Source organism: Budorcas taxicolor, chromosome 14, assembly GCF_023091745.1.
Source record: "Budorcas taxicolor isolate Tak-1 chromosome 14, Takin1.1, whole genome shotgun sequence".
NCBI lineage: Eukaryota > Metazoa > Chordata > Mammalia > Artiodactyla > Bovidae > Budorcas > Budorcas taxicolor.
This window is the reverse complement of record NC_068923.1, coordinates 15,348,451-15,490,163: the sequence shown is the minus strand read 5'-3', so window position 1 is coordinate 15,490,163 and position 141,713 is coordinate 15,348,451. Positions and strand designations below refer to the sequence as shown.

The 141,713-nt window shown below is 58.4% G+C and overlaps 1 protein-coding gene across 7 annotated transcripts; it reads right to left on the bottom strand.

The window, feature by feature from the left end:
- Window positions 1-25,846: 25,846 nt before the first annotated feature.
- TSNARE1 (t-SNARE domain containing 1) lies at window positions 25,847-139,019 on the bottom strand. Of its 7 annotated transcripts, XM_052651640.1 has the most exons (15): window positions 138,305-138,415; window positions 106,104-106,220; window positions 99,701-99,850; window positions 98,377-98,844; window positions 93,045-93,122; window positions 92,185-92,254; window positions 87,760-87,850; window positions 86,036-86,110; window positions 85,534-85,593; window positions 79,449-79,607; window positions 69,141-69,213; window positions 65,260-65,342; window positions 53,169-53,252; window positions 35,444-35,550; window positions 25,847-25,973 (listed from the first exon to the last, which is right to left on the bottom strand). In XM_052651640.1, exons 1-14 carry the CDS (start codon window positions 138,399-138,401, stop codon window positions 35,455-35,457), a joined length of 1,701 nt encoding a protein of 566 aa, XP_052507600.1. In that variant the 5' UTR covers window positions 138,402-138,415; the 3' UTR covers window positions 25,847-25,973; window positions 35,444-35,454. The 7 variants fall into 7 exon arrangements, with proteins under 7 accessions (XP_052507600.1, XP_052507602.1, XP_052507597.1 ...); XM_052651642.1 differs by lacking the exon at window positions 53,169-53,252; XM_052651637.1 differs by lacking the exons at window positions 25,847-25,973; window positions 35,444-35,550; window positions 53,169-53,252; window positions 65,260-65,342; window positions 138,305-138,415 and adding exons at window positions 61,818-62,647; window positions 67,467-67,901; window positions 138,968-139,019.
- Window positions 139,020-141,713: the final 2,694 nt, after the last annotated feature.

The following is a 141,713-nucleotide window of genomic DNA, read 5'->3' as shown; positions in this document are numbered from 1 at the left end:
TCTGGAGCTGGCCTGCTTCACGTCCCCACAAAGCGCCGGAATACTAATTGAAAAGTGATTAATTGCATTCACGGCGGTGTCTCTGTGCAGGAGCTGGGGGCCACTCCCCACACTCCCTGAGTGGGCTTAGGACAGCGGGGGAGCCATGCTTTTGTGTTTTTAATGCTGAGCTGTTTCTAGTCTGATTTAATTCTCACAGGGAAAGTCTTATACCATGAGCCTTACTCAGTGATGGGGTCCAGTCCACCCCTCTCAGAACCTCCTTTTCCTCCTTTGAAGGTGGGGCTGCTAGCCCCCCGGACGTTGGGATCAGACTGTCCGGATTCAAATCCAAGCACTCGGTCATCACTGTGGCAGAGTTTGACCCAGTGCTGTCAGCCTCCTGGCCCCTTTGCTCCCTCCAATACACTCACATTCCCCATATCTACCCACTGCCCACTTCCCAAGATTCTGTTCAGAGGTCACTTCCTCCAGGCAGCCTGCCAGGAGCCCTCCTCTCTGCTCCACTAGCACCCAGGCATCTTCCCACAAGAAGCTGTTGTGCTTGCCAGTCTCCCACTGGAGAACAAGGCCAGTATCTGGCTACTCCCACCCCCACAAAACTCACACCTGGAGACACACCCAAGCAAGCACATTACCCACCGTATCTGAGCCCCCAGGATGGAACCCAGATTGAATGAGGCATCAGGATGTAAGAACCTTGCACACAGCAGGTGCTAAGGCACTGATCAGCCAGTCCAACCTCTTCCAAAGCCTAGGGTAGCCCCTCACACCTCTCTGGGCCTCCATTTTCTCAGCTGTGAAAGGGCGTGACTGCCGGGGCCGCCCTACAGGACTGCGAGGGTTAATGAGGCCACGGGCACCAAGCACAGGGCGGGCTTGTCTAGACGCTGCGTGTCTGCACCCCATTTCCAGCCTCCAACCTCCAGGACGCAAGACCCAGGGTTTCTGCAAGCTGGTCTCAGTGCAGGTGACAGGCTGAGCCCAGAGGACCTGGGGGAGGACCAGGGCACTGCCGTGAGAGGCCCTGACTCCTCTGACCCCAGACGAGGGGGGTCTTTGAGTGGAGACTGGGTGCTCACTCTGAAGTACATCTTCCTGGATCCAGGCGGGGGACTGGGGCCAAGACAGCTCGGTGGGGAAGCACAGACAGCCCCTCCCATGGGAGCATCAGAGCCACCTGGAGGGGCTCCACAGGTCCGGAGGGGGTGGGGACCCCTCGGGTGGGCGGGGCCAGCACCCGGCTCCGCCCTCCTTTCCCGGTCAGCTCAGGCGGATGGTTGACCCCTCCCAGCCTGGGCTGTGCTGGGACACCCCTCACTCAGTCCGAGCCTCAGGTCCAGCCCACATTCACGCCGCCTTGAGCAGTAGCAGAGGCTCTGGTCCTGGCTGGAACTGGCAGCCCTGTGGGCACATCCTTGGGCTCAGCTGTGAAAGGATGACGTTTCGGGGAGAGTGACCCTCTGGTGAGGACAGGGCGAAGGGGGCTTCAGTGCCGAGTGCAGACGAGCTGGTGGGATTTCCACGGGCGGTGCCTCTTGTCCTGGGAGCCGGGCTGTCCCCACCTGGGGACACACGCGGAAAAGTGGGAGGGGGATGGCGGTGGGGGAGGGGGGAGGAGGTGCTGCCAGGACTTCGGGGGCCACTGGGTTCTGGACACGGGGACGTGATCTGACCCGGATGCTGGTGGGACCCTGGGGGGCTCTGAGAACCCACAGTATCGGGAGACCAGAGGGGCCACGAGGACACCTGGCAGGGCCGGACTCCAGTCTCCTCTGAAGACGGGGTGGACGACATCTGCCAACAGACAGAGCGGAGGGGCCAGCGGCCCAGCCCTGAGCCTCTGGGGCAGAGCAGCCAGCAGCCGACGCAGAGTCCACGGGAAGCGCGCCGGAGCTCAGGGTTTCCCACGCTGAGCTCGGGTGACGGTGACCCCCGGGCAGAGGGCGGCAGCTGGAGGTGGGTTCTGGAGAGGCCTGACTGGACACAGGCCCCGGGGAGCCTCCGAAGGGACTAAGGGCAGCGGGAACAGGGACCCAGGGCTGAGGCAGGGGCCCAGGCCTCTGGTCACCGCTGACGTGGAGCCAGTCTGGAGATGACCACCCTGCCGGCCTGGGGCAGGCTGCCAGGCCTGATGCCCCAGCTGAGTCTGAAGCTGCCCGGGGTGAGAACGGAGCTCGGACTGGACCCCAAATCTGGTGTTCCCGTAGAGGCCCATGCGGGCCAGGCCAGGGCCGGTCTTAGGAAGAGCGACCCTATGCTGGTGGCTCCTTCCCAGAGCTTCACTCTGGAACGATGGTTCCCAGGCTGTGCCAGGCACACTGAGAGCTTACTCACTTGTTACTCAAGAGCTTCCTTACTTGTTTTTCCTCCTCCTTTGATAAAATTATAGATTAATTAATTCTCACCAAGCAATATCTGACCTACATCAGCGCCTCTGTAAGATGGCAGAGCCAGAAGCAAGAAGCATTCAGCTATATAAAGACAAGAATCTATTTTAAAAGAGGCCCGTGTGCGGAGAGTCAGCTGCTCCGACGACGCCTCGTTACATAAGGCTTATTTAAAGGCGCCACACACCCGCTCGCCCGCGCTCAATTCACGGCCGGGGAGCTCTGAGCGCGGGGTTAATTGCCTGATTCAGTCTGAACGCAGCGGAGGGACTCTGAGCAGGGAACGGTCCCCCGCGGGTGGACAGTTTCGGGGGGCACGGGCACCAGAGCCAGAGTGCCTCCCCTGCCTCCTGCCCAGCAAACCCTGGTCTCCTCATATTTTGGCTGCGGGATCCTCATTGCATTCAGCGCGATGGTCTCCGCAGCACCAGCGCGATCTCGGGAAGTCGTCAGAGGCATCACCGCTGAAGAATTAGGCCATGATGTGGCAAGGGGCCGACCAGGCTCCGGAAGCAGCCACCTCTCTCTGCTGCGCACCCGGCGCTCTGACCAGCTCGAGGAAGCACAATCCTTAATCACTGCGGCTGCCCGGGGAGGACGGCCCCCCGCAGTGGCGGCTGCTCCTGGGGCCCACGCCCTGAGCCGCCCCTCCCTCTGCGAGGCAGGACCCCCCACAGTTGTAAGGAACAGAACGGGCAGAGGAGATGGGGCGTCCCTTCTGAGATTGCTCTCTCTAGCTCTTCGTGGGAAGCCCCTGTCCTGTTGGGAGGCAGCGCGGGCAGAGGCTCCCATGACAAGGGACCGACCCCTCCAACACGACTCAAGGGAGCTTGGAGGTCTCCCACGGTCCAGCCCCCAACCCCCTCTCCCCCGCCCACTATCTAGCCCTCAGAGGAGACCAGAGCCCCGGCCCACAGCTCAACAACCACCTCGTGACCGGCCCGGGCACCTGGGCTCCTGCCGACACCGTGAGGGGATAACTGCTGGCCATCTAACCCACGTGCACCTGGGAACTTGCCACACAGCAGACAGCCAACACACCGCTCACTGTAGGATGGGAAGCTGATGCTCTGAGCCATGGACGTGGCTCAGGCCACACTCACACAGCCAAACCCAGGTTCAACCCCCGGTCCACCCAGCCCTGCACAGCACACAGATCTGGCCCCGAGATTACAGGCAGGGGGCCAAGCCTTGGCCTGCTGTGCTCTGCGGGAGGCAGTGGAGGGCCAGCCTCAGGACCCAGCAGAGGGGTCCGTCACAAGGGTCTGCCTTCTCCATGAAGGGCCCACCACCCCCTCCACCACTGCTCCCCACGCCCCTCCCGACGCTTTTACCCCCAAATTTCCCTTGTTCAGGCTCAGCCCCTCCCACAGGAAACTCCCCATGTGCTTCATCCAGGAAGCAGGCCTGACCACAGGCCACCCGAAGAACCCTAGGAGGGGCCGTCCCTCCCCCACACCCCGAAGTTTTCTGCAGGGCCATGTCTGACCCCAAGCTCAGAGGGCAGTGACTGGTGGCCCACAGGCTGTGGGGCCTGAGTCCTCACTGGGTGTGGCCTTGTCCTGGTAGCCCCGTCTTGACTTGCTCATAAGATGGACCAGTGGGTGAGCTCCCGGCTGGTACGCTCACCACCTTCACACCGGCCACAGCTCAGCGGCCATTTCCAGGCTGGGGCTGGGCCCCAGGTGCAACAGGGTAGGGGCTTCCCAAGGGCCTTCCCATCCCAGTGACCTGCCCCCCAGCTGGGCCAGGCTCACATTGGGACCCCTAACTCAGCGGGGGGCATGGTGCCCTGCCTCAGGCTGCTGCACATGAAGAGGCCTGGGGGCCTGCCTGGTGAGGGGGATATTCCCAGGAGGTGGGAACACCTCCCAGTCCCGCTGGTTCAGCGTCCTGTCCGTCAGGAGCACTGTGCCACTGGACGGGGGGTTGGGCTGGGCACGGGGTCGGGGGGAGGCGGCTCTGCAGGTTCATGGAGACAGGGGTCAGTCAGCTCAGAAAAGCCACCCTGGACCCTCCCCACCCCAACACCCAGATTCCTGGGTCCCAGGGGTCCGTGCCACCCCTCCACTACCAAGCACAGGCTGAGGGTATTGTGGGGCTGGCAGAAATCTCCCCGTCCAAGGGGTCCTGTCCACTGACCCCTTCACTCACTTCATCACGCACTCGTCTTCTGGACAAGCCCCCTGCAGCCAACAGCATGGAGACCTGCCCCGTGAAGCTCACAGTCTGGCTGGGGGGAAATAGGCCGTGGAATGGAAACCAGCAAACGCACACAGGTCGGGGGAGGGGCAGCCTCTCGGACCAGGGGCCTGTGGACGCCGGACCTTCAGGGGTGAATATAGAGTCTCTGTGACAAGTGGGTGACAGAGGATGAGACAGTTGGATGGACATGAGTTTGAGCAAACTCCAGGAGACAGTGAAGGACTGGGAAGCTTGCGTGCCGTAGTCCATAGGGTAGCAAAGAGTCAGACACGACTGAGCGACTGAACAACTGGTAGCCCTTTGGGTCCTTCGGTCCCTGGGGGAAGTGACTTCTGGGCTGTTGTCAAAAGAATCCAGCCACTCAGGAGAAACAGCAGCTCAGACAGAGGAGGGGGGCTGCTGGACAGGGCCAGGCCTTCTCGGGCTGTGGGGCAGGGAACTTCCCTGAACCCGCCAGTGTGGACGGGAGGGGTCTCCCCGCAGAGAGTATGGCCACCAGGTGACCCTAAACATCGCTGAGTCCAGTCCTCAGGAGGTTCCCTTTTCTCTTCTCCAACCCCCATCTTCTGGAGGTTCCCAGCGGCCCTCCAGCTGGGACGCCCCAGGGTTCAGCCGAAGAAAATACCCCAGCTCTTCTCACTGCGTTAAGTTTCACAGCTTCCATTTATTTATGGAGAAGGAAAAAAAAATCTTTCCCCTGTAGCCAGAACACAAGCATTCCAGGTAAAAGAAAAGTATTTTGGTTATGTACATATCTGTGGAGACTCCAGGGCACATGTGCCCTCCATCCACCCACTGTAGGGCTTCCCCGAGAGCAGTGGGGAGACCAGGTGTAAGCCTGAAACGGTGGGCCCTGAGCTCTTCGCTTCCCAAGCCCAGCCCAGGGGCCCAGCACCCAGCAGGCAGCCCCTCCTGTGCAGAGAGGCTGCGGGGTGTGGGAGTTGACGTGGGGGCTCCCCTAGCTCCAGAGCAGCATTCCCGCCATGCCCAGACGCCACCTGGACACCCGGCCCAGTGCCAGGCTCTGCACTCGTTTCCTGCTAGGCCCTCCCTCGAGTGCTTCCTAATGCAGCCTTAGGCAGGTTTCTCATCTCCACCTCACCGTTGTGTTCCCAGGAACTTTCTCGTAGTCATTTACTTCTCCACGCGTTGACTGTGCTCAGGTATTACTACACTATAGAATCAGGTGATACTGCAGTTGGGTATTACACGCACTGCGCAAATGAGACAGGGGTGGTGCAGGGAGGGTAATTCACTTGCCCCAAGACACACAGTCGGAGAGGCTGGGCTGCTACCTACAGCTCCAGCCTATGGCTCTCTGCAAGCCCCTCCAAGCAAAAGCCAGTCTCAGACTCCATGTTGCAAATCCCAGACGCCTAAAACCCGAGCCCGCTCTTCCCAGCTTTAGAAACTGCCCACGCTCTGCAGTCTAACATGGCAGAGAGTCAGGAAAAACCGTACCACCCACTGGGCCCCTAATCAGCTGACTAGGTGGCGGGCAGCCTAAGGACCAGATGGCCAGCGTCACCTGGGGGCCTCGGGCTCACCCAGGCTCGCCTGGTGAAAAACTGCCTGTTAACCAGATCCTTGGGCAACACTGAGCCCTAGGTTGGAAGAGCTCACAGACAGGGCTATGGAGGGGCGCACTTACCCCACGGCCCCTCCTGCAAAGCCCCCCCCAGTGGTGTACTCTCTGGCAATGGGGATTAGGTAGGGGCCCCAGAATCAGCTAATATGACACCAAGTGACGGCCTCCTCCACCGACCTGGAGTGCCGGCTCGGAGGCCGAGCCTCAGGTCAGGGTGCTCTGCCCAGGCCTGGACACTCCTGCAGGCCACTGGGCTCACAGGCCAAGCCAGGCTGTTGATAGAGTCTGGGCTCCTGTCCAGAGATCATCTCTGGCTTTGACGCCACTTAATGTTCCTTCGATGTATTATTCATCCCCATGCATTGCAGAGCTCACTCTTCAAAGCTTAGACACACACGCAACCTGACTGGGCACTCAACATTTGTCCCCACTCTCTCCATCCACATCTGACCCCCACTCACATCGTCACCCCACCCACCACAACCCTTCCCCGCTTCTCTCCCTGAACTCTGTCCACAACCCAGGGCTGACTTTTCGGTGTCCGGACTCCAGTTTGGAATTAGCTCTGTAGCCCTAGGGAAGTGACTTTGCTTCTCTGGACTGGACCTAAGTTCTGAGAATCTCAGAAACTCAGGGTTGGGAGGAAGCTTGGGGCCCTCCAGGGGGAAGTGGAGTATTTCCTGCCGTATAGTAAACAAGGATGTCAGAGTCATCAAGGACTGCGGTCCTCCAAATGTGGATTCCTCCAGAAGGGAAAGCTACTTGCATGATCCAGCAGGCGCCAGGCTGCAGCCACTCCTATGGTGAGCCCTGGGGAACTCAGGATGTGAAAACGCACAGGATGCTGGCTCTGGGTGGCGGAGATGCGTATGAGCGGACCGATTTCAGTGAGCTCAGACTCTTGCACCTTCCCAGACACAGAAAAGCACTAAACTCCTTAACTGGAGATATCGACTTCTCTTTAATTCACAAAATACTTTTGATGTTCACACTACCTGCCCTTTGTTGAAAACTTCTATGTAAACTGACTCCTCCCCCGCCTCCTCCTCACAGCGATTCTCTCAGGGTCACTTGAGATGCTGTCTCCCGGGCTTGAAGTCCTAAAAATTCCCACCGAATAAAACCTGATGCTCAACTTCTAGGTTGCGGCTATTTTTTAAGTCAACACCTGGGTCATCAACCATAGAAGACGATGGATCTCGCAACAGCATCTAATCCAGGAGGACACACGTGGGGTGCTGCACACCTCTGGGGATGGGGAACCCACTCTCTGAATTAAGTCAGAGGCTCAGCCCAGGTAACTGAGCCCCTAGATGTGCCACTTGTGATCCTGATGCCCCTCCCTCTTGCCCTTTCTTGCTGTCCAGAGCAATATTCAAAGATGGTGAGTTGCCAAAATACCACCTAAAATCAGGATGCTGGGTAAGTGATAACAGAATTGTTGATGGGCTCTTATCCTTTTTTTTCCTTTCTGACACTTCAATTATTTCAGTTATGACTTTTTCATGAAACAGTTCATAGATTGCAGGGGAACAAGTAACCTTTAAATCTCCCATTTAGCATATTACAATAATTTCCTTGGAAATGTATTAGAATATCACAGGTGCTCATGCTACATGACCTACTTCAGGCCCTCCATCAGCAAATTAATGTCGAGGTTAATTCAAACTTTGGGAGAAAGTGCAAGCTTGACAAAGATGAATCTAGCCATTCCCAGTAATGACAAGCAGGGCACAGATAGGCCGCTGGGGGTGGCGTTCCTGGAGAACAAGCTCGGGAAGCAAGTGAGCAGCTGTGGGTTATCAGAAGTTTAGGTTAAAAGCAGGTGTTTCGAGGTCAGTCTCCTGAGTTCAAACTTCAACTCAAACACTACTAGAAGTCACGGAACCATGCATGAGCAAGTGACTGCCCATTTCTGGATCCCAGTCTCTTTATCTGTAAAATGGATAGATACTAGCATCTGTCTCATTGTGTGGATTAAATGAGTTAATAATGCATCGGAAAGTATTGGAGCCACCGTTTGCTGCTGCTGCTGCTAAGTTGCTTCAGTCATGTCCGACTCTGTGTGACCCCATAGACGGCAGCCCATCAGGCTCGGCCGTCCCTGGGATTCTCCAGGCAAGAACACTGGAGTGGGTTGCCATTTCCTTCTCCAATGCATGAAAGAGAAAAGTGAAAGTGAAGTCGCTCAGTCGTGTCTGACTCTTAGCGACCCCACGGACTGCAGCCTACCAGGCTCCTCCGTCCATGGGATTTTCCAGGCAAGAGTACTGGAGTGGGTTGCCACTGCCTTCTCTGGAGCCACCGTTTATTTAAGGTCAATGAATGTTAACTTTCACCATTCTCTTCATCATCACCCTGATATTCATCACCGTACCCATCACCATTCACGCTATCATCGTCACCACTGTTACATCCATCATCAGCCTCATCAGTACCATCACCATCATCTCCATCTCCATCACCACCGTCGTCAACACATCACCCGCATCACCACCATCATCGTCATCCCAGTGAGTCCTGCAGCTGCCCCGCCCACCAGAGCCTCACAGGCCTGGATTCAGGACCCAGCTCCAGGACTCCCTCCTCAGAGAAGCCTCCTGAGACCCATGGTAGCATGGTCCTCCCTCCTCAGAGAAGCCCCCTGAGACCCGTGGTAGCATGGTCCTCCCACCAAGCGTCGCTCACCCACTTCTGTATTCCCAGCACCGCTTCAATGGCTTGCTTTTTGTCCATCTTCTTGCCTCTTTCTCGAAGTAGGGGGAGGAAACCCAGGACCTAGAGCACCATACCACGGACAAAAGATGCTCAATCAAGATTTTTAAATGAACGAAAGATGCTCAATCAAGATTTTTAAATGAACGAATTAATAAAAGAATGAACGGATGATTGAACAAATAAATCCCACTGCCGGTCTGGGCTGAAGGCCTGCCTTGCCTCCGTGCCCCACCCTCCCTGGAGGAGAAGGAGCAGGGAGCCCCAGGTCAGCAGAGCCCCAGCTCACCCACGCCAGCACCTCCCCAACTCCCTCAGGTGAGCAACAGCCCAAGGAGCCCATGTCACAGGAGAGGAAGGTGAGGAGGTGTCCGGGGGGACCAGGGCTCAAGCCCACCACTGACAGCTGCAGAGCCAGGATGTGAACAAGGTTATCCTGACCCAACAGCTGCCCTTTCTCCACCTAAGGGCCCCCCTCACTCCCCTAAACCCCAGAACCAGAGTCACTATCAGGCTACCCCTTCCCATCCCCCACTCTGCAGCTCACCCACAAGCCTGGGCTCTGAAAGCCTCCTCAGACCTTCGGGAGCCCACCTCTCCCCCTCGGGAGCTTCCTCTGTGACTGCCCCACCCCAGGGAGTCCCCAGGTTGGGGGAGTAGGATCCACCTCCTCTTCCCCGCCGAGCCCCCCTTTCTGCGCCCAGCCCAGCACCCCTGTCTCCTTGTCTGCTGCCATCCAGGTGGGCTCTGCTGATGGGGCTGGTTGTCACCCAGCGTGTACCCTGCACACAGCAGGTGAAAACTGAGTCTCAGAGGGAGGCTCTTGAATCGTCCAGGGTGGATGTGGAGGGGGTACTCAGACACAGCACAGCAGGGATGGTGTCACCCTGGGTGGGTGTTTCTGGCATGGGGGTGGGTGAGGGTGCTGGTACCCGGGATTCTGGCAAAAGGAAGAGAGCCCCAGCCAGGGAGAACTATCGGAAGGACTGGTGGGCCAGGCAGGAAACCGCAACCCAGCCCGGGCTCCCCAGTGCCCAGCAGCCCAGCCTGAAAAGCTCAGCAGACCCTCCGCCCACTGCCAGCACACTCCGCAGAGGCAGGGGTGCCCTCCTCCTGTTCCCGGGGTGCAGGACAATGGGCTCCTGGGGATCTCTGCGCCCTGAGGTTGTGGCTGCCTGCTCATTGACAGTTGCCCGAATGGGCTCACAGCTCTACACCAGAGATGGAGCCGGGCTCCCTGCCTCCCGCACAGGAAAGGCAGATGGCTCGGCCCCTCACGTGGTCACCCTCCAGGGGCACAGGCCCTCAGCGCAGTGCTGGCCAGGCCAGGGAGCTTCTGCTGCCTGCGGTTCCAGGAGGGCAGAGTCCGCACATGGGCAGGGACCCCGGGGGGAGCCACAGGATTAACACCAGCGGCTGGAGGGGGTGGGGGTGGGGGAGCCGGGAGGCCCCATCCTCAAGAGGGTTTAACCTGGAGGCCTGGGAGAGGGACTGGGCCGTCTGGTGGGGTTGGGCTGGGCACTTTCATAGTCCCTTCCACTCTGGGGCCTGACTCCCAGGGGTGACCCAGGTCCTACAGTGTGGGGGCTGGGTGAGCCCCTCCTCAGCTCAGGCAGCCTCTGCCTGGCCCAGCCTCCATCTGTTCCTTCCCTATGCCAGCTGCTGGGCTCCCCCAGGGCTGGCTAGGGTCCACTGCGTCTCCCCAGGGTGGCTGGGGGTCAGCTCTCTGTTGGGAGGTGGAAGCAATTATTTACCAAAGCTTCCTTAGGGGCATAGGGAGAAGAGTATTTTTAGCAAGTAAATAGTCTTTCACAGAGAAAAAAATACTAACGTTGGGATGCAGACCCAGGAACCAGAGACAGCCAGGCTGGGTTTCAGGAGGCAGTCAGACACAGCGGGCCTGAGTCAGGCTCGTCCCGGGGTGCATCTCCAGAAAGGGGCTGAAACTGGCGCTTAGCAAGAGGCTCAGGCAGAGGCTGCCTGAGTTGGACCACGGGGGCCCTGGACCAAGCCCTGTGCAGGGAGCAGCCTGGAGGCGTCCCCACCCCGCCGTGTCCACCCTGCAGCTCATCCGCGGCCAGCGAGAGCATGGACTCAGCAAAGCGCTCCCCACTCAACAGCTCCCCACACAGCTGCAGGACGCAACGTGTGCTGCGGCCAGTGTCGGGCCAAGGACCCTGGAGACGGTGCCCAGGCCCTCCCGCCATGAGGGCTCCCCGAGGGGACAGCAAAGGGCCCGCAGCGCTTGGTCGGGTTTGCACCAGGACCCCCACCCAGCTCAGGACTTGCAGCTGATGGCCGGCTGAAAGTCAAAGGCCCCTCCCCACGCCCCGGGGGCCTGATCAGGGCAGGGGGGGTCTCCCCTCGCAGACCCTGCCCACTGGAAGACCAGGCTCTTCCTTGTCTCCTCTGGATGGAGGGCTGGGGGTGAGATGGGAGGGGGACAGGCCCCCACAGGCCTTCAGTGTCCCTGTTCTAACCCTCTCCTGTCCCAGCCTTGCTCCAGGAGAGGCGACGAGGCCACGCCGCCCCGGGAAGATCAACCTGCAGGCTCCTGTCACGGCCCTGCCTCCCACTGGAGCGGTCACTGAAAACTCCAGACGAAGCTGGACCACGGCTGCGGTCGGGGCGGAGTGGGTGCTGTGCTGTTCCGGGCGGGGAGAACCACACGTCCGCACCAGGCAGGTTAACTGAATGTACACTCATGGGCACGCACACCCACGCTCACGTGCAGACTCCCATGTGCACATGCACACAGAGCCACACGTATGTGTGCACACATGCTCGCTCACACACGTGTGCAAGCATGTTCGCGCGCACACGCACCCGGCCAGGCCCCCAGGAGCCACGCTCGGGGCCTGGTCCTGGTGGGAGGGCTGGCCCCGGTCACCCATCCCGCCCTGAGCTGCCCTCCTGCTGGCCTGCACCAGCCTGGGCTGGGAGAGCGCGGCCGCCCATGCTCTGTCAGCTGGCGCCCGGCTTACAAGGCAGCAGATGCCGGCAGCCTGGTGACCCGCCATTCACCCCGCTCGCACACCGGCCCCATCCCAGACGGCTGGAGACCTGGCCTCCTCTCCAGACACCACCTGCCATCAGCACCCCCATTAGCAAAAATGCTTCCACTCAGAGGTCAAAGGGATGACGTTTGCCCCAGACTCCTGGACGCGGGGTGATCACACCGCGCCGCTGGGCTTATGACTTCACTTTCCGGCAGGAGTCAGAGCAAAACAAGAGTGAGCGCCCAGTGGCCTGGCTGGTGCCAGCCCCGAGTACGACCTCGGCTCACAGAACTAACCCCCTTGCGTTCCCCCAAGGCACCATCACCCCCGGGCACCCACAGCCTTAGGTCTGAGAGCCTGTCCTGCCCAGGGCCACACGCTCAGCAGGGCATAGCTGGCCTGTGAACTCCAAGCCACACGCTGTCCCACCGGGGCCACGCAGAGAAGGACAGCGTTGGCCACGGTCACCCGGCCAGGCCTCTGACGTCATGCACACCCATGGAGGCCCACAGGGCCGGGCTCAGGCCAGTCAGGTCTGCGTGGACTGGCACTCAGGCCAAAGACCGGACCTGCTCGGTGGTGACAGGATGCTGTCACTATAGCATGGGGTGTCCATGACCTCTTCTCAGCTGACCACGCCAGGCCCCGGCCATGCCTGGACACTCCAGACACCCCACCCCTCCACCCCTCCACCCCAGGGCAGCCCCTTACGCCCAGGCTGCAGTCTGTCCCTCCACCTCCGCTCATGATGAGCCTCTGCAGACAGCCCTGATCCCTCACCCCCGGCCCCCCACTCCTCCCTTCCCAGTCTGCACTTCTGCAGGTCCAGCAGTCTTAGCTATCCTTTTGCCTTCAAGAAGGGATGGTGGGTACTTGTCAGTGTCCTAACAGGAGATCTCACAGAGGAGGGGTCATTTGAGCTGGGTTTTGAAGGATGGGGAAGAGTTCACCAGCTGAACGAAGGGCAGGTGAGGTGCACTTTGAGCAGACACAGAGGTGTCAGATATCTGAGGAGGAGAGGGATCGGCAAGACTCATGTGGGGACTTGGGGACGTGGGACTTGATGGAGGTGATTGAACCTTGTGGGCCTTGAGTGCTTGAGTCCCAGGGCCTTGAGTGCCAGCCAGGGTCACCGAGGGTAGGGGGAAGGCAAGGGATGAGAGGGCCATTCAGGAGGCAAAAATAAATGGAATACTTACTTTGGTGCCTTTTATAGATTCAAAGTCACTTTGTTAACTTAAGAACATAAAAATGTATAATGCATGGCTTGATTTGTTCATAAAATTACCATGTTTTGGTCTATTTAGAGAAGACAGCCTGAGGGAGGGAGCCAGCATGGGGGTGGGGAAAAGGAGTTCCTCAAAGATGTGTTCAACTTACTTTTCTCAGGTCTTTGCCACACGGGTAACTTGTCCATCAGGCATCGCTCCAGCATGTCAGGGGTCAGAGGTGGGAGGTCAGCCTAGCAGGGAGGCAGAGCTCCTGGTCCCCGCAGCAGCACAGAGCGCCCCTCCCTGGAGGCCTGGGGCAGGGGAGCAGGTCTCAATAGACAGACACAAAGTTATCCCAGGAGGCGGGCCCAGGAGGGGGGCCGTCTCCCTTCCACAAGTGCCAACCCACACACCCAGGTCCAGTGGCCTTGGTGTCTGACGGTGGGCTGGGGGAGTCGGGATCTAAAGAAGCAGAAGGGAGCCCACCCCGGGCCTCCGCTTGGTTTCTCCACCTGGAATCCCCTGCCTTGGGGCTCCTTGCCCTGCCTTCCCTGGCTCTGCCCCTTGGGGCTTTTCCTGGGGGCTGTGTCTGATTTCCCCAGGGAGCCTCCTCCTCCCACACAGGGCCCACCTGAGAAAGGGGCAAGTGCGTGTTTGCTGAGTGACTTAACGAGGGACCCAGGGGGCTGGGCCCAAAGCCCCAGACAGGACGGCAGGCCCTGGGTGGGGGTGCGGACGTCAGGCTCCTCAACGCTCCCTGGGCTCTGGAGCAGAGAAGTGAGGATGGAGACTCACACGGGAGCGAGCGAGTGGGAGGAGAAGAAACCCAGAGGCAGGCCCCGGAGGAGAAAGCAGGAACCGAGGCAGAGGCATGGGGAGCCACCTTCCCGGGTCCCCTCTGGCAGGGCCCCAGTTCCCCATTGGAAGCACCCCAAATGCTCTGCTCCGTCTCCACAGAGCCACAGTCCAGACCCATCCCCACACTGAGGAGCTGCCTGCATGTCAGGGGAATGAGGAAATCACTTCCTACTGACCATTATTCTGTTCCAAATTTTTTGTTTTTTTTCAACTGTGACTCAGTGGAAACTTGCCTGCACAGCCCATGGATGGGGTGAGCTGACCTCCGTGACCCCAGTCCCCGACATACGTACGACGCAGCTCCTGCCTTGGCCTCTCAGGGGCCTGGGGCTCCTGGAGGAGGGGCTCACCATCCCCCTCCCCCTCCCCAGGGGCCCACCATCCCCCTCCCCCTCCCCAGGGGCCCACCATTCCTCTCCCTCTCCCCCTCCCGGACCCCTGGAACTCCGCCCATCTGCAAAGACCAAGTCAGAGCCCAGGTCCCCTCAGCTGCCCAGAAGAGTTGAGGGTTATTAAGCAGAAAAGCCATAAATGCCTTTGTATTCTGCTGGCTGTCTTGCCAGCCTGTAGATCAATTATTTCCGGTTTATGGACAACATACCCAGACTGCTGCTAGAGTCCGCAATGCCCCATTGGTTTGTCTCTGCCTCCCCCGCCCAGGGACCAGCGTCAGAAGCCTGAGGTGCTGTGACGGATGGTACTGGCCAAGGCAGGAAGCAAACGATGCTCCCGCCAGCCGAGGGTTCGTGGTGCCGGGTGGAGGGCGGGGGGCCCTGGGAGGTGTGGATGGTGCTGCAGGCACCAGAGGGGCACTGCCAGCTGAGAGGCTGTGGGCTCTGCCTCTGCCCAGGCTCTAACTCTCCCGAGCTGTGTGGTCCCAGGAAAGTGTCCTAACCTCTCTGGGCCGCTAACTGGGGCTGCTCCACTGCTTCACTGGCTTGGGGTGAGGACCAGTGTAGAGACTGGGCATCCTGTGTACACATTACCATGGCCCAGGAAAGCATCACATGGCACCTTGTGCCACTGGCACAGGCTCCCCATGGGCCGGGTTCTTTGATCCAGAACCTTCTATGCTTGTGCTCGTCTATCTCAACTTCAGGCAGCCCTCAAGGTGGGAGCTTGGCTCGACTTTACCAGGGTTCCTGGGTACAGGCAGCCGGTGTCCTGGACTCAGGCCCGGACCCCGCATGTCTCAGCCTTGCTTTCCCCAGGCAGGGCCGCAGAAGCCGAGACAGACACACCACGCAGCCGGCTCCACCAGCAACCACCTGAGCAGAGCCGCCCCGCCTGGACTCTGCCCGTTATCCCGGGAGCTGGGGGCGGCCCTGCCTCCAGGAGCTCCTGGTCACAACTGCCCAGCGGCTGGCTTCAGACACACAGCGGAGCCCCTGGACATGCGAGCTCCTCCTCCTTCTCCCCTCGGCCTCTGCCCTGTGCTCCTTCCTGTGAGAGGCTGCAAGTCACACACCTTCCCGGCACTTCTCAGGGACCCTGGGCAGCAGGCCAGGAGCACAGCGGGCACCCAGCCCAAAAAGAGAGGAGGGAGGCTCCAGGCCTTGGAGGACCGGGCGATGCTCGTGGTCACCCAGGTGCCAAGTGGGAGACCTGAGTGAATCCACACCTCCCACTGATGAAGGAGCCCCAGGAGCGACTCTGGAAGTGGCCAGACTCCTCCTTCCACGTCTCCAGCCTGGCCCCTGCCTCCTCCCCCGGAGCCTTATTTTACAGCGTTACCAGACCGCCCCATTATTTAATAAAACTGTCAGAACCACAGATTTGTGCAAGGCACACAGCTCTCTCCTTCTCTCGCTCCTTTCTTTCCAGATTCAATAAACCCTGAAGTTGTTCCAAGAAGACAGGAGAGTGATGGGAAGTATCGATGACACATGAGAAAAAGGGGCCATGCAGGCAGGATGCCCTTTGCCTGCAACAGCCCGCCTGGACCAGGTAAAGCACCCCCACCCCAGAAAAGGGCAGGCAGCTGCTCAGGGTAGGGAAAGCAGGCTTGGGCAAGGGCTGAAGCTCACAGGAAGCCCCACAACCCCCCCACCCACTGCAAGGGGTGGGAGGAGCTGCGTAGGGTGGGCACAATCTGGGAAGACTTCCTGGAAGAGGAGACACCAAGACCACATCTTGAAGCATGAACAGGAGATCCCCCTTGGAAATGGGTACAAGGGGATTGCACCCCAGTGGAACATTGAGAGGGCAGGGCTGTGTGCAGCAGAGCAGGGCTATGAGAGGACACCGGGGTGACAGAGTGTGCGGCATCTGGGCCAGAGCCTGTCCGGGGCCTGCTGCCAAGATGAGGTCCTCGATGTCCATTGGGGTTGCTCATGGGCCAGGAATCTCAGGAGGGAAGCTGCCCTTAGCCACAGGCGCTGGGCCCAGGGAAGGGGCAGTGCCCCAGCCCACGAAGAGGGAGACAGGACGGCGAGCCCTGGTGCCTCCTCACCCAGAGGGCAGAGCCCCCACCCACAGGCTGTCCCGCTGCTGCGCACCCAGGCCCAGCGGGCGCCTCGTGGGTCCTGCCCCACAGTAGCTCATGGCCTGCTGTGTGGGGAAGACTCAAAAAGATGATTGCCCGGCTACCCGGCACCCCAACCTGTAATCACAAGGGCCTGCAAGGGGAAGGCAGGGGCCAGGGTGACGGCAAGCAGGGACAGACTGGCACCACAAAGGCCCAGGGGTGCATGGCCCCCAGGAGCTGGAAGATGCAAGGAAACGTCCCAGAGCCTCTGAGGGCCCGGCCCTGCCAGTGCCCGGACGCCAGACCCTGAACACCCACTCGCTCAGGAATCAGGGATCCCTGACCTCCAGAGCCACAGCAGATGGACAGACATTGTCTCCAGTCACCAAGCTGGTGGGGATTTGCGGCAGCCAGAGACAAGGAAACTAGCACCGTGGCTTTGCTCCTAACTTCCCACCTCGACTCTGTTCTTCCTGAAGGTCTCATCACAGACTCCTCCAGCTGCGGGGCTGAGGAGGGACCCCTGCCCTGACATGGGGGCCCAGGGCCGAGGACGCCGAGCTGCCACCCCGAGGGGCTGCGGCCCCGCCAAGGCCTCTGCCGCCGCGGCATTGCTGGCAATGACTAGGGGCTTCCTGCTGAACGTTAAAGATATTTTACATGGGAGATTTAATACGGAACATTAAGAACCATTGAGATCACTCATATCAATTGAAGATATAATAATTGAACCCCATAAAGATCGCTGAGAAGCTGGTGGAGCTGTAAGGAGAGACATGAAGAGAGATGAATGGGCCCCCGTTCCTCTCCCCGCGTCCCCCACCCTGCCAGAGGTGCTCATTACAGATGCTCGTGGGGCCTCCATCAGCGGCACAGGCCTCAGCTGGGAGAGGAGCCCAGGGCTCTAGTCCCAGAGGGGCCTGGGAAGATCCAGGAAGTCCTGTGCATCTTGCGATAGTCTCAGTCAAATATGTGGCTAAGAGGTGGAGCAAGGGCACCGAGGAAATTAGAAATCCAATCTCATGCGGCCCAGGACCCTGCATTCCGTCTTCGTGCTGTGCTCTGGGCTGCAATCACGGACGCAGAGTGAGCCTTGACCCTGGTCCCACTCAGACTGTGACCCTGGTCACGCTGACCCCTTTTTTCTCTCCCAGGCGGGTCTCGATCCCAGAGATGGAGACCTTCCCTGACTCCCGCCCCATTCATGCACTCAGCCCCTCCCTGCGTGCAGCCTGGCTGGCTCTGCTTATCTCTAGAAGGTTCCATGCCCTTGGGGAGGTTGGTCAGGGGGAGACAGCTGGGGAACAGCCACGGTTAGCCAAGTGACCTGAAACGTCTCAGCAGGGAGCAGTGACCCGCCTCACCCCCCCCTTTCTGTCCCCAGCTCCGACCCCAGGGGCCTCCAGTCTTTGTGTCTCTGGGAGTGAGGCCCTCAGGCAAGCCAAGCCCTGCTCCTGGGTCTCTCCTCACTGACCCTCTGTGTGGGTCCCTCTTCTGATCCGGAATATGCCAAGGCCAAGGTCACAGAGACCAAGCACTGGGGCTGAGCTGGGACCCCCCACCCCAAAGGGCCCCACTCCTGCCTGTTGCACTCACCTAGCTCAGAAGAGCTGGCCAGAAAGAGAGAGGGGCACAAGTCAGCCTGGCTTCAAAGTCCTTGTCTGCCCCTTCGCTGTGTGACACAGGGAAGGCCGCGTGACCTCTCTGATCCTGGCCTGCCCAGCAGCAGTGGGATCATGGTGCCACCAGACTTCTAGGTGTGAGCTGACCCCCAGCAAGTCCCTGGAACACGCAGCCCTCTGACGTGGAACCTCCCAGGTCCCTGGGGCCCGGGTGTGAGTCCAGGAGTGGAAATGGTGCTGGGTGAACAGCCGGTGCCCCAGCCACCCAGCCTGAAACAAGTCCTTCCAGGCTCATAAATCTGCCCCATTCCCCTCAAGCTGACACCCAGCCCAGCCGCCTGCATGATCCAATATATTTCATTTACAAGCTGGTCTATTACCCGATTCATAACCAATCTGTCACCCTGAGGGATCAATGCGTTCATGGGGCACCACATACATAACACCTGGTGTGTAATTGAATCCAGGTTCCCTGGCATCTCACTGCACTGTGCGCTCCCCTCGGGGGCCATCGCCACCCCCACCCCCAGCCTGGGGTGAAAGCACAGAGAAGGGGCCTCCCAGCCCCAGCTCACGGAACGAAGCATGATCTTAGGAGGACTTCCACAGTCCTAAGCGAGCTGGGCCACTCCCATCCCTGGGGGCCCTTCCTTGCATTCTCTTTTGATCCCCACTGAGCAGGCATCTGGGCTCCCTCTGCCAGTCTCCCAGGCCTGGGGTCTCATGCCTACCCCCGTGACGGGCACTCACTCTCCGGCCCAGGGCCACATTCATCAAGTACATTCCTCAATGCGCCAACGTCAGCTGCTCAACACTTTCGGAGAAAGTCTTCCCATTTTACAGAGAAGGGCGCTACGGTTGAGAATGACTTTCCCAGGGTGGCGTGTGAGAGCTGGATCTGAGCCCGTCAGGACCCCCGGCCGGGCCCCGACCACCTGCACTGAGATGACACTGACCCTCCTCCCCAGGGGTCAGCAGGCAGAGGGCCAAGCAAGGGTGGGCCCCCAGCAAAGTGAGACTGAGCTTCTCACTGGGGTTTGTGTGCGATGGGGGCGCCGTCTCCCTCAGGGCGGCCTATCTGGGGAGAGAGACCCCAGTGACTGGGCACAAGCCTGCCCCATGCCCAGCTGCGGCCCTGCTGCTCTGGCCCACGCATCCAGCTGATTGCCCAGCCCAGGGGCTCCGCCACCCCGGCTGGTGGCAGCTCCAGCGAGGTCTGTGGCTGCAGGCTGGGCACCCTCCACACTTGACCTTTCTGGAAGCCTGTGCGGCTGACCTCCCAGGGCCAAGCTTAGCGTGGCTCGCTCTTCCCCACTCGCTTTCTCGCTTCTCTGTCACTAATTCTCCTTTTCACAGACGTGGCTCCCTGATGGAAACGGCATCCTGCCTTCTGCAAGGATTCACATATCCCCAAAAGAGCAGGAAGTCCCACTCATGTGAGGATATCTCCGCAGAGGCGGTGCAGAATGGAGCTGTCGGGCTGGGTTTCCACAGGGACCTGATCTACGGGCACCTCCATTCCCAGAGCGGCCAAACAAACTGGCTCGAGGCCCGGGGAGCCGTCCGTCTCCCCAGCGCCAGGACGGCAGGGGTGGAGGGCGTGCTGGGGCTGGAGGCCGGGTCTGGGCCCCCAGCCTTACCTCCGTGTCTGTCTCAGGCAGGGGCCTAGGCCCCGCTGCACACGCAGGTGAGGGTCGGACAGCATCTGTCACCCGTGAAAGGCCACGCGGACATCCCTCATCCACACTGCACATCACAGGTAAGAGACAGGCCTGGACAGGGAGGGAGCTAAGTGCTCCGGGCTGCAGTCGGGCGGGCTGGCCTGAGCCAGGATGCACCCACGCCAGACTCTGAGGTCGGACACACAGTCACGCTCACACAGAGACACCCCCAGAGGGTGTTGGCATGTTCAAGGGGGGTGGCCATGGGGTCATGCAGCTTCCCAGGTGGCTCAGTGGTAAAGACCCCACTGCCAATGCGGGTTCAATCCCTGGGTCAGGAAGATCCTCTGGAGAAGGAAACGGCAACCCCTGCAGTGTTCTTGCCTGGAGAAGCCCATGGACAGAGGAGCCTGGCGGGCTGCAGTCTATGGGGTCACAAACAGCGGACATGATGTGTGACTAAGCATGGGGTAACGGCCTCTCAGGCCCTGCTGGCCTCACCAGCAGGCCACCACCTGGCTGCCTGGGCACGTGGGGAAGCTCCCTCCAGCGAGGGCAGGGTGCAGGTGTTCAGGCTCAGTCAACCAGTGCAGAGTGAGTGAGGGGCTCAGGGAAGGCTCCCCCTGCCCCAGCAGCCCCCCCGGGGAAGCAGAGGCAGGCGTCCCCAGGCAGGCGGTGGCCCAGTGGGAGAAGATCCAACCCCTGCTCCAGTGCTGCCCGGGGAGGCGGGGGCGGCCACTGGGCAAGTTCACAGCTCACGTGGTCCCTCTGAGCTTCGATGTCCCTCCTGGCAGGCAGAGCAGGGTGCCCACCTGCACCCCAAGTTGGCCCCAGGACAGACCCGAGTGGATGGTCCCCCTGGAGCCTGTGACTGTGTGTCAGGACTAGAAAGGAGGAGGCCAGGGACAGTGCGGGTGGAGAGGTGGGGAGAGAGGGCGCCTCTCACAGGTGGGGAAACTGAGGCCCAGAGGGCAACAGAGGTTTGTTCAGGAGTACCCAGCAGGAGCAAGGCCCTCGAAGACAGAGGGAGGGGGTGGGAGCACCTTCCGGCTCCCGGGTGTCCCATCCTGAGCTCCCATCCTGGCGATGGCGGGAGACGCCTTTTGTGGGACGTTCTGGGCCCAGCCTGGGTGGTCTGAAAGGGACACAGGCCCACAGGGCCGCGGGGCCAAAGCCCTGGGGGCCGGTAGTGCCCAGCACGGCCTCTGTCCAGAGCTGTCCATTATCCTTCTGCAGCTAAGGATGAGGATCCCGAGGACATTAGTCTCAGAATTACCGGCAGAGGAGAACGTTCAGAGGAAAATAAATTAAAAAGAAATCCATTCGAGCTGTAATTGTAATACAGTGTATCATAGTCAATTGAATCGCAAATACACGCTGGTCCCTTGTCAATTGATTTCAGCAAGTAAACAATTTGGGTATTTAAATTGGAAATTCACCGCGAAGGGAGTGGGATTTGGTTCAAGGAGAACTAGAACTTCAGCTTAAAGTCGGCTCTGGGTCTCCAGTGCTGGTTGGCCTGGTGACTCTGCACTGGAGGGAGGGGACAGGTTCCTGCCCTGCTGCCGCTTGGGGGTCACCTCTTCGGGACGCCGTCCTAGCCCCCAGCCAGAGCACATGGCCACCTGCTCTGGGCCACCTTTGTTCCTAGGTGCTTCCGCCTCTGCCCATGCCTCCCTAAGCAAGCTGGGGCTTCTCTGTCACATGGATGAATGCCCCTCCACACTAGGGGCTTCCAGTGGGCAGGGGTCCTGGTTTACTTCCTGAGCCAAGCCCAGGTGAGAGGGCAGTGCTTGGACCATGCAGCTGTCGAGAGAATAAGTGGGTGAGTAATGGCTAAGAGGATGGATGGGTGGAAGAATGGATGGACAGATGGACAGGTAGGTAGATGGGTGGGTGGAGAGATGGACACATAGGTGGATGGATGGGTGGGTGTGTGGATAGACGGATGGATGGATGAATAGATGGATAGGTAGGTGGATGGGTGAGTGGATGGATGGATGGGTAGATGGATGGATGGGTGGATAGATGGATGGATGGATAGGTAGGTGGATGGGTGAGGGGATGGATGGATAGATGGGTAGGTAGGTGGATGGATGGATGAGTGCATAGATGGGTAGGTAGGTGGATGGATGGATGGATGGGGTGGCTGGATGGATAGGTGGATGGGTGGGTGGATGGACGGATGGATAGATAGATAGGTAAATGGACAAGCAGATGGATAGATAGGGTGGATGGATAGATAGGGTGGATGGATAGATAGGGTGGATGGATAGATAGGTATGTAGGTGGATGGATGGGTAGGTAGGTGGATGGGTGAGTGGATGGATGGATGGGTGGGTAGATGATAGGTAATGGATTGATGGGTGGATGGATGGGTGGATAGGTAGGTGGATGGATGGGTAGGTGGGTGGATGGGGGCAGAGTGGCTAGAGAGATGCGTGAACAGCTTAGCAAGACAGCTGGATGTTTCTGAGCTAATCAAGACAAGTGGCCACTTCATTGAGAAGTGCCTTTCTTACTCCTGAGCCTTTCTTACTTTCAACCAAGATACCATTTTCAGAGCAAAGCAATGCCCGTTGCCTAGAGGATTTACAGGTATCCTGTCAACTGAAGCAGCTGGCCTTGAGCACAGTGAACAACCCCTGGACGACCCCTCCAGGAACAGCGCCCATGAGGAGGGGTGCACTCCTGCAGGGCGGGGCATCTGCAGGAGCCTGTGGAGGTCACGCCTCTCCAAGTTACCTCCCCCGTGGGGTCACACTGTGTCCACCCCAGGGTCTGCCTGAGCTGGCACCAAGGATTGTCCCCCTGGCGGTCTCAGCACTGACTCTGCTGCAGTGAGGCTGACACGGCCTCCTGTCCAGGGCCACAGAGTTAACAGGCCAAGAGGACATGGGAGCCGTGGCCAAGGGCGAGAGATCTGAGCGTGGGGGCAGGGCAGAGAGGACGGAGCCCAGAGAGGTCCCGGAGCAGCCTGTGTCCCCATGGCGTCCACGGCAGGCAGGCCCTCCTTGCTGTGACGAAGAGTGAAGTCACAGCACAGCGAGCGAAGATGGAAGTGAAGGGGGACGGAGGCGGGTTCCACTTTCCAAAGACGGCCACATTGCCACTCTTCCCGAGAGGTGACGTCTCCCCCCACCTCCCCGTGAACCTGGGCAGGCTCAGCCTTGCTCACTGCAGTCCCAGTGATGCTGTGTGACTTCGGAGATGAGGTCTCAGACTAGGATGCCGTTTCTGCCGGGCTCTCCCTCTGGGGCTGCTCCCTGGGACCAGCGGCCAGCCACACGGAAGCCCGGACCACAGGGAGAGGCCACATGCTGGCGTGAGGCCGGCAACCCCAGCTCAGATCCCAGTCGACGGCCGGCATTGACCGGCAGGCCTGCGGCTGAGCGAACCTGCAGGTGATTCCAAACCAGGACCAGAGACGAGCTGTCCCTGCAGGGCCCCGTCTAACCGGAGGGTCAGCGGCGTCGTCGGGGGCTGTTTTGTTCCACGGTCATAACAACCACTGCAGACACCAGCTGAGTCTCCCGCTCTGCCGTCTGTTTAGTGAGTTCCCTCCCTGTTTTCCAGTCCCCCGCCCCATCCCCACGTCGCTCGGGCTGCCTTAGAGGAGGCTGTGCTTCTTACTGAGTCTGTAAACCGCACGGCATGGCGATGGCTTCACGACAGCGCTAGAAAACACCTGGGAGCAACGGCGCCTGGTGGACATGCCCTTAGGGAGAGGAAGGCTCTTTCTTTACCTATGTCTTCTGTTTTGTTTGGTTGTCTGCCTGAATTGTGTCCTGTGAAGTGGAGGAGTTGCTGAGATTATATGTGGTTGACGGTGTACACACGGAGTGGAAGGACCCCTTGGATGCGGCCCCCCTCCACCCAAGGCTGGCTCAGTGGGGGGCTCTTGCAGGTTTGTGGCTCAGGGTCCAAGGGGCCCTGAAGTGCCGGGTCCGGATCCTGGGCAGGGGCCCCCCACAACAGGGTCCTGTCGGGCTTCTGCAGCAAGCAGGGAGCAGGCAGGGCACGGCCAGCGCAGGGTGGATCCTGAGCCCCAGCCTTGTGCAGGCCTGGCTCCTGTCACCCTCCCGCTGGAGACTCTAACAGTCCCATTCTACAGACGGGAAACCGAGGCTTGGGGGAGGGAGCCGTGAGTGCCCCTGGGCTGTGACCGACACTGAACAAATACCTCTCTTCCACCAACTCGGTGCTGCAGCCAGGTTCTTCCCAGCACCCACACGCTCCCCAAAAGGAAAGTCCAATGCAGCCAGCCTCTGGCTTCCCGTGACTCGTGTCTGGCCTGGAGACATGAGACTGGTTCCAAGTCTGGCTCTGTTGCCACATGCTGTGGGACTTCAGGGAGCCTGGTCTGTCTCTGGGCCTTCCCAGGAGAGGAAGGGACAGAGCGGGGGTGCTCCCCCGATCCCGCCGGCTCCGGGAGGGCACAGTGGGTACCGCTGGTCATAGCAGCCCCAGCCCATTCTGTGCGGGCACCAGATGGGCACCTGCTGGCCGGCCACTCGCTGTCTGCACCCAGACAGCTGGCCTGGCTCTCGACCTCCCTGCCGCTCCAGACAGCAGGAGCCCGAGGTCACCCTGATGCATCACTCTCCAGCGGGGAGGCTCGGAGTCTGGCCAGGCAGTGGCTGCTGCCGCCACCAGCCCTGCCCTGGGTGCCCTCCTCCTGGCCCCGCGCTGCCCTCGGCCTGTCCACGCCAACGCCTTGCCCCGGAACACCGGATCCCCCAGGGTCAGGGGGTGCTGGCGGGGCGGCAGGGGGTGCTGGGGTCCCGGCAGCCCCTCCGGCGCCCTCCCCACCCACAGACGCTCCAAGGTCGGGCGGCCGAGAGTGAGGGGAGGCAGAGCCCGTGCAGGCAAGCCAGGGCCCCTGTGCTCAGGCGGGGCACGGGGCACCGGCCAGCCGTCTCCTGCCCCTCCGCCCCCGTGCCCAGCCTTGCTCCACCCTGGCTGCCCTGCCCCGAGCGCCTCCCCTCTGCAGCCCACCCCTGGCCTGGCCAGCAGAGCCGGGCTATGCACTCACACGTGCCGCCCTCCCGGCTCCTGAAGGCCCAAGGCCTCGCACCTGCGGCCGGAGGTGTAATATCCAATTTGCAGCTGACACCTCCTCTAGACACCCTGGGCCCAAGCAGCCAGCGGCCCTGCGGCTGCAAAGCTGAGGATGCGGCTGCCGCCCCGACGCAGGGGTCTGCCCACCACCTCGCCCCCCCAGCCTGTCTTGCCGCCGTGCCCACACTGCCTCAGGGTCGCATTTCCCAGGCCCTAGGGAAGGAAGTGTCGAGAAACGCAGAGCTTCGCAGGATCGTTCAACCTGAAGCTGTCTTTGGGGCAAAGCAGAAGGGGTCCGGAATGCTTCAGACCCTCTGCAGCGGAAGACGGACTAGGGGGGTGGGGAGCTGAAGAACGAGGGGCTGCTGAGCAGGAAGCAGCCTCCTGCAGACACTTCTGGAATTCTGAGGCCATGGACTCTGCCTGTCCTGGGGGCCTGGCATGTGCAGCCCCCAGCCCACAAGGTCCTGAGCTCTATGGGGGCCTGGGAAGGGCAATGCTGAGTCCTGCAGTGAGGGGCCGGGGTCTGCCTGCACCCCCTCCCCACAGCGGGTGGGGCCGTCTCCCGCCCTCTCCTACCCACAGAGCCCAGGCACTCCCAGCAGCTTCTCTGGCTCCAGACCCTCCTGTGTAAGAATGCCTCCCCCACGCCTCACTCCTGCAGAAGAGGGGGACCCATGGGCAGCCTGGGCTGGGCTCTTCCCACCCAGGACCCCCTTCTCCATGCCCAGCCCCCGGCTGGGTGCCCAGAGGCAGAAAAGCTGTGACATCACTTCGGGAGCTGGAGGGGCCACAGAGCTGCGTGGGGGAACAGGGTGGTAGGCTGCCCGCTGGCCCTCAGGGAGGACGGGCCAGGCCACGGCCGGGCTGGGCTCCCACGGTTGGTGGAGGCCCTGCCCCATCTTGCATTTCCTGCCCACACGGCCATCGCACCCACGCACTCACACACTCACACACACCCCCGCCACCCCTCCCACCCAACGCAGCCCAGGCTCCACCTCTGGGGTCCTGGAGCCGGAAGCTGCCTCCCGCTGACGGATGACAGATGGAGACCAGTGGCCCTGTAGCTGGCTATGATGGCAGTTTATTGGGCGGCTCAGCCAGGGGCCGGCACAGAAGCAGGGGCTCGGCACGCGGCAGGCGGCAGGCAGGTGCAAAGCTCTGCGGGTCCATGCAGGCCAGGCGACAGCATCAGCCTGCAACACAAGAGGCTCCGTCAGCTCCTGGCGAGAGAGCCGGGCTCAGCTGTGGCAAGAGCAGGCAGGGCGGAGGCCCGGGAGCCAACGGCGGGCGAGGGGTCCTGCCGGCTCCCAGGCCTGGGTCTCCCCAGCACACCAGCCTCCTGGGGGAGCCGAGGGCCTTCCCTTGGGCAGGGCTGTTGGAGCTGGGGGTCCCCTGGGGGCAGTAGGCTGGGCGGTGAGTCACAAGGTGGCAAGGAGGGTGGGCCCTGGCGACCAGCCTCCATCTCACAGGTGAGAAGGCAGAGGTCCCGGGAGGGGAGCTGCCATGGCCACGGTGCCAGCATGGACCCCCCAGCCCAGGTCAGGCTTCCCCAGACCTCGCTGTCCTCTCTCCACCCCTGTCTAGCCTGTCCTCACCCCCGAGTTCGGCCTGGCTGCCCTGCTCTCTCCTGCCTCCAAAGCCACACGCCTGGAGCTGTCCTCTGTCCCTCCTGGCCCCTGGCCTCTCCCTTCCTGGGACCTCACAGCCGGCCGGCCCCTGCAGCCCCCAGGGCTCTGCTGACCGCCCCTCCCCCTCCTCTCCTGCAGCGCCGCCCACACGTCCTCCTTGGAACCACAGGGACTGTGGCCGTGTGCGTCTGCACAGGCTGGGGGCCCCCAGACCACGCTGGAGCCACAAGCCAGCGGGTGAAGGGCAGCTCTTCAAACAGCGCCTCTTAAGGAGGCCCCAGAGCATACTGTTGAAAATCACAGCCCGCCATGGCCAGGCCCCTGCAAAGGCCCTGAGGAACAGGACCCCCCGCCCCGCCCGCGCGCCCCTTGCACGTGGAGGTCTCCAGGCACGTGCCACCTCCTTCGCCTCCCCACAGCCCCTCTGCCCCAGCCAGGGCCCAGCAGCAAACCTGAGGACCACAAGGAACCACCGCTGGTCTGTGCTTCCCTCCCTGCTGGGCAAGCTTGCCCACCCTCCCTTCGGAGGGTATGCTGAGTACTAGGAAGAGGAGGGCAGGGAGGGGAGCAGAGGTCGCTCCCCAATGCCCCCCCAGACACAGGCCCAAAAGGGTGACCGAGGCTCAGCCCACATGGGCGCCCTTCAGAGCTGCGCCTGCCTCAGCCCCCGCCAGAGAGCCCCCAGCATCTGCATGCCTTCTCTGCGGCCTCACCCGCCTTCCTGTCCCTGCACCCCACCTCTGCGCCTGTCACCTCCTCCCCAGGGTCCCTCCCAGGAGACCGTCTAATGCCAGCCTCATGGGAGACCCCATCCCGAGAGCCAGCTGCAGGCCTGGGCCTCTAGGCTCCATCTCCTTGTTGGTAAAATGGGGCTACCCAAGCTGGCTTAGCCCTTCCTAGAAGCCTGGGCACGGGCTCTGGCTGGTAGGATGGTGAAGACTCAGCTGCCCCCCGCCGACCCCCACCCCCAGGCCTGTGCAGACCCCACCCGGCCCTCTGCAGGTGCGTCTCCACTTGCATGAGGGACTCAAGTGGGGGACCTCCGCACCCAGCACGCGGCCCCCACTCCAAGTGCCCCGCCTGCCGCCCTGTGCTCTACAGGTGGAGCCTCAGCCACACGGTTCTGACGCAAGGCTGCAGACAGAGAAGACCTTTGGATTTGAACAGATGGGACACTGACGGGATCTGAAAGGCGCTGGGGGCGGGAGGCTGCGGCCTGCAGGGCTGAGCCCCTGGTGCTGGGATCTCCCCTGGGCTGGGGTCCGCGGGGCCTCCAGGAAGGGCACCCACAGGTCCACGGTGCGGAGACTGGCTCTCAGGGTGCAGGGGCTGGAGGGAGCCATCTTTCCGGGCTTCGCACAACCCGCAGCCCTGCCTTGCCCCCATCCCTGCTGCGCCCTCTTCCTGCCCCGGCCGACCTCCTCAGCCCCCATCTCCTCAGGGTGGCGTCACCGTGGGGGCCACAGGGGCTTCACACACCCCCACCCCTTCAACATGGTGCTCGGCTCCAAACACCCCCGGGGGCTCAGGGACCCTGGGTTGATTTAGACCTGCACTGACCACCTTCCCCACCTCACCATCAACTTCATGCAGCAGACACACTGTGCCTGCCCCGTGCTTTCTCATCTCTTGAGAGCAGAGTCAGGGCCAGGTCTACAGCCAGGATCAAGTTCAGAGTCAGGTCCATCACGTGGCCAGAGCAGGACCAGGGGCAGGGCTCAGGGTGTGAGCAGGGGCAGGGCTCAGGGTGTGAGCAGGGGCAGGGCTCAGGGCGTGAGCAGGGGCGGGGCTCAGGGCGTGAGCAGGGGCAGGGCTCAGAGTGGGACCAGGCTCAGGACTCAGAGCAGGAGCAGGCTGCCCTAGGGTCCATCTGGAGCATCTTCCTTTGACTGCCTGGGGCTCAGAACACCCGTGAGCTCCCTGGGCTGTGGGGTGATGGTGAGGGGCCTTCTTGAGGTGCAGGCACCACAGAGGCTGGGCTTGGCTCCCATCCCTCAGGTCACTGTCAGTGTCCCTCAGACGAGTCATTTCTCATCGACTCACCACTCTGCCAGTGGTGCGCCTAACCCTTTGGTGGCGGGCAACTTTGGCTGCCATGGGGACCCAGGCCCAGACCCCTGGGCATCCTTCTCCACTGCTGGGCCTGATGCCAGTCTCGTGTGCCCACTGGCTGACTGACAGGCCAGCACACTGACCACTGACCCCTGGACCGCGGCTGTGTGTGGGTTAGCCCTGCCCTGGGAGGGAGAGTTCGGGGGCGGAGCAGGAGGGCACCCAGCACAGATATAGTCTGCTGGTCCTCCCTGGTGGCACACTCTGAACAGCTTATTAGAAATTAATATTTAATTCTCTTCTGTGGATTTAGCTTAATTATTCAACTTATTATTGCAATTACTGAGAAGTACCCAGAAGCAAAACTGCTAGCTTTGAGCAAGGAAACAGTCGGGGGGCAGGGTGGGGCGTCTTGTGAAGCGCAGCTGACCCTCAGAATGCTTGCTTCATAGACTTTGGCCCAGGGGCTCCCCCTAGCCCCCTGAAGTCCTCGTTCTGCACCGAAGCCCTCTCTCCTCTGTCAGGCCTGGTGACTCCCTTCCAAGTGCCTGCCCTGCAAGTGGGGCCTGGAGCCCTCCTCTCAGGGGGTCCCCGAGGGCAGGACCCCACCAGCCGCCTCCTGCGTGGCTCTGGAGAAGAAAGGGGAGGCAAGTGGCCAGGCCCTCACCCGCCCCGCTGGGCTGATTGATGGGGCTCCTGCAGGAACCCCATGATCACGCAGCCCTGTGTCGGGGTGGGGACTGTCCCCCTTCACGGGTCTGATACCAAGGCTGCGTGGAGCTGGGGACCTGCCCTCTGCCCCAGGTGGAGACGGCAGGTGGGACCCAAACCCAGGGCCATGCCACCACCCAGACACGCTCTCGCCTGACCCTTGGCTTCAGGCAATGTGTCCTCCTGCCGCCCGGTGAGTGGGGTCGTCACAGTGGACACAGGACTGGATGGCTCAGTGGCCTGACCCTGAGGTCAAGGTGGGCATGGGGGATGCGGGTGGTGCCGAGCTTCACCTTCTCCCTGCTCAGAGGGGCCCCGGCTGGCATCATCAGGTACCCCCACTCCCATCCTGATGTTGCTGAGGGCCCAGGGCCCTGGCATGGCCTGGGATTCTGTGTGTCCAGTGGTCACTCCAGGGACAGTGTGACCCCTGGACAGGTGCCGCCCCAGAGCCTGGAGTCACAGAACCAAATCTGAGGCCAAGTGCCAGCTGGGCAAGGGCGGGGGTCGGGGAGAAGGGGACAGTCGGGGGGGCAGGGTGGGGCGTCTTGGGAAGCGCAGCTGACCCTCAGAATGCTTGCTTCGTAGACTTTGGCCCAGGCCCAGGAGCTGGGCACACAGGCCTCAAGCGCCCCTACCCCCCATGATGGGAACAAAGGCCTGGGGCTGGGGTCTGAGCGAGGTTCCCAGCCTGGGTTACAGGAGTCATCGGGGAACCCAGACTCCTGCTTCTGGGGAGGTGTGTGGTCAGGCAGGTCGGCGGCCGGATCGCAGGAGAGGAAGCCTGAGAGACCCTGTGGGCACCCAGGGTGGCTGGGACTCGAAAGGCTCCAGGCCATTCCACCTCGCCCCTGCCTAGCAGCTAGCTGGCAAACGCCGCCACACCGTCCATCAGCCCTCCCATCTTCTCACTTCTGTGCGGCCACTGGCACTGGCGTGCTTCTGTTCTTTTCCACCTTTGTTCTGGTGGGGGGCATCCCCACCGGTTGGCTGGGCCAGGCCCTCCTCATGTGGCCATCTGCCCAGCCTGGGGTGCCGAGGGGTGGGGCCATCACATGCAAAGGGAAGGGGGCCTGCTGGGAGCAAACACTGCTCCTGACAAGTGGCCCCAGGAAGCCCAGGGGCCTCCTGAACGTGGCCTGGCCTGGCTTTTGCTGCCGTGCTCCACCCACAGTGACCCCAGGCCATTGCCTGTCCCTGCTCTCAGCCCCAAGTGCCCACCTCCTTGTTTGATGGAGGAGCCCATACCCACCTCTCAATCCCCAGCTCTCAAGAACCACCTCCTCCAGGAAGCCCTCCCTGCAGAGCTGCGGCCCTTCCGGCTTCCACTCTGCTCCTGACAGGTCAGTGCCTCAGGGGCCTGCTTCTCTCCTGGCTGTGCGCTGCGGGAGCAGTGCTGGGTCTGCTTCCCACTGGCAGGGGCAGGGGTGTTCACTGAATCAGACAGAGGCATCGCCGACCTCTGGGTTGCTCGGACTTGTTCCCGTGTGTCCTGCCCGAGGTGACCGGGAGGACAAGGCCCGGCCCTGCTGGCTGGAGGGCCACTCGGGAACATCAGAGAGAAAGGCCAGCTGAGTGTCCCATCTCCATGAACAAGAGCAGGCTCGTGACAACAGCAACACCATTGCGACAGTGATGGCGTGGTGAGGAGACAGCCTGTCACGGAGGGCGGGACTCCTCTGGGCTGGACGCCTGGTGGCCTTCACCACTGATGCCCACAGTCACTGCAGAGGCAGCATGGACGCCCCTTCATAGATCGGGGCCATGATGGGGGCCACAGCCCCTCCCCCTCCTCCTGCTGCCCCCAGCCTCGCCCAGGGGTCTCTGCCCACCTGCCTGCTGACCAGGGGCTCTGAGAGGTGGGCACTGGGTCTCTGGGGGATATTTCCATGCATAAATGCCCAGGGAGCCACATGACCTTCAGGGAGCCCTCCCAGCACCCCCGGCAGGCACACTTCCCACTGCGGCAGGGTGGGCAGGGCTGCCCAGTGTCACCAGACTGCAGGTGACCAGGCCACCAGGCCTTTCACAGGCTCAGCCTAGAGCAGTCAACTGAGCCACCTTCATGAGCACGCCCCGAGGACAGCGCCACTGACCACCCAGGCCACATGGACGACCCGCAGTCCCCGCACCACCAGACCTCAGGGTCATGCAGACCGGAGCTGGAGCCTGGCCCCACACTCCCACTCTGTGATCTTGGACAGCCACGTGGCCTTCGGGGCAGCGCTTCCCTGGCACTCCCAGCCCCAGAAGGCTCACCCCTCTGTGCTGTCCCGTTCCGGGTAAGTCCCTTCATCTCTCCATGTGTCAGTTTTCTCATCTGAAAAATGGGGACACACCAGCACCTCCATCATGGGGCTGTGTGAGGATTAAGTGAGGTTCTCCCATGTAAAGTTCCTACCGATGGAGCATAGTCATCTCCTGCCCACCCGGATGCCATGCTGTCCACCACTGCAGCCTCTGGGGAGGGGGAGCAGGCAGCTCAAGGGGAAGTCTGTCCCTCCCTCCTGAGCTCATGCATGTGCACACACATGCACACACACACATGTGTACACACAGACATACATGCACACAGAGACACACGTACACAGAGACACGTGCACAGAGACACACATGTGCACACACATGTACAAGACACATGTACACAGAGAGACACGTGCGCAGGCAGACACACATGCAGACACACGTGTGTGCACATAGATAAACATGCATACATGCACAGGCACGCATGTACACAGAGACTCACATGCACACACACATGCATGTACACAGACACAGATGTACACAGCGATGCACACACGCACACAGATACATGTGTACACAGACACATACATGTACACACAGACACACATGTACCCACAGACACACATGTACAGACACATGTACACACAGAGACACACATGCACACACAGAGATGCATGCATGCACACACATACACAGACACATGTACACAGAGAGACACACATGCGCACACACAGACACACATGCAGATGCACATAGAAACACACACAACACACATGCAAACAGAAGCGCACACACACACAGAGCTGCAGACACACACGTGCACAGAGGAGCCTGGAGATGAAGACCCCACCACTCACTTCCCAAATGGAAATCAATGGCTTCAAGGTCGATATTTCACAGCTTTCAGAAACCATTAAAAACATGATTTGCTATGAGCCTCCATTGAGCCCCTTAAATTTTTGTGTTCGTGAAAAACGCTTCATGGATTGTTGCCCAGATACTGGAATTTCCTATTTGCTGAGGCCCAGCTTTGTGACCCCAGTGGGTGCAAGAGAGGACAAGCCCCTGCTTGCCCTGACCCCCTGCTCCCTCCTCCAGCCACTCCCCCATCCTGCACCAGGCCTTGGGACCCACAGAGCCCACAGGGACACACAGACAGATCCGCAGTGAACAGTTAAACATGAAAAGAGATCCTGAGGGTGTAAGCACCAAAGTTGTGGGTGCCCAGGAGGACAGAGGGATGGGGAAGCCCTCCAGATCCAAGGACTCAACTCCTACCGGTTCCACCAGCTCCTTTCCCTTAAGAGCCACCGACCAAGACCTGGGCAATCCTGCTGCTGGCCAGCTGCACTGGGCTCTGGGAAACAAGCCCCTCTGCAGCCTGACACCCTGCCCCGCATCCCGAGAAATCACAGGGGTACATGCCCGGGCCCTGGGCCCTGCTGGGGACCCAGATTCACCATAGCTTCCTCTGCCTGGGATTGCGTCCCTGAAAACCAAGGTTGACCCCAAACCTTCATCTCTCAGATCTGCTCAAAGCAACTGGGCTTGGAGGTACTTCTGGAAACAGCACTTTCCAGAAAGGCAAGGGGGTCAGACATGAGATGAGGAGCTGGGGCCAGGAGCTGGGCTTGACCAGGACAGGCACCCTTGCTTCTGCTCCTGTGTCATCTGAGGTTCCTACTAGGGCTGAGGAGGCTCAACCCGGACCACAGACTTGGTCTACACCCCGCTCACGCTATGAGGCCGACCCAGTCACACTCTAAGCCCTGACCCTGGTCACACTATAAGGCTGATCCCAGTTACACACTGAGCCCTGATGCTGCTCACACTCTGAGCCCTGACCCTGGTCACACTCTGAGCCCTGACCCTGCTCACACTCTGAGCCTGAGCCCTGACCCTGGTCCCACTCTGAGCCCTGACCCTGCTCCCACTCTGATCCCTGACCCTGGTCCCATTCTAAGCCCTGACCCTGGTCCCACTCTGAGCCCTGATCCTGGTCCCACTCTGAGCCCTGACCCAGGTCCCACTCTGAGCCGTGACCCTGGTCCCACTCTGAGCCGTGACCCTGGTCACACAGTGAGCCCTGACCCCACTCACACTCTGAGCCCTGACCCTGCTCACACTCTGAGCCCTGACCCTGGTACTGGACAAGCCCTCATACTGCTGTAAATTGAGTGCAGGAGCTCATAGGTGAGCGAGGCTGGCTGAGCTAGGTAGGAGGTCCTTCCACTTTGGAGAGTTCCAGGTCCTGACCTGCCCCGTCCGCACACCCCCAAGCCCCAGCCCGTAAGGATCAGGCAGAGATGGGCCTGCAAACCTCGGCAGCTGGGAAAAACTAAGCCTAGGGGAGTCGCAGCCCCGGGAGTCGGCAGGGGTCCTTGGGGGGTAGCCTGGACAGTGGGACGGGGGTGATGTAGGGCCGCACCCCCTCCTTGGGAGACCCCTGGAGGGCAGGGCCTCACCCGACATACAAACAGAGAAACAGACATATGAGGCTGCAGGTGTCAGGGAGCCCCTCCCTCAAGGCCTATTTTTTCTGCAGAAGTAATAACTGCCTGCATTTGAATAGAGCCTTTTCCTTCCTCAAAGCACTGCTTATATTTAGCCATTATCTGCCTTTGTCCTCAGAGCAACTCGGCAGCAAGAGAGAGGCAGACAGCAGCCCCACGGCTCTGCAGAAGCCGCACCCAGAGCAGGTGGGCCTCCAGGTCCCGGAGCCTCTGCTGCACGGCCCGCGGGTCACAGAGGGCACCTGAGCGCAGCGGGCCGGGGTCTCTCCTGGCTTGGTGACGTGCCAGAGATGACGTGTCCCTACAGGGATGGGCTCAGGGCTCCCCTGGTTCTGCGGTGCCCAGGGACACCCACACCAAGTGGCCTGGGGCCTGACTCCCAGCTTGTCCTACCAGGGTCTGAGCTGCCCCAGCCCCAGGCCCTCCCCACTGTTCATCTGTGAGCTGCTAGGAGCTGGAGACCCCTCCTGCCCCCTGAGCCCACGGGCCACTAAGGGGCTACTGGCCAGCCGTGTGACCTGGGTCTCAGCCTCGCCTTCCGTCTTCCCAGGGGATGGGCATGGCTGTGGTCAGTCCGCTCCAGCCAGGGAGCTCACTGGAGGCGGATCAGCTGTTCCCACGGGGTCTGCGTGCCTGGCCTGAGGACGCATCCTTGGGTTCCCTCTCGCAGTGGGATAGGTTCAGGGTGCAGCGTTGCCCAGCCCTGGGGCGGGGTCACAGCTGGGTATGCAGGGAAGGGTGGGGCAGGAGGGGAAGTGGGAGGTCTGGGCGGCCCTCGGAGCAAAGGAGGGCAGTAGAGAAATCTGAAGGAGCGGAGAGGCGGCTGGAGCCCCTCCCCGCTGGTCCCTCAGCACCGGTACTATCCCCGCCCAGGGCCCAGGAGCGCAGGAGGCCCCGTCATTGTGGGCCATCACCTCTGGTGATGGAACCCAAGCTGGGACATGGCAGCACCCTGCGTATGACCGTGGGCCTCAGTCTCCCCTGCTAGATGGTCCTGACAATGACCATCCCACCATTGTGAGCAGAATGACCCAAGTAGCAGGCGTGTTGCCCCCAAGGGTGACACCCGGAGCTCTATCAATGCCCTGGGCTGCGTCACAGATGACCACAGATGGGGTGGAGACTAGGACCCAAAATCAAGGGCCAGCAGGGTGTTAGACCCTCTGAAGCTCCGCGGAGGGTCCGCTGCCTGACTCTGCTCACCACTGTCCCAGGGGACTAGTCAGCCATGACCTTCTGGAAGTCAGTGCTTACACAGGGGTCTTCAGGAGAGCCTACCCTGGGCTGTGAGGTCCAGGTCCGTGGGCTGCCTTCAGCCTTGTTCACCACTGGTCAGCAGGGCCCAGCCATGGCTGACACATCAGAAGATGACAGATGGATAAGTGGACGGGTGGGTGGATCAGAGGTGGGGAGATGAGTGGATGGCTAAGTGGTGGGTGGTGGATGGATAAATGAATGGATGGGGGTGGGTCAAAGGAGATCAGAAGGTGGCATGGGGGCAGGGACGGCACCTACCCGGGGCGGCATCACTTTCGAACAGAGGTGGCGACGATGAGGACGATGACCAGCAGGACGGTGACGCCAGCCGCCAGGAGGAAGCACTTGACTTTCCGTCTTCGGAGCTGGACAGAGAGACAGAGGCTGCTGTCGTGTGTTGGGTGTCTGGCCTCCCATCCTGGGGGACACTGGGCCTGTGACTGCAGGGGGCTGGGCCCACCCGAGGCCAAGGCCCACACAGACCTTGTCCCTTGCAGGGGGCCCTGCCCTCAGATGGCACATACTCATCCAAGAGCCGCTCTGGGCTGGCCCTGGAAAGGAGGCAGGAGAGCCAGTGAGGCGCTTGCAGCTCCAGAGGCAGCCAGGCCTGGGAGTGGCTCCTGGTTTGCCCTCCTCCTTAGCCACGCCCCTTCCTGGGACCCTGGATTCTTCTGCAAGTATATGATGAGGCCATGGACTCCAGGAGCCACTTGGAAGACTTAATAAAATGACGCATGGAAAGTACACCCCATGGAGTCTCACACATGCCAGCCATGAAGTCCTCCCCAGACACTTTTCTTATTCCTGTATGTTGCTGTGGTCACTAAATTTACAACTTGCAGGCCCACCATCAAAGGCCTCAGGGTGGGAAGACACACAGATTGGTGCTGGAGAACTCGTCAGGGAGGGTTCTAACTCTCCAGGTCCTGAGTGCAGGGGGTGTGACTCCCCAGGCACGCCAGCCAGTGGGAGATAAGGGACCAAGGTGGAACCTGGGGCAAAGAGAGAGCTTAGAATAGCCTGGGAGGTCACCAAGCAGTTCGAGGGTTAGTGACAAGACCTCTAACTTCACAAGAGTTAGTGACTTAGGAAGTAACTAGGAGGATGGGGAGGAGAAGGAAGACCATCCCTGGAAGGACAAAGGCCTCAAGCAGAAGGGCAATCTGAGAGGATGGGGGCAAGACCAGGAGGGGAAACCAGAGAACCTGGCTGTGATGGGATATTCAAGAGAAGGGAAACAGGTCAAGGATGAATCCCCCAGCAGCTCACCTGAGCCATCAGGTGGATGCTGGGGCTGGGCCTGGATTCATCCATTCATTATTGCACTCCTTCCATTCTTCCATCCATCACTCATCCATTCATTCCACTGACTCACCTGCCTGCCAGTCCACACACCCATCCCTCCATCTGCTCATCCACTCATCCGTCCCCCCCCATCCACCCCTCCAGCAATGTGGTCACACACACACACACACACACACACCCCCAACAATCCACCCATCTATCCACCTTTCTGCCCTTCCACTCTCTCAAGGTGGCTCTGGTCTCTAGAGTGGGCATTACGGTGGAACGCTGACTCAGCCATGGGGAAGGAAAGAGCCTGGCAGGGACAGGGTAGGCAAGGTCCCTGGAGTAGGTGGCACTGAACTCTGGTTCAGGGCGGTGTCTTAGATCTGCTGGGTGACGGATGGATGACCAACCCCCCATCTTCACTGCCTCAGTGTTACTCCAGCGGAAGGCCAGCCATCATCAGAACAGCCCTGCCTCCCAGGGCTGCGGACAAGTACTGTCACGCCATGTCCTGGGCCAGGACTCGGCTCAGAGAGGTTAAGGGACCTGCCCCAGCCTCAAAGACGATGTGGTGCTCATCTGAGGTTCGGGCCTCTCGGCCCCGCTTCCCAGCTTTCACAGGTCACGCTGCTGCCCTGGCATGCCAGCTGTGGGGGAGGGGCCAGAGTGAATCAGACACAGCCTTCAAGGAGCCCACAGCTGGGGGTGGGGGAGGTCAGAAACCCACAACCCTCTTGGCAGGGAGGGCTCCGAGGGAAAGGGTCTCCCAGCCAGGGTCCCTGCAGGACCCTGGACAGAGCCCCTGCGGGACCCTGGACAGCACCCTCTGTCCGTGCGCAGCAGGACAGGCCCCCTTTCAAAAACTTGTGAGCGCCCAGCATCCCCCACGGGCTGCCTGGACTCAGCCCCTCCCCAACACTGACTGGTGGGTCCTGTCAACACGTCTGCAGACAAAGAGCCGCCAGCTCACGAGCTGCAGTCAGGATTCCAACCCGGCGCCCGTGGCAGGCCTGTGTGTACGTCCCACGTCTCCCACAGAAGGGCCGATGGGCCCTGTGAGCTCTCAGTGCCCCTCGCACACCCGGGCCCCCACACAAGCACCGATGGGGACTGTCTGCGGGAATGTGGACGCCTGTGAGAAACACAGCTGCCAGGGTTGGGCAGGGCTGGCTCCCACGACCTGACTGTGTGTGGCTGGGGCACACTGCCCGCCTCCCAGGCTTCAGGCGGTCACAGCAAGCCACTGTCCCAGCTCTCCCATCCGTGTGGCTCAGGCACAGCCCAGCTGGGACCAGCCTGGCCTCATGCTCACCGCCGGCAGGAGGAGTGTCTGTGCCCGGCCCAGCCCAGGTCAGCCTTCCCGGGACCCTCAGGCTGACCTCGAGCTGGACAGCAGCTGAGCGCCTGCGTGGGTAAGATCTATGCCAGGCCCACGCCTCCCTGGTCCCCTTTGTCCACCCTCCACACCTCACCGCCACATTGAACAGAGCAGGGGAAGGGAGGCAGCGGAGCTGGGAGCCATGCCAGCAGCCCAGGGGCCTGGCTGGAGGGAGAGTGGCCCACAGCAGCAGGACAGGTCACCGGGGGGAACGGGGTTGGCAGACAGCATCCCCAGGCCCTGCCAGCCCTGCCAGCCTCCACCAGGCCCGCCCCTTCTTGTCCCTCCTCTCCCCGCAGTGAACCACGCTGGGCCTCCCCTCCAACTTCAAGGGGAAGAGGCGGGCAGGCAACGACAGGTGGGCCGGAGGCTGCCAGATGCTCAGGTAAAGACAGATGGAGGAGCAGAGGCAGGCTTTGACGAAATGCTCTGTAGTCCCAGCCCCTGGGGCCCCCTCCCATGGCACAAGGCAGAGCCCCGCCACCCCCCAGCCTCTGCTCAGGCCCGGGCACCTGCACCCTCGCCCACAGGGATGGAAGCGGCTTCTGTGGGGCTGGGCTGGGCCAGGGACAGAGGCCACACTGGGCTCCCCCAGGAGCAGCCGGTGAGACAAGAGCCCCTCCCGGAGCTCCGGGGAGCAGGAAGCCGCCCTGGACACAACGTCGACTGATGGGCTGACCTTTCTGGCTCCCAGCGGAGGTGTCCTGACTGCATCCGTGACCTTCCAGTAAATCGCGGAGGAGACGTCCTTAAGGAGGCATGATGAGATTTCCTGTTAACACCACTGCATCCGACAAGGGAGACCGGCCTGGAAGGGCTTCTCGAGGTGCTAAGAACTGGCACACCTTTTTTGCATGGAGCTAGAGCCATTTTTAAAGGCAGGAGGAGCCCAGGGACCCAGGCAGAGGCTGTGGGAAGGATCATAGGGCCCTAGGGCCCCCGAGCCCCTACTCTCCAAGCTGCACCCTTGTCCACACCAAGCTCTCATAACCCCACACTGCAGGCACCGCCCTGGCCCCCGGGACACCAGGACACAGACCTGGGAGGCCCAGGGTTACAGGCTGAGCTGAGTTCCTGAGAGAGACGCTGAACATTACCCAGGACCTCAGAGCGGGTCCTGAACAGGAGATGGGCTTTCACAGAGGCCACTGGGTTAGAGCAGGGTCATCTGACCAGCTCCATGGGGAGAAGGCCGTGTGAACACGCGGACGACCATCTGCAGCCCAAGAGGGAGGCCTGGAGCAGAGTCCCCCTCCAGTGGCAGAAGCAGTCAGCCACGCCGACATCCTGATATCGTACTTCCGGTCTCCAGGGTCTAGAGACTGTACATATCCACTGTTTCCACCACCCATCCGTAGGGTCGGTTATGGCAGCCCGCACTGACCATAGGCCAGGCCCTGACCCATCTCCTCTGCTGATCCTGGGGAGCAGCTGCACCCCGTTGCCAGAGGCCTTCAGACAAAGAGCTCGTGGGTCCAGCGGCATCTTGGGCCTCATCCAGGCCCACCTGGGGCACCCCACAAGAGCACCTCCACCCTGCTCACTGATGCCCTTGCTGCCCTGGGTGCCCTCGGACCCTGTTCCTGCCCCGCCAGGAGCTGGGCCCAGGATGTGGGGGTCAAAGGCCAGTGGGGCCGCAGGTGCCTTCCCTTAAGGCCATCATGTCCTACAGAGGAGGAGGTGGCCTCAACAAGGATGCTCACAGGGCTACAGACACCTCCAGAGGTGGAGAGCTCTGCACTGGGTACGTCTGGGCAGCCAGGACCAGAGGTCACCGTCTGGAGCAAGGGTGGTGGGCTGCCCAGAGCCCCCACCCTTCATCTGGGGCCTGTTCCCACGAGGCAGTCGCGAGGCCCCTGGGGAACAGGCTCCAGACAGAGGCTCCCAAGACACAGAGCAGCCCCTTCCTGGCGGCCGCTGCCTCAGTCCCCTCAGAGAGGTGCTGAGTGCTACACACTGACAACGACCCTCAGGATAGCCCTGCAAGGGGCCCAAGCACACCCATTTCAGAGGTGCAAACACTGAGGCTTGGGAAGTGCAGCTCGCCCACGCCCCTCAGTAGTGCTGGGGGACAGAGCTGCCCAGGGGCTACACAGGAGGGAAGGAGCAGGAGGGCATGCTGCGGGGACGGGGTAAGTGAGGCCGGTGGAGGGGCCCCTGCCCGGCTGTCAGCGTCAGCTGATTAATCACTCTTAAACGGCAGCCCCATGCTGAAGGAGTCTGATGGGGGCTGGCAGCGGGGAGCCAATTAACCTGAATTACGCTCTTGATTAGGGCCCAATTAGCGTTGGCCGCGTGGGGTCAGAAGCAGTCCTGGTGCAGTAATTGTTGAATTAGTTCCCTGGCTGGGGAGGGCTGCACCTCCCCGCCCCAGCCTGGGATACCGGCTGGCTTCCCGCAGCAAGCCTTCCTGCACCTTCCACCCCCCACAACCCCTCGCCACCCTGGCCTGGTCCGGCCCACTCCCCCACATGATGGTCTGGGAAGGGGGCTTGCTCAGACAGCCCCCTCCCCCCAGGGCCTTCCTATGTATCCCTCCCTCTGCAGCGCTTCACTCAGAGAACAACTCACTCTTTAAAACCCACCTCCAGCATCACCACCTCCAGGATGCCTGCCCGGGTGCTCCCTGGCTGCACCAGGAGCTGTCTCTCAGGTTCCCAGCCCTGCTTCCCTCTGCTCAAAACTTGCCTCCTCCTGGCTGTTGAAGGTGGCCACGACCCTAGGACGGTTGCTGCCCCCAGGCTGGCAGGACTCAGCGGAAGCAGGATGAGCAAGAGGAGCAGACCAGTCACCCCAGCCTCGGGGTCCAGGGACGGGCTCTGCGGACACGCCCTCAGGCCGCCTCAGGCTCGTGTCCACGGTCAGGGAAAGTGGACACTGGCTGGTCGGTCCAACGGGCTCACAGAGCTGCCGCCCTCTGCCTGCCCTTACCCATGAGAACCAAGATCCAGAGTTTTTCAGTTTGGGACAGACAGCGAGGGTGAGGCGGCGAGGCTGGGGTTAGTTATTGGGGGTGGGCCAGCCTGAGCAAGGCGAGGGGAGGACCCCTGGGGCTGCGGAGGGGTGTGGCCAGGGTGAGAAGCAAGGCCCCAGCTGCCACAGCCCCGGACAAGCAGGGGCCCCGAGGAGGAGAGGGCACTGACTTGGAGCCCTGAGGCCCCCAGGCCCCTCCCCACCCCCAGGGACCAGGCTGCTGTCTGGAGTCCTCTGAGCACCTGGGCTCTGGGGCTCCAGGCCCAGTGAAGGGCGCAGCAGCAGAGGATCAGAGGAGGGCTCAGGGTGGAGCCCCAGCTTCCCAGGGAGGCCACGACCCCTGTAAAGCTCACGGCGGCTCACACCTGTCGAAGCCCCTTCCAGCCAGTGTGTGTGCACCCCTTCTGGACCAGCAGGGCTCATTTTTCTGTCCTCTCAGCCCCCAGTTCAAGGGCAGCCCCTGTCCCAGGTGTCCCAGGCCAGCGGGGCCCACGCAGAGCAGGGGCTCACTGAAGCCCGAGCCTCTTCCAGGGCCCACGTGTGCTGAGACTGAAGCCTGGCCCTCTGGGTCCTTCTGGGCTCACCGTCCCGTGATGAGTGGGCCAGAAGGGCTCCCCCATCTCTAGCAGCCAGGAGCTCTGCAGGGGAGGAGGGAGCAGGGAGGAAGGAGAGAGGGGCAGGTGAGGAGGGGCCAGGGCACTTGGGCATCAGATGCCGGCTTGGGACTCAGTGGGACCAACACGCACTCTGCCCCCAGCCCCGACACTGGCTGCAGGGAACATGGGGGCTCTCCTCGAGGTCCTGGGGAGCACGAAGCCCCCATCACGAAGGGTGATGGCGCACCAGCAAGAGGAATGGTGAAAGCTCAATTGCCGGCCTTAAACAAACGGTGGGCCCGTAATCTCTGTGTCCTCGGTCTCCAGCCCTCGCGCCCCGCCCCTCCCATCTGACCCATGGCCCCGCGTCCCCTCCTCAGAAGCCATCAGGCCCTCAGAAGCCATCAGGCTCCCACTCTCTGCCTCAGAAGCCGCTTCTCATGCAAATGTATTCAGAATACATGACATTTCAGAAACATCTATTTGTATATATTTAGACTCCATTTCAAACGAATTATTCAAAATCGGAGCCATTTGGATGGATGGGTGTGGAACGGATTGTTTCTTAAGTGTGAGCATCAAAAACACCGTGTTTTCTAAGTGGATTACAGACGTTGTAATTATTGAAACATTCGGCTGGGGGGAAATTCCAAAACTGTGACTTTTGACGTGGGGACTCTGTGTCTCAGGACGGGGGCTCAGGGGCACCCCGGGATGGAACCCGAGGGCAGCTGAGAGCTCCTGGCTTGTCCGCTGCTCTGGCAGAGGCTGAGGTCCCCACGCCGGGCAAGGTCCCGCACGGGACATGGGCCTGTCCGCTAGGGCCTGAACTGTCCATGTCCACTCTCTGGCTGACTCACGTCCTGACCTGAAGGCTGGGTCCAGTACCTCCGGGGATGGAGCCCCACGCCATGCCTGCACACACACCCCCATCAGAACTGGTGAGCTGGGCTCCCTCCCCGAGCAGCACCGGGGAAGGAGCAGTCATTGAGCCCCATCCAAGGCGGAGCTGGTCTCCCAGGAACTCTCTGCTTCAGAGAGCGACCCTGCAGAACTGGGCAGGAGAATCAAGTAAGCGGGGCTGAGACGTCCAGCAGTCCGCTCGGTCCCCACCTCCTGCAGGGAGGGAGGCCAGACCCCACCGACATGGTCACGAATAATGCAATAGGGCCGTGGCAGCAGGCAAGTAGAACTCAGCGCTCTCCGGATGAGAAACCCCCAACTCCAACTCAGCCAAGCCACGGACTCAGCATCAAACAGCATCAACCAAGGCAGGCAGCAGCATCAGGAAACGGATTAGACAACCGAAGACTGTAAAAACCGAGGGCAACGCACGGGTAAACGTCTAAAGAATGAAGGATATGGTCATTGAGAGGCAACCAGGGACTACTGAGAACGAACAGAAGATCTGGAAAAGAAATGAACTTTTAGAAAGAAACACAGTTTTTGAAGTGAAAGACTTAGCTGACAAGTTCAGCAGAAGACGGGACCCAGCCTAAACCAGAGAGACGCATCTGAGTGAACCAGCCGTCCCTGGAGGCAAGCGGACTGGAAGGCAGGAAGGAGATGGTCAAAGCTAGAGAGACGGCAGGAGGCCTCTAACACAGGCCCTGCTGACGAAAGGCCTGCGGGGAGCATGAGGACAGGCCTACGTAAGGGGTGACAGCCGCGGTCTTCCAGGATGGGTCCACACAGGCGTCCACTGACCCCACAGCCATAAAGCAGAAGGGGGAAAAGTCCATATCTGGACATACCTTGGGAAAACCATAGAACCCTAAATACAAAGACAAGCTCTTGAACTGGCCAGAGGGGGGAAAAAAACAGATCCCCAAAAATAATAGTAAGAAGAAGGCACAAGGACAGTCAGGAAACGCCTCGGTAGCCGAACGGAGCCAGTCAGCACCAGACAGGACTCTTAACAGAGCAACACCCCATGTGAAGACGCAGGCAACGCGGCAATAAAACAAAGAGAAACTGTCCATGTGGAACTTCCCCGGGGTCCAGTGGTTAAGACTCTGTGCTTCCAATGCAGGGGACACCGCTTTGATCCCTGGTCTGGGAACTAAGATCCCATATGCCTTGTAGCTTAAAAAAAAAAACAACCGTCTACATGATCACCAAGATTGGTCCCAAAAAGTGACTTCAGGAAGAAGAAAGAGCCCAGAAGATCTGAGATAAAAAGAACCACTGGTGCCCCAGGACATGACACAATGGATCCTCATTCACACCAGCTGCAAAAATCACAGCATCCCACCGGGGAGCCTGTAAAAAAAAGAACTGAGGATGGCAGGGGTCCAAGGCAGGGGCCTGAGCTCACACATCCAGAGGCTCTGTGTGTCCATCAGGAAGGGGCAGCAGTCATGTCTGGCTTTAGACTTTGCAGCCAGATCTCAAGGGAAACAAATGAAAGACGGAAATAAACTGCAAGAAAAAAAGGAACTAATTTCTAAACACTCCATGGATTAAGAGATGCGACTAAACCCAACAAACGAACCTGGGTTAGAATCCTGGATGTTAAGAACATTATTGGGATCATCGCTGACACCTGAATGGAGTCAGTGATTCGATAGGAACATCTGATAAGCGCTGATTTACTGGTTTGATGGCTATGCAGAAGCACGTCCTGGCCTTCAATAATTCCACGTTGAGGTATTATGGAGCAACATTGTGGTGTAAGTGATTCTCAGGACAAAGAAGTGCCAAAGACTGGGGAGCATGGCTTAAAGAGATGCAGGGACTCTGAGCCCTAGCTCTGCAACATTCACACACATTTGAGATCTTTATCAAAATAAAAAGTTTACAACTTAGAACTAAAAAAGCAGGTGTCAAAAATAAAGATAAGTGGAAACCAAAAAGTAAGATGAGAGAAACGAGAGCTAACACATCAGCCAGGGCTGAAGCTCAGTCAGGACAAGAGCCAGACCGTCACTACGGATTTTCAAATCCAGCTCAATGCAATTTACGAGTGACATATCAAAGGCATAAAAGAATAGGAAAATATATTGTGAAAGCATTAATCAAAAGAAAGCAGAAATAGACCCATTGAGAGCAGACAAAATGGGTTTTAAGATAAAAGGCATCATGTGGGAGAGGAAAGGTCACTTCGTAACGCTGAGTTTTGATTTATCAAGATGATACACCCACCCTAAACTCGTATGCAACCTAGAAAAAAAGAGCCATAGGATATATAAAGCAAACATTTATAGAGCTACAGGGAGAAATTTCCAAATCTAGCAATGTGGTATAAGATTTCAACAGATTTCTCTCCATTTATGATGTCAGGCAGACCACAAAAGGGAAAGATACAAAATATCTGAATTACCTAGCTTGGTTTATTGGACACTAATAGAACTTTCCATGTCTGTGTATTTAAAGAATACACATTCTTCTCTCATACACATGGAATATTTGCAGAATTGGAAAGCTCTAAGCCATAAAGGAAGTCTTAACAAATTTCACATAAAAGAAATGCTTTAAACAAAATGCGACTATTAGAAGATAACAGAAAAGAGCAACTTTAAGATCCCCATGCATTTAGAAATCCTACCATTCATTTCTAAATAACCCATGGGTCAGAAAAAAAAATCATAATAGATAAACTATTTTAAATTGAATATTAATGGATATATGATATATCACTACGTGGAGCCACAGTAAACGTGGCCCTTTAAGGGGGGTTTGTAGACTCAAAATGCTGATGTCAGAAAACAAGAGAAGGGCTGCAACCGCACGGGCTGAGCGCCAGGCTGCAGACACGAGAAGGAAGGACAGCCACACAATGCGGAGAAAGAGGACCAGGAGAGGAGGCCGCGCGAGACACAGCAGCAGCGTCAAGGGCGCCAGTGAAAAGGACCGGCGCCCGGAAAGAGTGATCAGCACACAAAGGAACGGACCGATGAGGTAGGAGTGAGAGGCACAGATCGCGGATGGACCGGGCACTGTGCAGCAGTCAACGAGGTTATTAGCACCTGGAGCCTCCATGCCGAAAAATCAAGACAAGCGGAGACTCTTAAAACAGGTGGCTTACCAAAACAGTCGAGAATAAGAAAGAACCTGAGCGGTCTGAGAGCACTCCGAGAACTCAGAGAACAGAGCAGACAGGGTGAGAACACAACCCTAAGCTTCACATGAATCAGACACAGGCATGCCACTAACATGGGACACGACCATCACGAGCAGGGGCGTGCAGAGGCCCACACAGGAGTGACAGTCCCCAGCAGACCAGCAGCGAGAGAGCCCACACCAGCAGCAGCTGCTATCACTCACTCTGGTGAGGACGCAAGAAGAGCGACACGCACCAAGTCAACAGATTAAAAGAAAAACAAATAATCATCTTAACAGATAAATATATACACGATGTAATTGGACACCCAGCCCTTACTTTTCCTAAAAAAGCTCTTGTCGAGCCCTTAGCAAATATCCTTCATCTGACAAAGAGTACAATAAGTCTAAAATTAACATTCTTCACAGGCTAAGGTTGGAAGCATTCCTTTTTAAAATTAGGAACCAAACAAGGAAGCCCATTTTCCCTCCTTCTAAGTCAGGACTCACCAGGGCTCCCTGCCTACACAGCGATCAGGAAAGAGAAATTAAAAGGCATTGGGATGGAAGAAATAAAGCTGTTATTATCGATAATAACAGGATTATCTTCAAAGGAAACCTAACAGAATCCTTAGGCAAAGTATGAGAAATAATTAGACATTAACATCTGGCTGAACATAGACTCAATTCACAAAAATCACACACATTTCTATATACCAGCAACTTGCTGGTACATGTACCATTTATAGAAGCAAACAAACAAATACGTTTAGGTATATACCTTTTAAAAGATATTATATATATATATGGAGACAGTCATTGTTTAAATGTATTTTAAAACACTTTAAAAGACATAAATAGATACACTGTGGGCTTCCTGGTGGCTCAGAGGTTAAAGCGTCTGCCTGCAATGTGGGAGACCTGGGTTCGATCCCTGGGTCAGGAAGATCCCCTGGAGAAGGAGATGGCAACCCACTCCAGTATTCCTGCCTGGAGAATCCCATGGATGGAGGAGCCTGGTGGGCTACAGTACATGGGGTAGCAAAGAGTCGGACACGACTGAGCGACTTCACCTTTTTTAGATACGCTGTATTCACAGATAGGAAGTCCCCATACCATGAGGATATCAGTTCTTAACTGGAGCCACAGGTGCAATGCAATTCCAATAAGAATTGCTGACTTGGTTGTTTATGGAAACTGACGAGGAGATTCCAAAACATACACAGGAATGCAAACCAGGGAGACCGAGGACAGGGCTAGAAATAATAAGGGTAGGGCCACCGGCCAGAGAGTGTCGCTCGGCACAGAAGCGGATATATGAGTAGAGGGAGGCCGTGATGCGAGAAGAGGCTCGGCAGGACTAGAAGGGACCACGCGGAGCCTGCATGGGACTGGGAGCAGGGGCGGAGCCTGCGCCGACTGGGAGCAGGGCCGAGACACGAGGAGGGGTGTTCAGACGTGGTGAAGGCGACTGAACCCCGGAGCTGGAACGTAAGAGGCAGTTGGAGGTCTGCAGAAAAAAAAAGGAAAAAAAAAACAAAGAAGAACACCTCCCAGACGCGGGGTGTGGGGGACCCAGGAGTGGGCACGGACCCCCGGAGTCCTCAGGAGACTCCGCCAGGCGGGGAGAGTGGTGATGTTGGCAGCGGGGCCAGGCACACAGAGCAGTGTCGCCCAGGTTAGAACGCACACACGTGTGTGTACATTCTGCAAATCACCGAGGAGCAAAAACAAACACTCCAAGTGTTTAAATGGGCAAAAGGCATGAACAGACTTCACAGCAAAGGAAACACAAATATAAACACACGAAGATTCCAACTGCGTCAGTAATCAAGAAAATGCAAACGAGGACCACAATTACACACTATCTCACTCCCACCAGGCTGGCCGAGATTAGAGAAGCTGACGCTACCCAGCACTGCGGGCAGAGCCCACACTCGCCGGGGCGTGCGGTGGCCAACACCCATCTGGCCAAGATGAGCCGTCCACGTGCCTGTGACCCAGCGGGCCTGCTCCTCCACTGTCACCCAGAAAAAGCCTTCCCCACCAAGCGCACGCTCGAGGGGAGTGGTCACGCAGACTGTGACAACATTCACACTGTGTCACGTGGGACCGGTGAGAGGTGTGGACCAGAGCCGCGCACAAGCACACGGTGGGTCCTGGAAATGAGGCTGGATCAAAAAGGCAGCCAGTCCTGGGGAAGGAAGGAGAGTCTGGCTTGATTTTTATGGAGATAAAAAGCAAGCACAACTGGACAATCCACACGGAGCAGTGAGGGGGCAGCAGGTGAGCTGGGAAGGGCCTGAGCTGCCCCTGGGTGCAGGGGTCATCCCAGTGGCCTGCTGAGGGGGCTGGTGGAAACCCACTGAATCCTCACACTTTATATCATTAAGTATGTGACGTGTACGACCTTGTGTGAGTATCAAACACTGAATTAGAAACACTGTATCAATTAAATTATCAAACACTGTATTAGAAAAAGGCCGGAACAATGACAGTATGGGGACGGCGAGGGCTGTGCAGCCAGGTAGCTGTAGCCATCACAGCACTCAGGCCCTCCCCGAGGTGGGCTGAGACCTGTTGGGGCCAGAGGAGGGCTTTGGGGGGCGAAGATATAGGGATGCAGGAGGGCTGGATGCTCCCAGGCAGAGAAATACAAGGAGGGCCTGGGGGGGCCCCTGGATGTGCCCCAAACCCTGGGGACCAGGGCCCAGACCAGACAACATCCTCCCTTGGGGGTGGACCCAGCCGCAAGGGAGAGCAGGTCCAGGGGTGAGAAGGGAGAGCAGGCCCAGGGGTGAGAAGGGAGCAGGTCCAGGGGTGAGAAGGGAGCAGGTCCAGGGGTGAGAAGGGAGCAGGCCCAGGGGTGAGAAGGGAGAAGGTCCAGGGGTGAGAAGGGAGCAGGTCCAGGGGTGAGAAGGGAGCAGGTCCAGGGGTGAGAAGGGAGCAGGCCCAGGGGTGAGAAGGGAGCAGGTCCAGGGGTGAGAAGGGAGCAGGCCCAGGGGTGAGAAGGGAGCAGGTCCAGGGGTGAGAAGCGAGAGCAGGTCCAGGGGTGAGAAGGGAGAAGGTCCAGGGGTGAGAAGGGAGAAGGTCCAGGGGTGAGAAGGGAGAAGGTTCAAACCCGGCGGGGGCAGGTCACTGAGGTTAGTGTGTGTGTGGTGACGAGTCCCCAAGTCCAGGGAACGGAGGAGCAGGGTGGTCAGTCCCCAGACCTCCAGGGAGGGCAGGCCTGGCCCAAGGCCACGAGAGGAGGGGACGATGGAAGTTGGGGTGGAGGAGGCTTGCTGGGGGTAGGGGTGCAATTCTGAGCAGGGGGAGGTTTGGACCATTGCTCAAAAACGCACAGCCGTTTTCTCGGGCCTCTCCCTCCCTCCCTGAAGGACCACCCACTGCAGCCCCACCAGCCCCACTCTGGCCTGTGAAGGGTCCAGTGGGTGCAGCATGCCAAAAGGCCACTTGCTGCTCCCAAGCAGACCCTCAAAGCTTCTGTTCAATTCTTCCACTGTTCTCATCTGCTGTGAGCCGGGAAAGGGGAGGCCAGCCACTGGTCTGGTTTCCAGAGTCAAACACAGGAGCAAAGGCATCTCCATCCTGCTATGGGTTTACAACACAAGCAAGGACCAAACCCAGCCTTGAGCTCATTTGTTACTGTGGCCAAACAGCCTGCACTGACTGATACAGGGAGGAACGGGATGAGCCCTGTTTAACAGAGGGATTGGAAATCCTGCTGCTAGCCAGCCATGTGACCCTTGGTGGCCCTTGAGGCCTCTCCAGCCTCTCACCCCCTTCTCCAAAGTGGACAGCACAGCCCAGCTGGTGCTGAGGCTGGCAGCTCGGTGAGGTGTGTGCTGGTCTGTAACTCGGGCAGGCCCTGAGTTGACCAACCCCACCCGGGACCCTCAGGCTCGCAGCCGGGCACTCCTCTCTGGTTTTCACCTTTTCTCCTGCCAGCGGCGAGAGCGTTGAGGAAGACGCAAACCCGGGGAACAGGAGAACTCTGCACAGCTGACACCTCGCCAGAGTGAGGCTCCCTCCCCAGGGCAAGAGCAAGCTGAAATCCCCCAGGTGCCAATGCTTCTGGTGTGGGGGCATCAAGGTGGAGCCCCAGACCCCTTTCCCAGCAGACGGCAGTGCAGGCTGGACCAGCGGAAAGGGAAGCAGCTGTCAACGCCGCTGGCCGTCCGTGTGGCAGAAGCCTTGCTCACGGTGACAGCGTCGGGACGGCTTAACAATCCAGGATCAGAGCCTTCCCCTGGCTTGGGTTTCCTCTTCTGAGGCTTTTCGTCAACTCTGTTGACAGCATTACTAATGAGCTCTCATCAGATGTTCCTGAAGCCGCGCGGAAGAATGGGGGTGGGAGGCGGGAGGTGGGGAACACGGAGTCGGTGCGCCCAGGACCTCCCTGACGTGTGAGGTTGGGTGGGCCGCGGGGCACCTGTGGCGCAGGCAGGGGTTAGCCTAACTGCCTCCCCAGCTACTTCGATGTGCACAAAGCTCCAACCCTGGAGCCTCAGGGAGACACACCGGGGAAACAGGCGGAGCCTCTTAAGGGGAGGGACAGCGCTAGTGACCGTCCTTTCCCACCCAGGGCCCCGCAGCCTGACGAATGTGAGACACTGCCCCCTGGCCTGAGGTCTGAGCCTGTAGAGGAGAACAGTCCTAAAGGGTGACCCAGCATCCGGCCGCCCTGCCTCTGTCCATGGTGCTGACGCTCTCGCCTGGCACTGCTGCGGCCCATTCACAGGCTGAGGACACCAAGACCCGGGCACACACACAGAGCCAGGGATGGCGTCAGACCCGTCAGACTTCTCACCCACCCTCACCTCAGTCAGACCCCTGTTCTGCAGATTCTGACCCCAGACCTCCAGGACTCATCCGAGAGTGCCCACTTCGGGCTTCTCGGGGCTCATGGTTCCCACCAGCTGGGACTGAGAAGGAGAAGCCAACCCCCCAAAAGCCACAGTCGAGAAGGAGAGCTGGGCCTCACTGTTTGGGAAGAACAGGAGGCTGGGGGCAGAGCGTGGAGACCGCGGGTCCTGCTCACACCCCTCCCCGCCCCATGCATCCGGGACAGCGGCCAGCAGCTTCTGCCAATCAGGACACCTACCCACCCTGGGCAGGCTGCCTGGCGCCCCTGCCCGCTGAAAGCATTGGTTAGGCTGGAGTGCTCCCACCCTGGAGTCCGTGATTCGCTGGAAGGACCACGTCCTCAGTCCCAGCAGCCACACTCCACGCCCATCCTTCCATCTGCGGAGTACGCACTCGGAAGGAGAGCTTGTTTGATGTCTGGGCAGTTTGTTTGGTTTAATTTTGTTGTTCCCCATCTCTGCTGTCAAGAGGTAAACAGACATGCTGCTTGTCTTCCAAGGAGGGCCAGATTAATAATGCATTGGCAGCAGGTGGAGGAGTATGGCCAGGACTCGGCACCAGGGTTTCCATCCGGGCTGAGCCCGCGACTGGCTGAGTGACCCCAGCCAAGGCTCTGAGCCTCTCTGGGCCTCTTCTCTCCTTACGGATAGTCTGAGGCTGAGGTCCTGCCCTCCACCCCCACAATGGTGCTGGCAGAGACAGTGCTAGCTGCAAGAAGGCCTGCCTGTGCTGGGTTCCCGATGGGCATTACTGGCAGTTTTCCTGGGCAAGGGGATTCCTCCAGACAAGAACGGCTCAGAGATTGTATGAGGCCCCGTCGAAGTCACACAGCAAGTAATTAACGCAGCCAGAACTCAGGCTGGGCCAGTTCTAAGCTCTGTTCTTTCCCCAGGAGGAGCTGGTCAGAACCAGACAGCCCTGCAGGCACCCCCGTCACTGACTGTCATCTCTGCCGCTATCACACCTACATCAGGCCCGGGGCGGCCTCAGCATCGCACCCCATTCGGGGATCTTCCTTGCACTGGGTGTCCCCCAACCATTCCCCACACCCCGGCCGTCTCTTCTGTACAGTGGGCACATTGCCTCCTGCCTGCCCCTCAGATGGCAGACCTGAGGATCGGCTGAGTGAGGGGGCGATGCACAGAGCTGAGACACAAGCCCACTCCACCCTGCCCTGCGCCTCCCGCCCTGGAGGACAGCGTCTGAGCCCTCACACAGACAAGGAGCCCAGGCCAGGCCAGTCCCTCCCAGGGCAGGTGGCATTCTGGGGAGACTGGACAGGCAGGTAATGCTGACTCAGGAAGGACAGACTCCATGGCAGGATGGGCCTCAGAGGTGGATGACAGGGTGCCCGCCTGGCCACTACCGGCTGTGACTTCACGCGTGTGATGCTACAGGAATGGCAGCAGGGACACGAACTACAGGGCTGGGGACAGGCCAGGGACAAGGCAGGTAGGAAGTCTCAGGCCACCCCACCATGGCTGCCCGCCCGTCCCTCATCCCCGTGGCCCCCACACCCCTTCAGACCTGAGGCTGGCCTGGGATGGGGCTGCAGTAACAGCTGAGCCTGTTCCAGGGATAGCAATCAATTCCACGCAGACACTCCCAGCTTCTCACTGCGGGGGCTATAGTTCTGCCTCCCTCTCCCCTTCTTTCCCAGCAGAAAGCACAGGAGAGCTGAGGGCCGGTCCCATGGGCCTGGTAGCACTGAGGTTTTCAATGAAACAATCTATATCTGTCTGCGGAAGGCAGGGCCCCCGGCCAGCTGGATTCCTCTGGGATCCAAGCCTTGGGGCTGTGGCTGGCCTCCAGGCAGCCCATGTGTTCTGAGGCCTGGCTGGGAGGGCTCCCTCTTGCCCCAGCCTTGCCCCTCCCTCCACTGAGGAGCTGCTCCCCCCAACCAAGCCCACCACCCTCTCCAGACCACCTCCAGCAGCTTGAGGTGATGGACAGGACAATTATTACCTGGGCTGCCAGAGCACTCTGAAGCCCTGTCTGCGCATGGCGGGTGGTGTGGGGGCTGCCCCCCAGACCCTTGCCCCCGTCTCTCTGTGGCCATTCCCCACCAGTTCCTCCCGCTGCCAGGTCCTTCCAGCACGACACTCGCCTGGTTCGGTCAGAAATCCCGAGATGCACGGGCAAGCCCGGGCATCAGAGACCGGGATTCGAATTCTGGCCCCGCCCTGTTGCCAGCTGCACGATTTGGGGCAAGTGCTGGCTTTTCCTGAGTTTCAGCCCCATATCAGAAAGCGGGCAACAGGGGCTATTTGTCACGAGAGCAGGACGGGGACCGGCCACGCTCTGGGGCTCTGCATGCTGTAGCTCCATCCCCTGACCACCCTCACTGCACGGGGGGAGCGCAGCAGCTCCTCCAGCAGGTCCCGGACACTCACGCTGCACTTGGCCCGTGCTGTCGGCCAGGAGGGTAGAGACGCACACGTGCCCGCCCGGGGAGCTGGAGGCCTGGGGAGGCAGGTCCCGGAGGCAGAATGAGGACAGCGGGGTGGGGGGCGCCGCAGTGCGGAAGAAGGAGCGGGGCCTGGGGCTGCTGTCTGCACCAAACACAGCCTATGTCCTGTGGTGGGTGCGGTGGGGGAGGGCCAGGAGCATGCGCCGTTCCCCCTGTGCTCCCCACCCCCACCTGCGCCACCCTCCTGGCACAGCAGGGCCTCTGGAAAGGAAGGTCCCCAGGCCAATGTCACAGCCGCCCTAAGTCAGGCACACTGGCAGCCCCGAAGGGCAACAACAGTGGGGGCATTGTGGAGAGCAGAGCTCCTAGGGACAGAGGCCTCCGGGGGTTGGAGGGAAAGGACACAAGGTAAGATGTCAGCCCCACCTTGAGGAGGCCTCCACAGACGATCCAAGCATCGCACAGACAGAGATCACTTTCTTCTCCCTTCTCCCAGGTTCGGTCCCAGACCTGTTGTAGAGGACTTGCTCTTATCCCCAAATCGCCACCACAGCCTGATCCCCACCTCCATCATCACCACCACACCACCACCACGACATCACCACCACCACATCACCACCATCACCATCTTCACCACTATCACTTCACCACCACCATTAACTTCACCACCACCACATCACCACCATCACCATCTTCACCACTACCACATCACCACCACCATCACCACCACCATCACCACCACCATCACCACCATCACCACTATCACATCACCACCATCGCCATCAACTTCACCATCACCATCACCACCAGCATCACCACCACATAACCACCACCACATCATCACCACCACCATCACCTTCATCACCACTATCACATCACCACCATCAGGACAAGTCACTGTGTTAAGCGCTCCCCAGGCAACCAGCATGACCAGTTTTTGTGTTTTACAGCAAAGGAAAACAAAGAGCAGAGAGACTCAGCGATGTGCTCAAAGTCGTACATGGGTAGTCACTGCAAAGCTGGGACTAGAACCCAGTCTGTCGGACTCCAGGGACCGTCCTCACATGTTACAGAAGCAGCAGTGCCCCCTACCCGGCCTGGCTTCTGAAGAAGGAGGTTCTTGCTATGGATGCGGACAGGATGCTGGGCTGATCTGGTTCTCCAGAGCCCCGTTTCCCTGGGCCTCTCCCGGGTACTGGAAGGGAGGCAGGCTCATTTGCATTCAATTTGCATACAGCTGCTGAAAATGAGCCCAAATTCCCTACCACTTCAAAACTGCATTGTTTCTGCCTTGAAAGGGACCTTCCCACGCACACAGCCATCCCCGTCACCCCGCCGAGGGGCGGTGTCCCCTCGTCACCTCTCTGGAGGAGTCAGTTCCCCACTCCCACCCCAGCCGCCGCCCAGGGGTGACCGCAGCCTTCGTCTTCTTCCTCCTTCCTCTCCAGGGGCCACGGGTCCCCACGGCCCTCCCCGCGGCAGAGCTGGCAGGGGCAGGGCAGGGAAGTCCTGCAGCGGAGACGCTGGGGCCACTGGCATGAGCTGGAGTCCTCTGTGAGTCCGGCACCCCAGAGAGCCAGGGTCAGTCAACACCAGTACTGGGCCGGACGCCAGGCGCTGCCTCCAGGGGCCTCCTACCTCCTCCAGACCATCGTCTTTATGCGGGACCCCTGGTCCCCTCATCTGTCCACCCTGCCCTCTGATGCTCAGCTTGGGACTGTCAGCCCAGGAAACTCTATCAGAAGGGCCGCCTGGAGGCTGGGGGTCAGGGGCACTGTGGACAGGGCCCGGGCTCTCTGCAGACCCGCCCTGGAGAGGGCCTGTCTGACCAGGGGCCAGAAACTGTGAGGTGCAGGCCGGCACCCCGCCTCCCCCGGGGCGGGGTGGGCAGTGCAGCAGCTGGAGGCCTGGCCCCGGGCGTGCAGCCCTTCCTCTGCCCGGAGTCCGGCTTTCTTCTGCCTCCTGCAGACCAGCTGCCTCCCGGAGAAGCCCTTCTGCACACCTGGCGCCCCATCCAGGAAGTGGACCACACCCATCTCCGGGCTCCCAACTCTGCCTGGGAGACAAGCAAGGGGCACACACCTCTACACACCAGTGCACAGGCACACACAACGCACACTTACACACACATAAACTTCATGCACAGCACAACACGCCTGAGCACATGCACGCAACGGGCACCACCCGAGGGTCTGCCCACCCCTGTGCCCCTCCCGGGCCGTGAGCGGTGCTGGCTGTGTGTCTCGGAGTTTTGGACGAGCCTTCACCGTCTAGCCTCATGGGGTCCATCTGAGCAGGGGTTGAGACTCTTCTCATCTTGGGGGCTCAGAGGTACCCCTCAGGGTTAGAGGGAAGCAGGGGGCAGGCACTTCTAGCTTCAGACAGTCCCACCACCCCTCAGGGGCTTCCCAGGTGGCTCAGTGGTGAAGAGTTCCCCTGCCAATGCAGGAGACAAAAGAGACACAGGCTCAAACCCTGCATCAGGAAGACCCCCTGGAGAGTCCCATGGACAGAGGAGCCTGACTGAGTGACTGAGCACGCACGCACCGCCCCGAGGCACTGCCTTCCCCCCTGGGAGGCCGTGAGGATTCATCCTCCATCCAGGTCTGGCCCACGGGGCTGGCATTTCAGTCATCTCTGCAGCACTTCCTCTCGGGCCTTAAGGACATCCCTGATCCTGGTCTACAAACCGGGGGCGTGTGCCAGGATGGCCGCCAGCGCCCGGCTGGACTCCCACACTCAAAGGGAGCTCGACTCGTGAGATTAGTGCAGCAGGAAGAACTCGGGAGGGGGCCCCAAACCAGGGCTGACCTGAGCAGACTTCTTCCCAGTCAAGAAAGGGTGAGGGGGCCTCGCTAGGAGGGACCCACAGGAGCTCACAGCTGCAGTCGCCCACCTTGGGCCCCAGGAAATGAGCCCCTCCCTGCTGCCTGTGGGCTCCAAGTACCGCCCCCCCGCCCACAGGTCTGGTCCCCACACCTGCCAGAGAGCTGGGGGGCGGGGCTTGGTGGGGGGCAGGGACAGCCCACAGAGTCCGCAGGCTTGAACGCAGACCCACCCACCTGAAGCTGCTCCGAGTTGCCAAGGACACGGGGGCAGGTGTGGCAGAACAGGATGCAGGGCTCCCCAGTTTCTCTGTGCTATGCCCGAGACCTCTGCCCATCCACCCAGGCGCAGCGAGCCCAGTAATGAGCAGATTGATTTAAGTGTTTGCTGGGGTTCTGTTTCTGCTGGCAATCACTTTGAGAGGGACTGGAGGAGCGAACAGAGCAGGGTGGGAAAGGGCCCGGCCTGGGGCCCAGCCCGAGGCCCAGGTGAGGGCCACCCTCCCGCCCTCCCGCCCCCCCGCCCCGTGGCTCTGCCAGCTGTCCCTCCCCACGCCTGGAACCCAACCATATTTACATTCCTCAGCAGATGGCAGGGAGAACCTATAACAATGCGATCACGAGAATGAGATTCTCCGCTGTTCTCGGTACCCAGGGGCTCGGGCCTCGGCAAATCCAATCACTGTTTATTTACCCAGCTGGCCTCCAAATTAAAGGCGGCTTCCCCTCCCCCAGGGTGGGCTCCCAGCCCAGCCCAGCCAGGGCAGCAGGGCCCACACTGACCGCCAGGGAGAGGCCTCGTGGCTCTCGGGTCACTGGGGACAAGACAGAGGGCTCCTGCTGGGGAGTCCCTCCTCGTCCTCCCTGGAGGCTCCGGGTCTGGCCAGGCTGCCCGGAGGGCCCTTCACAAGTCCTGCCCTTTGCTGGACTTGGATGAGTTCAGGGGCCCTCACTCCTCAAGCCTGCACCAGACACCGGGCTCGGCCCACTGGAGACCTTCCTTCTTTCTGCATCTCTAGTCTCCCCTGATCAGAACCACTCCCCGCCCCCGCCCACCCCCCCACACACACACATTTTGCCTCCAGGTACCTCTGATGCCCTAGCCTCGTCCACACCTAGGCAGTCAGGAGGTGGAGGAGCCACACGGTGTGTGCTGACCAAGCACGGGCTGGTGCTGAGCACTGTCCTGGGGGCCGGGACACCCAGAGCCCAGCCTCATGGAGGTCACCTGCCCAGGAGGACAAGGACTCCCAGGGCATGTGGGCAGGCGTGGGCCTGGGAGGGTGAGAGGGATCGCAGATGCCTCTCTGAGGAGCATGTGTCTGAGTGAAGACCTACAGGTAAGGGGCAGTGAGGACCTAGGAAGCATACAGGACAGGAGGAAGGGAGAAGGCCAACCTCAGCTGAGCACCCAGGAGCCAGGACGGGCATCCCCGCTGCCTGCTGCCGCCCATGGGCGGGGGACAAGGGGGCTGTTCTCAGCTCAGCACTGTCCATCATCCGCCTTCCGGAAGCAACACCCTGGGTGGGGGTGGGAGGCATTATTTTCCCCAAAGCCAGTGGTTTTCCAGGTTTCCTGCTAAACCACCAAAAGGCAGGCCAAAGGGCTCAGCACAGTCAGCCCATGCTGTGCCCCGATGGTCTGTGTCCACGAGACAGACGGGCCCATGATGTCCCTCTCCTGAATGTATGTCATCTCTGATTCAACCTGTTGTTACATATTTAGGAATTTCCCTTTTTCCTGTGGTCCAGGAACGTTTGCACAAGACTGGATCTCTGCTCTGAAAGCTGGGTAGAACATACATTAAAGGCCAATCTCCACAGGGGAGAGGGGTCTTCCTGACCCATTCCGTTTCTTTAATGGTTACAAGGACCACCAATCTTTTTATCCTTTAGTTGGTGTCGACAGATTGCCCGTTTCCAAACTTGCTGGCCTAGGCCTGCTCACAGAACTCTCTCATTACTTTGGAATGTGTGACCAACCTCACCAGCGGTTTGTCCACCTTCATGGTCTTTCAAAGAGCCAGCTCTCGTTTCCATTCAGTTGCTCTGTCACGCCCGACTCTGGGACTACGTGGACTGCACAGCACACCAGGCTTCCCTGTCCCGCACTATCTCCTGAGAGTTTGCTCAAATTCATGCCCATTGAGTCAGTGATGCCATCCAACTGTCTCATCCTCTGCCACCCCCTTCTCCTCTTGCTCTCAATTTTTCCCAGCGTCAGGGTCTTTTCCACTGAGTCAGCTCTTCACATCAGGTGGCCAAAGTATTGGAGCGTCAGTAATAAATTCTGCTTTGTCTCTATAATCTTCTTCTTTCTAATTTCTCAGGCTCTATTCTGCAGTCATTTTACTCTTGTTTAATGTCTTTTTAATATCTTAATTCATTAATTTCCAGCCTTTCTCCTTTTGTTGTATAAGCATTTAAGGCTATTAATTTCCTATGAAGTACCCCCACGATTTTGATATGCATAATTTTCATTATTCAATTATGTATTTTTACCTATCCATTAATGATTTATTCTTCTTCGACCTCCCAGTTGTTTAGAACTGTTTAAAATATTTCCCAACATATAAGGAAATTTTTATTTTTGTGCTGATGCTATCTAATGAGAGGATTTTCCTAATTGCATTTTTGAATAATTGCAGCATTTCACCCATTTACTGATTCTTTGAAGTTTGTTGACACTTGGTCTTCAACCTAAGTCAGGATCAAAATCCAGGCGTCCTGGAGAAGACTGGGTGTTATCTGCTGAGTGTTGTTTGAGGGTCTGGTGAGTCAACTGCTGGTTATCAGTGAAGCCTGCACCATCTTCACTAATTCCTGGTCTTTGTGCCCATGCTGACACCTTCCACTCTCAGGATGGACTCCCTCTGCAGGCAGGCAGTTCCGGCTTTACCCATCTATTTGGAGCTCGTTTGAAGTGTACAGAGATGAAGGATTTTTCATCTTCCTGAAGAGCTGAACTGGCCATGCTATCCTATTTAATAAATTGATACTTATATGAGTGATATTGATAGGGCTAGCCCCTCACACTCTTCCCAACTCTGACCGCCGTGTCTTTCTTTACACTCTCACCCTCTTGTCCTTACGTTTTACTGGATTAGTTTTAAATGGCAAAGAGACGTTTTTTTCCTACAATCTGTTGAGTCTCGACGTTTAATGGGCTCTTTTAGTCCATCCACGCTAACCTGTTCACTGGACGTGATACCGAAGGTTTGCCGTGGGTTTTCTATTTATCCTATTCTCTTCTTCTATATTAATTTCTCTTTCCCCCACTTTTTTATTCAGTAATGAGTTTTGTCTGCTTAGTTGCATTTTTATTCCTTTTTTCCTAACTATATATCTTCTTTGGTGAAGGATCTGCTCAAATCTTTTGCCCAAATTTTCTAATTCAAGTGTTTGTTTTCTTGTTGCTAGATTTAGAAAGCTCTTAATATATTCAGGATACAAGTCCCAAGTCAGATGTGTGATATACAAACATTTTCTCCCAGTAAGTAGCTTGCCTTTTTATCCTATTAACAGGGTCATTTGCAGAGTGTAAGTTTTTAATTTCGGTGAAGGAATCCTTGAGTTTTTAACCACATATAGCTACTAACAGGCACCAAGATTAATAATGTAATCACTCTTTGCAAACAACAGTCATTGTCGCACCGCTGTTCTGTCTTTTTGAAACACTGACCCATGCAAACGAGACAGTACAGTCAAAGTCCACTGCTTAATAGGAAACGGTTTCACTATCAGTCCTTTATCGACCAGCTTCCGGCTCACCACCCATGTCACAGACCTTCCTCCTGGGGCCATGCCGGAGTCCACCCTTCAGAGGCTCTTCTTGTCAAAGTCTCTTGGCAACAAACCCTCACGCTTTCAGTCCTCTTTGTGCTGAGAGGCGCCTTTGCCTGGGGCCTGATTCCAGGTGACCATCCCTCTCTGGGCCTGGTCTCCCCATAGCCTCCACTGCTGAGCCTGTGACTAGCTTGGGGAGGGGGGGCGGGGGGTGGTGGGCGCTGTCGCTCTGTCCCCCTTCCTGAGCCAGCCTCCCACTCAGGGGCCGAGGTATCCCACCACATAGAGCCACCCGGTGCTGTGCGTGGCCCCCACCCCTGTCTGCAGGATGGCAGGTCAGGGGGTCACGCACCACCTTTGCTCATTCGATTTTCTTCTCCTGGGACCCTGCTCAGACCCAGGCTGGATTTCTGGTCCTCTGCACCCTTTCATCTCTCTGTCACCCTTGCCACTTTCTGAGGTCCCCTGTCGTGTTGCTATTTTTCCAACTAAGCCTCAAACGTCATGTGTGACCAAGGACGCCACCAGACTCCCCACCGAGTTCTTCGTTCTTAAAAGTTGTCACTGGCCCTTTCCAGACACGCTGGGTCATTTCTGATCATGTTACTACTACTCATCTTTGTGACTTCACCTCACTTTAAAAATATTCCTTAGAAACTATCTTACGTTAGTTATCTGCTTGATTCCTCGGGGGTCTGCACGGGCCAGTTGCAGCTGCCTGCCGAATCAAAAAACACAGACTCGGCAGCTCTAACAGAAATGCAACCCCCACCCACTCCCGTCCTGGAGGCGGGAGGTCAGAGACGAGGGTGGGCAGGCCTCTCCCCCAGTGTGTGGCTGGCCGCCTCCTCCCAGGTCCTCACCCGGCCATCCCCCGACATGCGTCTCTGTCCTCATTTCTTCTTCTTACTGAGATGGAAGTCACCCCAGGGATCCCACTTCACCTCGATCCCCTCTAAAAGCCTCAACTTCTAACAGTCACCTGCTCAGGTCCTGGGGTGCAGACCTCCGCACCCGAACTCTGCACCTGGCGGGCCTGAACCTGTTATTCTGCGATGCTGGCCCTCCTGCCCCCTGCAGACTAAGTGACAGCTGCCCGTGGGCTCATGTGATGCTTCTTCCTCCCTCTGAGGGGCCCCCAAAGGCCTGTGGGGCCCTCCCTCAGAGAGACCCATCTGCCGGGACCCCAGATCTCAGGGCCAGCCTCTGAGATGCCTCCAGCTCAGTGCTGGGGTGACTGGGGAGGTGAGGGGGTTGCAGGGAGGGGACAAGCCTGGCTATTTCACTTCTCCCTGCAAACCAGCAAAGCCTTTACAACCACAGCTTTTTCCACATTAATCTGTTTCCCACGTGGGCTCCTAGTAAAAGTAAAGTCTCTCGGTAGTGTCCGACTCTTTGTGACCCCATGGACTACAGCCTACCAGTCTCCTCCGTCCATGGGATTTTCCAGGCTAGAGCACTGGGGTGGGTTGCCATTTCCTTCTCCAGGGGATCTTCCCGACCCAGGGATTGAACCCAAGTCTCCTGCACAGCTGGCAGACTCTTTACAGTCTGAACCACCCCTAACCTGCAGTTTATCCACCAAGAGCAGACCTGAGATACACCCAACCTTTGCAGGGCAGCAGGAAAGGCCACCAAGGAGAACACCCGGTGTCGTCTGACCACAGGGATAAGGAGGTTGGAAGGACGCTGGCCATGCTGTGGAGGGCTGGATGGGCCCCTAAGCAACCTGGGCGCTTTTGTGGACGAGAGTTACTGACTCGCCACTGGCTCCGCGGGGAACAGTGAAACCAGGAACCATCCCTCCCTCTGTGTAGGTCCCACCCTGCGCTCAGCTCCTTCCAAGCCGGGCTGCCCCAGGAGCCCGGGGGTCAGCTCGCTCTCCGGTTCCTGCCAGGACCTCAGCTTCCTACTTCCGGAAAACGCTGTTGTCACAAGGGGAAGCTGGAGGGGAGCCCGGCCTCAGGGCCACAAGGGCCCAGACGGCCATCGGAGCCACAGGGCCGGCCATGAGCCTGCCTCCTGGGGCTGCCCCGAGGGGCCGTCCCGCCCTGGGGTCACAGGCGAGGCGGATCGCAAGCCCAGGGAGGGCTGAGGGCTGCCTGCCGGCAAGCGCAGGGCACAGACCACCATCAGGACAGACTGGCTGCCTCTCATTTTCTGTCAGCATCACCCTCAGCACTGTCTCTGCTTTTTTAATATTGTTATTTTATATTTATATAAGAAAAATATTTTTTCCAAAAAAAGTCAGTAGGTATAAAATGGCACCCTACCCAGACCAGTACCAAGGAACATTTGTGCACACACGTATCTCACATCATAGACGAAAACAATGACCACAGGCCCTCGGGCGTGGGTCCCTTGGGGCAAAACCAAGCAGACGCAGGTGCCCAGCCCCCACCCCAGTCTGTACACCTGCAGAGCAGCGGGGCTTCCAGGAGTGCCGGGGCACACGCTGGGCATCTTCTGGGTGCCCGGCTGAGGCACACGTCCAGGGTCTACGCACCAGGCAGTGGTCTGGGGGCGCTGTGCCCGCATGCACGCGCCGGATGGGAGGGTGGGGCTCTGCTGCCCCCGACGTCGTCCCTGAGCAGACCTTGTCCCTGCGCTCCCTGGGGCCGCTGGGCCCACAGGCGATGGCAGGACGGAAGGGGCATGCTGGCAACGTCCCGAGTCCTCCCCAGCTCCGTCGAGGGCCCGCAGGGCTCGGATCCTAGGTTTCCTCCTCCACCTTCAGGATCATCCCTGAGAAGGCCTCCGGGCCAGTGCGGCTGCCCTGGGAGGCTCTGGCCGGCCTGCAAACGGTCCCGCCCCCCGGGGAGCCGCCCGGGCTGGCGGGCGAGGCACCCCGGGCCGGGAGCGCCTCCACCAGCCTCCCCAGGGTCTGGGTGAGCGCTTCGACGCCGTCGGCCAGCCGGTGGCTCTGTTCAGCCAGCCGCTCCAGCAGCAGGTTCTGCTGGGCCATCAGCGTGCTCTGCTGCTGGGACCAGGCGCTGAGCAAGGCACCCTGCCGCCGCTGCACGTCCAGCAGCCGCTGCTCCAGCTCCGAGGCCTCAGCCCCCGCAGCCTTCCCGGAGGGCTGGGATCCTGCCGAGGTGGGCGGCGAGGGCCGAGTTGGCCCAGGAAGCGCGGCCGCCGGGGGCACTGAGCCCGGGGAGGCGGGTGGGGAGGGTGAGGAGGCGGCCACGGGGAAGGCTCCTCGAGGGTCCAGGAGGTCGGCTTCGGGCGGGCTCGGCCCATCCAGTGTCCGCAGGGGGAGCCACAGGCAGCCAGGGACCTCGTCCTCCTTGTCAGCTAGCAGGGGGAGACAGGAAACGTGAGCCTTCGCCAGCCGGGACCCAGGCAGTGCGGGGAGGGCTCTCGGTGCACGAGGCCCTCTGCACAGTGACCTCGGCCTCTCCTGGGGCCCCGTCGTGGTCGGCAGCAGCCCCCTCACAGGATGCCGAGACTCAGAAGGCGAAGGGCATCCTCCAGGGATGCTGAGATAAAACTCCAATCTGGCGGCTCCAAGGCCAAGGTGCCACCGCCAGGTTGCCATCTGTCTGTCTATCTGCTCACCCAAGCTGGTCATCATCTACTCACTGTCCTGTCTGTCCATCTGTCTTCCTACACGTATCCACCCACACATCCACCCCTTCGTCTGTCTGCCCATCCGTTTGCTAGTCGAGCATCCATCCGTCCCTCCATCAGCCCACCTCCTTCCTTCCATCCACCCATCCATCCGTGTGCACCTTCCCGTCCATCCACTGTTCATCTCTCAGCTGTCCATCTGTAAGCCAGCCCACGCACCCAGCCATCATTCACCCATGTCTCTGTCCATCCGCACGGTTGTGCTGATGCCCTTTCAGCCCGTCAGTCCATTCGTCCATCTCCCCAGCCCCCCATTCATCTGTCTGTCTAGCCAGCCATCCGCCACGTCCAGGAAGATATGCAGAGTGGACATACTAGCAGCACTTCACCAGGAAAAGCTGAGACCTGGAATCCTACACACTGGGCTCCAAAACCAGCTCCACCTCTTGGGAGTTGTGTGACTGGGGGATACCCTTCTCTCCTCTGGGTCTCAAAGCCCTGTCTGCACGTGGAAGGCCAGAGGCCGTGATGCCTGTCCTGCCGACACTTCCCAGCACGCTCGAGCAGTGGGCGGGAGCCGGAGGGCTTCCTGCCTGGTGGTCACCGTGGGCTGCACCTCCTGGGCGCAGCCCCCCTCGTCTCACCTATGGGGCAGGATCCCACCTTGGGAGGGCAGCATCACCCCAGAGCACCGGGCCCACGCGCCCCCTGGCACCAGGCAGGCCAGGTTCCAAGCCTGCTGTGCCCGGGCACGGGTGGCCACCCGCCGCTGTCTCCTCGTCCTCCTCCTCCTTCTGCGGTCCAGGCTTGTGCTGATCCTTCTGACCTGGTGGCCCCTGGGGGCACGAGGGGGAGCCAGCCGCCCCACCGGCTTTTTGCTTCTCTCCTGAGATGAGGCTTCGGGACTGAGGCCCTCGGCGTGTAATGTCCAGCTCCGCTTTCCCGCGGCAGAGGCCGGGCCAGGCTTCCGACAAGCCCGCCGTGCCTGTCAGTTCCAGCGGCGCCCTCTCTCCGAGAGCCCGGGGGGGACCGGGCCCAGGGAGCCCGCTGTGCTTGTCAGTTCCAACGGTGCCTTCTCTCTGGGAGGCAGGCTGTGCAGGCAGAGGGCCCTGAGCTGCCACCAGACGCCGCAGCCTTGCCCCGCCCCGCCCTGTAGACGCAGCCCACCCCCGGCGGCTACACCAGCTGTCATGCGTGCCCAAGTCGCCCTCACTGAGGAGTCAGGGGGCCCCGACGCAAAAAAGAGGCTGCCAGCAGTGGGCCCAGTGGGCGCCCCCACGACGCACCCTTGCGGAGTCCAGTGGCCTCCAGGCTCTCCACTGGGGAGGGCTGGGGAGGGAGGCTCTGCTGGGAGGGGCCGCTCTCCCCTGTGGCTGGCCCCACCCTGCGCCCCTCCTCCCCAGAGGCAACCGGAGTCCCTCTCCCAGCCCAGTGCCAACATCTCAAAGCCCCTGGGGAGCACGGACAGCGTCCACCACCTTCCCAACCCCTCCCTGCCCCAGGCGGCACGGCTCGCACAGGTCTACTCCCTGGCTGCGGCAGCCTGAGCCCGCCTGGGCAGCCCCTTCCTCGGCCTCTGCCCCCGCTCCTGCCCGGCATGCCCCGGGAAGCCCTCCCTGCCTCGGCGGGCCCAGGTCCCCCAGTCACTGGACTGCACCGTCCGCCCACCCCACCCCTAGGACGTGAGCTCTGGGGGACACAGGCTCTGTGGGCTCTGTCTCGGAGTGAGGGCCCAGCACAGAGCAGGGGGCCTGGGGGCGGGCAGCAGGCAGAGGACGCTCGCAGCGCCCACTTCCTGCTGGACCCTGGCCTGGCCAGGGGCTCATGGCTGTGTCGCAGCAGGGTCCCCAGAGCTGCCTGATGCCCTGCCTCAAGCAAACGAGGGTCAGACACTGGTCCTCGCTGCCCCGGAGCCAGCTGACACATCCCAAGCGGCAAGGCCCGCGCCTGGCCCGGGGAAGACAGAGAGCCCTCTCCACAGCCGTGCCCTCCAGGACAGCCGAAGCCACAGGGGCTCCTGTCGGGGCAGCCGGATGCCGCCCACCGGGCTGGGGAGCTGAAGCCCCACCAGCATTCACGGCAGCAAGACCTGCCCCTGGGAGCTGCTCACCCCTCACCCCTGCCCTCTCGCTCGCTGAGCCGGGGGCACAGGCCTGGGACACGGCCTCGGTGGGGGTGCAGACCGGCGCAGGCAAGGCTGACCGTCCTGGGCACACAGCCCGCACCCCTACCTCTCCCCTCCCCCACAGCAGTAGGCCTGGGCACAGAGAAGACCCTGCGGGCCTGCCCCTCCGGCGCGGGCAGGGGCCGAGGGCCATGCCCTCACACTGACTTACTTGGTGCCGGCTGGCTCCAGCGAGGAGCTCACTGGCCGCCTCTGTGTGCGAGGACGCAGCCTCAAGGCCAGCTTCAATACTATCTGCAAATCAAGACAACACAAGCAATTACAGAGAGGAGACCCTCCGGTCACCCGGAGCAGGGGTGGGGGAAGCACAAACGGGGAGTCCGGCTTCCAGAGGTCAGAGGCTGTGGGGATGGGCACCGCCAACCCACCCGGCATGGGCCCTGGCCCGCCTGAGTGTCAGGACAGAGACCCTGGCACTGTCTGTCCTTGGGGCCTGGCAGCCCCTCAGAACGGGTGAGTCCAGCCCAAGAACAGCTCTGCACACAGAGAGCCACCGTGAAGATGGCCATCAGGGTCTGGGAACACCACTGGCCCCCAGGACATCAGCACATGCCGGCCGCCGGCGTCCCCATGCCACACAGCTGGTTCTGACGACCGTGCAGCTCCGAGTGGGGACCAGGGACTTTAAGCAGGGGCCTGCTGGGTGTCGGCAGAGCCCCCCAAGACATCACTCCAGCAGCACAGCTGAGCCACCCTGGGACACCAGAAGACACCCCTCCGCGGCACCGGGGGTGAAAAGGCGGTATCATGTAAAACACCCGCGAGTCCACCCCACCCTGCGACGACACACGGCCAGGCTGGCGGGCACAGGGCAGGGGTGAGTCAGGACCAGGGAGGGCCCTCGACCCAGTAGGAACAGGGCTGGAACCCCCGGGAGCACCAGGGCAATTCTCTATGCTGTCTCCTCTCCCCCCAAGAAGGACCCGGTGCTGCCCAGACAAGCGGGCAGTGGCCACAGCTGTGCGCACAGCCCTCAGCAGAGACCAGCTGGTGCTCTGTGGGCTGACCGTCAGACGCAAACACGCATCAAGCCAACTGTTAGGAAGACAGGACGCGCCTCTGAGTTCACGCATTCTGGCGAAAACTCAGAGCTGGAAATGGCTACATGCACACATCTCCTCTGATGCTGGGAAAGATTGAAGGCAGGAGGAGAAAGGGACGACAGAGGATGAGATGGTTGGATGGCATCACCGACTCAATGGACACGAGTTTGAGTAAACTCGGGGAGTTGGTGATGGACAGGGAGGCCTGGCGTGCTGCAGTCCATGGGGTCGCAAAGAGTCGGACACGACTGAGCGACTGAACGGAAGTGAACACATCTCCCTCGACCGCCCAGGGCCTGAGGCAGAGCTGGCGCCCATAAACACAGGTGCAGCCTGGGCACTGAGGGACCGGTCAGCAGCTGGCTGCCCCAATGGGCGAGAGCCTGAGGGTCACGGGGGATGGGGGATGGGGTGCCCGCCCACCAGGGCGGGTGGGACATCTGGGCTGAGCTGGGTCTCATGGCGGAACTTGCAGAACCAAGCATCACACACTGGGGCCACTGAGCTCCTGCCCCACTCCCAGGTGGGGGGCTGGCAGGACGGGTCTGAGCACCCAAGACCCCCCGCCAGCTCCTCTGGGCCTTAGACTGTGCCCACCTGCAGCACCCCAAAGCTGGGTCTGGCTCTGCCGGTAGCACAGGCGGCCCCCACAATGACTAACAGGCAGGCCCTGCCCCGTCGTCCAGGCCTGTGACTTAGTCCAGCCCAGGGCATGGCTGTGTCCTGGGTCCGTGTGCATCTCTGACCTGCCCCTGCCTGTTTGGTGGAGACCCCCTGAAAAGGTCTGCTGGGGTCTCTGCTGAGGCGTCGACGGCCCCTGCTGTTCCTGCAGGCCCTCCTGCTGTCCGCTCAGCAGCCCTCAGGACACAGTTGGTCCTGCTTTCAGCTTCTCCCTAAAGTCCTTCCAGCAGCTCCCCAGGAGAGGGGAGGCGAGGGTCTGCGGGGGCCCGCTTCAAGCTGTGGGTGGAGCCAATGTTTCTGCGGCGAAGGGCGCTGTGATAGGCTTGCAGAGGTGTCTTGAGAGGAGGAGGAGGAGCAGGAGGAGGAGGAGCTGGAGGCGGCGGCCAAGACCCAGCCAGGCAACCGTCTTCCTCTTCAGGGTCAGAAGCAGCCGCAAAGGCGCCGGCGGTGGGCCTGGGGCTCTGGGGTCAGCATGCCCTGGGAGGCTGAGGGCCCTTGACGCTGCCTGGCCTGGCCTGCAGCTGAGTGACATGGGCGAGGGGTGCCCCTCTCTGGCCTGGAGCCTCGGCCTCCCCATCTGGATGCAGAGCGGGCCTTGCTGGAGGCTCCGGGCAGGCTGTGGGGAGCCACTTACTTGGCAGGGGCTTGACAGCATGGCCCTCCCCAGGGGTGCCTGGGGCCGTGAAGGTCTCGGCCACCATGCGCTCGACAGGCGTGAGGATGGCGGGGGTGCGGGGGCACTCGGCCAGCTTCCTGCGCACCACCCCGCGCAGGTCCCGCCACTTGTGCTTGACGTCGCCCAGGTCCCGGCGGCAGTAGCCCAGTGCATTCACCGCCTGCAGGATCTTGCTCCACACCCGGTGTTTGCGGGCGGGCGGGCCCCGCAGCGCCCCGAACAGCAGCGAGTAATGGCGCGTCACCCTCTGCACCAGCACCTCCGTCTCCTGGGGGCTGAAGTTGGGCTTCCGCGTCTTGGTGCGCAAGTGGGGGCCCGGCCTGGGCAACAGGGCTGCCACGGCCGGCTCAGGGCTGGAGCTGCGCCCGCACGAGGCCTTGCCGCTGCTGGACCCTGGAAAGGCACCGGAGGCTGAGGGCAGCGGGCTGGCCCCACCACTCCTGCTGGGGAGGACGCGGACCTCACTGACACCCACCATCCCAGGGACACCCACTCTGGCACGCAGTGGGGTCCCAGGCCGTGGCTACTCTGGGCACTGGGGCCCACCCCTCCAGCAGGCATGGCACTGGAGGAGGTCAGTCCTCGCCGGCCCCCAGCCCAGCAGAGGCCCTCCTCATTGGCCCATTGCTGGCACCGAGTGACCATCTGGTGACCATCTGGGAAACACCTGGGTGTCCATCTGGAGCGTACAAACCATTCTGCACACCCACCCTGAGACGGTCACCCACGGAGCCGATCAAGCACGTGGAGACAGGGAGGGTCCCAGGAGAGGTGCCATGAGCCAGGACAGGTGATGCCCAGAGCTGCCCACAGCAGAAGCGGGGGCCCCGTGGGCACCCAGGCTTGCGGACCAGTGAGGGGCTGGCAGGCAGCAGGGCCAACCCCCTCATTCGCTCTGCTCCTGGGGGTGCAGCACACACCGGGCAAGGGGGCTGGGCTGCCTCTTGAGGAGCAGGACATGCCTGGGCCTCCGCACGCCTCAGCCTCCAGGCCCCATTGAGGCGACAACTCAGCCCAAGATCAGGGTGGAGAGGGGTGCGGGCAGGCCTGGGCCCTGGCCGCAAGCTGCCTGTTAACCAAGCAGCTCTGGGCACTGGGAGCCGCCTCGTTCCTGAGGGCCGCGGGCTGTAGCCCAGCACCGCCTCGGGCACCTGGGCACGGGGAGAGGAGCAGGAAAGCCTTGCGGCCACACGGCTGGATGGCCGGGCTGGTGGGGCAGGGGCCCTCGCGTGGAGGGAACGGGACCACCGCAGGGGCAGGACAGCTCAGCTCTCCCCGCGTGGCCAGTCCCCACTGCACATGCTCCTGGGAGGAAGGTGCAGGGTGAGGGGCAGGCAGCCCGGACACTCCCACAAGCAGGAGGAGGGGCCCGCCCCTCAGGGGGCATCCCCGGGCTGGCCTTCTGAGGGGTTGGGCCGACCTGGGGGGAGGGCATGGAGGGCGGCTGGCAGAGGCTCGGACCACCAGAACCTGCCCAGGTCCCACTGTCTGCTGGGCAGCCCTGCCAGACCGTGCCCAACCCTCCCTGGGGCAGCTGCTGAAAGGACTCCAGTTGAAGCCAGACGCAGGGCCCCCGGAGGACGGCCTCGGGCGGGTGGGGCAGGTGGCTTGGCGGATGCTGTGGGTACCCACCGATGGCCTCTCCTTGCTCTGAAACCATGGAGGCCAAGTCCTTGATGATCTGGTTCACATCTAACAGGTCACTCTGCGGAAAGAAAAGGACAGCCGTTAGGTCCCTGGGGCTGCAGTTCAGAGGTCAAGGGCACGGCCAAGAACCAGAAATGAGCCTAGGGTCACGCCCCAACTCAGAGACACTGCTGGGATCTGAAGCACTGTCCCCCAACCTGAAGGTCAAAGGCCACGCTGAGCATCTTGGGGCCATGAGCGCCCTCACTGGGTGCAGAGGACTCAGCGCTGGCCCCTGGAAGGGTGCAGTCTTCTGCAGGATGGCATCCCCAACACTGACCTACAGGCCTGCCTAGAGGAAAGAAGAGGGTATCCGGAGCGGAGGGCTCAGTGCACCTCCCACAGGCCCCTCAGTCCTGTAGACACCTCACTCCTCATCCCCTCCTGCGACTCCTCGACTGAGGGGCCGACCTGCCCCTCTCTGTACACCCGGCACCCAGCATGGCCAGCACACGTGGGTGGTAGATGGTAGATGGATGAAAGGTGGATGCTGGGCAGGTGGATGCTGGGCGGTGGGTGGACGGATAGTGGATGGATGGATGCTAAACTGGATGGGTGGATGAACGGAGAGATAAATAGTGAATGGATAGATGGATGGCGGATAGAAGCGAAACAGATGGGTAGATGGCTGGATGGACAGAATAGTGGACGGTGGATGGATGGAAGCCCCACTGCTGTCTGAAGACTGAGGAACTTCTTGAAGCTAGTGAGTGGGGTAAAAAGCAGAACTTGGACCCGGAGACTGTGGGGTACGTCCCACCCCGCTCGTCATGCTGGCCGCTTGCATTCTCCCTGCCACCCTCCTCTATCTTAACTCCACTCACCCAACAAAGTAGAAGTGATATTGATGAAGGATGTGGGCATGCCACTCACAGAGCACACGCCTGGGGCTGTGCTGGGCACACTGACGTCACCAAGGTTCAAGAAGGGCCTCTCAGAAAGAGGGAGGGCAGGGATTTGAGCCTTCCCTGCAGCAGATGGCTCCTCCACTGGCCAGCCAGGTGACCCTGGGCAAAGCCGCTCACCTAGGAGTCAAGTTCCCACACCTCCCACCCAGCAAATCCAAGCCTCCTCCCTTGGTGCCAGGCGCGTGGCCAGGGTAGAGCCAGGAGGGGAGGCCCCTCCACACCTCTGAGATGCAGGTGCCGTGCCCCTGCCCCCCGTCCACCACCCTGCAGCCCATCAGGACCCTGGATTCATTTCCACCAGGGTCACTTCACCCCACTGCTAAACATCGCAGGGAGATTCATTTTCTTTTTAGGGGTGTTCTGGGAAATGAAGCAATTAGCATGATCTTAAACCGACAAGTACTATCAATCGCAATTCAATTACTGGGCTTACACACAGCAGAGGCGGCGGCTCTGCGGGAACTGGGCCCACGGCCGGGAAGGTGGTGATGAGTGCAGGGCCTCAGATGGCCTCTGGCCTGGACCCACTTCTGGGATCTGCATTCCCATGGTCCTCCCTGGACGAGGCTGCTGGTGGGAAGGCCGAACTCAGGTGCAACCCGAAGGTCCAGACCCTGAGGCCACCCGTGACGGCCGCAGCCTCAGCCAGACCTCAGGGAGATAAGCCCCTCTCCCCACTCTTCCAGGTCTCTGCCCCAAGGCCTCCAGACGGCCAGCCTCGACCTCAGCCACTGAGCCCGCACCGTGGGCAGAAGCCTGGGGGTCCCGAGTCTTGGACTCGGGGGCTCCAAGGGGCCTTTTAGGGTGCTTAGTCTCTACACACTGCATGAGGTCACCGCCGGGCAGGCAGGGAAGCTGGCACCAGAGGTTATGGTACTCTCCTGGGACACCCCCGCTCGCCAGGAGCGGGACAGCCCCGGCAGTCCGGACCCCTGATCAGCACCAGGGATGGCAGGCTCGCTCCCGGGAGGCCTCGTGCCCCAGCCACTGGCGAACTCAGCACGCGTGCAGTGGACCCCTTCCCTCGGGCACAGGGACAGAGTCTCAGCGAAGGAGAGGGCGGGAGGGGAGGCTGAGCAGGAGCCACGAGCCCAGGACCTCCGGGGGCGCAGGACCGCAGGCTGCCTGCCCAGGGTGGGGGGGTGGGGTGGGTAGGGGTGGAAGCTGGAGCAGCGGCACTCAGCCGCAGCCCGGCTCCCACAGGGACACATGGCTACTGGGGCGGGTGCTCCTTGTCCAAGCAGCACTGACCCCAAGAACCCAGAACCGCCTGTTAGGACAGCGGGTCCCCAGTCCAGCTCCCTTCAGGGCTTCACGAGAGGCCTCCCACTTCACGAGATGCGGTGGCCAAGGCTACTCTCTAACTGCTGCAGACACATGGGGGCCGCCCCCTCCAGGATGCCTCCCCACACCACGTTTCTGTAGAAAGCAGCCCCCCAAACACAGTCAGGGCTGCGACTGCAGATGGTGGCCAGGACCCGGTGCTGGCCCAGCCATCTGGGGCCTGGGGTTACTCCCAGGCCCCTGCTGCCCACCCTCCACACCTGCCATGCCCGGCGGCACATGCACGGGGTTGGTCTGGAGCCAGGTGGCCACTGCCAGGGTGCCGGCTGCTCCTGGCTGGCCTGGCAGAGCAGCACTGACCTGGCCCACTGGCATGAGCCAAGATGTCCCCAGCGCCCCAGATGCACAGGGCAGCAGCACCGGGGGGCCTCGTGTGCGTGACCACCCCCCCACCAGACAGCGTGCCAAGGGCACCGCATCCCGTCTCCAGAAGGTGGTCATCAAGAGACCGCCGCCAGGGAGGTCTCCATTCACCAGCCTCTTGGACGTGGACATGACCTTTGACACTGGCACCCTTCTGGGTTCCCGGCTCCCCTCTTTGGAGAAGGGATGGCAACCCACTCCAATATTCTTGCCTGGAGAATCCCATGGACAGAGGAGCCTGGCGGGCTACAGTTCATGGGGTCGCAGGAGTCGGACATGACTTAGCGCTATCTTTATCATTTCTTTTCTTTCCCTCTTTTGACGATGCTGAGACTCCAACGCTGACTCATGCCCATCTCTCAGCTAACGCTGAGGAGCACGGTGGCCCCATGTCCCCAGCAGGCTGTCCTGGGGCCCCGCTTCGCCCTCAGGCCCGTGACCCTCTGAGTTGTCCAGGGATGAACTAACCACCCTCTGGAACAGACGCGCAGGCTGGGCCCCCGGCCCCCGCTCTGTGCCCCAGGAACCGCCTACTATAGAGACCCCTTCCCACTCAACGCCGCCACTGACTCCCCGGCCGAAGGTGGCCCACATCCCTAACGTCTGCTCTGTGCGTTCCGGTGACGAGCTGAACCACTGACCCGCCCCCTGACCCATCAGGACAGGAGGCATGCTGGCCGAGTCTGAGCTGGCTCCTCTCACAACCCAGGCCACCAGGACACGCCACAGGCCAGAGCCCTTCCAGCTCCGCTTCCCCGCCCCCCGCCCCTGCAGAAGAGAGCGGGAGTCCCAGCGCGCCAGGGTTCGCACGTCTGTCACGGCGTTCTCCTGGCTCAAGAGCCCCCCCAACCACTGGAATTATCCTTTTGAATAAAGAGCAACCCCAGCCCTTCTTCAAGAAGTAAGGAAGCCACCTTGGAGGGAATAAGGGGAGTGGCGGTGTCCCAGGACCCTGGGCTGCAGCCCGTCTCCGCCAGCTTGGTGGCCGAGAGAGCAAGGGCGGACTCGGGAGACATCGCCCCAGCAGCAGGCTGACCCACAGGCACACCTGAGGCCTGACCCCCAGCCATGAGCCGCTGTGAGGGGTCAGCAGGGGGCATCCTCCAGGCAGAGCAGGCTAGACTGTGGGGAGAGGGTGGCAGGGGAGCCTGGGGTCAGACTCCTCCGGGACCCCCAGGCAGCAGCCTCCTAGGTGATCTCAGAGATGACCAGGCTGGCTCCAGAGCGCTGCTCAGGGATGGGAGTTTAGGGTCCCAGCTCCCAGGCAGATCAGCCTGTGGGCACACAGCCCCTGCCCTCCGGGAGGTCTGGGGCAGAGAGCCCCCCCGCAACGGCCCAAGAGTAGAAAGCCGGCCTCGGTGGTCCGAGGCTGCAGTCCCACCCAAGCCCCAGGCCCTCTGCCCGTGGAGGCCCTCCTTGGCCCGCAGCTCCCCCTCCAGACCACTCTCGGATGCCGGGGCACGCTTGTCACGGGAGTTGACGGTGGGCACGCGGGGGAGTGGCCTATACGCTGAGCAGCAGCATCAGGACACAGGCAACCAGCCGGGACAGATGGTCACCGTGCTGGACACCTGAGCAGGCTCGGGTCCTGATGGAGGGTGCTGAGGGAAAGGTGGGACACGCCAGAGCCCACACCCACCAGGAGCCAGGTGGAAGGCCAGGTGTGCCACAGGGGGCCATGCCGGGAGCCCAGAAGCCCCCAGAGCCACCGGGATGGAGCCCCTGGGGGCAGCCAGGCGGAAGGCCAGGCCTCAGGCCCAGGGTCTGAGCTCAAGGCCAGGCGGGCCACGGGGGGCCATGCCGGGAGCCCAGAAGCCCCCAGAGCCGCCGGGATGGAGCCCCCAGGGGCAGCCCCGGCTGTGGCACACAAGGGCGGCAGGGACCAGGAGCCACGTGCCCAGGCGTGGGCACCAGGGAGCGGGAGAGACGAAAAAAACACCTTAACTTAGTAAATGTTTAAATCATGCAATTATTATCCTGATTGCTTCTAAAACTAGAACTCATTAAAGGCTCTCACGGAATCTTCTCTCTTCTTTTACTGGCACTGAGGAATAACAGCCTTGCACAGGACAGAATAAAACCTCGGTGCGCGTGTCTGTGTGTGCGTGTGTGTTCCCTCCACTTTTAACCACGAAAGGAAAGAAAATACCGCTGCATTTTTCTCTACCACGCAATCTCTCCTCATAATTAGGATCTTGGCAACCATCCACCTACAGAGACGACTGTTCAGCTAATGGAACAGCCAAACTTTGTTTATTGATTGATTCCCATATTTATAGCTAGATTCTGGCCAGATCAACCTCCCCCTGGGCTTCGGCTTTACCACGCCAGCTATGGGGAGAGCGGCTAGGCCCCCTCCTCACCCCAGGCTGCTCCCTGGCCTGCCAGGTAGCCATGGCAACAGAGCAGCTGGTGAGGAGCTGCACACCTGGGTCAGGTGACTCAGCAGCCCAGGAAGGGGCAGAAGTGCAGAGCCACGCAGGTGCGACGGGCTGGGCAGAGAGGGCCGGGGCAAGGTAGGCCGCAGCAGACCTCACTAGGAGCCCACAGGCGACTCTGGTCCACCCCAGGTGGCCAGACCAGTGCCTTGGCAAGTCTGCTACACGCTGGCAGTGGCTGGGGGCACACGCCCATCTCATTCAACCTCCTCCTACCCCTGGGGAGACCCGGCCCTGCCTTGTCCTCCAGAGAGCAAGAACCCCTCTCAGCCAGAGCTGAATGATCACATGGGAGGCAGAGCTGGGCCTCACGGGCAGGCTCCTGGGCTCTGGGCTCCGCACAGGCGGCCTCGGGGTCCTGCTGCACCCTCCGCCAGGAAGAGACAGCAGAGCACCACCGTCAGGACGGCCCCGCTCTCGAGCCGGGCGCTGGCCACAGTCCCAGCTCTGCCCCACACAAGCCGCCGGGCCCGGCCAAGTGACGTGCCTGCTCCCAGCCTCCACCTAGGCTTCGGTAAATGCTTGCGCTCCCAGGCTTCTGTGTGGGCTGCAGACGCACATACATACAGGGAGCAGAGCCCTCTTATTAAAACACAAATCTTCTGTGGAGTCCCAACACGCAAAGCTTCTCATCCATTCAGTTGCCACCCACCCACCCTCATCCATCCACCCACCCCTCCCCCATCCTCTCCCGCCATCCATCCATCCACCCCCACCATCCATCCACCTCCCATCCATCATCCACCCCCACCATCCATCCACCCCACCATCCATCCGCACCCCCACCATCTATCCATCCAGCCCCCCACCATCCATCCATCCAGCCCATCCATCCACACCCCCACCATCCATCCATCCACCCCCCCATCCATCCACACCCCACCATCCATCCCCCATCCATCCATCCATCCATCCCCCATCCATCATCCACACCCCCACCATCCATCCATCCACCCCCCCATCCATCCACACCCCACCATCCATCCCCCATCCATCCATCCATCCACCCCCCCATCCATCCACACCCCCACCATCCATCCCCCATCCATCCATCCACCCCCCATCCATCCACACCCCCACCATCCATCCATCCACACCCCCACCATCCATCCACACCCCCACCCCCATCCATCCATCCACTCCCCAGCCCCTCCATCTGCCTGTCCCGGAGAAAGGCCCTGAGTGCCCAGACAGTGCCAGGCATCCTGCAGGTGCAGGAACACAGCCAGACTAAGACAGACAACACCCCTGCCTCCATGGGGCTTACAGTCTCCTGCAGGAAAAGGAATGGTTAACAAGACGATTAATTAAACAGCATGCTAGACAATGCAGGGAAATGAAACCTTAGATATGGAACATCTGAACCAAAACCTGAAAATAAAAGGGAACAAGGTGCTAAAGTGTCAGCAAGGTCCAGGCTCAGGGCGGGGGCGGGAGAAGAGGGACACACTGGCCAGGTCCTGGCCCAGTGACCTCGGCGCCACTGAGGGGGCAGCAAGGAGCCCAGGTCTGCGAGGCGGGGCCACACCACTCCAGGGCTGGAGAGGGCCGCCCCCCAGAGGACCCAGGAGGATGTGCCTGAAAGCCAGCTGGAGGGCAGCAGGAGCACGGGGCCGTGTGGGGCCCGCAGAGTCGGGGGACAGCCTTGCGGGGACAGAGCATGGGTCACCCGTTAGCATCTGGCCAACAGCAAGCGCACCGAAGGCCCACGAAGTGAGCCGGCTGCCGTGGTGGGGACACTGGGCAAGCCGCTGGCCAGAGATGTCCTTGCCCCCGGGAGAAGGCCTGTCCTCGCCCTCTGGGAGGGTGGTCTCCTGGGAAAGGGGACTGGCAGGCACACCCCTGCCCCTCGGGAGCAGCCCACCCTGTCTCCCCGCCCCCAGCTCAGCCTGAGCTGCAGGGGTCGCCACGGTGGACCGGGGATGCCCTACTTTATCTGCCAAGCACCCCCAGCCCGTGACCTGAGTGTTCCCCAGTGGCACCTATACCCCAACCCTCGGGGTCCTGGGAGTTTTGGGGTCCACGTGCTGACCCACCTGGGACCAGCATCAGGGAGGGGTCCTCGGTTGGCAGGCCAGAGAGCAGCTGAGTCAGGGCGGGAGGAGGAGCCCCAAAAGCGCCCCAGAGGGCCCTGTGTGCGTCCGCCCATCGCAGCGGCCCGCCCGCAGGCCTGGCTTCTGCGGGCTCCGAGCTCCCCTCAGCCTGGCACAGGAGCCCAGTGCGGGGGTTGGGGGGCCTGCAGGCCAAGAGGGGAGAGGGCGGCAGGGGCATCTCATCCACCCACAGACGGAGAGCCCCTAGGAGGCCTCAGAGGACAGGTGGTGCTACCAGGGGATGGGCTGCCCTGGGAGGTTGGGTAGAGGTCCTCAAGGAGCCCACCCCCCCAAACAGCAAGACACCCTCATCTAAAACCTAACTGGGCAGGTCCAGGGGCCACTGAGCCAGGCAAGGGCCCAGAATCAACAGCGGCCCCGGCAGCCCTCAGCCTCCTGCCCACTTACCACCTGACCCGTGGCCGGCAAGCCCAGGTGCCCTGACCCACCCGTTTCACAGAAGCAACGACCAAGGCAAGCAGCAAACCCAGGTCACCCAGCCGGCTAGTGGAGACGTGGACCTAAAGTCAGGACAAGGCACCCGAAGCCTCATTGTGCCCAGAGGGTGACCTGGGGGTGGAGGAGCAGGGAGTGGACCCATCAGTCTGCCCCCATCAGCGCCAGGCTGTTCCCGGCTTGGCAGCCGCCATGAAAACACCCATCACGGGCCAGGAGGCAGAAAAGAGAGAGGAACATGAAGGGATGTGAGGCGGCAAGCCTCTGGCTGCGACTGCAATCCCACTTTTCGGGCCTTGGTTTCCCCGTATGTCCACACCCCCACTGCCCAGCCAATAGGGAGGTCCCTGAGGGCAGCCCAGGGCCTCAAAGGGGCTCCAGGACCACAGGTCTCCCTCCATCTGGTGACACTGTGCGTGCATAAACCACACACGTTCAACGCCCCCGGGGAACGTGGGGGCAAAGTGGGGGTGCGGGAAGCAATGGCCACATGGAAACAGTCTGCAGTGGCCAAGGAGAGAAACGCCCCACGTGTCAGCCGGACACTGCTCCCATAGCCCCTCCCCAGAGCTCTGCCCACTCACGGCAGCCCGGCCGTGCAGACCCAGATGGACAGCTTCAAGAAACCTGGGCAGTGGGGCCCCTGGAGGGGCTGGGACCCGCCACCCACTCCGGGACGGGCTTCTGCTGCCACAGGCAGGCACCGGGCTGCCTAGTCTTCTCCCAGACCCACGTGCTGGCATCAGGACAGCTGCAAACCTGGGGGAGGGCTGTGTGATGGCCAATGACGATCTGTCTGTTTCTCCCATTTCCAAAGATGGCCGGGGGGGGAGGGGGTGGAGAGGGATGAGGCGGGGAAGGAAACCAGGGATGCTGACCCCAACCCCAGGCCATCACCCTCCAGCAGACGCCTGCTGCATATGACGTCACCCACACACAGGTGAGGACACAGCAGAACCGCGAGGCTGGCCACAGGTCCTGTCCACGGCCCCCGTGAACTCACCGTACTCACTGCTCAGATGAGGACGGGCTGGCAGTGCCTGGGCCTCCCTAACCCCACCCCAGGGTACCCTCCTGCAGCGTGTCAGCCATGAGAGGCCATCAAGGCACAAGCAACCCCCTGAGCAAATCAACCCCATGATCTGCTGGGCCTTGGATCTCAGAGTGTAGCCCACCCCTGCTCAGGAGCTCCCTGCATTTCCGGGGGGTCACCCCACCCCACCTATGTTCCCAAGCCAGGCCCTGCATTAGAGCCTGCAACTCTGCACCCTGCACGCCAGGCCGAGGCCACGTCAACCCTGGAGCCCCTCGTCCCACCAAGGTGGCCCAACCCGAGGGTCCTCCTAAGAGGGCTTCAGTTCTCTAGCTGAAGCAGCAACGGGTCCCTCTCGCCACAGGCCTGCCAGCCCCCCGAGCTGTGCGGCAGGGGCCCCTGACTGTTCTGAGCTCTCGGGGAAAGCAGGTCTCATGTGCCAACAGCAGGGGAAGACATCTGTGTGTCCAGTCCTTCCTGGAGCAGCTTGGCAAGGAGGAGAGGCCTGCCCTCCGAGACGGGCCGTGCACCGCCTTCCTCTCTAGCAGTGCAGTGCAGTGTGAGGGGGGGTGCTCTGCTGGGCAGAGTGGGGCAGGGGGCAGCAGTAACGGGGGCGTCCACTGCCCTCAGGAGTGCAGACCTGCCCACTGCAGACACGGTGACGGGTCCTCAGCCAGTGACTCAGTTTTTCAGCCCAAGTTCCCATTTTTCTAAAAGAAGCTGCTTCAGGGAAACTTTGTTCCAGAAACGCAGCTCCTGGGGTCTGGGGGACAGGCGGGCCCCCAGCACCTCCTCCTGCAGGTAAAACCGAGGCCCAGAGGGAGGAGGGAACACACACTCAGGGGCTCGGGGCCACCACCAAGAGAACCAAGCATCCCGAGAGCCACGTTCTAATAAACGCACGTCCCACAACAGGAGACAGGCCTCGGTGCATACTCATGCTCACTAGCTCGCACACTCACCTGCATGTCCACTCATACCCTCGCACCCCCACTCAGGCCTGCACACCTCTGGCAGCTGTCAGAGACCATACCCGGCTAGGGAAACGTCTGGCAGCATGCATTACACACATACCAGCTGGGGGGAAAAACCAGCGGCCCCACCCCTGCCCCAAGGTCAGACCCCCAACACCACCGCCACCTGCTCGCAGCCCCACCAAATCACCAGTTCAGTTTCAGCAGTTCGCTTAACCACTCAAACACTACCCTCAGGGAACTGTTCTGGGCGTTGAAGGGCCTCATCAGAGCAGAACACCCTCTGGAAACCTCCGTGGGCAGTGATGGAGGCAGCCCTGGGGACTGGCTATGCCTCCTGGGCACAGCCCCCGGGCCCCGGGCTCCAGGTCAGACAGCTGACCCCACTGGTAAACGTAGGCGGGCAGGGACAAGACACGGGCTCCCCGGACTCTGTGCCCTCCACGGTGGCCCGCGTGCCCGAGCTTGGGCGAGGCTCAGTGAGCCAAGGTCCCGCGCCCTGGGCTCAGACGGGAGCAGGCCTCGGTGTGCTGGGCACGGGCCCGTCTAACCCCCACTGGTGGCACGCCGAGAGCAGCCACGGCCAGGAATCGGGGTTCCCATGTGCACACGCACGTGCATGCTCGCCCATGCACACAGTCGCACCTCAATCTGCAGGATGGCCTCCTCACGCAGCCGGATGGCCTCCAGGTCCTCCTCGGTGATCTCGGGAAGCAGCGCCTGCTCGTGACCCGACCACACACCATCACCCCCGTTGAAGATCTTCTCATCATCAGCCAGCTCAGCAAAGGCGGCCTGGGGGCTCTGCCGAGACAGAGACCACCGTTACCACACAGCCTACTACCGCCGGGCCAGCCCGCACCGGCCACCCGGGAGCCCCCAGCCTGGCTCTGCAGGGGCCTGGCCCCAGCCTGTCAGTCGGGGCTGCTCCACAGGGCTGCGGGTGCTGGAGCCACCGTGATGGTGGGCAGACACCGGGCCCCTGCCCGCAGCCTGAGCACTCAGCTCGGGCCGTCCCAGGCCTGGCTGCAGCGGGCCCCAACAGGGTGGGCACATGCCCCACGATCACAGGGGGCGCATCCACACGCAGCCGTCCTCCTCCCAGAGCCAGCGAGCTCCCTCCAGACCACGTGTTCACCTCATCGAGCCAGGGAGGTCTTTACATAAACAAACACGTGGATGGATGAATATAAAATAAAAGAGCTAAAAACTCTGTTGACGAGCGCTCCTCATCCAAGGTGGCAATTATCACCTCCCTTCCCGCTGTGGGCAGAGGAAGCAAGCAGTGCCAGGTGGGCAGCAGCCGGTGGGGGCTGGCCGGGGCCAGACCGCGTGCCCGCACCTCCTCCTCTCTGCGGCCCCAGCCCTGCCTGGGCTGTGGGGCGTGTCAGGTCAGACCCGGAACCGGCCCGCTGGAGGCCCAGGCCTGTCACATGCACTCAGCCCCAGCCTTCTCCTCCGCCAAACAGGAACAGTGGCCCACACCTGTGGTACACGGCCTGTGTCCACCCCAACCCTGCCAGGCACACACGCACTCCCAGCAGGAGGAACGGCACCTGGGGCCCCTCACAGACGGCACGCCCCAGGCCCCCGAGGCGAGGGGACTGGGTGTGACCTGGCTCATTCTTAACTTCTCCCGCTTCAGCCTTCATGTCCATGTGATGGGGCTGGGTCCAGAGCCATGGACAGGATGGACAGGGATGAGGGCGAGGCCCCAACCAGGGAGCACGTGTGAAAGCCCCGGTCAGGGGCCATGGGGTGCCGGAAGTCCCCATGCGAGTGAGTCACGGGGCACAGGGGGCCCTGTGCCTGCAGGGGACCCCGACGGTACACCCCTCCCTGCAGCAGAGGCTGCTCCAGAATGGGGCACCTGGCCCTGAGCTCCAGTGATTCCACTGGCCTGGGGCACCTCCCGTGAGAAGAGCCCAGGCCGTGCACCCAGCGACTGAGGCGTGGACACGCCCTCTGCAGCCCTGCCTTGAGCACAACCTGGCCAGCGTGGGCTGGGAGCACAACCAGGAGTATGGGCGGGCCAGCGACAGTGACTCAGACGCACGACGTGAGCAAGTGCACAGGGTGCCACGTTTGGCCACCTGGAGGCTGGTTCCCTGCAAGCCCCCAGAAAGTGCAAGGAAAGGGGGCCAGCCTCCCTGCAGTCGTGGGTGCGCGTCCTGGCCCCCACAGGTAAGGCCTGCCCTCCCCGAGCACCTCAGGACAAGGGACCAGGGAAGGAGAAGCGGCTAGCCCCGCCCAGACCCCTCCTGAATGATCAGAAAGCACGCTGTCTTCTCACAAAACCTCAGTCTGGGTCTTGAGCTCTGAAGCCTGGATTAGGGTTTGCTGGCAGGGCGCTGGGGCCGCAGCGCAGAACGCGGCCGGGGGATGGTTTTCCAGCTCACCGAGCAGCCAACAAAGGCAGCTTTCTCTTCGCTCCAAGGCCAAGGGCTTGGGTCCTGCTCTGACATGTCCGTTTCACACCCATGATCCAACAATTCAATGACTGCTGGGTGAGAGGGGGCCAAGCAGTTTCCCATGAGAAGAGATGGAGCCCAGCGAGGGTTCAGGGAGGCCAGTGAGCGGCCAGGCAGGACTTAGGGCTCTCGGGGGCTCTGGGAAACAGGCCACTGGCTCGCAAACTCTGACCCCGGGCTCCGCGTGGGAGTATCCGTGACCCGGGCAGGAGGGCAGGGGTCAGGATGAGAGCTGTGTTTCTTGGGAAACACAGCTTCTGTGCAGCAGCCCCAAGACTGGTCATCCATTCCTCCAAACAACAAAGGCTGTGGTCAGCTGATGGACATCTCTGGGAGCTCCACAAAGCCTGGAACAAAGGACTGGTGAGACGCTCAATCCTCCCCCAGCCCCGTGTTAAGTAACGGAGCCGCCGCCGGGGTGCGGCTCTGAGGGGGACACACGACTTAAGAGCCCCCCGCAGATGTGCAGGTGAGGTGGTCTCTGCTGCTGTAGCCTGGGGAAACAGGGCTCCGGGGACCACACGCCACACTGGCACTGGCAATGAACGCTGGAGAGCATTCCTGACGCGGGACGGGCTCTGCCCTGCCTGGGGACAGCACCCAGCCCAGGAGCCCCCAGAGGCTGCCCACCAGTTGGGCCTGACCCCGGTTGGAGGCTGAGCCAGGACCCAGTTGAGGCAGAGGCCGACACAGCCAAGGAGGTCGACCTGCTCCCAGCCACGCCAGCGCTCGGCTTGGAGAACAGACAGGCACCTCTGCTCCTGCCGGGACCACCAGCCTGCAGACGGCGGCCCCAAACTCTGGACCATCAACGCAACAGCATCCCCAGGCTGAATCTGCAGTGTCAGCTCACCCACCACAGCTTGCGAAAATTTCTGGAAATCACCTTTCATAACTTCTCGGAAGCACTGTTGGCCATTCTCCTCCCCTTTAGGAAACATTCTACTGAAATAGGGCATGAGCAGTTGAATGCACAAATCACACGTGGACAGGTCTGTGAACTTTAATCAAGGAAAGACTTCCAGGTCAAGATATAGACATTCCAGGCCCCTACTCAGGACGCTGCCCCCAAGCAAGGACCGTCTGGCTTCCGACTCTGCCTGTTGCTTCGGCCGGGTTTGGACCTGTCCTCTTTGTGCTCAGCGTGTGTCTGAAAGCACCAGCGCTTGCTGGCCACAGACCATCCCTCTGCTGCCAGTCTTTCATGCACAGACTCAGCACAAATGCTGTAGGCTGGCTCTCCCCCAGGTGTCAGCTACTGCATGTTGTGCTGTGTTCAGCGTTCTTTGACGTGACTCTCCACTGGGTACACACCTGGGAGGAGCTGCAAGGCCCAGGCAGGAAGACCTTTCGCTCCACAGACATGTTCAGCAACCAGAGTAGGGGCACCACACACACTCCCGTCTAGCGCGTGAGACCTCCAGCTGCTCCACAGCTTCCCGAGTTTTCATCTGTTCTTTCTAGTTGTGTTGGTGGGTGCAAGGTGTGCAGAGATGGAGCACCGTGGGTTCACTCTGCGTGCTTCCAACGACACACGCTGAGCATATCCATGTGCTCACCAGCCATTCCAACGTCCCCTTTCCAACGTGACCCCCAGTGCGCTTGCCCTTTTATGGTAGACATGCAGCCATCTGCACCTACAACTGCAGATCTTTACACACTGTGGATGTAAATCCTTTCAGATGTGCGTTGTGCAAGTGACTTTGCTCGTTCTGTGGGCCGCCTCTTCACTCTCAGGGGTGTCCAGACTTTACCAAAGTCAACTTTACCACCTTTTCTTCACAGTAAGTGCATCTTCATCTGTGCGAGAGGACGACAGCCTCCAAGGGCAGCTTCCAGACACTTCACTGCCTTACTGTTCCTGCCCAGATCTGTGATCCTGGAAGGCGTTCTGAGCCGGGTGAGCTGAGGGGAAGGGTCTGCTGGGGGTGGCAGCCTGGTGCCCAGAGTCCTCCAGTCCCTCTCCGGCCACACAGCAATGGCCCTGGCCTGGAAGGTCCACACACCCTGAGCCGGCTGCCGCCTGCGTGCAAGTCTTGTCCTGCACGCGGCTCCCCGCCAGCTCCTACACGGAGACCAGAGGGCGGCGTGTTTGGACCTGTGCTTGCCGTGTGCCTGACAGGACCCCTCCCAGCTCAGCCATCAGCCGATCAGCATCAAGCCCAGTGCAGACCCTGCACTTCCCACTCTGTGGCAGTGCACCCCGCACCACCCAGGCAACCATGTGCGTGTACATCTGTGTCTACACGCAACTCCACTCCCACTGGTCTGTCAGCTTAGCCGCCAGCAAATACCACACTGTTTTAATATCTACAGCTCTACGTTGTGTTCTGATACCTGGGAGGGTAAATCCTCCAGCTCTGTTCTTCAAAACTGTCTTCATTATTTGGGGCCCTTTATATTTCCATATACATTTTGTAATCAGCTTGACAATTTACACACACATTCAAAACCCGCTAGGATTTTTGTCTGGATTGTATTGAATGTATAGAGCCATTCAGTGAGAACTGACTTCTCTGTATATCAAATTTCCAAGCTACAAATACAGTGCGCCCCTCCATTATTTAATCTTCTATAATCTCTCTTCAGTAATGTTTTGTAGTTTTCTATACAGAGGCTTAAACAACTGGTCATCATTTCCTCCTAGTTTTGATGCTACAGTGAGTGCTATCTCTTTTTAACATCATTTCCAAATTGTCTTTTGCTGGCACCCACAGTATTTTCTTGCACATTAACGTGGTAACAGAAATCCTGTTATATTCACTTATTAATTCTAAGTTTTGCCAGATTCATTCAGGTTTTATAGTTACACAATCATGCTGTCTGTGAGGGGGTTTCTTCCTTCCCAGTCTCTACACCTTTTCTCTCTTCCTCCTGTCTTCCTGCAGCGAATATTCCCTGAGGTGCACTGAAGCACAGAAGCAATACCACTGGACACCATGTCTCACCCGCACTCTCAGGAGCAAAGGCTTTAATATCTCACCAGGAAGGGCACTGCTGACTGCTGGACTTTAGAAGATACGCTTATCAGATTAAAGGCATTCCTATTTAGTACTGATTTGCGGAAAATTTTGCATCTCCCAAAGTGGATGTTGAATTTTACCAAATGTTCCTCCATGTCTATTGAGACGATCAAGAAGATACTCTTACTTACTGTATTAACATGATAAATTATTCTGATTACTTCTGAATGTAAACCAACTTTGCACTCCTAGAATAAATCCCATTTTAGAATGGTGTATTACCTTTCTATACATTGCTAGACTTAGTTGATTAACGCGTTGGTTAGGGGACTTCCCTGACGACCCAGTGGCTAAGACACCATGCTGCCAATGCGGCGGGCCTGGGATCAATCTCCAGTCAAGGGGCTGGATCCCACATGGCACAGCTAAGACCAGTGCAGCCAAATAAAGAATTTTTTTTGTAATATTTTGGTTAGGAGTCTTTGCTTCTAGGCTAATAAGACACCTTGTTTTCTTTCTTGCAAAGTCCTCATAAGAATTTGGAATTTAAAAAAAAAAAAATTTGGAATTAAAATTTACTAGCCTCATAAAACAAGGTGAGAGGTATTCTCTTTTTATATTCTATTTAAGTGTTTGTGTAAACTGGTATTACTTATTCCTCAAATATTTGTGAGAACTCATCACTAAAGCCATCTGGTCTGAAGTTTCATTGCTGGGATGTTTTTAAATTATGGATTCCATTTCTTTAATAAATACTGCACTTTCCAGATTTTTTACACATCTTGGTAAGTTACATTTTTCTTTAAAAATTTGTATTTCATTAAGTTGTTAAATTGATAGGCATAAGTTGCTCATATTATTACTTTTTTCATTTTTAGAAGCTTTAATTATATATGTATTTTCATTCTTGATACTAGTAATTTGTATTTTCTCTCTGTATTTTGATTAATCTTGGAGGACTTAATTTTATTACTCATTGTAAAGAACTGATCTTTCACTTTGTTGAATTTGTCTATCGTGCATCTATTTTATATTTCATTGGTTTCTGCTTTTTCCTACGTATTTTCTTTGGATTTAATTTTTTGTTGTTATTCTAGCTACTTGAGATTGAGAATTGGATCACTGATTTTCACACTTCCTTTCTCATATACATATTTAAATCTATGAATAGAATATAGCTCTCTGTGCTATACAGTAAGACCTTGTGTCCTCCCTGCCCTTCCCTGGAGTCCCAAGGGCATGGATTCTATGCTGTCCCCTAACGCCCACTGACCACAGTAAATCCTCAGCACCTACCTGCTGCTTGCCGCCCCTCTGTGCCGTGGGAAGCAGTGCTCTGGACTTCTCTGCAATTTTCTGTGGGATAAAGTACAAGAGGAGGGAGGTGGGGAGAACAGAAAAGGTAGGGAAGAGAGAAGAAATGGTCAGATAAACACAAAATACTGGGCAATGACCAACAGTGAAGCACACCTCCAGATCCGAGAGAACGGAGCTGCCCGCGGACTCTGGGAAACCAGGAGCCTGGCTGGGTGTCCCCAGGGGGACAGTCTGCTGAGCGGCCTCTTCCCACACACGTGGGGCGGAGGGACAGAGACACCTGTCCTCCCACCGCCAAGGGGCTCTTGCGAGGACCCTCTGGGGCAGCACTCCAGAGGAAAATGTCCCTCACGGCACACATACTGAGGTCACACCAGCCAGGTCCTGGCAACCATCGAAGGTCTGCAATGCGGCCCCCCGCTGCTTTAGGGGATGGGGCTGGCCCAGGGCGGGTGCTCAGGGCATCTGTGTGGGGCCTCACCTTCTGCACTACTCCATAGCGTTGGACAGCATCTGATAGCTGAGTTTTCAGGCGATCTAGCTGAAGATGCTCCTGCTGCAAAGAGACAATGGAGCTTCAACAGTCGGCCGAGGCCACATCCCATCCCTGCCGCGCCTCCATCCCTGGGCACACTCCCAGGCCCCTCCCGGCCCGCCTGGCACCTGCACCACATCCGCCCCCAGCCTCACGGGCATCTCCACTCCGTCATTAGAGCTGGGCTCACCCCGCCTACTTTACCACCACTTCCATCCTCGCTAAGGCCAGCAAAGGCTCTGGGGGCACAGCCAGCATCACCACGGACACCATCTCCACGCGATCCACACCATCTCCACCCAATCCATACCATCTCCACCCAATACACACACACACACACAGACACACACACACAGACACACACACCCCCGATCCACACCATCTCCACCTGATCCACACCATCTCCGCCCGATCCACACCATCTCCACCCAATACACCACACACACACACACACACACACACACACACACACACCCCCGATCCACACCATCTCCACCCGATCCACACCATCTCCGCCCAATACACACACACACACACAGACACACACACCCCCGATCCACACCATCTCCACCTGATCCACACCATCTCCGCCCGATCCACACCATCTCCACCCAATACACCACACACACACACACACACACACACACACACACACACACCCCCGATCCACACCATCTCCACCCAATACACCACACACACACACACACACACACACACACACACACACCCCCGATCCACACCATCTCCACCCAATACACACACACACACACACACACACAAACACACACACACACTGTCCGCAATGACCATGAGGCCTGCAGCTCTCACGTGCTATGCCTGTCCAGTCCCCAGAACAAACCACTCCAGGCAGAGGTGTTATGACCCGACAGCTGACCTGACCTGACAGCTCAGGAGGTCTCAGGCCCGAGCTGAAGGTCACCTGGGGGGTGGAACAGAGCCCTGAAGCACCTAACCGCAGGTAAGGCTGCATCTCATACCCACATCAGAACCACAGGCAGCAAATTGGCCATCCGCCCCCCAGCACCTCAGCACTCACACACGGCCTCTGCCCTCCCGATGGAACAAGACCTCGTCTCCTGTTCACCTCTGCACCTGAGTTTCAGAATGACACCTGGCACAGAGCCAGCACTCAGGACATACAGATGAACGAGGGAACAGGCAGGCAGGCCCTAGCTCTTGGCACTGCCGGGCCACCAGGAGTCCCCACCCTCTTCTCAGCAGGCAGCGTCGGCACCACCGGAGCTGTGTCGGTCCCAGGCCCTGGGACCAGGACTCAGACACAGGCTCCCGGGCCCCTCCTGCCCCAGCACCTCCCATTAGCTCCTGGGAGGGCCACGACACTCCCCAGGCCCTGCATCTCCAGTCCCAAGCCCAGCCTTCGCTGCCACCACGCACCCCACGCAAGCCCAGAGGCAGGAAGGAGCTGCAGGGGCAGCAGCAGGCCGGCCACGCTCGGTGAGACCAGCTCTGCAAGGCCTGCCCTCTGAGGGCGCATGGCCTGGGGCCACCGGGCACCTGCACCGCTGTCCAGCCTGCGCTGGTGCCCAGCAGATGGTGGAACCCGCGCTCTCTGCCCGAGCGGCCACGCGGCATCCTTCACCCCACCCTCTGCCCGGGCCCCCGCCGCCCTCCAGTCCCCGGGAACGTACCCGGGGGCAGCCCCGCAGGAGCTCGGCCGTCTGCTTCAGGGCGCTGGTGCTGGCGGCGATCGTGCGGTTGGTCTCCTGCTGCACTGTGTGCCTGGGGGGGGACGGCACGAGGGTGCAGGGGGAGAGGATGGGGGAGGGGCAGCAGGAAAGGGCGACGACACAGCAAGCAGCAGGGTGGGCAGGGGCTCGTAGGGGGAGGGGGCAGCGCACAGCACGGGAGAAGCCAGGCAGAGGAGACGGAGCGGACAGGCCCAGGGAGGGGCGGACGAGAGGGGGCAACCCGAGGGGGCAGGTGAGGCGTGGAAGACGTGACGCTGTAAGCTCAGGCCAGCGGCCCCAGGCCCCAGGGCCCCGGTGCACAGCTGCAGCTCCTGCACATCTGGGGCCCAGCCGAGAGCCCTCCCTAAGGAGGGGCCCCTGGGGTCAGCACTGGTTGGGGCCAGGAAGCAAAGTGGCCGCAGAGACGGCCCTGGGCCCAGCACTGAGGACAGCTTGTCCCTCTGGGGGCCGCACTGGGAGGCCCAGCTCCAGACCCAGGAGCATGGGACCCCGGGCCCAAGGTCTCTGCCAGATCCTTGGTTTAAGATTCTGAGTGTGACTTCAGAAGACTGAAAAGGCCAGGCTGACCTCAGGCCCTGTGGACAGAGTGACTCTGGGCAGACCCCATCCACAGGTGTCCTGCAGGCTCACAGGCCCAAGCAAGGGCAGGGCCCTGGCCTGGCCCCAGAGGCAGACACCAGAGAACCTGCCAATCGGAAGTATCCAAAGCAACTTCAGAAAAGACAGGCAGTGCTGGAGGATGTCCACACTGACGCTGGACTCCCACAAGCTTCAGTGACTGAGACAACACAGCGCTGTCTCGGGACAGTGACAAGTGAAATGGAATCACCCCAAATGCACCCACGTGGAGAGCTCGAGTAAGCACTGAGAAAGGTGCCAAGGTATTCAAAAGTAGGTCCCTTTGAGAAGTGGCATAATCGTATTCAAAGAGTATCAGCCTCGACTCCCACCTCACACCCTGTGTCCAGGCAGAGGCTCTGAGGCCGGACACACAGGCAGCCCAGGGCCCAGCGCCCCAGCCTGGCACGTCTGTGAGAGGAGGGGCGGGCTGGCTACAGGTGGAGCTGGGGTGGGGTAGGCAGGCCATGCCAGCGGCAGCATCGCACACAAAGGGGGTGATGGGCAGCGGCGGCCGTAGAGAGAGGGCTGGAGGCTCGGGTGCAGGAGCTAACCCCGACCAGGAAGGGGCCCAGCCAGGCCGCACTGAGGAGCAGAAGGCAGGAATTCGTCATGTGGCAGACGATCTGCCTGGGGCTCCTGGAAGGACCATCCACTCAGCAGCCCTTCCTGAGGGGCCCAGCACTGCCCTGGGCTGACGCCGACAAGCCCCACCGTCACAGACCGGGCCACCTCGGCCAGTCTGGGAGCCCGTGCTGGGGGCGGCACCGGGCCACTCATGGCGGGTAACAGGGATGACCGAGCCCACCCCTGTCTCACGTAAGATGAGGAAAACAGGTTCAACCCTGTAAGCCTCTTGTGAAACTAGCTATACTTACTCAATCTGAAAGACTGTCTTCCCTCCTGTGATCAGATCCCAACTGCTGAAATGCCTTTTTTTAATGTGATGGCACAAAGAATGATAGTGTACTTTTTTTTTTAATATCCTTTCTTGGCCAAATAAAAGAGCTGGCAACTGTCAACATGGAACAAACACAGACTTGAGAGCCCTGCACTGGCCTCCAGCCATCTGAAAATGCTAATGGTCCACGAGATACACAGGTTCCCCCAGGGCAGGGGTCACGGAAGGCTCTGGAAGGCCAGGACCAGCGGGGTAGGCAGTCTGGTCAGGGGCTGCCCTGTGGGGAGAAAGGGTAAGAGGGCTAGGGGATCTGGGGGCACAGGGAGGCAGGAAGGCATGAAGCAGGTTGGGGACCTGGAAGCTGAGGCTGCGGGCAGAGCAGGGGGTGTCCAGGGAAGGGCCCGTGCCCCTCTCCAGACCACCGGTGAGGACACCCTCCGGCCAATGGGCCAGGGTGGGGAAAAGCACCCGCCTGAGCCCAGGGACACCACCCCAGGGCCCTGACCCAGGAGCAGGCAGCAGCACAGGCGGCCCACACGCTCTCCTGGCGGATCCTGACGCTGAAGACGGAGGAGCCCGAGCGCCACAGCTCAGCGCCACGCACGCCAGACGGGGAGGCTGAGCCCCCGAGGGGCGTGGTCCCAGTGTGTGACGGGGGCACCCGCATCCCCAATCCCCAGCATCAAAAGTGGGATCTAGAACACTATTCACTTAAATGCGACTCTACAAAAAGCCTATGGACTTGAGAGGCTGGCAGGAAACACCAAAACACTCTCACAGCGCTTCCTCCGATGTCCCGGGCGTCCAAGTTCCCACAGGGAGCATATGCTACTTCCACAATCAGAAAACAATGCAGGCTACTTCAAAAAGGAAGCTCAAAGAGCAATTTACAACAGAACGGCACACAAAATCTGCCAAGGGCCCTCGGGTGCCTCGCTCTGGACCCCAAGACTGGGCGGGGTGGTTCAGGCCTGCGAGTGTGGACGGACAGCAGGGAAGATGGGCAGACTGATGGAAGGGAGGACGGAAGGGCGGGCAGGTGGGCAGACAGTGGGCGGGGCGTGCGTGGACGGACAGCAGGGAGGACGAACGGAAGGGAGGACGGAAGGGAGGACGGAAGGGCGGGCAGGCGGGCAGACAGTGGGCGGGGCGTGCGTGGATGGATGGCAGGGAGGACGGCCGGACGGATGGAAGGGAGGACGCAAGGGAGGACCGAAGGGCGGGCGGGCGGGCAGACAGTGGGGGGGGGGGGGGGGGGCGTGCGTGGACGGATGGCAGGGAGGACGGGCGGGTGTGTGGGCAGACAGTGGGCGGGTTTGGCCTGACCACCCACCAAGAGATGTGGCCTGGCCCTGTGTCTGGTCTCAGTCGCAGAGTGCTCCTCCGTAAAATGGGAAAAACACTGCCTGCCCTCCTCCTCCCCAGGGTGCTGGCAGGATGCAAGGAGCCGAGGGCAAGGCCAAGTCCCGCCCCGAGGAAGTCCCGTTCTGCTGCCATAACTGCTAACTCCAGAGCATCCGGAGTCACCAGGGCAGGAAACACTGAGCCCACGGGGGACCAGCCCAGACCTCAAGTGCAGCCAGGCGCCCATCTGGGGTCCCCCGACCATAAGACGCCCTGCGAGGGGCCAGCCAGGAATCTCAGGGGCATGGGGCAGGTTGGGGCGGCTGCTGAAGGCGGGCACTTGCTGAGACCCAACAAGGAGGCATCTGCAGGCACTGGTCCCTGGGGTTCCTGCTCCAGGCGACTGGCCGTCAAATATGTCACCACAAGACAGGTTCTCCTCTGGGGGCCCCGGACTGCTCAGCTGGCCGAGAGCAATGGCAGGGGTATCGGGGAAGGCCCACATGGTCCACGGACTACAGGGCAGCCTCCATCCTAGGAGCCCTGCAGAGCAGGGGGGGAGGGGCGGGGGTGCGGCTAGCAAAGCTGCATGGCCACAGAACAGGACCGGGAAGGTCCTTGGGTCCAGGCACAGTGCTCGGGGGATAGGTCCTCGTGTCCCTCTACTGGGGCATCGGGCTCAGCTCTGCCCAAGCACCCAGCCTCCCCAGGACCTAGAGGCCCCAGAGCCTCCTCTGGGCTGGACAGGTTTAGGATGGAGGCCTCCCGAGAGAGAGGCCCTGGCCTCTCCCGTGGACACCAATGCCAGGAAAAGACACACAGTCCTGGCAGCAGCCTGCGCCCCTCCTGGCTCTTGCGGTCCACCACCCTCAGCGCCCCTTCCCACGCAGGATGGCTCAGGCAAAGAGGACAAGGGCTCAGATGCAGGCCTCCTCCTTAGGGAGCCCCCACCCCAAGGCACACTGGGATCACAGCCCGCAGGGCTCCAGGGTGGCCCCCAGGGTGCCCTGAGAAGGGCCTGGCAGCCTTGGCCATACTGGCCAGGCTGCACCCCTGCAGAGACCTGCTTTCTCTTCCAGGGCCCCAACCCTGAGGGAGCAGAACCTCACCCCAGGACAGCCTGACCCAGCCTGAAGAGCCAGGGGTCCCCCAGAGGCCACCCCAAGCACTCAGCCCCCTCCTGCCCAGCCTGCGTGCCCACCACCTGCACACTGGCCGTGTCAGTGGCAGCCTGTCGTGTGGTGCCCCGCGGGGGTGTTCACAGTGTGCAGCCCTCTGTGCGCTCTGGTGTGTTGTATGCAAGCATGTGGACAGTCAGTGAGGCAAACGGTGAGCAAGGGGGGCACCCCACCACCTGGAAGCACACCTGTGCACAGGGGTGTCTCCACGGGCATCACAGGGCAGGGCTGAGCCCCTGCTGCAGTGGCACCCGTGAGCCTGCCCAGCTGTGGGGCAGTGTGCGAGGGTGGTGTGCTATACCCACGGGCACTGCACACACTCACAGGCTGTCCCGCAGCTCCTGCGTGTCACCCGGCGTCCCCAGGGACCGGAGGCTCTGCTCCAAGGAGGTCACTGCGGGAGAAGGTGCTGGAGTCAGGGGCAGCCAGGGCTCCACCAGACGGTCCCTACTCGGGCGCGCTGCCCACCCGCCTCTGCCCGAGGACGTGGGTGCTGAGGCTAGGAGTGACCCTGCACCTGCCGGAGCCAGGATACCAAGGCTTCAAGCCCACCACCCCCACAGCATCAGTCACACTCCAGCAGGGCCCAGGCCAGCCTTTTCCCCAGATAGTCTAGGACCAGGGCCCAGGCCTGCGTGGGGCTCAGGGGCTCTGCAGAACTGCCTCCAGGAGGCCTGCCTGGGTCTGGGGAGGGGGCTACCGTCCTCCCCGGGTCAGCATTCTCTGACCTGGTAGAGCTCAGGGCTCAGGGCAAACACCAACCCCTTCCACGAGGGCATGGGGAGCCCTGCCTGCCCCGTGTCCACGTTCCTGTGTCCCTTAGGGGTTGAGGACAATCCCAGGCCTCGTGGGGTATGGCTCTCACCCCCACCCCAAGCCCTGGTGACCTGTGAGTGGGCCCTGCTAGTCTGAGGGAGGCTCCGACATGCTGCCCCAGGGCTTGGGCAGGTCACAGGCGTGTGATGCTGGAGGGAGGATGGGGGCTGAGGGGGCTCCTGCCAAGGTCACAGCCCGGCCTGAGACCACAGCACTGGGCTCACACTGCACCCCGCCTGCAGTCTTGAGTCACCCGGGCCGGGAGAGGGCACCCTAACGGGCTCACCCACCACCCCATGTCACCCTGACCCCTGCAATACACTTAGCAGCCCAGACGAGGGCAGGGCAAGGCCCAGACACAGACTCACCGTTGGAGTTGATTTGGAAGATGTTGGCTGACGTCTCTTGGAACAGCTCCTGGAGGTCACTTGGGTCCATCTGGGTGGCTGCAAGGAGACAGGGGAGGGGGCCACACCTTTACTGGGCAGCCTACAGGAGCCCAGGGCCACCGTGCTCACACAGAGTCACCTCCTCCCAGCTCTGCTCCCAGCGGTCTGGCAGAGCCGCAGAGGTGGAACAGGGCTGCGATGCTCAGCGGGTGGCGGAGGGAAAGACAAAGAGGCCAAGCCCACTCCCCAGAAAAACAGCAGCCTCAGAAACCATGAGAGCCGAAGGACACCTCTAAGTGCTGAAAGAAAGGAAAAAAAATCAGTCAACCAGAATTCTATACCCAGTGGAGATACATTTCAAAAACAGAGGCAAAATAAAATTGTCAGGCAAAAAACGCTGCGAGAAGCTCTTCCCACTGGAAAGAGATGCAGAACAGGAAATGTTAAAAGGAGTTCATCAGGTCAAAGGGGCCCTGGATCTGCAGGAGGAGCTGAAGGGTGCGGTGGGTAAGCCCAAGGCAGGCAGAGACATCCTGTCTCGTTCCTGGTCTAGTCAGGGGGCAGGGACCGCCAGGAACACCATGTCAGCCAGCACGTGTGCAGGGGGCACAGATGGGAGCCCTGGAAGGCGCTCACACACCCGGGGGAGGCAAGGCTGCTTCGTGAGAGGCAAGCACCAGTCACTCACTCCAAGCCACCGCCATCAGAAACACCCATGAGCCCACAGCAGAGGTCACATACAACACCACACTCCACTCGGTCACTCTGAAGAAAGGAAGGAGCAGAGAGAAAAGAAACAAGAACACAGGGCAAACAACGCAACTATCGAAGCGGGAGACTCATCCCTAAACACGTGGGTTTCAACACGAGAGAGAAGCCATCTACAGCCGGCCGTGCACCACGGCCCCACGTGGCCAGCAGGCACCACACTGGAGCTCGGGATCAGAGCCACTCCATCGCCCCCTTGGTCAGGGACAGCTCTGCTGCCCCCGCTCAGTCCACAGGGGAGACACCAGATGGGACAGAGGCAAACTCGGCGGCACGCCGGACATAACAGGCCCAGCTCAGCTCAGAGCAGCGCAGTCGCTCAGGCGTGCTGACTCTGCAGCCCCACGGACCGCAGCACCCCAGGCCTCCCTGTGCATCGCAAACTCCCGGAGTTCACTCAAACTCATGTCCATTGAGTTGGTGATGCCATCCAGCCATCTCATCCTCTGTCATCCCCTTCTCCTCCCACCTTCAATCTTTCCCAGCATCAGGGTCTTTTCCAAGGAGTCAGTTCTTCTCAACAGGCAGCCAAAGTACTAGAGTTTCAGCTTCAGCATCAGTCCTTCCAATGAATATTCATGACTGATTTCCTTTAGCATGGACTGGTTGGATCTCCTTGCAATCCAAGAGACCCTCAAGAGTCTTCTTCAACACCACAATTCAAAAGCATCAATTCTTCAGCGCTCAGCTTTCTTCACAGACCAACTCTCACATCCATGCATGACCACTGGAAAAAAATCACAGCTTTAACTAGATGGATGTTTGTTGGCAAAGTAATGTCTCTGCTTTTTAATATGCTGTCTAGGTTGGGCATAACTTTTCTTTCAAGGAGCAAGAGTCTTTTAATTTCATGGCTGCAGTCACCATCTGCAGTAATTTTGGAGCCCCCCAAAATAAAGTATCTCATTGTTTCCACTGTTTCCCCATCTATTTGCCATGAAGTGATGGGACCGGATGCCATGATCTTCGTTTTCTGAATGTTGAGCCTCAAGCCAACTTTTTCACTCTCCTCTTTCACTTTCATCGAGAGGCTCTTTAGCTCCTCTTCACTTTCTGCCATAAGGGTGGTGTCATCTGCATATCTGAGTTTATTGACATTTCTCCCAGCAATCTTAATTCCAGCTTGTGCTTCTTCCAGCCCAGAGTGTCTCACGATGTACTCTGCATATAAGTTAAATAAGCAGGGTGACAATATACAGCCTTGATGTACTCCTTTTCCTATTTGGAACCAGTCTGTTGGTCCATGTCCAGTTCTAAGTGTTGCTTCCTGACCTGCATACAGGTTTCTCAAGAGGCAGGTCACGTGGTCTGGCACTCCTATCCCTCTCAGAATTTTCCATAGTTTATTGTGATCCACACAGTCAAAGGCTTTGGCATAGTCAACAAAGCAGAAATAGATGTTTTTCTGGAACTCTCTAGCTTTTTTTGATGATCCAGCACATGTTGGCAATTTGATCTCTGATTCCTCTGTCTTTTCTAAAACCAGCTTGAACATCTGGAAGTTCACAGTTCACATATTGTTGAAGCCTGGCTCGGAGAATTTTGAGCATTACTTTGCTAGCATGTGAGATAAGTGCAATTGGCGGTAGTTTGAGCATTCTTTGGCATTGCCTTTCTTTGGGATTGGAATGAAAACTGACCTTTTCCAGTCCTGTGGCCACTGCTGAGTTTTCCAAATTTGCTGGCATATTTAATGCAGCACTTTCACAGCATCATCTTTCCGGATTTGAAATAGCTCCACTGGAATTCCATCACCTGTGCTAGCTTGGTTTGTAGTGATGCTTCCTAAGGCCCACTTGGCTTAGCCTTCCAGGAAGTCACCCCTTACATGTGAGATACGGGAAGATGCGGGTTATACGTCAGAGGAGGGGACAACGCATCACGTGACAGCAGTCACGAGCCGGCTGGAGCAGCCACACTGACAGCAGACAGAGGAGGACTCAGGACAATGGGTCCAGCCAGGGACCAGGCGGACGTCGTCACGACAACACCAGGGGCAACCAATGAAGACGACAAAAGACCCCCAGGGTGCACCTCACGTCACAGCTTGAAGACACACAGAGCAGAGATCGGTGGGACAGAGGCTGCCGGGGACTCCCTGGGGAGCAGGGCGAGCAGACGGAGCAGCTGTCCGTCAGCACTCTCCAGGAACACGACCGAGTGATGTTTTAGGACGTTCCCCCCAAGCTGAGCACACGTTCTCATCAGACGCACAAGGAGCCCACGGAGGCTGCCGACACCTCAGTCTACAAAGCGAATCCCAGTGAACTGAAAACAGCTGGAATCATGTACAACATGTTCTCTGAGCACAACAAAACTAGGAATCAACATCAGAAAGAGACCTGGAAATAGACAGTTATTTGAAAAACAACACACTTCCAAACAACCATTAGTAACAGAAAAGACTCACCAAGGAAATTAGAAAATATTGTAAGCTGAATTAAAAGATAATAACGTACAAATGCACGTAAACAAAGTAATGCAGCAAGCATAATTTACAGCAATAAATACTTACATTAGAAAAGAAGTCCCCAGTCAGTGATACGACAGAAACAGATTAACCCCGACGTAGGAAGGAAACATTAAAGGTCAGCAGAAATCAATTAAATTGGCATGGATAAGTACAGAGGATTGATGATGTCAAAACCTGGCTCTTTGAAGCAATCAATAAAACTAATAGACTTGCAGCCAGATTAGTTGAGAACAAATAGAAAAGACACAAATTAGCAACAACAGGAAGGGAAGAGGAGCTCTCACTACAGGTCCTACAGGCATTCGGACGACCGGACCTTCAGGAACAAGTGGAGCCGGCTCCTCTGTCAGCTCAGATCAACGGGCAAGCCCCCGGAAAGACACCCAACAGTGAAGCTCGCTGCAGGAGAGCAGGCTGCACAGGCTGGTAAAGGGACCGTGGTGACACTCTCCCCACAGAGAAAGAACGCCGTCTTGGATGGTGGCCACACAGTTAAGGGGAGAATACCACCAATTCTACAGAAACCCTTTCAGAAAACAGGAGGAGGAAATGATGATCCACTCACTTCAAGACTGACTTCTGGTTTCCGTAATCAGACAGCAAGGGCTGAAAAAGCAGTGACATGGATGGAGGGAAACACGAGAACGGGGTGCTGGGTCATTCCGGGTTCCTCCAACAGTGCCAGGCTGAATACCTACAGAACCTCGGCCCCAAACCCACCAGGCTCAAGCATGAATGCAGCAAGGACCACAGGGGCACAATACAGGGGTCTGGTGGATCCCTTGCCTCCAGAATCAAGACTGAGCGGCTGCACACGACAGGCCAGGAGAGGGACGCAGGGGTCAGCAGACACTGCTGGGAAGAAGAAGGTCAGACAGACGGATGGACAGCGCAGGATGAGCCCCTGCCTGGAGCAGGCTGACACTGCAGTCAGGGCCCTCCCCCATCAGCCCAGGGAGGCGGGAATCAGGGTGACCACCAGCAAGGACGCAGGGGCCTGAGCTCGTACAACCGCTGTGGACGACGGAGCAGCAGCTTCTGACAGCTGAACTCACTCTCACGTGGGACCAGCAATCCGACTTGGGAATTTATCCAAACCCTCAAGAAAGCAAGGCTGCATGTCCACACACAGACATGCCCATGCTCCTCCTCAGCCAGTGAGGAGCCTGCCCCCAGCATGGATGGGGCACAGACTGCCAAGTATGCCCTCCTGAGCGTGGACGGGACGAGCTGCCAATACCCATGCCTCTGGTCAGTACAGGGAGGGAACCGGCGCTGAAGGACAGCAGCCCACAGACCTCACATGGGCTGGGGGCAAGAGCGGGCTGGCCGATCTGGAGGGGGCCCCCACCTGCCGCCACCCCCACTCCAGCCAGCCCAGCCCCAGGGCAGCAGGAGACAGGACCGGCGTGGGGACCGGATGCCCTGCCCCTCCTGGCCCCACGGCTGCAGCCCCAACGGCTTCACAAGGCCATCCCGCGGGGGCCACAGGCAGTCAGGATGGCGCCAGTCCTCACACAGCAAGGCCCCAGTGCTTTCTGGGCACCAGGCGGCAGGCCTGCCCTGACCCTGGCCACCGCCCCCAAGCGCTGGGCCCAACGAGAGCAATGCCCCGGAAAGGCCAGGGCAGGCTCTGCCCAGGAGGATGGAGATAACCAGGGCCTCAGGTCCCCACCTGCCCACCCTGATGTCTCGGGGCCAGCCCAGCCCAGGCGAGGCCTCTCCTGGACGCTGAACCAGCAAGAGGGAAAGAACCAGGAAGGAACCGGGGTCAGCGCTGCCAGGACACTGCCCGGAGGACACATCTTTCTTGCTCCAGGTCATGACCTGAAGTCAGGAACTCAGTGCCCTGCAAAGAGAGCTGCGTCCTGTCTGTGCCCAGCTCCCCTATGACCCTGAGGGAGGGACGAGCCCCTGGGTGCCTGGGGCTTAAATGGGGCCCATTGGGCGGCAGGAGTGAAGGAGCCAAGGACAAAGTACAGAAGGATCCAGAGATCACGGGGAAGGTGGGGGGCGGCAGCCATCAGTGGCCGCAAGCTTCCTGCCAGCTGAGCTGGGCGAAGAACTCACCTCTGCGCATCTCGGGGCCGAGGCCCTCGGAGAGCGGGGCCTGGAAGGAGAAGGTCTTGGCCACGGCCTGCTCCAGTGGCGTGAGGGGCAGGGCCTGAGGCACCCCCGGCAGCTCACCCAGCTTGCGCCTCACTACGGCCCGCAGGTCCCGCCACTTGTGCTTGAGGTCCACAAGGTCACGGCGGCAGTAGCCCAGCGCATTCACTGCCTGCAGGATGCGGCTCCACACACGGTACCTGCGGGCAGGCTCGGCCCGCGGCAGCCCGGTGCCAAACAGAAGCTGATGGTGCTTGCTGACCCTGGCTACCAGCACCTCCGTCTCCTGCGGGCAGAAGTTGGGCTTCCTCTTCTTGGCCCGGGTGGTGCTGGCCACGTGGCCACGGGCCCTTGCAGCCGGCTCCTTCTGTGGGCCAGCAGGCAGCGAGGTGGGCTCTGGTGTCCCACTGCCATCAGGCGTGACCCCTGGCCCTGGAAAGGCACCGAAAGGTGGGTGTTTAAGGCCCCGGCCAGGGCGGTGGCAGCTCCCAGGGAGCCTCCTCTTTGGCTTCCAGTTCAGAACAGTACTTGTTTCTGCCCACGGCCCCTTCCCTACTGGGTGTCCAGAGGCGTGGGTCTGAGTCCTGGGCCTGCCACTGCCTGGCTGTGTGCGAAGCTGAGAGGGACCTTGCTTCTGGGCCATGGTGCCCATCTGTCTCCAGAAAGGCCCACCCCGGCCCTACTCCCTCCGGCAGCCGATGTCAGGAGCAAGGGGTGAGAAGGCGGGCTGGCCGTCCCATCACAAGGAGCAGGCCCTCTGGGGCCAGGGCCAGGGCTTGCCCAGGGACATCAATAACCACAGACATGCCAGACGTTCTGACCAAGAAGACTTCGGGTGCCGCTGACCTCTGCCTTTCTGCCCAGCTGGCTAAGTCCTGGCCATGGCTGCCCCTCCCACACAGGGTCCCCCTGAAGGGCACACCGAGGCTCCTACACTCTCCTGCCAGCCCCCCAGCCACCCCTGCAAGGCAGATGCAGGCTCTGGGCCCAAGGGCCACAGGAGTTGGGCCAGCCCTTGCCTCTCCGTCCTGCAGCGCTGGCCTCCTCCTTGGAGCCCACAGGGCCCTGACAGCCTGGCAACATCCCTGGTCCAGACCCGCCACACGATCAGCTGTCCTTGGGGAAGGAAAGGGCTAGTGCGGGTGAAGCCCTGCTCCCGCTCCCCAGCTTCCCCAGCCGAAGCCCCTGGGAGTCCATTCCCCACCCACTGACCCTCCCACCTTAGGGCGCGGCATTTCTGCGTGGCCTTCCCTGGGACCCCCGAGACCCAGCATCCCAGCAGAAGTACCTCGCTTCCTGGCCCTCGGGCCTCTGGGGGTGCCAGCTGGCCCCAGGTCACCGTCCCCATCCTCACCCACACAGGGGTCCTGCAGGCTGCTCTCTGGCGATGGGCAGGGGAAATGGCGGATTCCGTACTTGGTCCAACACTTTGTGCACTCTATAGACAGCAACGGACAGTCTCAGTTAAGCCCCCCTGCCTGGCTTGGGGCACCTCTGGTGGAGCAAGGCTCTCACACAGGACAGCAGGTGTGCCGGGCCCTCCAAGCATCCACACCAACAGCTCCACTTGCTCAGACCCACCTCTTCCAGGAAGCCCTCCCTGACTGCCACACCCCTCAAACACCCCCTTTTGCTGAAAGCCAGCACCATGTCCAGAACTTCAGATATTCTGACTCTCTCTTTGCACCCAGGTTCTTCTGAAAGGTGATTCCAAGCCAGTACAAAACTCCTTACAGCAGAGCCTCAGGTGTGGCCCCCAACCAGGCCAGGACTTTGACCAGTGCACAGCAACAAAAATAAGGCCTTGGGCACGCTCATGGCAATGTGGCATCTCCGCAGCACCAGCACGGGACCATGCCACTGTATTTTATAAAACCATCGTTCACAGTATATCACAAGTGAAAACAAAAATAAAATCGGTTCCCTTGACACTGCTGCCAAGCCGAGGAGCGATGGTGGGCCCCCAGGGAGGACGCAGTTTCCTCTCTGATAATTTTCATTTATTCAGAAACACCTCCTGGACAGGTTTGCCAGAATTCCCGAGCCCAAAGACATGTGTTGTTAAGACAGACGGACACCTCAGGAACCAAGCTGCTTCCTGTGCACAGCTCTTCGGAATCAGAAGAGGCAATGGTGCCAGGCTGAGACCACGCACCACAGCCAGGGCGCTTGGCGGGGGGGCGCACTGTCCAGAAGTCTGCCTTGGAGGAGATGTCTAATCATGTCAAGGGGTAAGCGAGGTCCAGAGCTTCAGCACTGAGCTCCTGCAGCAGCAGCCTCTTTGCAGAAAAGGCCTCCGCGTGGAGCACGTCTGTAGGTCCAGGATGGCCCAGCTCTTGAGAGGGCAGGGCCTGACATGTCCTCTTCCCCAGGGCTTCCGGAAGAGCCTGCGGGCAGAGCCTCTCCCCCAGGCGTCTGCCCAGGCTCCCCTGCAGGCAGACAACCCGGCCCTGGGGACTGCTGCCCGGAGAGCACTGTGTAAGGAGGGGGTGCAGCGGCCCAGGCCCCGCTACGGGGCCACCACCGGCTTCATGGGATGCAGGGGGGCAGAGGCGCTCGATGCCCTCGCCACACGGGCGTCCAGTCAGCACAAGTCCAGGCCCGGCCCACCTCCCCCCGATGCCCTGCAAGGTCCCCAGACAGCCGTGGAGGAGCCAGTCTGGTCTGCTCTCCAGAATCATGTGAACTCTGAACTCTGGGGGCACAATATAAACGCAGATGCAGGCAATTATCACAGGAAACAATGAAGAGCATCCACCAGCACGCGCATCCTGAGGGAAACCATCAGCACTCAGGGGTGAGGCCTCAGGCAATGAGAAGCCCAGGCGGGGTGTCGCCTCCACTGTCATGTCCGACCGTCATCCCACTGGACGAGGGCGGGCGCCCGGCACTCTCCAAGGACCCGCAGGATGGCCTCACGCCCCATCCCAGACCACGGCCCATCACACTGTCTCCCTGAGCTGGGGAGCAACAGCATTTCTGCCTCACATCCCCTGCGGCAAACATCTCTGCCAGTACCCCTTGATGGTTCCCTAACAAAGAGGCGTGGCTGGGCCGAGACAGAGGGAAGGAGGGGGTCCGGAGGAGGCAGGGAGCAGGGTGCCCTCCCCTGCAAGTGAGCCCACCCCCAACCCCCTGCCGCTGAGCCACAGGAGAAGGGCCAAGTTCACATCCTTCTCTCCAGGTACCTTCTCACGGTCTGTGAGCCACACCCTCTCTTCACAGACTTGGCCTGTCTGTATACAGATCTGGGGGCTTTCCTCCCACTTATGTGAGTTCTTTACATGATAGTAACTTCCCACTTGGCTTTTTGCTGCATTTGTGATGGGACTTTATGGCAAGAGCCCACCCTAATCTCTGCATAATTAACTTTACGGTCCCCGAGTAACCCGTAACACTCAGGGCTTGGCACGCGGCAGGCAGTGGTGATCACAGCTGCTCCCACACCTGGGGTCTCAGCGGGGCCCCTCCGTCCTGGCCTGGAGCCCCAGCCTGCCTCCCTGGCAGCCCTGCTGGTCACCCCCAGAATCACACCCAGCACCCCAGAAGCAGCCCCAGTCTCAACAGCTGTCAGCAAATGCAAATACTCTTCTGACAGAAATGCAATCAATAGAGAAATCAGTTTCAAAGGAGAACTAGGAAGAAATACACATGTTCGGAAATGAACTACAATTCTAAATAAATCCTGGGTTAAAGAAGAATTCACAAGGGAAATTAAATATTTACAACTAAACATTAATTTTAAAATGCTATATATTTTTGAATTGTGAGATTCAACTAAAACCATGATTATCTGGACATTTATAACAGAAATGCTTTTATCAGAAATGAATAAAAACTGGATATGAATGATCTTAGGAAAATGAAACAGCATCAGCTCAAAGAAGGAGGAAAACAGTAAAAATGTGGGCAGAAAGAAATCCATCAGATTTTAAAACTAGCTTTTAATAGAGGTTCAGAAAATCAAGTCAGCCCTTTGGAGGGGTTTATAACGCTGCCACGAGTCTGTCGACGTTGATGACAAAACAAGAAAATTGGGAGCAACAATTAAACAACATTAGGAATAAAAGAGGGTGTGATCCAGGGGCTGGGGACGCTGATGGAACGACAGGAGCAGAGCTCAGCCTGTTAATTCGCTCCGTCACCCCCGCGCCAGAGGGGAGCCTAACCCTGTTCATCTCCCTGGTCGGGACCCAGCTGGATCGCGGCAGAGCAGGCAGTCGGGATCAGGGCTGCTGCCCTCGTGGCCGCGCCCCTGACCACAGAGTGACGCTGCCCAGGTCCCACTGGATAACATGCGACTGCGTGCCGTGCTACTTCAGTCAACGTGAACATTCAAGAGCAGACATGCACCCACAGAAACACAGCGAGCTGACCGAAGAAGAAGCGGAGAGCCTGGACAGCTGTTGCAGATGGCATAAGCAATGGGCAGGCCACAGAGGAGCTCCAGGCCCTCCCGGCGGGGGAGGCGGTTTTACAGCGAAATCCCAGACACCGGACAGGAGCAATCTTGTTCTTCCAAAACCTTACAAAGAACACAGCCAGCATGACTAAGCCCCCACATGCCACACGACACAGCCTAAAAAATATAATAATAATAGAAAAGGGAACACACTCTCCGGGACTTCCCTGGTGGGTCAGTGGTTAGGACTCCGTGCCCCCAGTGCAGGGAGCACGGGTTCTATCTCTGCTCAGGGGACTAAGATCTCACAAGCCGAACAGCACAGCCTGGAAAAAATAATAGAAAATAAAACAACAATAATAGAACAGAGGCCACAATCACCATTTCTACTCAGAGTTGAACTAGAGCTTCCGGTGGGCTCAGGACAGAAGGAAAAACACGAAAGATAAAAGCGTTGACACAGAAGAGGTGAACACTGTCATTATTCGTAAGTGACACTGTCTATACAGAAAGCTCAAGACTCAACAAATTATTACAATTAATAAAAAGACTTCAGCAACACGGCAGGACCTTTCGTCAGTGACTTTGTCAATGGACAGAACTCAACTACGTTCCACAGGGAAAAGCTGGCTTCTTCAAGAAATCAAATCCAGGGACAAAGAGAAAAAAGGAAAACTAAAAGGGGAGCATCCAGAGGTCTGGCAAGACCGGAAAGGCACCATCAGCAGTGCCGTGTGCCTCTCGTCAGGAGCCCAGACACGCCGCGTCTCTGTGGGGCTCCCGGAACTCGTGGGTGGGAGGAAGCCCCGCTGCATCTGGACATCTGGGCACGGAAAGGAGCCCCGCCCTGAGGGTCACACTAGGAGGCGTGCTGATGTCTGGGGGGAGGGGGTCACGAGTGCGCAGGCGACGCTGGGCCGGCCCGGGGCATGACCCCCACGCCCAGCGGGCCAGGGCTGGGCGCATGACGCCTCTGTGCCTAGTCTTCCGTATGGAATCTCCCACATTCAGGAAGCTTAAAAATAAGATGTAAATATTATGTAAAACCTGCACTGTCCTTCCTAGAACAACCAGTTGTGCGTGCGTGTGTGCACCAGCAACAAAGACTTGGAATCGGTACTGTGTTCCATTAACGCACGTGCATGCTAAGTCGCCTCAGCCATGACCGACTCTTCGTGACCCTGTGGACAGGCTCCTCTGTCCATGGGGATTCTCCAGGCAGCAAGAATGCTGGAGAGGGCTGCCATTTCCTCTTCTCGTGGATCTTCCCCACCTAAGGATGGAACCCACGTCTCTGACGTCTCCTGCACTGGCAGGCAGGTTTTTTTTCACCACTAGCACCAGCTGGGAGCCCCTGTCCCATTAATAATGGTTCTATTTACAAAAGCAGCAAAAAAAGGTTTCATTTTTGTTAAAACCAGTTTAATGAAAGATATGTAAAATACTTATGGAGAAAATTACAAACTTTGTTGACATTAAAGACCCGTCAACAGAGAGGCCTACGGTCTCGTGGGCAGAAGACTGGTGAGGATGGCACGGCTGAGTCTCACGGTAACACGGGATGGGGGCCAGTCTCAGCCCGAGTGACGGGCAGTGGCTCTGAAATCCATGCAGCAACAGAGGCCAGAGTGCCCAGGGCGCACCTAAGGAGCAGCGATGGAGCAATCTGCCCTGAAAGTATCAACAGTTAGAATAACTGTGAAAATCAGGGTGCGACTCCGCACAGAAATAGAAAACTGACCTGGAGAATCTGCATAGATACCGCGCTTATCACACAGCTGGCACCGCAGGTCTGTAGAGAGGGAATTTTCGGTCAAGGGCCCGGGGACAATTTGTTATATCAACAGAGAAAAGTAGTGTATTACACTCCACCCTCCTCATACAGAAAAATCAATTCCAGGTGATCGCAAGGCTTAAATATGAAAAACAAATTGTATAAGCTTCAGAGGAAGTAAAGGCAAAACCATTATCCTTGTGCTAGAATTTACTAAACAGAAAAATGCACATTTTGACAAGAAAGATTGATAAACACAGAGGTGCTGTAGTTAAAAACTGGCTTTCATCAGCAGCACCACAAGGAAAAGCCAGCACAGTGGGCAGAGTACCTCTAGAAGACACATGGAAACCCTGCCCATTGACAAGAACAAGACAAACTGGAGGGAAAAACACAGTTAACCTGAGACTCAAATGCCCAGTGACCACGGGAAAAACTGATCCCACCAGATGCCGGAGAAAAGCGAGCTGAAGCCAGAAGACGCCGCTCCAGGCCCACGGGCGGGCAGACAGCCAAGGCCACCACCCTTCTGGGCCCACCAGACAGGGCCAGGCCAGCACGGCCACCAGGCGCTGAGCTGCCCACCCCACCGCCTGGTGGTCGTGCTGACCATCGTGGGGGCCGTCCCAATAGCGCCAACATCCAAGCTCCTCAGCACCAAACCCAGGGCCCAAGACAGGCGCTCCGACGGCCCGTCCCCCGTGGAGCAGCTGTGCCTGCCACGACCTTACACGTGACTGAGCGCCCAGAGCAGGCAGAGGGAAGGGCCACCAGGCGGAAGGCTGTGCCTCAGGGGCAAAACCAGCAAGTTGCAGGCTGATTCAACCAGTGCAAAGTCAAGAGACACACACACGCCCACAGGGTCTGCTCAAGGACATGACATGGCAGCAAAACCTCGAGGACAAACCGCCAAGGGTGGGGAAGGGGGTGGGTGGAGTCTGCTTCACATTTCAAGTCTGTGAGCACACACGCTCACAAACTCACACTCGCTGCAGATCCCTAAGGACCTGGAGTCAGTTTCCCAGACACAGGGCTGGCAGAAAACCCCTCTGCAGGGGGATGGGAGCTGGGGGGTGAGCAGATCACAGAGCCAGCCCACAGCAAGGGGCCCAGCCCGGCACCCAGAAACCAGAAGCAGATCTGCCCTGTGGAGCCCAGGACGCCACCTGTCACCCATGGGCCTCCATTCCCCGGCTGTGCCCCACACGCAGCACCAGGTCTACACGGGCACCTACAAGGCCGTCCGCCAAGTACCCCAGCGCCTGCAGACTCCACGGGACACCGCAGACGCCTGGACCCGGCCCCAGGCAGGGCGGCGTCTCCCACTCTGCTCTCCCCAGGTGCTGACCCAACGCCAACAACCCCGGCCCGTCTGGGGCCAGGGTCACCCCCGATCCGGGGTCAAAGGCAGGGCCAGTCAGAAGGACAGAATCCTTCTGTGGTTACCATGGTTACCAAGGTAACACAGTGGAGACAGGCCCCCGGCTGCCCCCCCCACGCCCACGCTGCCCTTACCTAGGGGCTGATAGCCTTGTTGGGAGGGCCCCCCGAAAGGGCCCCGGCTCCCCAGGCCGCCGCTGCCTGCGATGGATCCATAAGACATCTTCTCACAGGACGCAGGGCTGCACCTTCCTGCAGAGGAAACAAAACACCGGGTGGGGGGAGAAGGGGGCGGTCAGAGCTGGAGCTCAGGTTCCACTCCCGCTCCGCCCACCCTCCCGGGAGCCTGACCGCTGCGACCGCACCTTGCAAGTCAACAACTAATGTCTGAACGTGGAAACAAGATCGAGCAGTGAAGAGCGACAGGAGCGTGTTATTCAGTGTCAACAGCCTCCCAGAAGCACCCAAAGCAGCCACGGGATGGGAGGAAGGCGACTGGCAGGGGTGGGGGCACTTCTCCCTGAGCAAACCACGCAGCACTCCTTCTCTCTCTAAACTTCATGCGTGGAAACTTTTAAAACATTAAGCTTAATTTGCAAAATCCCAGTGAAATCCTCCTCCAGAAGGCTCGGCCTGGAAACACAGCTGCACGGGTGTCTACCTTGAGCTGACAAGACCCAGGGCCCCCAGCATTGTCCTGCGCGGCCAAGAGACTCAGGGCGGGCGGGGACCAGGACAGCCACGCACCCACCACGCGCCAGGCGCACGTCCAGTGGCAGGAGGGCTGGCCCCAGGGACCTGGCCGTGTGGGCGGCAAGGGCTCCCGCAGGAGCTCTCAGAGACCCTGGGGGTCCGCAGAGCTCAAGCGGGAGCAGAGAAGGGGCCAAGCCTCCAAGCCACAGCTTGGAGGAAGGGGCAGACCAGCCCTGGGAAGACAGGAGGGGCACCGGTGTGAGGCGGTCCCTCAGCCACGGGCGGAGGCTGCGGGTGGCTCTAGGGACCCGCCGGGCTGAGGGTGCACCCGGCGCCTGGTCGCAGGCGGGCAGCTGGACAGGACTGCAGCGACCAGCCAACAGCACAGGCCGCCTGAGGGGCAGAAACAGGCCAAGGGGCTGCCACCGACGTCCAGGCAGCTGAGGGGTTGTGGCCAGTCCTGGTCTGAGGTGGAGGGAAGACCCCCAGCCTGCCCCATCTAGCCTGCGGTCTCCCACGGCCTGTGCTTTTGCTCGCAGACTGGGAAATGGAGGCTACCTGCCGCAGGGACCACAGAGCCAGCCCAGCCGGAGGACGCCCAGAGCGTGTCCTCTGCCTGCTGCCTGGGCCCCCGGCAGGGCTCTGGGCCTCAGGGGCCTGGGCGCACAGACCCCCGGGGCTCCCCCCGTGCCCCCCACCTGCCCTGAGCCAGGCTGCACCCTCGGCTCCCGTCCAGTGTTCCCGCCCACCCCGCACAGCCAGCTCATGGCCGACTTCTCCACCAGGGTGTCCACACCGTGAGGGCAGGCAGCGGGCAGCCACCGCGGGCGAAGCAGAGCTGCTGGCAGCCCAGCGGGCGGGCGGAAGCTGCAGCAGGGCCAGGCCGAAGGGCCAGCGGACACCGCTGGGCTGGGGTGCCCTGGAGGAGCCCCAGGCCGCCTCAAAACTGCCAGCCAGACTCCAGGGAGCGATGCCCACTCCCCAGGAGGCCTCCTCCGGGGCAGCTTCCGTGACCACCCACCCGGGTGGCCGGCTTCCTCCGCCTCAAGCCCCCAGCTCATGGTGGCGCCAGGCTGTACCCTGGACATCAGCCCCCCGCAACAGCCTGAAGGGAGCTGTCTGTCCCTGGACTGCCCAGATCCTGCCCCCTGGGCACCAGGGGAAGCAGGGGTGCCAGGGAACGCCCCAGCAACGCAGCCCTGCCTGCAGGACAAAGTCCCCAGGCCCTGGAGGAGGGAGCGGCCGGCCAGCAGGATACCACAGGATGCCAGGCTGGAAGGGGCACCCGGACATAGCCCAGGCTGGAGGCCAATGACCCGGCTCCAAGGCCAGTGCTGAGGCCACAGTAGGGCGGGCCCTGCCCGTGACCTCTGCCTGCAGCTCTCTCTTGCCGGCCTGGGGCTCACAGAGGCCAGGGGCCCCCCAAGGCCAGGGCTGACCCTCCCAGCAGCAGACAAGGAGTGGCACTGTCTACACGGGGACGTCCCAGCACGGGCCCTGCCCCCGCACTATGCCAGAGGGACCCCCAAGGATGGAGAGCAGGTCCCGGTGGGGCCCAGCACGAGCCACTCTCTCATCTCTGGTCCCGCTTTCTCCTCTGTAACCGGGGCAGCACGCCCGCCCTTGGTGGGTCAGGGTGCCATGTCAGAGGCCTCCAGGAGCTCGTCTGTGAGCCGGGGCCCCGTGGCGACACTAGACAGCAGCAGCCCTGAGGCAGGCCGAGGCTTGGAGGCCAGAGGGGGCGCCCTGGGGGCAGAGAGGCAGGAAAGGATGGGCTCTCCCTCCTGCTCTCGGCATCCCGGAGGCCTGAGCTGACCCAGAGTAGGAGAAGGGCACTGGGACCCCACATCCCCTCTGCAGGGGTGAGCTGACCTCCCCAGAGGGCTGCACCGTGCCCAGTGTCTCGCTCCTGCTGCGGCCTCGGGGAGGTCCTCCCAGCGTGGTGATGGACCTGAGCACAGTAGGCGTCCTCCCCGCCCCGGACGCCTCCAGCCTCGGCAGAGCACACGGCCGCATCCCCGGCCTGCCCCACCTGGCCGGGTGCATCCGTCCTCAGCCAGGACCCAGTCCCCCCCAATAGGAGGTACCAGGAAGGGAGCCCCAGGGAGGGTAGTGAGTCACACAAGAGAAGGCGTGCGGAGGAGGCCACCCTCAAGGCACGTGTCCTCACACTGAGGGCTCCCTGCACGCCTGCTCCCACCCAAACACTCACAAGCCCCTGAGGGCCGACAGTGAGGGCTCCCAGACTCCCTCAGGCCTTGTCCACCCCCACGTCAGCCATGTCAGGGCCGGTGGCCCCAGACACATGGGAGGGAGGCCCGAGATCACCCAATCCAGTGGAACCCCGGGGGCCGGGTAAGGAGCAGGGCCCCCAGGTCCGCAGAGGGAGGTGCATCCAGCCTTCCTCCTGACCGAGCCCAAACCTCCCACCGCCCTGGTCTGCACCCCCAGGAGGGCCCTTGGCAGCAGGCCAGAGGCGGGGGCCTGACGCACCCACGGGGAGTCCCCTCCTGCAGTACCTCGGCTCCCACCCGACTCCGGCTGTGTCCCTGCTGACAGCCCTCAAGACCTCACCCTCACGGCCGCGCTCGGCCACAGCCTCTGACCCCCACCCCAGGGCCTTGGGGTCTCCCCCCTTCCTCCTGTCTCCCCTCCTCGCCCAGCCTCGAGCAACCACAGGGCTCAGTTCTGCCCCGCCTCCCCTTCCTCCCCTCCCCAGCACACACAGCCCTGGTGGAGCCAGCTTCCAGGCACCATGGGACCCAGGGGTTGGCATGGGCTGCAGCCCACTTGCCATCACGGTCCAGCGCCCCCCAGACACGGGCACCCTTCCTCCGGCCACACGCCAGGCCTGGAAACACAGACACGGGGCCAGGCTGAGGGGATGAGACGGCAGGCCCGTCAGCCCGACTCCTAGGGGATGCGACTCTCCTGTGCAGTGAAGTCTCTGCGATTCACTGAACCAACACACGCAGAGGGGGTCGGGGCAACGGGACTAAACGCCTGACCTGGGCCGAGAGCGTCCACAGGCCTCACAGGGCCCGCTCCATGTGAGGCATGTGGGAAGGCTCCCTGGAGAAGGCAGGCCTGGGGAGGAAGAGGCTCTGTGGGCTGGGCCGGTCAGAGGGAGAACGGCCACGGCCTGGCCCCTACCCGGACGCCCTCCGCTCACCTGGTCCCAGGCGCGCTGGCAGGGAGGCTGCTGGAGAGCCGTGCCCTGCTTGCCTTCTCTCGACCCAGGCCGGCGGTGCGGCTCCAGGGAGGCAGGAGGCCCCGGGCTGTGCTGCTCAGAGACCGAGGCGCTGCCCTCGGGGGGGACGGAGCAGCAGCAGCACGATGCCCAGTCCTGCCCACACCTCTGCGGGGCAGGCCCAGCGGCCCAGGCTGCTACCCACTGAGGGCCCAGAGGACACCGTGAACCACCCCACAGCAGAGCCCTCCCTGGGCTAGACCCACGCCTCCCTGCACTGACCGCTACCCACGGGCCCACCAGAGTGGCTTCAGATGGGAGTATTCTGGAGCCAGAGCAGCTAGGAGACCCTAGGATGAAGAGCAGGACGTCGCTGGAGACCAGGCTGCCCAGCACACCTGGCCCCATGCCTGCCATGTCCTGGGGAGAAGACATCGGCGCCACGGGGCCTCAGTTGCAGCACATGGGATCCTCAACCTTCACTGGGACACGTGGGACTGAATCCAGGGCCCCTATACTGGGAGTGCAGTCTTAGCCACTGGACCACCAAGAAAGTCCCTGAGACCCTGATTTTTTAAATGAGAAAACTGAACTCAGGGACGGGAAGCGACTCACCCGCAGTCTCACAGACAGATGGGTCGAGGGCAAGGCGCCTCCCTCCGTGGCTGCAGCGCTCCCCACGCCTGCCCCAGCGCTCTCTGCCAGTCCTCCCACAGCCCACGGCCACAACTCCCGCACCACCGGGCCCCCCGCGAGCACCTGCCCGCCCACTGGAGCTGGCAGGCTGCGTGTGGCCGCAGTCTGCACCACGCACAGACATGTGTGGGCCACTCGCTCACGCAGCTGTAAGCGTGACGGTCACCCTCGCGGCCTCGTCCCCTAAGACAGTGTGATGCTCCAGAGCAACAGGAACACGGGTTTCTCAGTTACAACACACCATTCTTTACAGATAGGAATTAAGACTACTTGGAGAAATGGTTGATCCCAGGACTAGGGCAGAGAGAGTAAGATAAGCCTAGATCATTCTGTTACATGAAAGAGCAAGGAAGTGATCAAAGCAAGGCAGGGCCATCGCCAAAGGGCCCAGAGGCCAGCCCGACAGGCTTCCTTCCGCTGGCCAACTCGGCAACAATTTGAGCACGAAAAAAGACGATGGTGATAAAAGATTATAACTTTTATTTATTGTAGCGTCTAAAAAACATCTATCATGTATTGATTTATCTGGCTGCGCCAGGTCTTGGTGGCAGCACAGGGGGTCTTCCATCTTTGCGGTGGTAGTTTCCTGACCGGGGTGGAACCCAGACCACCTACATAGGGAGCTCAGTCTTAGCCATTGGGCCCCCAGGCAAGTCCCTGTTATAGCCTTGTAATAAAGAAGTAAAGTGAAAGTCCGCAAGTCCACGTGGTTGTAAACACACACAAGGGAAAAAGAAAAAGTTCTTCGTCAGAGCAGACGCGGACAACTGGGAAAGGAAAGATGAAATTAGCAACATCCTTACGAGGACTGACTCATACAGAAAAGCCCAGCCACCAGGGCAACACAGGAAAGGACAGGTCAAGGAATGATAGTAACTCATTCAGGCAAGAACGTCCAGCAGGCCTGAGAACTGCGGGTGCGAGTCCCATAAACAGCAGGATATCCACGCAGTCTCAAAGAACCTTCCCCAAGAAACTAGGTAAAAGTGGAGGTAGGACAACTCTGCAGAGGAGAAACTTCACGGACGTCGGCTTAACCCCAGGGCCTGGGCCACGCGGTGCGGCACAGATCAGGCCTCATGCACCCCTGCCGCCAGACAGCAAGGAGGAGACGGCAGCCTCTCCAGGCCCTCCTGCCAAAAACGAAAGACCACGGGGACAGGAGACACGCCAGGCTGGGCGATGGCCCACAGCACAGCTGACCTGCGCCTTTTCCTGCATCAGCATCGCAGACTAGTAGTGACAGAGGACTTGACCATCCAGGTTCAAGAAGGCCAAGGAGACGGCACCCCCAAAACCAAACGGGATCCTGGATTTCATTCAGCGGAGAAACGTGTCACTGGGCTCACTGACAAGGTCTCTCCCAGGAACACCAGGAAGACTCTTAGGCCAGAGTACTAGCCAGTGTTAATGCTGCTATTGACACCAGCCCTGGGGTTACATAACAGAGTCTGCATTTGGGGGTCAGGAGCATCATGTCTTCAGCTCACCGGGCGGTCCAGAGGAACACGTGATGTGCACAGGAACACAAAGAGGGAGGGGAGGAAGTGAGCACAGGAAAACGGCTATATGTGTGGAACCTAGTGGGATAGAAGGCTTCCTGTTAATATGGTGACTGTTCTCAAAACTAGAATTACTTTTTCCAGGAGTTTTAAGTTCAAAACAAACAAATAACTCTACTAGAATATTTTTTTAATCCTAGGAACATATTCAAGAAAGGTCTAAGATCTGTGTACTGATAACTAAAAACGAACACTACTAAAAGGAAGTAAAAAAATTGTAAATGAATGAGGGGCCACAGCAAGCTCGTGGGGGGCCACCGGGACCCCACGGCTATGGGAACCAACTCTAACGCGCCGGCCCTGGCAGTGAAATAACACACACAAATGTGTAAAATGTTTTCTGAAGCTAAGAAGTTCCTCCCATCTCAAAAACAATCTATTAGACAACTCTTGAAGAAAGAAAAAAAAAATTAAACTGAAGAAATTCTTTTAAAAAAAGTGAAAATATCACCTATGAAAATCAACAGAGCATGTTTAAAGCAGTTACCAGACGAAAAGTCAAAATGCTCAATATTTCATGCATTTAAAAAAAAAAGAATCAAATGGACTTCATAACTCAAAAGGTTGGACAAGAGCAAAAAAGTCAAAAGCAACCACAAGGAAAGAAGAATATAAACAAAAGTTAATACTATTAATGAGGTGGGAAACAGAAAAACAATAGAACTAATTTACAAATTAAAATCCTGTTTTCCATAAAGTACTAACAAAAGAGACGACCAAGAGCTAAGTAGCCAAGAAAAGAGGGAAGAAACCACAAAGACACAGTATCAGCAATGAAAAGGCGGCAGGTCACCGAGACAAACGCGTGAGGGACTCATTAAGGCCCTGCTTTCAAACCTCTATACACGGAAGCTGTAAAACGTGGACCGGATGGGCAATATCTGAAGAAAACGGAACTCACCAGAGGTGACCCCCTGGAGACAGAAAGCTTCAAGAGACAAATATGGATAAAAGAAATAGAAAGTTCTCATGAAAACCACCCCACAAAACACCAGGACCAGAGGGTTTTGCGGAGGGATCCTGCCACGTTTCCAAAGCCGAGCATTTCCAGAGCTCCATAAATTATTCCAGGGTGCTGACGGAGCAGGGCAACCTCCGGACCCTTGTATGAGGCACCTACAATGCTAACACTGATAGAGAAACCTGGTGAACGCAGTGCAAAACACGGGGAAGTTACACACCAGCACTGGCCACGCATATGCTGCCAGGCACTGAATGCCACAGCAGGAGACAAACTCAGTCCTGACCTGCTCACCTTTCCAGGGATGTGGGGCACGCGCGGCCTTAGGAACCCATTAACACGACACCGCATCCACCCAAGGGAAAGGCTACTAGTTTCTCCACAGACGGACACTAAAACCAGCATCAACAGAACTCCCGATGAAGACAATCAAAAACATTTTTTAAAACGGTAAACACCCGCTAATCCTAACAGGAGCGTTTGCTCTGTGGGAAACGGAAGTGGGGACTAACGCTCGCTACCCACGCACCACAGGGACTGAAATGCCGACACAAGTTAAAGCTCCCAGAAGTAGCGGGCGGGGCAAAGCAGCAGCACCTAAACTCACCGGTGCCAGCTGGAGGAGAACCCCAGTCCCCAGAGCAACCCGAGCGAGGACAGGTCCAGGAACGCAGGCCACACAAGACAGTGGTCTCCCCGACGACCAAGGCGGAGCGGATCGCGTGGACAGCACCCCCGTCCTCGGACAGGACGGCACTGTTCACAAAGACGTCATTCTCCCCTCCCAGTAAACACCAGCCAGCCCAGGGCGTCCACACGGGAAGACACCACGGAAACAAGCAGATAAGAAGCACTGCATCCTTCAGGCTTAGAAACCCAGAGCAGGAAGGGCCGACACTGCTGCGACACGGTGAATCTGGAAACGTCACGCTGACTGAAGGGAGCCGGACGCAGAGGCCACACACCAACGACCCCATTTCTGTAAAACGCCCACGACAGGCAGGTCTGCAGAAGTGGGACACGGACAGGCGACTGCTCGTGGGTATGGGGCTTGGTCCAGCGTGACCAGAGGTCTGGGCTTTGCAGGTGGTGATGGACGGTCGCCCTGTGAGGACCCTGAAAACCCCTCGAGCACACACGTCGGGGTGGGATCTGTAGGGGACGTGAGCTCTATCTCGACAATGTGATCGTTAACACATGCTAGAAAGTCTCTATGATTAAAACCGGGCAGGAAAACACAGAACAACGGAATGAAAAAGTAAGTCTAAAATGAGACCCACATACATATGGACATTTAGGATACAATTTTTAATAAACGGTGCTGGGATATCTGGTTAGCCATGTGGGAAAAAAGTGGTTCGTGCCTAACATAGTGAGAAGAGCCTGCACCAAAGAACAGCCACCCAAGTGAGAGAGAGAACAGTCTGAGGAAAGACAAGCTCCCCTGAAGCTGCATGAGGGACAGTTTCCTGGGGAGAACTCAGAGCCCGCTGCCCCGCCCAAGCCCCCCCCACCTGGTCTCCCCCTCCAGGAACTAGGCCCCCGTGACACTGGCCCCCACGGGTGGGGGAGGAGCAGGGTGGGGGAGTGCTCCCGCCTGGCCCAGGTCAAAGGGGCACATTGGCACCAAGGCCACTTGCAGTCTGGGTCCTTCCCCTGTGCCTCCAGGCAGCTCTCCCCTACCCCACATCCGGACCCCAGCATTTCCCCAGAGCCCCCTCCCTCACCAGTCTACTAAGACCTCCCCTTCTCTGGGACGCAGAGAAAAGGCCAGCAGGCCCCCAGGACTGGGCAGGAGCACGCAGAGCAGGCTGGGGACTGAGCAGGACGCCCTGGGGAAGGAAACCATCTGGTCTTTGAAGGAGCCGCAGGGCGCAGCCCCAGGCCCTGGGAGCTGGCTCAGGCCAGGCACAGGCACCTTCAAAAGACAGCTGGGCGGTCTCAAAGGCCTGTTAACAGAGGGCCTGTGGCCTGAGCTCACACCAGGAGGGCGGACACACACCCCACCCACGGAAGAGGCAGCGGACAGCCTGACTCCACCCCAACACCTCCCCCACAACTTGCCGGAGAAACCAGGATACAGGCTAAGGGCCAAGACAACTCAGCACTGCATCCCCCAGGCCGGCCCTGGGGCGCCGCCTGCACTGGCCCTCGGCCACCCCCCAGGACCTGCCCCCAGGCCACTGCAGCCTGGGCGGGGGAGAGGTGGGGAACCCTGAGGGTGGGGACCCCGAGACCACCAGGCAGCAGAGGGGCCCTCCCCCCGCCACACAGGGGAGGGGCCCCAGGCCTGCGCTCCTGACCACAGGCTGGGCAAGGGGAAGCGGGGCAGGGCCCAGGACGGGGTTGGGGGCGGGAGGACAGCCCCTGGCCCGCCAGGCTCCAGAGTCTGAGAACCTGGGCTGAGCCCACGGCTGTAGGAGCCCAGCACGGACCACGGACCACGACTCGCCCAGATGGAGATGAGGGAGGCCGGGAGACAGAAAGGAGAGGAGGGAGGAACACGATCCCATTGGACGGAAAAGCAGCCGGGATACGCCGCCTGGCCACCCCTGCTCCTGTGAAGGTGCGGCCTGCAGAAGACTCTTGGCACAGACTCCAGGGACCCTGAACGCTGGAGCTCAGTCACGGGGGACTCAGCTCTGAACACATCACTTATGAGTGGGAAATCCAGGATTACAGGCCCCTGGAGGGTTCTCGCAGATGAAAACTCCTGAAACGGAGGGAGGGACTGAGGCGGAGGCGGGGCAGGGAGGGGCCGGGCAGCGGGGGGAGACCGAGCCCAGGCGGGCTGCGAGGGCCCCAAGGCTGCCACTCCTCAACAGACTGCATGGCAAGACAGACCCATGCAGGACAGAAGCTTCAGGCGCCCAAACACCCAGAGCTCCCGGTCCCCGGCCCCCAGGGACGTGACAAGCTGAGTGGGAAGACGCCACCCACAGTCACAGCACGGGGACTTCCCTGGTGGCCCAGACGTTAGGACTCGGGGCTTCCGCTGCAGGAGGCATGGGTTCCATCCCTGGTGAGGAAATCTGCACATGGCTGGTACAGCCAAAAAAAAAAAAAAAAATCACAGCACAGTTGGGAGTGCCTTCCGCCACCCCGAGAGCAGCCCTGTGCCCCCAGGGTCCCCTGGCACCCCGGGAGATCAGAGAGGCAGGGCTGCAGCAGCCCCGGCAAACCACACCCTGAACCCACCCAAGAGCTCTACGCTGACAAATCAGACAGGAAGCACTCGGGAAGCCAGAAACACTACAAAATAAAAACACAAAGCCAGAAACAACCAAAATAGCCAGCAATAAAGAATTAAATACATCGCGTTAGGTATCTAAATAGAGTATGACGCAGAGAATTTAAATAGTGTTAAAAGTACAGATTCAGTTGTGGGGGACATGCTCACACACGACACCAAGGTGAAAAATGACTCGAGAAAAGCACAGGACACAGTTACCCTGAGGGGTGTGTGTCCTGGCCGCGGGGGCAGAGGAACCGCCACTAGGCCACCCCACTCCTGGGCCATCATCACTCACTCCTGGAGGCAGCCCAGACACACACCAAGAAGGCAGGGGGCGCACTGGAGCCCTCCGTCTGCTCGGGCTGCTCACGTGCATGGCATACAGGACACACAGGACCCACACGTGGAACACAAGAAGCAGGACAGAGCCCGGTGGACGACGGCATTTGTGCAACAGCAGAAGGGACATGTGGCACCTCGGGGGTCACGGCCAACCCAGCTGCACACACTCACACGCCCTGAGCCGACGGAGATGCACAACAGGGCCTCGAAACACCACGGCAGGGGTGGGGGGGGATCCCGTCCACAGGAGACAAACCCACAGTCGCCAGACAAGGCCGGGCCACAGGAGATCAGAGGTGGGAACAGCAAGTGGTCGCCAGGGGTACAGGGATTCTGTGCCGGTGTGAAAAAGTTCTGGAATCAGGTGGTGATGGCCACACACCATGAAGAACGGACATCGCTAAAGCGCACTCTATTAATGTATAAGATGGCATGTGAGTCCCATCACAGAGCTGCCCAGAGTGGGTGGTGGGTCACAGGAGGCTACGGGCAGACAAACTGCCTTGGTGCGGGCCAGGGCCTCCCAAGCTCTCTGCCAGGCCCACATATCACTTTTATGATCAGGAGAAGGAAAGATAAACGTGGTCCTTGAGCCCAGCAAACACACACGCTAGCACTGCTGGTCCGGATGCGTGGGCAGCAGGTGGCATTCCACCAGGCCGGGCGGCATGCGGCCGTGGTCACCACTGTGCCCAGGATGGAAGAGCACACAGTAGATCCTCAGGCAGCCTGCCAGCATATGGGCCCGTGGCACGCCAACGCCACACCTGGCCACCTGAGGTCATGGGAGCTGCCTGGTGACACCCATGTCTGCAGAGCACACAGCCGGGAGCCTGCCTGGGAAGCCTCAGCAAACGGGCACAGCCACTTGCTTTCAGGTCACTTTGTTAATTTCTGCAGCCTGGTGGAGGCTGAAGGCTCAGCCGTCCACAAATGGGTCTTCATCCCCAGCCAACCCCACCCTGGCCCGGGAGGAACCCAGGCTGACCCTCGACCCAGGCGCAGCAGGATCAGGCCAGGGCACCCAGTGGGCCCTGCCCCTGGCCACAGAGCAGCCTGCACCCAGGAGTCCCCAGCTCATCACCTCCTAGCTGAGAGCACTCGCACCTCCTGGCACCTGTGACAAGGAGACAAGGCCACAGACCTACTTCTCCACGGGGCTGAGTTAACTCCTGGAAGCGCGTCAGCTGCACAGTCGTGCTCACTGCTCCGTCCACGTCCCAGCCCTGCAGCACCCACCACTGATGGGAGACCCTGAGACACAGGGCCGGCTGGGCCACCTCTCACCACGCACGCACACCTGGGCCAGACCCCAGGGCCCCACGCACGTGTGCCTGTGTGCGCAGAGGCAGAGGAGGGGCCGGGGGCTGCAGTGATACGCAGTGGAGTGTTGCTATAGCAACTTGGATTCCATGTCAAACACAGCGCCAACCAGGCACCCCAGGCACCCCGAGAACGGTGCCCAGAACAGCCACGGGGAAGCAGGGATTGCTGACAGCACCAAAGGGTGGTTGGGATGCTGGGCACACAAGCCCTTCCCCCACCCCACCTGCCACTCCGCTCCCACCCCAGCCCCTCCTACCACCCTCCCCGGAAAGGCCACGGGAGGCCCGGCTTCAGGGCCTGGCTCTGCCCACCACCCTGCTGCCTGCCCATCAGCCGAGCCCCCAGGATGGCAGCGGGCAGGGAGCATGGAGACTGGGCCTGAGTCACGAGGGCAGGGGCGGCAGCCCACGGCACAGCTGCAGCGGCCAGGAGTCATGCCCCCCACAGACCCCAGACTTCCAGGGAGAGGCGTGGGGGTGGAGGAGGGTCATGGTGGAAGCGGGAGCTGGGGGCCCCGTTCCCTGGAGCACAGCCCGCTCGGGACGGGAGCCAGCCCGTTTTCTGGGGACAAGCCCCCATCAGGCCCGGGACTTGCAGCCCATGGCCACCATGTCATTTAACCTTGGGGAAGGAGCCTCTGCTGTTTCACGCCACAGATAGGAGACTGAGGCTCAGGCAGGTTAGGAACCTGCCCAGGAAGGAACCTGCCCAGGAAGCCCAGATGACCTGAGACAAGGTGGGATCCAGACCCAGGTCTGTCTCCAGACAAAGCCTGTGCTGCACTGGCCCCCTACTTGGCAGTGGACACATCAGACCGGAGCTCAGGACACGCGTGGGTGTCTCAGCCCAGCTCCCCCAGCAGAGGCCAGAGACGCAAGGACAGCCAAGGTCATCCAACGAGACAGCCAAAGCCCCAGGACTCTCCCTAGCCCTTCGTGGGGAGCCACCGACCGCGGCAGCGTCCTGAGGACAGGCGTGCTGACGGTACCACTGGCTGCAGGAAAACGGGACAGGCACATACCTGCCACCTCGATCCCAACGGCAAAGGCTTTATGCTTCTTCTCCCTGTGGGGAGGGAGGAGACTCTCACTGTCCCGGGCGAAGACAGGCACACACTCGCTAAGTTCATGGAAGGCCCCGGTGTGGGAAGGCTGGGGCCCTGGGGAAGCCCCCACCACACAGAGGGAGCAGGGAGGCATGGGCTCGGTGTGCTGGGAGCCGGGCGTGCTTCTGGAAGCACCATCACCACCATCACTGCTTAAGTGTCCCGGGGGGTGGCTCCCTCCCAGCCTCACCCACCCTCAGGAGCAGCACCAACAGTAGCATGACTGGACAGGAAACTCCCGCCCTCCCCCACCCCTCAGCCCCCATTCATGGAAGCAGGGTGCCCTCCGTGAGCCACCAGCCCCATGGCGACCCCCAGGCGACCTGCCTCCTCACAGACAACAGGACGAAGCCATGCTGAGGAGACAGAGGCTGGGAGACAGCTTGCAGTCTGCTGCTTTCACAGGAGAAACGTCAGCAACTTAACTGGCTGAGGACAAGACCCCTCCCACAGGAGGGGTGGGTGGCAACAGGAAGATGGGGATCCCCCTTTTTGCAGACGGCAAAGGTAAATCACAAGTGTCACTGCCCACAGTGACAGGCAGGAGGTGTGGGCTGGGCCCCAAACCCCCGCTCTGTGCCCAGGAGCTGAAAGTGCAGACCCAGCTGGAGGAGCCCCTGGGGAAAGGAGAGCTTGCCCTCAACCCCTAACCCACAGCAACTCCCTGCAACCCCTCCCGACTGCCCACCCACGACGCAGGGCAGGCCGGTGGCTCCCGCCCTGCCCCAAGGCCTGCAGGGAGGAGGCGTCCATGGGTAGGATGGGCTGGCAGGACAGAGGCGCCTGCGGAGCTGTCCGTGGTGCTGAGCACAACGGGCCCAGAGACAGTCCGGCTGGCCCTCAACTAATGCTGCTGCTGCTGCTAAGTCACTTCAGCCATGTCCGACTCTGTGAGCCCCCACAGACAGGCTCCGCCGTCCCTGGAATTCTCCAGGCAAGAACACTGGAATGGGTTGCCATTTCCTTCTTCAGTGCATAAAAGTGAAAAGTGAAAGTGAAGTCGCTCAGTGTGTCTGACTCTTAGCGACCCCATGGACTGCAGCACACCAGGCTCCTCCATCCATGGGATTTTCCAGGCAAGAGTACTGGAGTGAGGCGCCATTGCCTTCTCCGCAACTAAAGTCAATTAATGTCAATGATAATGTCAAATAATAGAAGGGGAAAGACTAGCAATCTCTTCAAGAAAATTGGAGATATCAAGGGAATATTTCATGCAAGGATGGGCACGTTGAATGACAGAAACAGTAAGGACCTAACAGAAGGAGAAGAGATTAAGAAGAGAATACAAGAATACACAGAACTATACAAAAAAAAAGTCTTAATGACCAGCATAACCACGATGGCGTGGTCACTAACCTAGAGCCAGATATCCTGAAGTGTAAAGTCAAGTGAGCCTTAGGAAGCATTACTGAGAACAAAGCTAGTGGAGGTGATGGAATTCCAACTGAGCTATTTAAAATCCTAAAATATGATGCTACTAAAGTGCTGGACTCAATATGTCAGCAAATTTGGAAGACACTGCAGTGGCCACAAGACTAGAAAAGGTCAGTTTTCATTCCAATCTCAAAGAAAAGCAATGCCAAAGAATGTTCAAACTACAGCACAATTGTGCTCATTTTGCATGCTAGTAGGTAATGCTCAAAATCCTTCAAGCTAGGCTTCAGCAGTATGGTAGTGAACAAAGAACTTTCAGGTATTCAAGCTGGGTTTAGAAAAGGCACAGGAACCAGAGATCAAATTGCCAACATTTGCTGGATCATAGAGAAAGCAAGGGAATTCCAAAAGCTTACTTCTGCTTCATTGACTACGTAAAAGCCACTGACTGTCCATATCACAACAAACTGGAAATTCTTAAAGAGACAGGAATACCAAACCCCCTTTCCTGTTCCCTGAGAAATCTGAATGCAAGAGAAGAAGCAACAGTTAAAACCTTACATGGAACAACTGACTGGTTTAAAGTTGGGAAAGGAGTACATCAAGGCTGTGTACTGTCACCCTGTTTATTGAACTTCCATACAGAGTACATTATGCAAAATGCTAGGCTGGATGAATCACAAGCTGGAATCAAGATCGCCGGGAGAAATATCAACAACCTCAGACATGCAGATGACACCACCCTTATGGCAGAAAGCAAAGAACTACAGAGCCTTTTGATGGGGGTGAAAGAGGAGAGTGAAAAAAACTGGCTTAAAACTCAACATTCGAAGAACTAATAAGGTCATGGCATCCCATCCCATCACTTCACAGCAAATATAAACGGGAAAACGTAGAACCAGTGACAGATTTTATTTCCTTGGGCTCCAAAATCACTACAGTCAGTGACTACAGCCACAAAATTAAAAGACGCTTGCTCCTTGGAAGGAAAGTTATGACAAACCTACACAGCATATTAAAAAGAGGAGATATCACTTTGCCGACAAAGCTCCATATAGTCAAAGCTATGGTTTTTCCAGTGGTCACATAAGGATGTGGGAGTTGGACTAGAAAGAAGACTGAATGCCAAAGAATTGATGCTTTCAAACTGTGGTGTTGGAGAAGACTCTTGAGAGTCCCTTGGACTGCAAGGAGATAAAATCAGTCAATGTTACAGTAAATCAACCCTGAGTGTTCATTGGAAGGACTGATGCTGAAGCCGAAGCTCCAATGCTTTGGCCACCTGATGTGAAGAGCCAACTCGTTGGAAAAGGCCCTGATGCTGGGAAAGAATGAAGGCAAAAGAAGAGGCAGACTGACAATGAGATGGTTTGACAGCATCACTGACTCAGTGGACATGAATTTGAGCAAACTCCGGGAGATACTGAAGGACGGGGAAGCCTGACATGCTGCAGTCCATGGGCTGCAAAGAGTCGGACACGACTTAACAACTGAACCACAACATGAATGAGTCCAACTTCTCCAGTCAAAGAAAAAACAATTCTCAGGTTAGAGGGTAAAGCAAATCCAACCTCATGTGCATGTAAGAAACACTCATGAAGGAAGCAGGAGGCGACAGGCAGACGGATCGTGAAGGCACGCTAGGCACATGGAGGGGTGGGCAGCCCTTTGTAACCCACAGTTGGGGAGCACAGAGACAAGGCAAAGGGCAGGGTTAAGGGTAAAAATGATATTCGTCCACAGGCGCCAGTAGTCGCAGGAGACACAGGAGGAAAGGACAGAAACACTCACACAGGAATGCAATTCACTTCTCTGTCAACGACAGAGCAGGTGGACAAAAGTTAAGACACACGTGACCCACACACAGTCAGGTGGTGACACTGACCAGGACACACACTGGCCGCTGACACCCAGAAGACAGAGCAGATCTCCTTTCCTAGCACCTGCGGAAAACTGACAACTGACTCCGTGTTAGAAACACAAGAAGAACCTCGTGAAACCCAAAAAGTTCAAAAGAGAACAACTGAAACTCTCTGATCAAAATGCAGTTAAAACTAGAGCAACAACAGAACCAAGAAATCAAAAGATGCTTTTAAGACTTACTCCTCAACAGCTTTTGGACCAGAAAAGAGACTGCAGACCAAAATGACAGCCCTTCCAGACAGCACTGATAAGGAAAACACACTATCAGAACTTAAGGAAGGCCCTTTAAATAGCAAACACTTTTCTGAAAAGAACAGAAACAAATGAATCAATCATCTAAACACCTAGAGAAAAGAACGATAAGATAAACTAGGAGAGAGCAAAAGAAATTAACTACAAGCAAAAAGTGGTGCATTCAGAAGCAGAAAACAAGGGAATTAATTTCATAAAAATATCCAAAAGGTGAATCTTTGAAGAAGAAAAAACCCTACAGTGCAAACAAATAGCCAATCCAACCAAGAAAAAAAAAAAAAAAAAAAAAACAGAGCAAATACAAAGGAAATAATCACAGGAACCAAGGAAATTAAGAGAATAGTAAGCAATAACTGCACTCGAGTCTACATGAATAAATCTAACAACCTGGATGAAACTGATAATTTTCTAGGAAAATAAAATATCTATAACTGACCCCCCCCCCAAAAAAAGAAAGAAAAATATTAAAGGATTTTCTTCCTCCAAATAGAAACAGAACAGAAGAGCACCAGGTCCCAATAGTTTCACAAACTCTACCAACACCGTGCAGACCAAACGTGCGTGAGCCCGTGTGCCAGGCGCTCAGCTGTGCTCCACTCTTTGCAGCTCCCACCTAGTCCAATGCTATTCAACAACTCTGCAAGCACATCAGAAAGAAAACATCTCAATGATACCTACGAAGCAGGTGCAACCCTGGTGCCAAAACCGAAAAGAAAGCACACACCAGAAAAGAAAATGACGGACCCAGCTTCCTTATGAAAAGCAGTACAGATGATCAGTTAGCCAGTACAAAGCATCCAGCAGCACCTTCGAGGAATTCCACGTCAGACCACGTGAAGGGCATTCCAGGAACTCAAGAATGTCTCAGCATTAGCAGCTCCCCGGAGTATAGTTCATCATATGACTATGTCTAAGGAGAAAAGTCACACGATCATCCCATAGGTGATTAAAAAAAAAAACAACAACAACTAAACAAATTCAACAATAATTCTTCAGTTTTATTACAAATAAGATGCTCAATAAAATGGGCAGCACAGGCTCTTCCCTGACATATGAAAGGCCTGTGTCTCATTCCAAACCCATGTCTGCCCCACGGGGAAACCCCAGGCGTGCCCGCCAAGAGATGCCCAACACCAGCATGACTGTTCCCCAGAATGCTAGAGGATCTGTTCACACGAGCAGGGACAAGAAGGAGCCCAGAATGCAGAAACTGGAAGGGAAGTTTAAATGTCACTACTTGCAGCTGCTAAGACTGGGTACCTGGAGAACCCAAAAAAATTACCTAAAAAATAGCAGAATTCAGCAAGGCAACACGGGACAAAATCAAGAGTAGTCACATATGCATACACAGACAGAGGATATGCAGAAGAGACTCCTAACCACAACATTTAAAAAGACATGGGACTCGCCTGGTGGTCCAGTGATTAAGACTCCCTCCGTGTTTCTACTCCAGGGGACATGGGTTTAATCCCTGGTCAGGGAACTAACATCCCTCAAGCAATGCAGTACAGCAAAAACTAATAATAACAATAATAATAGATAAAATTCCTGCAAATAAAGAAAATGTGAAAGCATTACAGAAGAGGAGACCTAAGAAGCAACCGAGAAAATACAACACCTTCAGAAGCAAGACTCAACGTCATAAAGACATCACTGTCCCTGATTGGTACATTTAACACAATCCAATCCAAAGCCAATCAGGTTTTAGGGATGCAAATATGTGTATGTGTCTGAAGGGACTGAGTAAAGAACAAGCAAGCTAATTCAGAGTTCGTATGTAAAGATAACCTAGAACAGGCAAAAAAAAAAAAAAAAGACAAAAAAGCAATGAGTTCTTTGAGATACTGAAACACAGCAGTAAGTGAAAGTGAAAGTGAAGTCGCTCAGTCGTGTCCGACTCTTTACAACCCTGTGGACTGTAGCCCACTAGGCCCCTCCGTCCATGGGATTCTCCAGGCAAGAATACTGGAGTGGGTTGCCATTTCCTTCTCCAGGGGATCTTCCCGACCCCAGGGATCGAACCCAGCTCTCCTGCATTGCAGGCAGACGCTTTAACCTCTGAGCCACCAGGGAAACACAGCATAAGGCCTTAATAATAAACAGAGACTACAGCTGCACACCGGGACAAGGCAGCAGCTGATAAGCAAACGTCATCAGTCCTGAGAGGACAGTGACGGTGGACGCGTCACACATGCTGCACACAGTACAGGGCAACAGCCGCTGAAACAGTGTGCCACGGCGGAAGACAAACGCAGAGCGACGGGACAGAATGGAGAGTCCAGAAACACACACACCGACAGCAGACAGATCTGCCACGCGTGCCAAGAACACACACGGGGAAAGGGCAGTCTCCACAACAAACGACGCCAGGAAACTGAAGCTGAACCTGGAAGACAATGAACTTGGATCCTATTGTACACCACAAATGCATGATAACTCAGTCAATTAAAGACTTACACAGAAGACCCCAAACTGTAAAACTGCGAGAAGAAAGCACAGGGACAAAGGTTCAAAACGTTGGTTTTGACAAAGATTTCATGGATATGACACCAAAACCTTCAAGTAACAGAAACAAACAACAACAAAAAAAAACAGCTGAATGGGACTACAACAAGTAAAAAAGCTGCTGCAAAGCAAAGGAAGTAACCATCGGCGTGAAAAGGCATCCACAGAACTGGAGGAGATATTTACAGGGAGATCTTCCTTGACGCACAATGGGGTTACACCGTGATAAACTCATTGTAAATTGAAGATGAATTGAAAATGCATTTAATACATCGAACTCAGCAAAGGTCACAGCTTAGCTTGGCCTTCCTGAAACGTGCTCAGAACAATCACATTAGCCTACAAGTGGGCAAAACCATCTAGCACCGAGCCTATTTTATACGAAAGTACGGACTGTCTCTTCCTGATGGCTCAGGTGGTAAAGATCGCCTGCAACGCAGAAGACGTCGATTCAGTACCTGGGTCGGGAAGATCCCCTGGAGGAGGGTGTGGAAACCCACTCCAGTATTCTTGCCTGGAGAATCCCACGGACAGAGGAACCTGGCGGGCAACAGTCCATGGGGTCGCAGAGAGTCGGACGGGACCGAGCAACTAAGCACAGATAAGCACGGGTGGACTGTCTCAGACTGAACGCTGCTGCAAACGAATACGGAACTCGGCCAGGGCCCAGCTGTGCACGCCTGTGCTCTCAGGGCTGACGGGGTGCTGCCCGCTGCCCAGCATCAGGAGAGAGCACCAGCCACCCTGCCTCACTGGTCCAGGAAAAGATCAAATTCAGAACTCGAAACATGGACGCGTATCACTTTCACATCGTGAAAAGTCAAACACTGCAAGGTTGTTAAGACCATCATAAGTATAGCATGATGTGTATCTAATACGGGGTTAATCTCCAAAACATATAAGGAACTCCTACGATTCAATAGCTTAAAAAAGAGAAAACTAACACATCACCCAATTATAAAATGGGATGAGGACTTGAACAGACATTTTTCTAAAGAAGACATACAAGCAGCCAAGAGGAGCATGAAAAGATGCTCAGTGTCACTAACCATCAGGCAGACGCAGATCAAAACCACAGTGAGACGTCACCTCACCCCTGGCAGAAGAGCCACGATCAAAAACAAGAGAGCGTGAGAGAGTCCGTGCTGGCGAGGATGTGGAGAACCTGGAACCTGGAACACTGACAGCAGAGATGCAATATGGCACAGCTGATACGGCAAACAGCAGGAAGCTTCCTCAAAAATTAAAAACAGAACTGCCATACGATTCAGCAATCCCACTTCTGAGCATTTGGAGAAGAAAATGGCAACTCACTCCAGTATTCCTGCCTGGGAAATCCCATGGACAGAGGGGAGCATGGTGGGCTACCCATGCTCCACGGGGTCACAGAGAGTCAGATACAACTTGGCAACCAAACCAAAGGGCTTCCCTGGTGACTCAGCTGGTGGGGAATCTGCCTGCAGGGCAGGAGCCCCAGGTTCATCCCCTGGGCCAGGAGCATCCCCTGGAGAAGGGAATGGCAACTCGCTCCAGTATTCTTGCCTGGAGAATCCCACAGACAGAGGAGCCTGGTGGGCTACAGTCCACGGGGTCACAAAGAGTCGGACACAACTGAGCAACTAACACAACACATATGATTCAGTGATCCCACTTCTGAGCATTTATTTGAAAGAATTAAAATCAGGATCTCGGACAGATGCCCCCCATGGTCACCGCAGGGTCATTCACAGCAACCCAGACATAGAGACAACCTCAGTCCCACCTGCAGATGAAGATGAGGTCCACGTGGTGGACATGCTTCAGACTTAAAAAAAAAAAAAACAAATTCTGCCATGTGCGACAACATATGGACCTTGAGGACATTATGCAAAGTGAAATAAGCCAGTTACAGAAGGACAAACAGGGCGTGACTCCACCTGTATAAGACACCTAAAACAGTCCAGGGACTTGCCTGGCGGTCCAGTGGTTAAGAATCTGCCTTGTAACACAGGAGACCCAGGTTCAATCCCTGGTCAGGGAACTAAGGTCCCACAGGCCACAGGGCAACTAAGGCCAGAAGCCACACAGAAAAGACCCATAATGATCCAAGGAAGATCCCAGGTGCCACAACTAAGGCCCAACACAGCCAAAGAAAATAAATGAATAAATTTTTAAAAAATAAATAAATAAAATAGTCTCATTCAGAGAACCACTGAGTAGAACAGTGGTTGCCAGGGGCTGGGCCGGGGAAGAGGGGAGCTGCTAATCACCAGAAAAAAGCTGCAGGGAAGCAAGACAATGCGGTTCCAGAGCACGGCTGGCAATGCTGCACCTGGACAGCAGGATGCAGCACTCGTACCGTGCATGCCGCGCGGCACTGTGCACTTCAGTCTGTGAAGAGAGTTCAGTTCAGTTCAGTCGTCTCTGCCTCTCTGCGACCCCATGAACTGCGGCACGCCAGGCCTCCCTGTCCATCATCAACTCCCGAAGTTTACCCAAACTCATCTCCATTGAGTCGGTGATGCCATCCAACCATCTCATCCTCTATCATCCCCTTCTCCTCCCGCCCTCAATCTTTCTCAGCATCAGGGTCTTTTCAAATGAGTCAGTTCTTTGCATCAGGTGGCCAAAGTATTAGAGTTTCAACTTCAACATCAGTCCTTCCAATGAACACCCAGGACTGATTTCCTTTAGGATGGACTGGTTGGATCCCCTCGCAGTCCAAGGGACTCTCAAGAGTCTTCTCCAACACCACAGCTCAAAAGCATCAATTCTTCGGCACTCAGCTTTCTTTATAGTCCAACTCTCACATCCATACATGACTACTGGAAAAACCATAGCCTTGACTAGATAGACCTTTGTTGACAAAGGTATATCTCTGCTTTTTAATATGCTGTCTAGGTTGCTCATAACTTTCCTTCCAAGGGGTAACCGTCTTTTAATTTCACGGCTACAATCACCATCTGCCGTGATTTTGGAGCCCAGAAAAATAGTCAGACACTGTTTCCACTGTTTCTCCATCTATTTGCCATGAAGTGATAGGACTGGATGCCACGATCTTAGTTTTCTGAATGTTGAGCTTTAAGCCAACTTTTTCACTCTCCTCTTTCAACAAGAAGCTCTTTAGTTCTTCTTCACTTTCTGCCATAAGGGTGGTGTCATCTGCATATCTGAGCTTATTGATATTTCTCCCAGCAATCTTGATTCCAGCTTGTGCTTCATCCAGCCCAGCATTTCTCATGATGTACTCTGCATATAAGTTAAATAAGCAGGGTGACAATATACAGCCTTGACATACTCCTTTTCCTATTTGGAACCAGTCTGTTGTTCCATGTCCAATTCTCACTATTGCTTCTTGACCTGCATACAGCTTTCTCAAGAGGCAGGTCAGGTGATCTGGTATTACCATCTCTTTCAGAATTTTCCAGTTTACTCTGATCCACACAGTCAAAGGCTTTGGCATAGTCAACAAAGCAGAAATAGATGTTTTTCTGGAACTCTCTTGCTTTTTCGATGATGCAGCGGATATGTTGGCAATTTGATCTCTGGTTCCTCTGCCTTTTCTAAAACCAGCTTGAACATTTGGAAGTTCACCGTTCATGTATTGCTGAAGCCTGGCTTGAAGAATTTTGAGCATCACTTTACTAGCATGTGAGATGAGTGCAATTGTGCAGTAGTTTGAGCATTCTTTGGCATTGCCTTTCTTTGGGATTGGAATGAAAACTGACCTTTGCCAGTCCTGTGGCCACTGCTGAGTATTCCAAATTTGCTGGCATATTGAATGCAGCACTTTCTCAGCATCGTCTTTTAGGATTTGAGATAGCTCAACTGGAATTCCATCACCTCCACTAGCTTTGTTCGTAGTGATGCTTCCTAAGGCCCCTTGACTTCACATTCCAGGATGTCTGGCTCTAGGTGAGTGATCACACTATCGTGATTATCTGGGTCATGAAGATCTTTTTTGTACAGTTCTTCTGTGTATTCTTGCCACCTCTTCTTAATATCTTCTGCTTCTGTTAGGTCCGTACCATTTTCGTGTGTGTTTTTTTTTCATTTCTGTCCTTTATTGAGCCCATCTTTGCATGAAATGTTCCCTTGGTATCTCTAATTTTCTTGAAGAGATCTCTAGTCTTTCCCATTCTATTGTTTTCCTTTATCTCTTTGCATTGATCGCTGAAAAAGGCTTTCTTATCTCTCCTTGCTATTCTTTGGAACTCTGCATTCAAATGGGTAGATCTTTCCTTTCCTCCTTTGCTTTTCACTTCTCTTCTTTACACAGCTATTTGTAAGGCCTTCCCAGACAGCCATTTTGCTTTTTTTCATTTCTTTTTCTTGGGGATGGTCTTGATCCCTGTCTCCTGTACAATGTCATGAACCTCCGTCCATCGTTCATCAGGCACTCTATTAGATCTAGTCCCTTAAATCTATCTCACTTCCACTGTATAATCATAAGGGATTTGATTTAGGTCATACCTGAATGGTCTAGTGGTTTTCCCCACTTTCTTCAATTTAAGTCTGAATTTGGCAATAAGGAGTTCATGACAGTCAGCTCCTGGTCTTGTTTTTGCTGACTGTATAGAGCTTCTCCATCTTTGGCTACAAAGACTATAATCAATCTGATTTCAGTGTTGGCCATCTGGTGATGTCCATGTGTAGAGTCTTCTCTTGTGTTGCTGGAAGAGGGTGTTTGCTATGACCAGTGCATTCTCTTGGGAAAACTCTAACAGCCTTTGCCCTGCTTCATTCTGTACTCCAAGGACAAATTTGCCTGTTACTCCAGGTGTTTCTTGACTTCCTACTTTTGCAGTCAAGTCCCGTATAGTTAAAAGAACATCTTTTTTGGGTGTCAGACTAAAATGTCTTGAAAGCCTTCATAGAACCGTTCAACTTCAGCTTCTTCAGCATTACTGCTTGGGGCATAGACTTGGATTACCATGATACTGAATGGCTTGCCTTGGAAACAAACAGAGATCATTCTGTCGTTTTTGAGGTTGCATCCAAGTACTGCATTTTGGACTCTTTGTTGACTATGATGGCTACTCCATTTCTTCTAAGGGATTCCTGCTCACAGTAGTAGATATAATGATCATCTGAGTTAAATGCACCCACTCTAGTCCATTTTAGTTCGCTGATTCCTAGAATGTCAACGTTCACTCTTGCCATTTCCTATTTGACCACTTCCAATTTGCCTTGATTCATGGACCTAACATTTAAGGTTTCTATGCAATATTGTTCTTTACAGCATCGGATCTTGCTTCTATCACCAGTCACATCCAAAACTGGGTATTGTTTTTGCTTTGGCTCCATCCCTTCATTCTTTCTGGAGTTATTTCTCCACTGATCTCCAGTAGCTTATTGGGCACCTACCAACACGGGGAGTTCCCCTTTCAGTATCCTATCTTTTTGCTTTTATATACTGTTCATGGGGTTCTCAAGGCAAGAATACTGAAGCGGTTTGCCATTCCCTTCTCCAGTAGACCACATTCTGTCAGACCTCTCCACTATGACCTGTCCGTCTTGGGTGGCCCCACACGGCATGGCTTAGTTTCATTGATTTAGGCAAGGCTGTGGTCCGTGTGATTAGATTGGCTAGTTTTCTATGATTGTGGTTTCAGTCTGTCTGCCCTCTGCTGCCCTCTCTCAGCGCCTACCGTCTTACTTGGGTTTCTCTTACCTTGGACATGAGGTTATCTCCTCACGGCCACCCCTCCTGACCTTGGACATGGGGTATCTCCTCTCCACCACTCCTATGCCATGCAGCCACACAGGTCTTAGGTAAAGTGCTCTTATCCCAATAAACACATAATTTTAAATTCTAAACACAAATGGCAGTTTGGAGCATGGCTAAGCTAGCCCCTAAAACCAATGGGGGAAGAAATGGACTCTTTAATAACCCGGACAGGACTATCGATAAATCATCTGGAAAAAATTAAGGTCAGATCCATATCTCACACCATATGCCAGAATAAAATACAAATGAATAAAAACTTTAAAAGCAAATCAACGAGAATGAGAAGAAAACACAGGATTTCTTTTTGACCTCGAAGCAAAGAAGGCTTCATCAACTACAACTCAAAATCCAAGCGCCACATATGAAAGCTGACGGATCTGATGGCATGAAAGTGGCAAGACAGTGAGGACGACAAAAGGCGGCAGCAAATGCCTGGAATCCAGCTGACACTCAGAGAGCCCACGTCCACAATCAACAGGGAAAACAAAACCAACAACGCGGCTTTCAAAACACGAACAAAGTCAAGGAACAGAAAGCTCCCAAGGAAAACACAAATGGCTCTTTGATACATTAAAAGATACCAAGTTCATTCATCACATAGGCAAGGCAGACTGTCCCCCTCTGAAGCCTGATCACACTCAGCGTGGGAGCGGCTGGAGGACCAGCACCCACAACTCCCGAGGGTGTGTGGATCGGGGCACCCCTTTGGTGGGGGGCGCTGGCAGTGTGTCCTAATGAGGAAGGTCTGAGTCTTCCGACCCAGAGCATACATCCTACAAACACGCACCAGATGACATATGAACCAGTCATTCGTTCTGTCATACTCAAAGACTGAAAAAAACCTAGATCTCTATCAACAAGAGACTATGTTAAATTGATTCTGAAATATCCACATTTGAACCATTCTGCAGTTGTCGACAAGGAAAAAAGAAGCTCTCTGTACTGCCGGGGGAAGACCTCCAGGACTCTCTGGTTTGTGGCGGGGGGCCGGGGGTGGGGGTTTAAGTTTCTTATTTGGTTGATAATCATATTCTTATATATGTGGAAAGACAGGTAAGGGACCAGCAGCAGAGCCACGTGTGGAGACGTGGAGCTGGCCCGCTGGGATGGGGAGGCCCTTACCTCTCTGCTGCCAGCGTCCTTGTGTGTCTCTTTAATGTGTGTTTCTAGATTCACGCAGTTACTCACCTGGCAGTGCCAGATTTCAGCTGCAACTCTCGGGATCGTCCTTCTTCGCTGCGCCACGCACCATCTTTCAGTTACTCTGCGCAACCCCGTGGACTGTCGCCCACCAGGCTTCTCTGTCCATGGGATTCTCCAGGCAAGAATACTGGAGTGGGTTGCCATTTCCTCCTCCAGGGGATCTTCCAGACCCAAGGCTCAAACCCACGTCTCCTGCATCTCCTGCACTGAGAGGCGGAATCTTTACCTCTGTGCCACCTGGGAAGCCTGGCTGCAGCACAGGGGAATCTATTCGTGACACACAAATGCTTAGTTGCGGCATGTGGGATCAAGTTCCCGGACCCTGCGTTGAGAGTGCGGAGTCTTAGCCACTGGACAACCAGGAAAGTCCCTTCCTTATACGTTTTTACTTTCGAACTATGTAAACTTTTCAAAAAGCACAAGGCACTGGGACAGTTAGACTGCGGTCCATTCACACCGCAGAACGGCAGACCCAGTGACAAAAAGCAGCAAAGTACAGATACGTGTGACAAGCAAGAAAAACCTCCAGGGAATTACACCACATGAAAAGAGTCAGTCCGCAATGGCTACATACTGTCTGATTCCATTTGCATAACACTCTTGAAATGACAGAAGAAAAAAGAAGGACAGGCTGGGGCTTCCTAGGAATTCAGGAGGGCGAGGGTAGCAGGGAGGTGGGTATGGCTACAAGAGCAACACCACGTGACAGAACAGCCTGTATTTCCACCGCATCCTTGCTGGTATCTTGGGTGTGACTCTGTGCTACAGCTTCCTGAGAAACCGGGTAAAGGCACACAGGAGGCTCGGAATCCGTTCCTACAATGTGAACACACAACGTGGTGAAATATAAAGCTTAAAAGACACTGGGCTGCTGGCGTCCATGTCCGAGGCCGCCAGGTGGACAGAATAGAGGACGCATTCAGCCTGGCCTGGTTCCTGAGCGCTGGCCCCCTGGAACGTGGGGACCATAGGAGGGGACCCCCGCACGGCTCACCCTCTCTCTGGGCACAGGGCAGTCCCAAGAGGAAAGGGCAAGCAAGGGGAGGAAGGGCGCCCTTCCCAAGGTACAAGCCGCCTTGTGGCTTGACATTGCTGGCACCTGGGGGGTGCTCGTCACTGCAGCAAGACCTACCCGACACTGCCAGGACTTCCGCTCATCCAACCCCATCCACACCTGCCTGACTTCACTCTTGCCCAGATGGCCATCCTGGCTCTTAAGACAGAGCCCTGCCTGCATGTTGCCCGTGGGGCCCCTCCTCCACGGGCCTCCAAGCCCTTGCACAGGTGGGCAGCAGCGCACACTGCCAGACAGGAAGCCAGACAAGGCTGCACCCCACAGCAGCAGGCGTCTCAGGCCTCGACCACCCCCTCCCCAGTGTAAAACGAGGGCAGAGCCAGCTTTAGAGCTTTCCAGCTGCAGGATCCTTTCTTCAAACACAATCATCCCCAGAGAGCTCACACAGAATGGGGGAGACCAGAGCTGCTCTGGGTGAAGGGAGAAGGAGCAGGCAGCTGGGTTGACTAGAAGCCCCCAGTTCCAGGGGCCCCCTCCCACCACTGGTCCAGCAGCTCTCCACAACCCCACACTGATGACGCTCTGGATAAAGCCCAGGTTCTGGGGCTGGATTCATGGTCCTGCTCCCAGCCTGCCCTGCACTTTGCGGCCTCAGGAAAACAGACATCCCCTCTCCCCTCCTCCCTGCTCTGACCGGCAGCTCTAAGACCAGGTGGGGTTGGCGCCCGGCCATTCCAGCCAGCGAGGCAGCAGAGCTGACCCCAGAGGACAGGTTTGGGCAGCCGAGAAGTCAGCCCAGTCGACCAGAGGCTGAAAAGACATCCAGGTCACACTGCCAGAGCTGTGAAGGCCAAGTGCAACAGGCAGCCTGATGCTGCAGACTGGCCCCTGGGCAAGAAGAGCCAGGACACTGAGAGAGGACTGGGGGGTGCAGGGACCAGCTGGGACATCAGCCCTGCAAGTGAAGCCTTTCTGGACCCTGGCTCTGGAGCTCAGGCCCATCTCCCACCCTCGCGAGCTCATTAGCACCCTGGCAGGAGGAGAGCAGGCCAGGGCAGGGATCCAGCTCCTCGTTAGCACGGCCACCGAGAGCCGGTGCTGAGGGCAGCCAGGCCTGGGCGGAGGCTGCTGGGCTACCGTGGGAGGGACTGGTTCCGGGCTGCTGGTGTGAAACGAGTCCTTTTCCAAACACTTGGCAGGAATGGATTATGGATCCCAGTGGAGGGCAGCCAGAGGTGGCTGGGCAGGAGGCGGGGGGATGCCCCCGGCTGGCGCTGACTCCTGAGCAGAGCTCTGATGCCCCCTCATCTCCTGAGGGGCCTGCCCTCCGTCCTCCCCAGGCAGCATCCCACCCGCCGCCACCACCCCGCACCCCCAATATCCAGCTTCCAAGTCAGTGTGGGTGCAGTCTGCACCCCCTCACAGAGGCCACATTCAGGGTCTGGCTTGGGCATCAGAAGACAGACACAGACAGACAGGTGCCCAAGCATAGCGCCTGATACCAAAGCCCTAATAATGCTTGACTAGACATGGACACCTTTCCACAGGACCTGGAGAGCAGCCGCGGCCAACGGCGGGCTCACTCTACCCTCCTTTCATCTGCAGCACTGGGAACCAGAACTCCAGGTTCCAGGCCAGCCTCCTCCCAACCCCAGCCAAAAACACACTTCCAGACCTGGGCTCCCTGATGCCCTCGACCCTTGCCTGGCTCTGCTTGAGAACATCGGTTCAACACTGAGGGGAGTTCAGGATTAAGTTTTTACCAGGGTAACCACCACCATCACCACAGACGTCCTCCAAGGGACAGGGCATCCTCCGGGCTGTAAGCAGCCTCCCATCCATCTTCTGGGAGGCAGCAGAGCAGGAGTGCTGGGTGGGCAGGGCGGCAGAGTGGTCAGCAGGCTCAGGAGCCAGCGGGCTGAGTTCGAATCCCGGCCGCTCACTTATGGGCCTGTGACTCTGGATAAGCTACCCGGCCCTAGGAAGTATCCTGATCTTAGGAATGTAAGGAACCCAGCAGCTGCGGGCAGACCCCAGGGGCCCGTAAGCGGTGGTGACCATCACAGCTACGATACGAAGAGAGTGACAACGGTCAGTTCTCGCGTGTTCCCACGAGTGTGCTGCACAAGCAGGCCGGAGCCAGCTCGCCGGAGCCACAGGGCTGCTCAGAAGCGGGGCGGCCACACCAGCCTCCCGGACACTCCCTGACTCCCACAGCCCCTCCCAGGGCCTCGGCGCCCGCACCTCGGCAACAGCACTTCCAACTCACCTTCTATCGCTAGTGCTCCGTTCTCTATCACGCCACCTAATCTTCTTCACAACAATTATGCCGGGAGCCAGCGTGAGGAACTCTGCCCGTGGCAAAGGTCATGAGGAAGGAGGCTTCGGCACAGGCAAAGGCGGGATCGAGCCTCAGGAAACCCCCTGTTCCCCAGCATCCACCCCCAAAACCAGAGTCTGCCTACTTTACTGCTTTATGCTCTCACCTACACCTCTGACTTTACGGGGGGCTGTCCCCCACCTCTCTCAGAGAAGCAGTTAACCTACAGCTCCAGTTAATAAAAATTCCTGGGCATGACAAGGGTGTCTCAGGTCAAACCTCTCTGCTGGCAGACTAGCTTGTGTGACAGGATTATCCACACTCTTGCTACTATGTACATGATTGTTTACAACCTCTCAACCATAAACAGCACAGAGAGTTTGGAGGATTTTGAAAGTGTTAGTTAGCATTGGGTTTTTCTAAAGATAAAAATTATGCTGGTGAAGGGTTTTTCATTTATGGGGCCAATGTTTGCTGCTAAATCCCCTGCCCTTATACATGTTAATGAATATATAACTAGCATATAGGAGAAATAAGTATTAACCTTTAAGATTAATCATGTTAAACCTTAGGCTAAGTAAATTCCTTTCTTAATTGTAACCCACTACACCCTCACCCTATAGGAACGCAACTTTATCTGGTACCTTCGGAGAGTGGTGCCTGGTTTAAGAAAAATCACCCCTGGAAAATAAGTTTTTTAGTTGACTGACCATTATCAGAAAGAAAGGATCATAAAATGTTAGTAGGCCCCCTGGCCAGAAGATGACGTAAAACCCCTAAGATCTTTTTGTATACATTTATATGAAGCACCTGATTTTGATAAAGGTCAGGACTGCCGACCCCCGCGTGACTTTAAAATTTCCGTTTGTCTCTATGCGTAACAAAAGGTATATAAGCAAACCTGAAAATAAAGAAAACGGATCAGTTTCTGGAAAGACTGATTCCCCCGTGTCTTTCTTTCTTGTTCTCCATTTTTCTGGCTGAATTCCCATCTGGAGCATGGGTACTCGCTAAGCCTGCTATTGCCCTGGCTTCTAAGATCCACGTGAGAGGGAGCCCAAGGTGGGGCACCGTCTGCTATTCAAGTGGGTGCCGGTGGCCTACGTGCAAATCTCTTGAGATTTTATTGGTATTCCGCGTAAACCAAGTTATTCAGCCTCTTTTTCTCCACTAGTATTTTCCTAACTACGCTATTTCTTTCTTATCTCCCTGCATATCTTTAATTAAGCAATTAACTCCTAGGACGCTGACTCCGTCCCTGCTTCGAATTACCCTGGATCCACCGGGGCTGGACCCTGGCACAATTATCACTATTTAAAACGGTCCTATTTATTACAGCAACAAGAATGCTATATGTCAGGTTCACTACTGTCTCCCAGATGATAGTGTGCACTAATATTTGTGGTACGAGTGACTGCCCTAAGCAGTTACTTTATCCACATTTCGTCTCTGATTCTCACGTCTGGCTTCAAGAAAATCTGTGAGTGGTATTTGCCTCCTCTGCCCTAAGGCACCCGCACAGGACAAGGACGTTCAGAGCAGAGAGCAAAGACATGTGCAAGAACCAGCATCAAACACCCCAGGGCAACATCGCTGGAGGAGGCAGAACAGGCCCCTTCACTCTGATCTGTTCATTCTCCCTTCACTTTCGTCTTTCATCACCCACTCCTCCATTTACGGATCCAGCAAACGCTTACAAGCCAGGCAGTGCTGGGTGTTCTGGCAGAAGACAGCCAAATCTCAGAGGCCGCTACCTTCACAGCCTAGCAAGCCCATCATTACTACTGATGTCACAAATCACCATTCAAATAAAAGAAAGAATTATGGCTGGACTGAGCCACCCAGATTAAATTCCTCTAGTAGCAAATAATACAATCAAAACAAACCCAGCAACCACAGACATGCCTGTGCACATTAAAAAAAAAAAAAAAAAAAAAAAGGTCGAACCAACAGTTTACTTCTCCCAAACACTAGTCCCAACACTAGTCAGAGAGCAAGCAAACTCTCAGTAACAAGCAGGGTGCTGTGAGCCACAGGCACAGACATGGCTGAACCAACCCAGGGGAGGTAGGGGACAGTTGGAGTACAAGGCATTCTAAGAGGAAGACAGAGACAGTCTCATATCAGTGACAAAAGACATGGGATGTGCAGGAAGTAAGAGGTTGTGCCCTGGCGTGCCACACGAAGCAAGTGGTGGAAGATGTGGCTGGAGCAGAAGGCAGGAACCAGGTCCCGACCGACCATCACCTTACAGGAGGGGACTTAAGGATTCCTATCTGCCCACAAGACCCAAAACCCCCAGACAGCAGTGCCTGTGCCTAGGCGCCCACCTCAGGGCCTGCAGAGGAGCACCCAGGGAAGGCAGCAGGGATACAGTCAGGGCAAACAAGCCAACAGAGGAGGAGAGAAATGTGCAGGGGGCCAGGAAGCTCCACCTCCTCCAGGAAGCCTTCCTGGATTGCCACTCTCCCACAGCCACTCCTGGGCAAGCATTTGCTGAACGAGGTTTCTACTGAGGACCTGCAGTGTATGAGGCTGAGCCACTAGGAAGTACCACTGTAACAGACCAAAGCACTCCAATACTGACATGCTTGCCCTGATGCGCCCTCACCCTGACACTGTGTCCACACTGGGGCTATAGTGAGAAACAATCGCAACCCCTGCCTCACGGGGACCCAGGATAAAGCAGAAAAAAAGCAAACAAGTGACAAACACAAAACATGAAGCGCTGGGAAGGAAAAGGGAAAGGACCTGAACCAGGGTAGTGATAGGAAAGGGTGGTCAGGAAAGTGGGCTGAGACCCACTGTAAGGACGGTGAGGAGCCATCCAGCCAGGAACCAAGACGTGGGCAGGAAGAGGGCAGGGGAGGAGAGAGCCAGGCGTAGCTGCCATGGCAGAGGCCCCTCTAGTCCCGCTGCTTCACCCTCAGAACTTTCTGCCGTGACCGCAGTATTCCAGGCCTGCGCCTCGCTAACTAGTGGCCGCCACGGTGGACGCCGCGCGTGGAGCCCAGAGGGCATGAGTGAGACTTCAGTCTCCCGACAGGAGGTCCCCGAAGAGCGTCCACTGAGGAAGTAGAGATCGGGGTCAACAAAAGGTGGACAGGCGGGAGAGCCCTCATCCTCGGTGCCCAGGAGGCACGTTTCAAGCCAAACGTGGAGGGAGGACAGGAAGGGCCGGAGAGGAGGCACGCGGGGCCGGGCTCTCCCTCGACGGCTGCCTCCCACTCGCGGACGATGAGGACCATCCCGGTGCCCAGCAAGTGGGCACCGGGGCCCCTGCACAAGCGCTCCGCCCCCGAGACCCGCCCCACCCATGGCCCCGCCCCCGAGACCCGCCCCACCCCTGGCCCCGCCCCCTGAAGGCCTCAGCCCACGGCAGCCCCGCCCCTCCCAGAGGCCCCGCCCGCCCCACGCGCGCCCCGCCCCGCCCCGCCCCCGGCCCCGCGAACACCGCGGGCCCCGCGGGCCCCGTGCGCCCCTTTCGGCACCGCCCCCGCCTTGGGGGGCGCGGCCCCGAGCCGACCCAGCCTCGCCCCGCCGGTCCGCCGCCGCCGGCCCGGCTCCGCCGCGCACAGCCGCCTCACCTGGGCCTGGGTAGCTCGCGGGCGCGCTCTGTGCGCTCTAGGCGGGCGGGGCGGGGCGGGGGCGGAGCCAGGACCCAAACATCACGTGACGACCCTCCCGGGCGGCGAGGGCCGCGAGGCGCCCCCGCCCGTCGCGTCAGCCAATGGCCGCAGAGCCACGGACACGCCGAGGGCGGTGTCCGGCTCGGAACTACAAGTCCCAAGGGCCCCGCGCGGGCGGCGGAAACGGCCTGGGACGGCGGCCGACTGGGCCAGAAAGCCTGCGCCCGGCGGGCGCGCTTGCGGTCGCCGGGATGTGTGGTCCTCGAGAGACACGAAGTACCGTGCATCAAGTACCGGCCTCGGGGCCGGCTTACTCGCTTCTCCGAGGCTATGTCTTCCCATCTGCGGAGCAGGGTCACTTAGACACGAAGTGGGAGGACTCGCTTCGGAGGCCCAACCAGATCTCCAGGGTCTGAGAGGCAGAGCCGCTGCGACGCAGTGACCACGCAGGGCCTGGAGTCGCGAGCCGAGGACAGAAGCGTCGGCGCCCAGGTCTAGGACGGCCCACGGGTACTGCCGAGAGGAGCCGCGCCCCTGGACGCCACACCTTGATCCGCACCTGCGGGGGCGCAGACCAAAGCCTTTCCGCGGAGGGCCTTATGGGGACGGGTCTCCAGAGCGCCCGGCTGTGGAGATTAGGATGCGGGGCCACGCCCCGTGCTGGGGCGGGTGGAGGGAAGGAGGGGAAACAGGACCACACCTCCTCCAGGACGACCGCCTGCAGAGTGTGCTTCCTGCCGACCCAGTTCCCCAACCCCCAACAGGGTAGTCTAGCGGCGTCCCAAGCTGTTTTGGCACCAGGGACCCGTGGAAGACAATTTTTGGGGCGAAAGGGGAATGGTCTGGGGCGTTGCATTCATTGTGTACTTTATTTCCATGATTATTACATGAACTCCACCTCAGATCATCAGGCGTTAGATCCGAGTGTGGGGGACCCTGGTCTGGTGCCAGCAGGGCCAGCCCAGAGCCAGTGCTGAGTACCTGCTGCTTCCTCTTTATCTGGGGCAAGCCTTCTAGCGTCCCACCCCACCCCTCAGAAGCAGTAGCGCGGGCCCCTCAAACAGGACCTCCCCCTGGGAGAACCAGGAGGGAGGTTGGGTAAAGGGGACGTCTAAGAGACCCCCAGAGGAAGAGCGGAGGGAGGAAGCTGCCGCAGCCCCCACAAGATATCTGTCTGTGAGTCGCACCCTCCCCCTGTGCCCCGCTTCTGGAGGACCCTCTGTGCAGCACCCACTAAAGCTGACCTCAGACGCGCACAGGGCCGCAGTGTTCACTCAGTGTCCCCACAGAGCCTAGGCTGTTCTATCACCACACCTACACCTGTGTTGCTGGGTGATGGTGAGCAGTGACACCTCCTCTGGGCACATTTTCCAAAGCGTTGATGTGGGAGCCTCTGAGGCCGCAGAGTGCCAGAGCGCAGGTGTGGGAGGGGCTGGGTGGGGGGGCGGGGGGCCATGCCACCTCGCCCCTGTTACCTGTGTGGGGGGCAGTGTCACAGGGGGATGTGTGCTGGGAAAATTCTGGCACAGGCCCAGCACCCCACAGGGGTCTGACGGAGAGAAGAATCTTGCCCTCAACCATTCGAGACCAGTCTCATCACGGCCCCAGGCTCTTAAAAACTGAGCATGAAACTCGTAACAGCCTCCCAAGGTATTTATCACCAAGCAGGAGTGGCAAAAAAAAAAAGTAAAAGAAAATCCCAACAGGAGCATTTGAGTGTCATCTTTGCTAATCACATCCTCTGTGAAGGAAGAGTTTGCCGCCCCTCCTAGGAAGTAGCAGAGCCTGCTTCTTCTCCATCTTTGTGGGAGGAGGCATCTCCACGCCCCAAGGAGCCATCTGTCTGTTCTACACCCACCACCCAGGCTTGCTACCTGGCACAGCGTCCAGACTCCTCTTGCCAAATCTCATCCTGTTTGTCATCACTTATTCATTCAACAATCTTATTTCCAGTGTCAGGCAACATACTAAGCCCTGGGGATGCCATACAATTAGATTTGGTTGCTAATGACAGAAGATTCCAATAACAGTGACTGAAATAAGATCAGTGTGCAACTTTCAGTATTACACATTCTAGCCCAAATAGGCTGTAAGGCTGGGAGCGTGCCCCTCACAATCATCAGTATCCCAGACTCATTTAATCTTGTTGCTTCTCTGATCTTCAAATGGGCCCTCTGCCTCATGGCACAAGGTAGCTGTGTAAGTGCCAGCCATCACATCTGCTTTTCAATAGCAAGAAGGAGAACTGGACAGTGGAAAGTCACTCATCCCCAATCCCATCCTTTTTAAAGACAGTTCCTAGATATTGTACACCTGCTGACACCATCACCTTCCGCTTGGCCAGAACTGGGTCCTTTAGGTACTTTTAGTTGCAAAGGAGGCTAGGAAATGTCTTCCTTCCAAGGACTGTGTTCCCAGCAGCCATCTGGGCTCTTGCACCAAGTAAGACGGTGACGATGGGGCCCACCTAGCAGTCTGTGAAGACACAGCCCTTGTCGCAGTGCTTGTGGTTTGTTTAGCAGGTGGGCTGCAAGTCACACAGATGTGCACGGGAACATGGGTGGAGGCTATACAGGAGAATGGGGTGTGGGGACCAAAGGGGGCTGAGGGTCAGGGACGGCCCCCTCAACGAGGACGCCTAGCATGGGGAAGTCTTGAGGGGTAGCTGTCTGTCCTGACCATGCCAGCTGCTCTGACCACCTCT

What these genes read in the sequence shown, in the direction of transcription:
- TSNARE1 (XM_052651636.1), bottom strand. Translation starts at nt 138,401, where the DNA reads ATGCCCTCTGGGCTCCACGCGCGGCGTCCACCGTGGCGGCCACTAGTT. An exon ending in AGGCCATCCTGCAGATTGAG is followed by an intron (nt 69,214 to 79,448) that starts GTGCGACTGTGT and finishes TTCTTTCCGCAG; the next exon opens with AGTGACCTGTTAGATGTGAA. An exon ending in AGAGCAAGGAGAGGCCATCG is followed by an intron (nt 67,902 to 69,140) that starts GTGGGTACCCAC and finishes GTGCCTTTCCAG; the next exon opens with GGTCCAGCAGCGGCAAGGCC.